The sequence below is a fragment of the Rattus rattus genome, chromosome 10 (genome assembly GCF_011064425.1).
Source record: "Rattus rattus isolate New Zealand chromosome 10, Rrattus_CSIRO_v1, whole genome shotgun sequence".
Lineage (NCBI taxonomy): Eukaryota > Metazoa > Chordata > Mammalia > Rodentia > Muridae > Rattus > Rattus rattus.
The window spans coordinates 7,354,032-7,496,945 of record NC_046163.1 but is presented as its reverse complement, the minus strand read 5'-3'; the positions used below and the strand labels follow the sequence as shown (position 1 = coordinate 7,496,945).

The following is a 142,914-nucleotide window of genomic DNA, read 5'->3' as shown; positions in this document are numbered from 1 at the left end:
TATTTATTTTTATTTTATGTCTGTGTTTTTATGCCCAGAGTGGTCAGAAGAGGGCATTGGGTCCCCTGGAACTGAAGTCACAGATGGCAGTGGACCTCCATACAGATGCTGGGAGCTGGAGGCGGGTGCTGTGCTAGGGCAGCTGTGCTCCTCCCTGCTCAGCCATCCTCAAGCCCTTTCTTAGTGATTCTTACACATTTGCATAAGCTGATCATCCCAGCCCCTGTAAAGTAGAGCTGCTATACAATAAAAACGGAAATTTGTGTGGATTTAAAGTCTTTGAAAATACAGTCTGGAAAGATGGCTAAACAGTTAAGAGTACTTGGTGGCTCACAAGTCCAACTTCATGGGATCTGATGCCCCTGGCCCCACAGGCACTTGTACTCATGTGTACTTAGCCACATGCAAACATCTACATACTGGAACCCACTATCAGACTTGCCTCAGAATCAGAGCTCCATCTGCCTTTGTCTCCCAAGTGCTGGGATTAAAGGCCTGGCCTGGCATCTTATTTCCTGGTGTTCTTCCTGTTACACTTCTGGGATTACTCTCACTGAGCGTCTCTCACTTTTTGGGGCCTTCCTAAAACCTATCTGACTGACTAGTACTAATTTACTTGTCCTTAAAAGTATTGTTCAAAAGACTTGTTTTAGGGGATTTTTCTACTATTTTACCCTTCATTTTTCCATTTTTTTTTTAATTCTGATTTTTTTTAAGATTTATTTATTGTATGTATATGAGTACACTCTTGCTGTCTTCAGACACACAAGGCAATGGCACCAGATCTCATTACAGATGGCTGTGAACCACTATGTGGTTGCTGGGAATTGAACTCAGGACCTCTGGAAGAGCAGTCAGTGCTCTTAACCTCTGAGCCATCTTCTCTAGCTCCTCATTTTTCATTTCCAAATTCAAAAGCATAATATAGATCTGCTTTGATCTGTAATCTCAGAGGGCAACCTAATGTACACAGAAACCTTTATTTAAAACTCTTTGAAAATGCTTTGTATCACAGAATCTTTATGAAATAATGATAAAGAAAGCCAGCTTTAAGCCTTTTCCTGTAAGTGTGCCCTAGTAACCCCTATATGTGCCCTAGTGACATCCCATGTGTGCTCTAGTAACCCTCGAGTGTGCCCTAGTAACTCCAAAATATGCCCCAGTAACCCCCATGTGTGTCCTTTGGCCCTACTCCTTTTAACTTCTTGAACTTTAATTATTGCTCCTACTTTTGTTTTGTTTTCTATTTGGTTTTTCTCAATCATCCTTAATATAATTTTAGTATAATATAATCCTTAATATAATTTTTAGGGGGTTGGGGATTTAGCTCAGTGGTAGAGCACTTGCCTAGGAAGCGCAAGGCCCTGGGTTCGGTCCCCAGCTCCGAAAAAAAAAACCCAAAAAAAAAAAAAATATATATATATATATATAATTTTTAGTAGTAAAGTCTGTCAATCTAATTTATATTGTTTGGTAGTTTTACCTTTGCTGTTATTAAGAAGTAAGTTTCAAACATTTAGCCTAAAAAATGAGTAAACAGTAGTAAGCCATAAATCCTCAGATATGCCAGATGAATATAGTCTTGAGATCTGTACAAAATGGTTAGCGTTGGGGCTGGAGAGAGGACTCAGATGCTCTTGTGGAGGACCTGGATTGAGTTCCCATCACCCATAACATGGTTCACAACCTTTTGAAACTCTAGTGCCAGGGAATCTGAAGCCCTCCTCTGATTCCCAGGTACCAAGCACACATACAATGGCAAAAATACACCCAAAAAAACTAAATCTTTAAAAAAAAAAAAAAAGAAAGAAAAAGAAAAAACTTTTTAAGGGAGACTTTGCAGTGCCCTGGGTTTGATCGCTGCCAAAAGAAAAATGTGTGGACACACCCTTTTATTCGGGTACTTTGGAGGCAAGAGGCAGGGTCTGGCAGATTTCTCCTAGTTCTAGACCAGCCAGAGCTGCATATTGACATCCAGAAGATGCCAGACATGGTGACATTATGTCTTTGATCCCAGGACTGGGGAAGCGAAGGCAAGTAGAGCTCTGAATAATAGGCTAGCCTAGTCTACACAGTTCTAGGCCAGCTTGGGCTATGAGACCTTGTCTCAAATATAAATGAATGAATTAATGAATGAGGAAATAAGTAAATGCGGAAATAAATGAATACGTACACAATAATAAAAAAGAGAAGTGGGGCTGGAGAGATGGCTCAGCGGTTAAGAGCACTGACTGCTCTTCTAGAGGTCCTGAGTTCAATTCCCAGCAACCACATGGTGGTTCACAACCATCTGTAATGGGATCCGATGCCCTCCTCTGGTGTCTCTGAAGACAGCTACAGTACTTGTATATGATAAATAAATAAACCTTTAAAAAAAAAAGAAAAAGAAAAAAGAAAAGTGAATGTTATGGTGAGTTTCTTGTTAAATGTTTTTGCCGTAAGTATTTTTTATGAGCAAACTAGTGTACTCTTAGCTGCAGTGGCAATCACAATGTGGGTTTTGTAACAAAAACAGTAAGTAGCAAAAGATTACAATTCATTAAGTGAATAAGGTAAGTCTTCTTTTTACTGCTAAATTGTCTTCTCAGAACATCTCATTTCTTCCTTAAAAGGTAGAACCTTTTTTGTTTTGTATGTAGGAGGGCATAATGTGGGCACACTAGTATGGAGATCAAGGGACCTCATGATTAGACATGAGCGTGTGAATGAGATCAGGTGATGGACTCTCTGTGGGCCAAGGAAACCAGAAAAATTCTCCAAGCAGTTGCTTAAGCTTTATTATTTCTATAGGTCATTCATACTCATATAATATGTTCTGGGCATAACTAACAGCAAAGTGTGTGTGTGTGAGTGTGTGTGTGAGTGTGTGTGTGTGTGTGTGAGAGAGAGAGAGAGAGAGAGAGAGAGAGAGAGAGAGAGAGAGCGAGAGAACAACATTCTTACCTTGTGAGCCATTTTTTTCAGCCCCTCAAGTCACTTTAACCCTCCCTTTAATTCCTTTCTCTTTCCATTTAATTGAGCTGTTGGCTTACTACCACCTAAGCAGCAAAGATAATTGTTATAATTAAGGAATCAGCCTGAATTTCATATAAATTTGTGTGTATGTTGCCAAGACGTAAACACAAAGCTTTAAAAATGCTGCCTGCTATTATCATTGGGCATTTTTAAAACATGTAAGTATAAAAAATTAACATACAGATCTTCATGTGTTCATACCTAACACTTAAAGCAACTGCTGCATTTTCATCTGTACCTCTGCTTCTGCCTCCTTGCCTCCTTAACTAGAGTTTACTGGTTTTTGTTTTTTATAGGCTTATTTATTTTATTATTTTATGGGTATACATGTTTGCCTGAATGTGTGTGCAAGTACCACTTGCATGCTTGTTACCGTTGGAGGTCAATAGAGGGCCCTGGATCCCCTGAACTGGAGTCTTCAAACTAGGGATCAAACGTGTGTCCTTTGCAAATGCAGTAAGTGCTTTGTACTGAGCCAGCTCTCCAGCTCACCCTCCTGGAGACACCAGGGTCAGTTTTTTGTTTTTTGGTTTTTTTTTTAATTCATGAGCATTTCAGCAAATTTATCCCTAAAGATTTTTGAAATGCATATACCCATTATGCCACTCATAGTTTTCATTATTATTATTTGTAATTCCTTAAGTAAGATGGTAAGTTCTGCATGTGTCCTAAGAAATCCTGTCTCTGGACTTGACTGATCGTGTCTATTGTGTTTTCTGACATGTATCTTTGTAGTTTCTACCTCATTGGTAGTTAGGTTCAAACTAGTGTTTTTAATGCAATTATGTGAGACAGTTCCAAGAAATGGTTGACATTATTAAGTAATACTTATTTAAAGTTCTCAATAGGAAGAGGACTAGATAGGATTGATTGGGCTAATAGAAATTAAGATCCATAACTTCACATCATTAGCTTGAAAAGCTGGCTAAAAGAGAAAACCTTGAAGGTTTATAATAAAGCCATATACTTTGACTATAAATGCCATTCACAGTATTTCAACAGCTTGGGGTTGGTGTTATCCTGGAACTCACTCTGTAGACCAGGCTGCCTTCGATCTGCCTGCTGCTACCTCCCAAGTTTTGGGGTTAATTGCATGTGCCACCACAGCCTGGCTTACTACTTTTTTTTTTAAGAAATAACATTTTCTTCTAAGTCTATTTTTTTGTGTGTGTGTGAGATTATAATTTAATTCTCCCTTCCCTTTCCTAAACAAATGTTAGAATAATTTGTAAAATTCTCAGCGATAGGATTAGGAGATATGTTTTCAGTGTCTCAGTCAAGTGCTATGAACATAAAGTTGTTTTTATTGATTGATTACAATTCAGAGAATAGTTAAATTAGGTTTGCTTCTGTCAACCAATCTGAAAAATAATACCCATCTAAATAAATTTGGAGAAATGTTTATTTCAAAGATTACTTGGTCATCTGCATCTCACTGTGCTGTTTTCTGTGTTTGGTGTTTTTCCCTATAGCTCTGCAGTCGGTTACTTACAACATCCTGGGTCAGAACAAGTACAGTTTCCTCGAACCACATCACCATGCAGCTCTCAACAGCTCCAAGGCCACCAGTGTGCAGGTAAGCCTAGACATAGACTGATGCAGGGCTCAGGGGTCATTCATTGAGGATAGCTAACTGGTTCTCAGCTGGCTGGGTGGTAACATGCACCCCAAGGTCTCACGTCCTGTGTTGAGTCAGGTTGTCATGCACAGCTCACTCCTTCCTTTTCTAATACTAGGTTCATTCTTCTGCCTTCATTCTCCCCTGTCTATGGGGTTAGTAATCTTGGGGAACCTTTCCTAAGCCCTCTTGATTATTCTCTAGATTTTTTTCGGTAATCAAATAGGCCTAAGACCTCAATACTGCCTTTTTGCTAACACCTAGTGTATCTTCCTTCTGCTGTAACAAAATCATGTAGCCGGTTGTTTACTGGACATCTCCACCCAAAAGTTCAAAGCCATGTCAGACTCAATATTTTTCTCTCCGTTTTACTTAGCTTACCACAGCCTCCTTATTGTGACCAGTGCAGAGGCCTCAGACTCATGACTCTTCTGTGACTCCTGTGGTACTCATGAAGTCCCTATGTCCTTACGGCCAGAAGTTTCTTTCTCCCCCAACTGTGCTGGTTTTTGTGTTCTTTTCATGTCTTGGCAGTAATCTCTTAAGTATTTTATGTTTTCCTCAGTTTCATCTATTTCCCCAACACAAAAATTATTAAAAATTACTGTCCTGAAACAGAAATTTCTTCATGTCATTCTCTGGTCAGTTAAGAGGACTAGCTCTGTTCTTCCAGAGGACCCTGGTTCTGTTCCTAGCACCCACAGAGTAGCTAACATCTGGCTTTCATTTCCCTCTTCTGTCATCCTCAGGTACTGCGTGTACACGGTCCATACACACAGACAATACCATACACACAGCATGCAAATTAATTTAAAAAAGAAAAAAATGGGTAACTCAATGTACTACCTTTTTTCCTTTCCCACTATCAAGTACATGTGTGCTCAAATATGCAGAACCTTATTTCATATTACAATTTTTTCTTTTTACCCCTATTTGTTCTGAGTCTCTGTAGCCAAATTAGCCTATAGCTCAGTCTGCCTGAGGCTGGCCACAAATTGAAGGCTCTTTCCTATCTCTGCCTCCTGAGTGCTGACTATTAAAGCTTTTCATAGCAGAAGTACTTGTTTTACTGTTCTTCCTTCTCCTAGGAATGCCTGTTCCCCAGAGCCTCCCTGTCAGATGTTTCTCCAGATGTTTAAACTTTTCATGCTGCTCTCTGCTTCTATAGGAGCTTATTCAAACCTTAGCTTTGCACTGTATTTCCCTGTGGTGTTGTGTTGACAAACAATAACTGATTGTCAGTAAGTGTCTAACTAGCAGTAACCAGCCAGGCCACTTTTCAGTTGAGGCTCAGGATACCTTTGAGACATCCTCTCAGTCAGGCTGGTTCTACGTAGGGATCTAGAAGACAAGGGCATGGATCCTATCTCACACAGCTTAATAGTCCAGAAGTAAGGCAAAGTACAAACTTACCATGAAAAATGGACCTAGGATATGACTCAGTGGATACAGGCACCAGCCACCTGAGCATGACAGTCCAGGCTTGACCCATTTAGTAACACATATTTTTTTTGTTTTGTTTTTTAGTGCAAAGTATGGTGGTGCACACTTTTAATATAGTACCTAGGAAGCAGAGGCAGGCAGAGCTCTGAATTCAAAGCCAAACAGGGTCTCAAAATAAGATCCTGTCTCAACCACCACCACCCCTATTATATACCCACCCAATAAATTAAGTTAGTAAGTAAGTGAGATCCTGGCTATCGCAGCATGCATGTGTAATCCCAGTGTTGCTAGGGTAGGTAGAATGCAGAGAGTGCATCACTGGGCAGTCCACCTGTACAGCACAGCCAGAGACCCTGCTGCCTCAACCAGGTGGAAAGCAAAACATGACTTGGAAAAGTTGTCCTATCTCCTCACGTGCACCATCATTCACATTCATGTACCCTTGGGTGTGCACGAATACACACACACAAGAGCTATAGCAGTAGTAAGAGAGAAATAAGATACCTTTGTTTTCTTATCTCTACTGCACAATTATCAAAGTGTTTATTATGGATACACATGTGAAGGTCAGAGAGCAACTTTCAAGAGTTATTTCTTCCCCCATGTAAGTCCTATAGATCAAAGTCAGGTTATCCAGCTTGATGCCAGGCACCCACAAGTACTAAAACTGGGCTCTCTGACCCTCTTGGGCCATATTTTCTCTAATCAACCTGTACATGAGTAACATTTCCTCCTATTTTTGGTATTTTTGTTCTTGGTTTGCTTTGGTTTGCTTTTTGTGAAAGGCTCTCTCAATGTAGTCCTAGCTGTCCTGGAACTCTCCATATAGACCATGCTGGCCTGAAACTCTGAAACTCTCAGAGATCTGTATTGAAGGGATTACAGGTATGCACCACTATGATCAACCTTCCTTCACAAACTTTGTCTTTATTTGGAAAAGTTGGGAGCATGCACACACACACACACACACACACACACACACACACACACACTGTTCTCTACAAGGTCATTTAAGATGTCTAAAGGATTCCTGCTTTTTATTTTGTTTTGGCATTTTGGGTTTTTTAAGGTTTTGTTGTTTCTTTGCTTGGTGTGTTGTTGTTTTTTCATTTTTTTTTTTTTTTTTTTTTTTTTTTTTTTTTTTTCGAGCTGGGGACCAACCCAGGGCCTTGTGCTTGCTAGGCAAGTGCTCTACCACTGAGCTAAATCCCCAACCCCGGTGTGTTTTTTTTTTTTTCTTGAAGCTTTGGACTTTTGTTTGAAGTAAGTTCATATTACATAGATACGTAGACCGGGCTAACTCCGGCATGATCTTTCAGCGTCTGTGTCCTAAGTGCTGAGATTCCAGGTTTGTAACCTTCTCCAGAGGTTTTGTTTTAATGCCTTTTTAAACACACACCACTTGTATGTAGCAGGTATCACTGGAACTTAAATCTGACTTGTATACATAGTTGTAGAAACTAATTCAGAAATACAGGACAAATGCTGTTTTCCTAGTGTTCCAAACACCAGCTAGTTGTTGAGATGACTGGTGTCAGTGCACTAATTCTCGGGATTTCCAGCTTTGCCACAGCAGCCACCTGGTGGAGGAATGGTGATGATGCAGCTCAACCTACCAAACAACGCACCGTCCCGGGCGCACTCACCCCCACAGTGGAAGCAAAACAAGTACCACTGTGACCATCAGAGAGGGCAGAAGTGTATGGAAGTGAGCCACATGGACAGTATTGTCCAGGTAAGACAGACTGTTACCTGTCTGGTTCTGAGTTGGGTCTCACCGTGTAGCCCTGGCTGGTCTGGAAATCATGTTGATCTGCTTGCCTCTGCCTCCCTAAGATTAAAAGCAACAACCACTACTTGTAGCTTGGTTTGTCATTTAGAAACAACATTTTTATCACATACCATGATTTAACATTGGATTTGAAATCCTAAGAATAATAGAGACATTTTGAACATTGTTTACTTCCAGATATTTATATCAAAATTCAAATCTTATTTTCCAACTTATAAAATGAGGTCTTTTGTAGCCTAGGCTGGCCTCAAACTCTTTATCCTTTAGCCTCCTAAGTACTGGGATTACACAAGTACAACTCTGCCTCATTTTCATTCATCAACTTATTTATATCCAAAATAAATTTGATCGAAAGCATATCAGAAGAGAGCTGGTCATGCTAGTTCATAACTTTAAATGTGCAGCATTCAGAAAGCTAAGGCAGAAGAATTTAAGTTTGACAAAGGAAAAAAATTGAGCACCAGATGTCTTTTTCTTTCTTTTTTTAAGATTTATTTGTTTGTTTTATGTAAGTACATTGTACACTGTCATTGTCTTAAGACACACCAGAAGAGGGCGTCAGATCCCATTACAGATGGTTGTGAGCCACCATGTGGTTGCTGGGAATTGAACTCAGGACCTCTGGAAGAGCAGTCAGTGCTCTTAACCACTGAGCCATCTCTCCAGCCCAAGCACCAGATGTCTTTGTTACTTTTCTTTTGTCATGAAGAAAGACCATGACCAAGGCAACTCATAAATTAGTTATTGGGACTCAAAGTTGCAGAGGATTAGAGGCCATAATCATTATGATAGGGAACATGGTGGTGGGCAGGCGTGGCACTGGAATGGTAGCTTGGAGCTTACAGAAAGCTAACTGGGAATGGCTTGGGCTTTTGAAACCTCAGAGCCTGCCTGCCTGCAGTGACTGGTCTCCTCTAGCAAGGCCACACCTTCAAATCCTTTCCAAATAGTTCCACCAACTAGCTATCAAGCATTACAGTGTGAGCTTATAGGAGCATTCTTATTTGAACCAGCACACCAGGCATGGTGTTAGTTGCCTGTAACCCCAGCATTTAGGATTTGGCAGCAGGAAGTCCAGGAGTACAAAGTCATCCTTCGCTACATAGTGAGCTTGGCCTTACTGTGTCTGCTTGTTATTGTTGAGACCCTATCAACAAAAAACAAGTGAAAATTATCAGCAGATGCTTAAAACAGTACGTAAAAGTGTTGATGGGTAATAGTGTTACTTTAAAGAGGGTAGACAGATTAGGTATATGACTTTGAACCTAGATGAGCTGTACTTATCAGTTGTCACAAGGAAAGATGGATCAACCAAACATTTACCTTTTAATGTGGTATGTAAGGAAGGATACATCTAACATGCGCTTTTATCAGAGACAGAGACAGAGACAGAGACAGAGAAATTAGACTTAGCCAAGTGCTGGTCCACACCTTTAATCCTAGCACCCTGCAGGCAGAGGCAGGCAGGTGTCTGAATTCAAGGTCAGCCCTGTCTACCTAGAGAGTTCTGGGCCAGCTCAGGGGTAGATAAAAAATGAGACCTTGTCTCAAAAACAAAAAAAAGGGGTTGGGGATTTGGCTCAGTGGTAGAGCGCTTGCCTAGGAAGCGCAAGGTCCTGGGTTCGATTCCCCAGCCCCGAAAAAAGAAAAAGAAAAAAAAAAAAAACAACATTTTTCTACACCTAAATTTAATCAATACTTTAGGCCTGGAGGCTTATTTATACATGTATAAAAAGAACAAATTATATGGTACTAATAGGATATTGAAGAGAAATTATCCTTTTGTAAAACATCTTTATCTTTTTTTTTTTTTTTTTTTTTGGAGCTGGGGACCGAACCCAGGGCCTTGTGCTTACTAGGCAAGCGCTCTACCACTGAGCCAAATCCCCAACCCCCATCTTTATCTTTTTTAACTGTTTATTTTATGCGTATTCATGTCCATGCACCTGCATGCCTGGTGTCCTTGGAAACCAGAAGATGGTGTCAGGTGGCCAAAAGCTAAGTTACAGATGGGCGTGAATCATTATGTGCATACAGGTGTTTAGACCCCATCCTCTAGACAGTCAGTGCTCTTAATTGTTGAACCATCTTTCCAGCCCGTTCTGGGTCTGATGTTTTATTTGATTATTTAACTTTTTTTGCTTCTTTGTGAATTTCATATCATGCACCCCAGGCCCACTCATCCCTTCCTGCCTGCCCTCTGCCCTTGTAACCTCCCCCACCAAAAAGGAGGGGAAAAAAATGTCATTATAGAAGCTGTACTATGTGGCAGTATGTCACACGGTATACCCTTTTGTCCACACTTCTTTACTTGCAGTTGTTCACTGCAGTGAGTCTGGTTCCAGCCTCTGCCTTCTGCCACACCATCAATACTGGGTCCTCACCAGGACTCCTCTCCAACATTCTGTTGTTGCCCCATGGTATGGAGTGCCTGCAGATTTGCATCTGTAGCACTGACCACTAATTTTGGTGTTACAGGTTTTCTTCTTTGTTTTCCTAAACATTTTCTCAATTTTCTCTCTCCAACTCTGGTACCATGTCCCTTTCCCTACCCTTCTGTATATCTCCTCACATTCTTTCATTGCGATTGTTAGATGTATCCAGACCCGGATCCTGTGTGAGAGCAGTAGTGTTACCTGCCGAGCCTGCTCTTGAGCAGTCCGTTACTCTTTTGCCACTGTTCTTGTTCTTTCCAAGCCCTTCAGACTTGTATTTAATTCTTGTTATGGACACTGAGGGCTATAAATTTCTCTCTTGGAGCTGCTTTTATTATGTCCTGTAATTTTCATATGTTGTGTTTTTATTTTCATTCAGTTCTTGAAATTTTTAATTGCCTTCTTGATTTCTTCTTTAACCCAGTTTGGGTTCACTAGTGGGTCTAGTCTCTGTGAGTTTGTGTATGCTCTGCAGTTTCTATTGCTTTTCATACCCAGCTGTATTATTCCTTGGTAGTCTATTAGAACACAGGATGTTATTTCAATTTTCCTAAATTTGTTGAGACTTTCTTTCAATATGTGGCCATTTCCTGGATAAAGTTCCAGTAGCTGCTGAAAAGAACGTATGATCTTTAGTGTTTGGATGGAAGTCTTTGTAAATGCATGTGATCTATGATATTTAACTAGAGAGTTTTGTTTAGCTTTTGTCTGGATGACCTGTCGATTGGGAGAGTCAGGTATTAAATCACTCAATATCACAGTGTTGAGAGCAGTCTGTGGTTTGGCTCTAATAGTATCTCCTTTATGAAATCAGGTTCCCCTGTGTTTGGTGCATAAATGTTTAGAATTGTGATCTTCTGGTGGGTTTTTCCTTTAATGACTATGAAAGCTCTAGCCTGCTAGATATGATTTGAAGTCTATTTTGTCAGATATTAAATAGCTCTGTCCTCTTGTTTATTTCCACCCTTCACCCTAAGATGGTATCTATTGTTTCTGGAGACAGCAAAAAGAAAAAAGCGGGTCCTGTTTTCTAATCCAGTCTGTTAGACTCTTTTTATTGGGGAATTGATATCATTGATACTGAGAGTTAGTGAGGTGGTGATGCACACCTTTAATCCCAGCATTCAGGAGGGCAGGAGACAGCAGATCCCTGTGAGTTGGAGGCCAGCCTAGTCTACAGAGAGAATTCCAAGACAGCCAGGGCTATACAGAAATTCCTGTTTTAAAAAAACCAAAATGGGGGGCTGGGGATTTAGCTCAGCGGTAGAGCGCTTACCTAGGAAGCGCAAGGCCCTGGGTTCGGGTCCCCAGCTCCGAAAAAAAAAAAGAACAAAAAAAAAAAAAAAAAAAAAAAAAAACCAAAATGGGGGTTGGGGATTTAGCTCAGTGGTAGAGCATCCCCAGCTCCGAAAAAAAAAAATGGATAAATGAATAAGTGAATAAAGACAAATAGATAGTGACAGTCACTGATGACAGTGTTTATTGACTCCTGTTATTTTGTGGTGGTATTTCTTTATTATTATTTATTCACTTACATCCCAAATGCTGCCACACCCTGGTCCCTCTTGCAGAGTTCCTTCCCCTATCCCCCTCACCTTTGCCTCTGAGAGGGTTCCTTCCCCCAAATTCTCCCCACCTTGGTGTATCAAGTCTCTGTAGGATTAGGTGCATCCTCTCCCACTGTCAGACAAGGCAGCCCTCTGTATGTGTGCTGAGGGCCTTAGACCAGCCCATGTATGCTTTTTGATTGGTGACTGAGTCTCTGGGAGTTCCCAGGGTTCCAGCTTAGTTGACACTGTTGGTCTCCCAATGGGTTTACCATCTCTTTGAGGACCTTCTTAGACTTCTTTTCATTAACAACTCTTGTGAAACTATTTATTACTTGCCATCTCAGGTATGTTAATCTTCTCTTCTGAGGACTGAAATATTTCTTTAGTATCCTCTATAGACCAGGGGCTCTTCTCATGGGCCTGCCTTTATATGTAACTTGGTCTTTCTCTCTTATAATATCCTTTATTTGTTTTGAAAGAGGTTCTTGGACTGGAGCTAAGAAGTTAAGAGCACTGACTGCTCTTCCAGAGGTCCTGAGTTCAATTTCCAGCAACCATATGGTGGCTCACAACCATCTGTAATGAGATCTGATGCCCTCTTCTGGAGTGTCTGAAGACAGCGACAGTGTACTCATATACATAAAACAAATAAATAAATTTTAAGAAGGAGGAGGAGGAGAAAAATATACTTTAAGTATATGTGATAAAATCTTAGCTGAATAAAACAGTTTGGGTGTGCTAACAAACTATAAATGGCCATTAAACATTGAAACTGTGTTTATTTCATTTGATGTCTTGCAGTTGTGTGTATGTGTGTGTGGTGTCTGTCTGTCTTTGTGGGGATTGGGTCCAGAGCCTCATGCATTTTGGGCGTGTACTTTGGCACTGAACTAAACCCTGATCTTATAGTACTTCCTGTTTTAAATTGGGAAGTTCAGTGATACATGACTTAAAATGTTTACAGGTAGATCTAGTTAACAAGTTCTCTTAAGAGTTTCTGGGTTGTAGTATAAATTGATCCAGCTCTTTCTGGAATGCCAGATGGTGACATTTTCCCGCTTTCCAAAACACACAAGGTACAAAACCTGAATCACAAATCCACTTTTGGAATTTTTCCAGTAAAGAATGATACAACAAGCTATTCACAGTGGTAATGCATGCCTGTAATTTCAGATCTTAGGATGCTGAGGGAGGATAACCTGGGTCTGAGGCCCTCACCTCGAGGAAAAAAAACAAAAGTCAAAATGATCTTTAGAATTGGGTCTTCAAGACATCAGAGTTCTGAAAAGAAGTCGTACGGGATAATAGTGCTGAACACCACAGCGCCTCTGACTCATGGCAGCGCTAACTGTAGTCTAGATTCCAGAAATAAGGATGTTACTGCCTCTCTTCTGCTACAAAGAAAGTGGTTGAGACGTGTGTTAAAACTGAAAGGACTCGGGCTGGAGAGATGGCTCAGCGGTTAAGAGCAGTGACTGCTCTTCCAAAGGTACTGAGTTCAATTCCCAGCAACCACATGGTGGCTCACAACCATCTGTAAAAAGGCATGTCTGAAGTCAGTGACGGTGTACTCACATACATGAAATAAGTAAATAAATTTAAAAAAAAAAAAAACTGAAAGGACTCTGTAGTTTGGATGATAGTATTACTATGGATGTCTCAAGTTTTGATGATTCTTCAGTTAAGAGCACTGGCTACTTCTCCAGAGGGACTGGACTGGATTCCTAGCACCTACATGGCAGCTCACAGCTGTCTGTAACTCTAGTTCCAAGGGGTTCAGTGTCCCCTTCTGACCTCCATTGGCACCTGACATGCACATAGTACTGTACATCCATGGGGGGCAAACACCCACATACATTAAATAGGGAAACAGAAAAAGTCATTGGTTTTAGGAAATAGACACTAATTAATTTCTCCTAAAGGAGTATCATGGGCTGCTCAGTCCAATTATTTTCAGAAAAAAATGATAGGATACATATGTTGTGTAGCACACCATCGTTTCAGTCAACAGTGTCCAACACTGGTCAGGGGTATAATGGTCAGCTGTGGATGTGGTTCACTAGGAGAGACCTGGGTTAGCGTGTCTGAGGTCCTAGATTCAATGTCTTATTCCCCCCAAAGAAACAGATTTATAATGAATGAAGCTGAAAATTTTCTATTACCTAGCACCATTGTAGTGATTTAAAGTACACTTAAATGCTGACATAATACCCCAATGCTATAATGGCATATTTATCAAGAGACTCTCATATCATGAAGTCATGTAACTATATATAGGAAGAGAGAAAGTAAATAAATGTCAGGAAAATGTAACCTGAGTGTGGCAGTACCTGCCTAGAAACAGCACAAAAAAAAGAGGCAAAGTTGGGAAAATCTGCAGTGAGTTTGAGGCCAGCCTGGTCTACATAGTGAATTTGAGGCTAGCCAGGGCTACACAGTAAGACTGCCAAAAAGACAAAACAACACCATTTAGGAAACTTGGGAATCCTTTGTATAACAGTCACTATTGTGACTATTTTCAAAGGATGAAATTATTTTTAATTAAATCTAAAACGTTTAGTTTTTAAAAAAAAAAAAAAGGGAGGGGGTAGTATGTGTATTATTCTTGAAAAAGCAGCAACATTTTTGCCAAGTTACAAAGCAGGTTTCAAAAAATTATAGTCTTCTCATTTTTGTAGTAGTAATGATGTGTGAGTACGTATTCATTATTCATAACGACTTTAACTCTTTAACAAGTATCAACTTATAATTCAGTGAATAATTTTATAATTCAGTGAATAGATTTTTTCCAAATGTAAGTTTTCCAACAGCCTGCCCCAAGTGTGACCTCATTTCCCTTCTACTGTGATTGCAGCACAGCCCGCAGCTCAGCAGCCCCATCCTTTCTCCTGTGCAGTCACCAGCACCAGCGCAGCTGTCCGCCCTAAAGACCACCCGTCCCTCCGGGCCGCCGCTTTCCATCGTGTCCCAGTTCGCTAGACCTTTTGTTCCTGGGCAGGGTAAGTGTTCGTGAAACTGGTCATAGCGTCAGAGAGCTGTAAACCGTGTCGATGGCACCCGTCCCTCTTCTCTGTGCACCTGCACTCAGTTACTTATTTCATATGTGTGTGCATCCATGTGAAAGTCAGGGGACAACTTCCTGGAATTGGTTTTCTCCTCCCACCATGTTAGCTCTGGGGATAAACGCATGTTGTCAGGCTTGGTGCTGATGCCTCATTAGCAATATAGCAATGGCTTTAACTCCTTTCTTCATTGTAACAGTACACGGTGACTTATATGTGTTATTTATTAAGAGATTGATTCAGTGAGCATTTATGCAAAGTTTATTGTGCCCTGCTCTATGAATAAAGAAGTGCATGCAGTCATAGCAGATTCAAACACACATGTGCTCGCAATTTTTTTTATAAATGAAAAATTATTAAATGGGGAAATATTCACAGTATGACTTTGTGAAACAAGTTAATATTAAGATTTCCATAAAGCCCTTGATTTAATATAGTCAATTGCCAGAGATATTTTATATTGTAGAAATGTTATATTAAAACAAGAATGAGGGATGGAGAGATGGCTCAGTGATTAAAAGCACTGACTGCTCTTCCAGAGGTCCTGAGTTTAATTCACAGCAAGTACATGGTGGCTCACAACCATTTGTAACAGGATTTAATTCCCTCTTCTGGTGTGTCTGAAGACAGTGTTTGATAAAGAAATGAATCTTTAAAAAGCAGAGAACAAAAATGAGTTGCTATTTTATGCCCACTAAAATAACTATGACCAATAATATTGTCAACACCAAAAGTTGAAGATCCAGAGAAGCAACTAAATAGAGCTTGGTGGTAAGAATATAAAAGAATAAAGGCACTTTGGAGAAAGTAGAAGAGGTTTCTTGTTAATCTCTTGCCACATAGCCTAGCCACTCCACTCCTAGCTGAAGGAGAATGAATTGTATTCACAGACCTAACCAAGAACATTTACAGAAACCTCAGCTCAAATGGGACTTGATTAAATAATATATCTATCGCCCGGAATGTATTTTATTTATAAATACCATGTGTCCTGTGGAGTACATAGTAATAAGTGAACAAAGCAAGCTATAGATATAAATCTAATTTATTGTTTTAAACAGAAATCCAGGCACATAAGAAAGTGTGCTATAAGATTCTAATTATGTGAAATTTGCCTACAGCAAGTTCATCCAATCTGTAAATCCAAATTAGAAGTCAGATAGTGCTAGAAATGAGATGTAGAGGATAATCTGAAGAATGCAAATACCCTTTGCCCTTTTTGTAGTCATTGTTACATAGACATACTACTGTCTAAATTCATCGAACACAACCCTTCAAATATCCATTTTTATTGTATAATAAGTCAATCTCACCGTTTAAAAGAGTGGTAGAGTATACACACAGCAAAAATGAGCACACTTGTATAATATAACAAAGACTTAACATATACACACCAAAACATCAGAAGCGATAGAATTACCGGGATGACTTATATTTCCCCCTTTATAAAATGGAAATACCTTATTCATTATTGTTGTTGTTGTTGTTGTTGTTACTATTATTATTATTATTATTATTATTATATGAGTATGGGTGTGAACTTAATGTATCTACTTTGAAATTTTCTATATGTATTTAATACTTATATTTACTTATATATTTAATACTATTTCATTTATATGGGTCTTTTGCCTACATGTATATCTGTGTACCACACGGGTCCTTGGTGACTATGAAGGCCGGAAGGTCAGATCCCTTAGAACTGGAGTTACAGATCAGTGTGAGCCACCATGTGGTGCTGGGAATTGAACCCAGACCCTCTGGAAAAGCAGCCAGTTCTGTTAACTGCTGAGTTATCTTTCTAGCTCCTGTTTCTTATTTGTTTTGTTGGGTTTTTGTTTTGTTTTTTTATCTCATGTGCCTCGCTGTTTTGCCTGCATAGGTATGCCTGTTTGAGAGTCTGATTCCCTGGATTGGATTGACAGACAGTTGTGAGCTGTGATGTAGATGCTGAGAATTGAATCTAGGTCCTCTGGAAGAAAAGCCAGGGCTCGTTACCTCTGAACCATCTCTTCTGCCCTGCCAGCCCCTAGTTTTGTTTTTTGTTATTTTTTTATTCATTTATTTATTAGTGTGTTTGTTTTGTATTTCAAGACAGGGTTTATCTGTGTAGCTCTGGCTGTCCTGAATCTCATTCTGTAGATCAGATTGACCTTGAATCAGAGATCTGCCTGCCTCTGCCTCCCAAGTGCTAGGATTAAAGGAATGGGCCCCTGCTACCCAGCTACATAAACAAATAATCCATGGAACATGGCTAAAAATTAAGTGGAAAGATGGCTAATGATTAAGAGCACAGACTGCTCTTGCAGAATATCTGAGTATGGTTCCAAACACCCAAATCAAACAGCTCACAAGTGCCTATCATTTTACTTACAAGGGAATCCAGTACCCCTGTCTCCTGGGACACCTGCTTTCCTGTGTACATGCCCACACACATACACACATGTACATAATTAAATTTATTTTTTAAAAACTCTTAAGTGAAGGGCTGGTAAAATGGCTTCATTTATAAGGACACTTGACTTGCTGCCAAGCCTGACAACCTGAGTTAGATTCCCAGGACAGACTCTCATGGTGGAAGGAAAGGGCTGACTCCTGAAGATTGTCCTCTGATCTTCACACTTGTTTTATGAAAAGTGCATGTCCATACATGCAGTAAATAGTAAATAAGTAGGTGGACTTTGTTTTTTACTAACTCTACTCAGAGGACCTCTTCTTGAGGACTTTTTGGTTCCCAGCACTCATATTGAGCAGCTCCTAACCTCCTGTAACTCCATCTTAGGGGTGTAACACCTCCTCCAGCCCCTCAGGCACCTGCACTCCTGTGCACAGAGGCACACACAGAACTAAAACATTAACTTGGTCGTTGGTAGTGCATGCCTTTAATCCCAACTCTCGGGAGGCAAAGGCAGTCAGATCTCTGTGAGCTTAGACTGCATAAGAATGCAGTATAGGTTACCCGCCCTCCCCATTCTGTTCCTGCCACTCAGCCCTTCTCACAGTCCTGCTGACAGTTCTTCACCTTTCAGACGTTTACACTGACCCTTTGAAGAATTTAAGGAACTTTTTCCATTTAAGAAAAAAATAAAAGTAAGCCAGGTGGTGGTAGTGCACACCTTTAATGCTAGCACTAGAAAGGCTGAGGCAGGCAGATCTCTGTGAGTTTGAGGCCAGCCAGGTCTTTGGCTTAGATGGCTCAGAAGTTAAAGGAACTTGACACCAATTCTTATGTCTCTAAATTCGATTGCCAGAACCCATGTGGTAGAAGGAAAAAAACAATGTCCCCAGGTTGTCCTCTGTTCCCACACACCCACAATTTATTTTATATGCACACATATACAGATACACAAATAACAGTTTTTAAAACATCTATTACCTTTGTTTCCTATGTTTATCTTCTTTCTGAACAGTTTAGCAAACTGGTAAGTACATTACAGCCGAGAAGAGGGAACCATGAAAAGTGTTTTTAATGACTTTCAGGAGATGCCAGGTATCCACTGCTTGGCCAGCCCCTGCAGTACAGCCCTCCTACTCTTCTGCATGGACACATTCCACATCAACAGGTATGACAGGCAGTTCTGCTCCACAGGCTTCGCTGCCGAACACCCTCACTCTTCCTGAAGATATCAGAGATGCTAAAGCCAGCAGCTAATGCTTGCTAGCACTGGCCCCGAGCACAGCGGAGCCAGGGACAAGGTGGCAGCCAGTGTCTGAGTAGTACTTTGTCACTGATACCAGAAAGTGAAGGTAGCCACAGGCCCCGCACCTTTGCTTATGCAAGAGGATCTGCAGGGATGCCCTAGTGAGTGCCAGTGTTACAGAGCAGCATCCAGCCTGACACTGGTTTAATTTCTGCCCAAGTCCAAAACCCAAAGCTTGTTCAGGTGCTATATCTTCAAATATTACAACTTAGTTTGCAACTCTTCCGGCTTTTCTAGGGTCAGTCTGGCAGCAGGCATGGAAACCGAGGACGTAGACAAGCTAAGAAAGCTGCATCCACAGACCTTGGAGCAGGAGAAGCAGGTATGCCCATAGATGTAGGTCTGAATACCCATACTACCACACCGCAAAACTGGGCTCCATTCTTCTAGTCTGTCTCCACCTGCAGGGTCTTAGGTGCGGTGTGGGCGTGTATATAGTAAGACCTTGGCAGGTAACTTTGGAGCAATAGAGAGGGTCACAGAGTAAAAATGTGCCTGAGAGCAACAGGCAGAAAAAGGCCTCACATCAGCAGTAAAGGGCAACAAGGAAGGACTTGTCTTTCTGTGGTATGTTTTGTCTTTGTATTTCAATTCCAATAAGCAGCCTTGGGTCCTAAGGGTGGGTGCTGTTATCTTTAGTTCACATTGGAAAGTCAGAAAAGTTTTGCCCAAGATGACCTACCTGATCTAGAGAAAGCCACTGCTTAGTCCACAGAGTAAAGACTGAGGCCAGTAGCTTAGCACTTAGTGCTGAATTGGAATGATTTTAAAGAGTAATGGAGATGTGAGTTTATATGTCAGAATGTTGTTTCCTGTCATCTGGGACAGCAATACTTGGTCCAACTTCTCTGGTGGTAGGCATTAACTCTCTCACCTCTTTTATGCTAGTTGTCGGCAAGGTCTTGGAAATCACAGAACTACCAGATGGAATAACTCGAATGGAAGCTGAGAAGCTTTTTGGGGAACTCTTTAAAATTGGCGCCAAGATCCGATGGCTCCGGGACCCCCAGTCTCAGCCCCAGCTACGTCGTCATCCTCTCTGCTGTGGTAGTGGGGATAACACTGTCAACCCCGAGCGCTCTAAACCCAGTGACCTGGCCTCTACGTACACTGTCCTAGCCACGTTCCCCTCCATTTCAGCTGCACAGAGTGCACTGAAGAAGCAGATCCATTCAGTGAACAAGTTTAAGCTGAGAATGAGCAAGAAGCACTACGACTTCCACATTTTGGAAAGGGCAAGTTCTCAGTAAACCAGCCGCTACCTTTGGACCCCACTCTAGAATTCCCTGCCCTCTCCCATCTGATTGGCTTGTTAAGTGGAGCGTATGTAATATAGAGACTCCTGGGATGTTTGGCCGAATTACAGCTTTTGGAAGAAAGTCCAGGAACCCAGTGAAGGGAGGGGGGAGATACCCATTTCACCCCAGTGACTATAGGAATCCACACAGGAATGATACAGAGTTAGCAGCGTTCTCTAAGGAAATGCTGTTCAGATGCCTCCTAACTTTTATAGTTATTTTGTTTTATATTTCTGAATTCTTGTATCAGATCCAAAGCTCTATTGTACAGCAAATTATTCTTCAAAGTGATTATAACCAGTTGCAGCCTGTATTTCTTTTTGCAGCCAGCACAGTGTGAACCAACTCAAACTTTGGGAGAAAAAGAATGCAGGAGTGGAATAACCAAGTCAAAACCATGTCAAAACTATCCTCTGGGGGGCTCTGAGGGTGCTAAGGAGACCCACAAATAAACAATGACTCCTCCACTGAATTGCTAAACACAGAAAACTTTCCACGAAATCCAGAACTCCCCAACAGGGTCCTTCCTTCTTCATTTAGGTAGTATGGCTGTTAAGTGTAAGGTAAATTATGTTCTCAATGCCTCTTAATCAAACCACTTAGGTTAAAAAGAAATAGGAATCATCCTAGGCAGGAAAATTATTCCACTTTTTTTTAAGTGTCCTTCCAATAACTAAATGCCGCTCATCAGCATTGTCCTCTTTGGAAATTTTGTCTCCTGAGGAAATGCACTTGATGAGTGCTGAAACTTCTTAAGTGGTTTAAATTTTGTTTTCATTGTTTGCAGCGGATTACTGGACATCAAAGATTCATTGCACTTATGAACAAGGAACTTTATTTTCAATTTCTGTGTAATTTTGCAAGGCTGTACAATGTGCTGATGCAAGCCTTTTTCAGTTCAAGAGAATAAATGTTTACAAATGTAGACCTACTTCGTCTTTTTATTTTTTAATTAGAAACATCCTAGGGACTGGTAAGGTGGTGCATTGGGTGAAAGCACGTGTTGCACATCAATCCCTAAAATCCACTAAAGGTAGGAGAGATCCCACCACCCAGACTTCTCCTGTGACCACAGTGTGCTTTCCCATGATGTCAAAGTAGTAAGTGAAAAAATAGTTAGCGTCATAGCTGACAATAAAATGGAATCTGACCTCTCCTTCAGGCCAAGGGACAGTTTTTTCCTGATCCTAATATGGAGGAACTTGTGGCCTGGGAGGACAGGAAGTAGACCTCAGATTAAAAGCCTATTAGTCTGGTGGGCTTGATGTAAGTCAAGGCAGCACATTCCACAAAGCAGCTGAGTTGAATTCTCCACATCAGCAACAGAAAAATGTCAACATCAGACCTCAGCAGAGGCTCAGCAGCAGGTCTTTGTGAAAATTGTCTGACCCCAGCACCTCAGCAGTCTTCATGGTCCAGTACCCCACTAATCAACCATGGCCCTGTATCTGGGATTCTTGAAGCTTTGAGATCTGACACTGGAAGAAAACCTAAGGCTTCTACTCATACATTCAACCATCGGTACCCCGTCGGTCTTCACCAGAGTAAAACACTGCAGCTGCTTGCTTGCTTGCTTGGTTTGCTTTGGGTTTGGGTTTTGGTTTTGTTTTTTTTTTTTTCAAGATAGTGTCACTCTATGTAGCCATGGCTGACCACGCTGGCCTCAAACTCAGAGGTCCCCCTTCCTTTGTCTCCTGAGTGCTTAGATTAAAGGCATGCACCACCACTGCCTGGCTGCAGCTGCACTTCAGTGCCCCACTGCTCCATCAGCTCAAGCAGCATCGTGCATGTTTCTGGCATATTTCTAAACCAATTCATTTTGGATTGATTTTTTTTCTTTCCTGGCATGGAAATAGGAAGGGCATAAGGGAACGACAGAAAAACCTGAGTCAGAAAACAGAAAAGTGATCAAGGTAGTTCTTCTTTAGGAAAGGAAAAAGGGAAAGTAGATAAAATTATTAGTCAAGTAAGTTTCAGTTCTCTTGTTGCTTAAGAAATTTAGTTGTTTAACATAAGCCTTAAACCACATGGTGGTCGTGAATGTCTATAATCACAGCACTTGGGAGGTTGATGCAGGACTTACAGTTCTAGGATCCATGTGGTGGAAGGAGAAAACTGACTCCTGTAAGTTGCCTTCTGACCCCCTCTACACACTCACTCTCTCTTTCTCTCACGCACGCACACACTCACACGCATACACACACACACACACACACACACTCACAAACACACACACAGGTCCTTCTAGTTAAGGAAGTAGCTTAGTTAGCACAATGCTTGTCTAACGCTTGGAGAGCCCTGGGTTTGATCCGCAGCACCACATGAACCGGGTGTGGTGGTACACACATACAGTCCCAGCATTGGAAGGTAAAAGCAGAAGAGTCTGAAGGTTATCTTTGGCAAGTTGGAAGACAGCCTGGGCTACGTGAGACCCTGAAATTGGTTGCTGGTCTGACTTGGGTCAAATCTATTATGATGGTAAAATTTTTAAAAAGGCGCGGGTGGAGGGCTTGCTCATATGCTTTTTGAAGAAAAGGGATAAAGGTGTTGTCACCAAGTAGAGCCTCCATAGACTTGAGAGCAGCCATCCTTAGGAACACTGAAGTCGGGTCACAAGGATGAGGCAAAAGGATGAGCACTGTTAGAAACTGCTCACCTCTGTATACATTTCACCGGAGAGTCAAATTAACTCAAGCCAGGTAAGGTGGCTCAGGCCTCAGCTCTCAGGAGTCAGGCATGGTGATCAAAAAAGTTCTTTACCAACCTGGTCTACAAATAAGACTGTCTCAAATAAAAATAATAAAAGGATAATTCTGAACCAGCAAGATGACTCATCAGTTAAAGGCACCTGCCACCCTCCCTGACTACTGGCTTCACACTCAGAAGACAGTGACTGTACTCACATGAAATAAAGAAATTTTTAAAAAAAGCTATTTGTATCTCTTAAGTTAGTATCATTCTAAACACATGATTTATGATGAAACATGCTATTCTGCTCTATCATCCCCACTAATCCCTTTGCATAGTACCCACACCATCATATTACCCACCTCAGAGCTGCTGTTTTTTTTTTTTTAATTAGTTATTGTATGTATGTGAGTATACTGTAGCTGTCCTCAGATACACCAGAAGAGGGCATCAGACCCCATTACAGATGGTTGTGAGCCACCATGCAGTTGCTGGGAATTGAACTCAGGACCTCTGGAAGAGCGGTCAGTGCTCTTAACCATTGAGCCATCACTCTGGCCCTGTATTGTTTTCACTATTGCTCTGTATTATTTTCTAGTATTGACTATAGCCCAAGAGTAATGATGCTGGGAGCTGCCAGCAATGTCGTTCAGTTGGTAGAGATGAAGCTTGCCCAGCATGCTTGAATGCCTGGCTTCCATGCACAGCGTTCCATAAGCCAGGCAAGATAGCACATACTCGGGGTTGGGGATTTAGCTCAGTGGTAAAGCACTTGCCTAGCAAGCGCAAGGCCCTGGGTTCGGTCCCCAGCTCTGGAAAAAAAAAAAAAAAAAAAAAAAAAAAAAAAGATAGCACATACTGTAATTCCAGCACTTGGAGATGAAGGCAAGAGGGTCAGAAATTCAAGGTTATCTTCAACTGCATGGTGCCAGGTGCCTTTAACTGATGAGCCATCCCTCTGGTCCAGGACTATCATTGCATTATAGTTACTTGGGAAGAGACTCCATGTAGAGCAGACTGATGTAGAACTTTCACTACTACCATGCCTATCTTCTGAGAACTGATTACAGACTTGCACCACCATGCCTGGCTTGAATTATTTTGAGGTTCAAGTGGAATGTGTAACAGAGATTGGGGTTCCTCCCTATATAACACCCCAGCCCAGAACTTCTTTAAATTTTTCATTATTTAAGGTGGGTATAAACTTGTACAGGTCAAAGGACAACTCTTCAGTCACTTGTGTTCTGGTGCTCAGGCAGGCATGCTGGCTCCTGGACCAGAATTCTAAGTGTTATCAGACAGCGTCACCCTAGAACCCTGGGGTATGGTCCTCTATCTTTACAGTCATTATCTCGTGAGTTGGAAATGTTGGGTGATCAGACTACAAATGGAGGGAAAGTCAAATGTAGATTCATGACATAAAAGATGCTTTTAGAAATGAAGGGACTGGAGAGATTAGTTTTTAAGAGCACTGATTGCTCTTCCAGAGGTCCTGAGTTCAATTCCCAGCAACCACATGGTGGCTCACAACCATCTGTAATGGGATCTGATGCCCTCTTCTGGTATGTCTAAAGAAGCTACAGTGTACTCACATAAAAAATAAATAAAAATTGTTTAATGCAAATAAATGAGCTGGAGCAGTCAGCGAACCATCTTAACCCCTTTTTAGTGTGGGAAAGAGCTGGAATCTAAAGTGTCCCTTCACTCTTTGTTTCATATGAACAATGGCACTAGGCTCCTGAGTGGTCTGTTTACCCTCAGTATGCCTACCAGCCACCCTCCACACTCACAAGTTTGATCACGCTTGGTAATTCCATCCTTAGAAATTCTCCCGAGAGGAGGGGGGCTAGAGAGGGCTTAGCCATTGTGAGTGTTTGCTTCTCTGTCAAAAGGACTGGAGCTCAGTTTCCAGCACCCACACCAGACAGCTCTGAAATACCTATAATTCCAGCTCCAAGGGTTGTGTGTGTTTTTTAAGATTAGTTTTATTTCCATGTGCCTGTGTGTGTGAGTACCCACAGAGGTCAGAAGATGCTGGACTGCCTGGCTGGAGATAGCGGGGGGGGGGTGTGAACTGCCTGCCATAGGTGGCTAGAAACCAAACTCTTCCCAGAACATTCATTCTTCTTCTACTGGCATTTTACAGTTAATTTAACTCAAAAAAAGGTGATTTTTTTGGGGGGTTGGGGATTTAGCTCAGTGGTAAGGCCCTGGGTTCGGTCCTCAGCTCCGGAAAAAAAAAAGTGATTTTTTTTTTAAGTGTGTGTGTAATATGTGCACATGCATGCAGGTGTCCACTGAGGCCACAGGAGATTGTAAGATCTTTTGCAGCTGAAATTATAGGATGTTGTGAGCCACCTACTGTAGGTACTCAGAATTGAACTCAAGTCCTCTGTAAGAGCAATGTGTGCCTTTAAACTTGGCATCTCTCTCCACAGAGCCCCTCAGTTCACACTTACATACTACCTTCCTTCAAGAAGCCAACTTCTGTGGTTCCTTTCAGCCCTACCTGAGGCCATTTCTGGTAAACTATAATTAATGACTTGGTGTAAATTAAAATATCCTGGAATTCTTCCATGCCATTTACTATAGTGGCAATTACACAAGTAATTGCCCAATTTATTGCTTAATGCTTTACTATTGGTCAGAGGAATGTAATCCTTGAGATAAGTTGTCTGTTTCTTTTGTTTACTAAGACCTCAACAAATGCTGATTAAATTTAGAAATGATCCAGCAAAACTTTAAGCTCTGAGATGGGCATGCATAATCTTCTTGAACATGATTTAGGCAGGCATTCAGAAACAATAGCTAACATCTGTAAAGCACCTAATTGCCACTTCAGTAACAAGGACTTGCTGAACACTTAAAGGGTTTCTGTGTGATTACACAGCCCGAACGGCAGGTTCCCTCATCTCATGTCTCCAGTTGACTAGTGAGGGAACTGACCCATCCGAGAGCTTAGGAAATGTGCCCAGAGTTGTTCCAGTAATAAATAGGGGGTGCTCATGCACTGGGGTGGCTGTTTCCCGCTGGATGGGTTTACCTCTTTGTCATTGCTCCACTTCCTGACACTAGTGCTGGTTTATATTATTCACTTGTATCTGCCTTCGAAGCAGAGGAGAGATGTCAAAGTACTTCACATGGAAAAAAAAGATTGGTTCTTAAGGAAGCTAGGAGAAATGAGCCGATTTAAACCAGATTAGATTATATTAAAGTCAGGTTCTTCAGAATCTGCTTTGGGTAGGTGAGTTCACTGGCCCCAAGGACCAAAGCCAAGGAAGTTGCCATGGGGAGAGGGGGGTGGTTAGGGAAGGGTTAGCAGAGGGAGATAGTAAGAGAGAAAAGGGGGATAGGGAAACAAGAGAGGGGAGGAGAGGGGAAGGGAGGGGAGGGGGAAAGGGAGGGGAGGACAGGACAGGACAGGACAGGACAGGACAGGACAGGACAGGAGAAAGAGAAGAGGAAGAGAAGAGACCAAAATGTCTGGACTGGAAAGTTCAAGGTTGGGGACAGAGTATGCCAGGTAGGGACTGAGGGGTGTTGGGAGAACCTTAGGTCAGGTCTGCTTTGGTATGTAAAATACCCACCTCAGTCCCTTGTCCACAGGTCAGAAACCAAACACTAAGAACTTGTGCAAATGTTTTTATCTTCCATTTTGATTTCGTATGCATCCGTAAAGCTTACATATTAATTTGTTTTCTTACTGACCTATACGCAAGTTGATTTACTCCATATAGACAACTTTCTTTACACCTCTCACACTCAAGAAAACAGAACTCTTTTCTTTACCTGATTTTCATACAAATTAAGTGCAGCCAGCCAAGATAGTACACACCTCCAATCCCAGCACTTGAGAGGCATAGGCAGTAGGATTGTCTTCAGAGAATTAAAAATAAATAAGTTGTTTCAGTAGCATAGTGGCTGGAGGTTTTACAGTGTGATTCAGTTAGTAAATGCCAGTTATATCCCCCAAACCAGCATTCTGCCACTACCTCCCTTCATGTACAGGGGCCATGTGGTACTCGAAAAAAAATCACTGTTGTGCCTCTAGCCAGTCTTTTTCTTTTGTTTGGGGTTTTGTTTGTTTTGTTTATTCAAGGTCTCTCTGTACAAATCCTGACTGTCCTCGAAATTCACCTTGTAGACCAAGCTGGCCTCCAGCTCAAACAGATAGGCAGGCCTCTGCTTTCTGATTGTTGGGATTAAACGCCTGAGTTACCACGCCCCCCTGAATCCCATCTTTTTCACAGGGTCAAAGTAAATAAAAACCAAAGGCTTCGGTCCAACCCCTCTAAAGCTTGTTTATTTCTTTGTGAAGCAGACTGCCTGCAGAAGTCAGAGGTGATAGCAACTCGATACCTAACATTTATTCTTACAACGTTGTTGTGCTCATTACTTCCACTCTCGTCGTGCCTCGAAACTAGTTTACCTTTCCACAGGAAACAAACAAGCTTCGGAAGACTACAATTCCCAGGAAGCTTCACTGCAGGCGACGTCAACGTGCCGTAGCGGTTAGTCATCCTTCCTGATACTTCCACTTCCTGGAGTCGGAACCTGAGGCTTCGCGGGGGCGCGCGCACACGGACTTACCTAGCAGACAAGGCACCGGGGCGCGCGACCCCTGACGAGGAGTGTTGTCACGTGACACAGGGGCGTGCTATTCTTGCCTTGCGCGCTCCTGTGCGCGTCCCCAGGGGGCGGCTGTCGGGCGTACGGGCCAGCTGGGTCGTCAGGCCAGGGGCTAGGCTAGCCGGTGGTTGCCGGGGCCACGAGGCCAGAGAACGAGGAGGACGGGGTCGGCTGTGAGACCGCGGCGACGACACACCGAGCGAGCGCCCGGGCCTGAGGGGAGCGATGCTGTGGTTCCAGGGCGCCATCCCGGCGGCCATCGCGTCTGCTAAGAGGAGCGGCGCGGTCTTCGTGGTGTTCGTGGCAGGTGACTGGGGAGAAGGCCTGAGAATGATAGTGCTTCTGGCTTTTTCTTGATTCTGTGAGCGTCGAGGGAGCTAGGCAGGAGGAGCTACGGTGGGCTGGGCTCCGACAGCCTAAGACCCTGTGGCCCGGGCGCTCGGTCTGTTTGGGTCCGCTGGGTGTGCTCCCGGCCCACTCGTCTCCTATCCCGACCAGTATGGTTTTATAGGGCTCCAGGCTTGCTCCGCTGCAGGGCCACCCAGACGCCAAGCCTCTTCAGGCCGCGGGCAGGCCCAGGGCCGCTTGGTGCCTCTGGGGTCTGTTTGGGACTCCGGCGTGACCTCTCTGCATCTGTGTGAGAAGCTCGTCCAGGCCCTGTCCCCAAGCACAGAATCCGGCGAGGAGACGCGCCCCGCAGGCCTTGGCAGTCCGGTTGTCACAGGCAGACCCCCCACAAGACCCCCACCCTGGTGTCCCCTTGGTCCTCTGGGATCCCCTCTCCTGGCAACTCGGACCTTTTAATTCTTGGTGTGCAGATGTGGTTGGGACAGGCCACTAGGTAGACAATCGGGTCTAGAAAGTTGTGAGCTGTCAAGAAAGCTGTGTCATCGGTAAGCCACGAAGAAACCACCTGATGTCTTAGAATGTTCCTGAAACATAAACTTGAGCTCACAGATGGGTACTCTCTTACAGAGCTCGGAGGGAATCTCTAAGATGCAAGAATTGCTTTATTACAAGTTGACTTTTTTTTTTTTTTTAACTTTTAACGTAGTTTTTAAAGTACACTCAGTCCTGATTCTTCCTCTCTTCTAACCTAGAATCTGGTTTTCCAGACATGTGCTAACTCACTTACTCTTTGTTGCTCTAGATCAGTTTGTTCCGTAGTCTCCTCTTATACTGCTGATGTCTTGTGTATCTGCAGTAAACCATCTCTTTTTGTAGTTTTGTATATTCTTGATACATGGACCAGTGTGTGTGACAACTGTTAATTTGAAGTGTGTTTCTCCAGTCACTCGTGTTTCGTAACAGTTTACTCATAATTGACCCACATATTCTAGGAGTTCTGTAACTTTGTCCATCTCTGAAGAAAAATGACTGAAATACGAATTTGAGCTTTAAATTTTAAATATCTGTTTTGTTGTGCTAAATTTTCAGCTTGGTGCTTGCCTTGATTAGGAGAGCGTAAATTATTTAAGTTATATTGGAGTTATACTTTAAATTAATAAATTTAAACTCTATAGAGGGAGTCTTATAATCCAGTAAGGACATTAGACACACGAAAATGCAAAGAACAGGACATTTTAGTGTGAGGTCAGTGGAGGTTTATGAGATTTTAGTATGGTTGTGAGCTACCGCATGGGTTTGGAGATTGAACTCAGGTCCTCTGAAAGAGCAGCTAGTGCTTTTAACCACTGAGCTATCTCTCTTGCCACAGTTTATAACATTTTAAACTGTTCCACACAAAATTTCAATAGTTCTGGGGGGAAAGTAGTTTTATTGTCCTGTTTTTGTACTTGAGCAACTTAAGTCCAAAGTTGTAAAGTAACTTGGATCAGGCTCACAAAAACTGTGGTTGGTTTCCCAGAATTTGGGATGTGTATGTTGCTTTTGTTTGGTTGGTTTTTGGTTTGGGGTTTTTTGTTGTTGTTTTGTTTTGTTTTGTTTTGTTTTGAGACATAATTTCTTATAGCCCAAGCTATGACTTGACACTCCCAAGTGTGATTACAGACTTGTGCAACCACAACAGGTGAACATTTACATTCTAACAGTGTTGGAGGGGGAGAGATTATAGGGTCTGACTGTATAACCTTGACTGGCTTGGAACTCAGAGATCAGTCTGCCTCTTCTTCTGCCTCTCAAGTACTGGGATCAAAGGTGTGTAGGCCTTTACTTTGTAGTGTATGCTGGTCCCAAATTCAGCCTCCCAAGTGCTTGAATTTTAGGTGTATGCTACCATATCTGGTGACATTTTTGTTTTTTAAGGAGAAAAAAAAAAAAAAAGCTGAGCAGGAGTGGCACTCACCTTTAATCCCAGTACTTGGGAGGCAGAGGCTGTGGATCTCTGAGTTTGAGGCCAGCCGAATCTATAGAGGGAGTTCCAAAAGAAACCTTGTCTCAAGAGAGACAGAGAGAGAAAGGGGAAGGTCTGTGGCAGTGGTGGTACTTGCCTTTAATCCCAGCACTTGCTGGGCAGAGACAGATCTCTATGAGTTCAAGACCAGTATGGTCTACCTGGTTCCAAGACAGCCAAGGCTGAACAGAGAAACCCTGTCTTAAAGAAGGGGAGGAGGAAGAAGGAGGAAGACAATAGTTGTAAGTTATATGGTAAAATAAGTCAATAGAGAAATAAGACTTATGATCATGGTATTTATGTTTTTAACAGAATATACAATCGATGGTACCTAAACATTCCTAAAAAAATACTAAAAGTTCCTAAAAAATTTCCCCTTTATGGGTAGGTCTAAACCTGGGGCTTTATTTATATAGGTAGTTGCTCTACCCCACTAGTAATGAACTATATCCCTAGTCTAAAATGCTAGATTTGATTAACAGATATTGGAAAACTGTAGAAGTAATTGAAGTCTTACACTTTTCAGAGCTTTACGCATAAACACATTCCTCAGATAACCTTACTAGGGTGAGTTGATATTATGTATTTTTATAATATCAACAACTATTGAACATTTGCAGAACTACCCTTAGGGGTGGAATCTGTCTGTTACACTCTTTCAAAATGCAGATAGCATTTCTAGAGTTTTAGTTAGGTCATCTTAACACAAAGTAGGATGGGTGTTACTCTAAGAATATATAGACACTGAGATCATAGAGCAGCAGCAATCAACAGGTAGCACCTCACAGGTAGGTAGCTCCAATCTTTTGACATGTGACATGGCATTGCTATCTACAGAGTTCACACCATAGAACCTTATAATCAAGTCATACCCCACCCCCACTCCCACCAAATCTCTCAATCAATCTCTCTCTCTCTCTCTCTCTCTCTCTCTCTCTCTCTCTCTCTCTCACACACACACACACACACACACACACACACACACACACACACACACAAAAATCCTCAAGATACAGGTCTAGGGGGTCTAATGCCTCTTCTGACGACCTATATGGCCTCCTATGCATATGAGATACATATACACATACGTAAAATAGCTTTTAAAATAGTTATTTCAGAAAAAATGTTTTTATTTCATGAACTGTTTCCTTTTCCTTTTTTTTAGAGGCTAGGTCTTGTTATTACCCAGGTTGTCCTCAAACTCCTGGGCTCAGTAGTCCTCCTGGCCTTGACCTCCCAAGTATCTTCAGGCATGGGCTACTGCATCTGGCTTTTTTAAATATAGTTTTTATGAATGAAGTAATTCATTTAATAAGTAAAAATTACATAATTGTAGAGTTGTATTAGAAACTAGAGATACTTCAGCCAAATTAACAAGAATCTTCAGTTGTATCTGTTTAAACTGAAAGATGTAAAGTCAGTTGTACCATAGGAAAAATCTGAAGAGGAACCTGAAGCGAAGATGTCTGTCTGGTCAGTGGTATTTGCTGAAAATTGTTTGTCTGATACTGTTGACTGCCTTCTTTTTTAATATAGACCACAGCGTTTAAGGTCTGAGTAATTGAGATTTCTTTAGGTGGTTGATATTTTGATTAAAAATAAGACACTAAAGATACTGACAGTGGCAACTGGTAATTGTATTAAGCTTCTCACTGAAATTTGTGTTCAGCTACTCTTGCCATCAGAAGGCTGAGTGACAAACAGTGCCAGTGGGAATGTGATGTCAGGGCCTTAACCTAGTCAGCATAGGTGAGGAAATGAGAGGCACCAACTTCACAGAAGCCATAATCTCTTTCTTAGGATTAACTCAAGGGTAAAGATGTTTGTTGCCCTCATTTGTTATTCTCCCCCAGGGTTTCTAGCTAAATGTCACCATTGTGCATTCTGTCAGATAAGCTGTGGTGTGGGTAGCCCTCCTTAGCTTTTCAGTTTCATTTGTCTCATGTTCACCATTGTCTATTATTTTTCTGGCCACACAGACCTTTCCCTACACATGTATTCTTTCTTCATGGTGAACTTTTCTGTATTTGGTGTGACTCAATTCTCTTTGTTTTCTACCTTTAAATGTCACCTCAGAGACCGATGTGGTGGTGCATGCCTTTAACCCCAGAACTTGGGAGATCAAGGCTAGCCTAGTCTACATAGTAAGTTGGGACATCCAAGGCTATGTAGAAAGACCCTGACTTTAAAAAAGGGAAAAGAAAAAGATCTATCTCAGAGGAGGCTTCTCTGACCATAATAAAAGGATTTTATTTATTTGTATGTATGCTCACATGCTGGAAATCAAACTTAGGCCTTCTCATAACTCTTCCTAAACCCAAACCCACTCATTCATAGCAATTACTTCTTTAAGAAATTGGAAGTTGTCTACTTTTTTTTGTTTGCTTGTTTTTTGTTTTCACCATTAGATTTTAATCTATGCTGAGAACAGATATTGATTTATATCTACTACATAAACCCAATGTCTACAACAAAAGAACTGACATAAAATAAAATAGAGGATGAAAGAATGACAGACTACATAAAGACTCCTCGCTCTTTACTTCCTGCTTGACGTGATTGTACAGAGTGTCCTTAAATAGCTGTTTCTGTGTTGATAGCTGAGTCTGTTTCTTGAAAATTCCTACCCCATTGTCTCTGCAATGGTCCTTTCCCTGGTTCTTTATTGTGTTTCCATGTCCATTTCTCCTCAGCTCTCATCTCATTCAGACATGCAGTCAAGTATTGGAGGCATGCCTGTATGCTCACTATGCTAGACATAGAGTCAGTCATTCCAGTAGACACAGGATACGTCTGTATACCTCACTGCTTTTCTCTTGTAGGAATTTGTGTCTGTTTTGACATAGCCGACTAGAGTTATAGAGTTCTTTGGGTTTGTTTGTGTTCGCTATGCTGGGGATCAAACCAAGGACTTTGTGAAAGCACTGTACCATGGGACCACATCCATGACTTCAAAAGATCAGTGTTCAAACTTGGTGAAGTGCATGCTAAGCTGGATGTGGCAGTGCATACCTTTAATCCCAGCACTTGGGGGCATGATGTCTGAGTTCAAGGCTAGCCTAGTCTACACAGGGAGTTCCAGGACTGCATAGAAACCCTGACTCAATAAAAAAGAAAAGAAAAGGGGTTGGGGATTTAGCTCAGCGGTAGAGCGCTTGCCTATCGAGCACAAGGCCCTGGGTTCGGTCCCGAGCTCCGGAAAAAAAAACAAAACAAAAAAAAACAAAACAAAAAACAAGAAGGTCTAAAAAAGAAAAGAAAGGAAGGAAGGAAGGAAGGAAGGAAGGAAGGAAGAAAGAAAGAAAGAAAGAAAGAAAGAAAGAAAGAAAGAAAGAAAGAAGAAAAAAAACATCTGCTGTTCTTACAGAGGTTCCCAACACACACATGACGGCTCAGAGCTGTCTATAACTCCATTCCCAGGAGGTCCAAAGCCATTTTCTGGCCTGGGACACTGCACATATGTGATGCTCTTAAACACATGCAAGGCAAAACACTCATACACAAAAAAATATAAAATTTGAAAGAAAAAATATTTGTGGGTTCTATTTTATTTGGAGTTCTAGCTTCACAAGGGAAAGAATTTAGAATTAACGACTCCTGGCCTTGTGTTCTTAAGTCCTTGAAATGTTTTCACAGGGGACGATGAGCAATCTACACAGATGGCTGCAAGTTGGGAAGATGAGAAAGTGAGGGAAGCATCATCAGACAACTTTGTTGCTATTAAAATTGATACTAAAAGGTATGCGTGCGCTCTCATGCTTCCTTACTTCTTATTGTGCAATGACTTTTTGTTATTACCTATGATGATATCTTAGAGACTATTAAGAATTTTAGTTTTATGGTTATAGATAACAAAGGTACTAAGGTATACTGGAAACAAATTATTCTTTAATTTTGTGAATACACTACCAGACCCAGTTTTGGGAATTTAAATTCTTTTGTTATGATTACTACTAGAACTTTATTATAAAGAACTTGTAATTCAAAATTAATGTTTTCAAGGGAACTTAATTTCTGATTGCTGTTTTCAAATTCATCATTACACCTTTCTAGAAACATTTTTTAAGTTTATCTTGTCTACCAAACATCCATGTAGCATGTAACAAAAATTAGATTTGGGGCTAACAAAGTGGATCAGCAAACAAAATGTCGGCCAAGACTGACAGTCTGAGTTTATCTCCATATCACACATTGTAAAAAGAGAAACAACTTGCAAGTTGTCTTCTGACCTGAATACCATGCCTACTCATATACACACAAATATTTAAACTACATAAAAAAATAAATGAAGCTGGGCAGTGGAATTGCATGCCTTTAATTTTGGCACTTGGGAGGCAGAAGCAGGCAGATCTACTTGAGTTCAAGGTCAGCCTAATCTACAAAGTGAGTTCCAGAGAAATTCTGTCTCAAAAAACAAACAAACAAAAAAAAACCCAAAGCATTAAAATGTTCAGGCTGGAGAGGTGACCCAGTTGTTAAGCACACTGGTACACTTGGTTCAATTCTCAACACCCATATGGAGGCTCAAAACAGCCTGTGACCTGTTCCTTCGATGCCCTCTTCTGGTTCTGTGGGCACTGGGCATGCATGTGGTGTGCATACACACAAAGTACCCATATACATTAAATACATCAATGTTCAGAAGTTTACTTGTAAGCTTTATAAAATATTCACTTACATTGTTTCATATTGACAAAATAGCATAAAACCTTTTTTATAGTTACTGAACTATCTAGCTTATGTTTTATCTGTGCATACCTGTGTGCGTGTGTGTGTGTATGCACACGCACACTGCACACCTGAATGAATCTATGTGTATGTACTGCATGCATGCTGTGTATAGAGGCCAGAAGGGGGTGTTCAGGTCCGGAATTACAAGTGGTTGTGAGCCACCCAATATGAGTATTGGCATCTAACTAGAATCTTCTGCAAGAGCAGCCAGCTCTATTAAGTGCTGAACCACTCTCCCAATTTGCTGTTTTGGTATTTTAGAGGTACCTGGGAATTACTGGATCACTCACTTTGGTATCTAAGCGATATTTCTGTAGAAAGTCTTTCTTCTCCCTGTTGGTGTATGTGCACCAAGCATGGGCACACACACAGGTGATTGAATTGAGGAACGGTGCGTGGTAGGCATTTGCTTCCCTGTTATCTCCATCCTGTTCCGTCCCTGACCGCCAAGCTCTTTACTGGAGTTAATAAAGTGGTTAAACATATTTTTCAGTTTTAAGAATTGTTATTATTGGGGTTGGGGATTTAGCTCAGTGGTAGAGCACTTGCCTAGCAAGCGCAAGGTCCTGGGTTTGGTCCCCAGCTCCAAAAAAAAAAAAAAGAATTGTTATTATTGTAGGGAGGAGGGACACATAGCATAGCACACATGTGGACAACTTGCTGGAGTTGATTCTCTCCTGCTACTACCTTTGTGTAGGGTCTGGAGATTGAACTCAGGTTGTCAGGCTTGCACAGCAGTTGCCTTACCCAGCGAACCTTGCCAGTGGCCCTCCTCCTTTTTTTTTTTTTTTTTTTTTTTTTTTTTTTTTTTTTTTTTTTGTAGAAATGATGGTATTTAACAGCTCTTTATATCTTTTCCCCATTAATAATTTTATATGGTTTTTCTTGATGGACAGTTAGGATGTTTTAACCTTGTTAGTACATGTTAATCATGTGTCCAGGTAATTTGTGGTCACTATATCTTGTTAGAGGCTAAGATTTTTTTTTTTTCTTTTTTCTTTTTTTTTTCGGAGCTGGGGACCGAACCCAGGGCCTTGCGCTCGCTAGGCAAGCGCTCTACCGCTGAGCTAAATCCCCAACCCCGAGGCTAAGATATTTTTAAGATTTATTTTATTATGTGAGTATTTGCATGTGTGTCTGTGCACCGTGTGTATGCAGTGCCCAAGAAAGCTATAAGAGGGTGTTATATCTCCTGGAACTGGAGTTTCAGATAGTTGTAAGCCACTGTGTGGATGCTAGAAGTCAAACTTGGACCTCTGGAAGAGCAATCTGTGCTCTTTTTTTTTTTTTTTTAAATATTTTATTTATTTAATGTATAGGAGTACACTGTAGTTGTCTTCAGATACACCAGAATCCGTTACAGATGGTTGTGAGCCACCATGTGGTTGCTGGGATTTGAACTCAGGACCTCTGGAAGAGCAGTCAGTGCTCTTAACCGCTGAGCCATCTCTCCAGCCCCGCAATCTGTGCTCTTAACCATTAAGCCATCTCTCCAGCCACCAAGATTTTTATTTAGGTATATTAGTTCTTAAAGAAGCAACATGAGATACCTCTGTTTTGTTTTGTTTTGTTTCTCAATGGGTTCTCGCTAAGTAGCTCTGGCTATTCTAGAACTTACTGTGTAAACCAAACTGACCTTGGACTCACAAAAATCTGCCTCCAGAGCACTGGAATGTTAGCAAATCCAGCCACCACTTTTTGGGTTGTAAGAACAAATCATTTTATAAACTGAAAATTGTAAAACAACAATTAAAAAGAACAAAAATGTCTTGTAATATAAAATTCTCATTTCTCTCCTGCTTATTGCTATGTCAACTAGTAACTTTTACAAAGTACTTATATTGGTATAGTAAATTTAATGACAGCAACATATTTGGAAAATAGTTGAATTTGTGTAATGATCTTTCTCTTGATATCTTTGTTTTTTACAGCGAAGCCTGTCTACAGTTTTCACAAATTTGTATCCTTTCATTGAAGAATTGGTTTCATAAATATTTGCTTTTCCTTTTTTTTTTTTTTTTTTTTGAAACCAGAACATTTATTTTATGACTGACTGAAATCCTCAAGATGAACTGGATGCTGCAGCAGCTGCCCTCTTGGGTTAGGTGTTGTTCCTTCACGGAATCCATGTCTGAATCTATGGTAGACAATCTGTAGGTGCCTCATCCGTCCAGTCTCGGGAGTGTTTCGCCTCTTGGCCTCGGCACTCCAGTTATACTTCCTCGAGAACTTGGCAGGGTAGCCACATTTGCCACAGGTCGACTTCTGAAGGGCAGGCCTTGGAGCCACGCAGCGGCACAGTGTGTGCGTCTTATTGCGACGCTTTCCAAAGGATGACGTTCCTTTCGTCATCTTGCTTCTACTGGCGAGGCCAAAGAAACCGGAAGAGCTCTTTTTTTTTTTTTTTTTTTTTTAATTAAAAAATTAGTGATTAAGCTGGGCAGTGACAGCACACACCTTTGATACTAGCAGTTGGGAGGCAGAGGCAGGGGAAATCTCTGAGCTGGAGGTCAGCCTGGTCTGTAGAGCAAGTTCTAGAACAACCAGGGCTACACAGAGAAACCCTGTCTCAAAGAAACAGGGAAAAAAATTAGGAGTTATTTTTACTTAGGAAAACTTACCTTTTGTTTGCAGAAGCAAAGTTGTAGATTGTCTTTTGAGATAATACATTGTAGCTAGTGGCCAAGTACATCTTTTTTAACTGTGCATATCTGAAGAACAGTATGGCATAGTTTGGTTGAAGTGTTAGAAGTAGATGGCAAGAGGCAAATGGATAAAGTAAAGCTATGATATAGGAGAATAAGATATATTGTTCATTCTGATACCCTGTACAGACCATAAATTATTTTACATACCACATGCACTAGATGCATTGAGGTGAGAAACTTGCTAACTAGTCTATTATGAAATCCACTAAGATGATATGTTTTGCTTTGTTAACTGTATTTTATAAAACTTCAAGCATGAATTATTAAACTTAATTGTCGAGTACAGATCCTGTAGTGTGTGTTCCGTCCAGTTTCTTTATAGGAGACAGTGGAATCCCTTTGGAAGTAATAGCAGGGAGTGTTTCTGCAGATGAACTTGTTACAAGAATTCACAAAGTCCAACAGGTAAGAAGGAGCCAGAGCTTACTTTATTTTAAGATTTTATTTTCAATCCTGAATAGCCCCTATTGAAAGATTCTTTTTTAATTCCTGCTTTAATTTCAATTCATTATAATGTATTTATTTTTGGATTTTTGAGGCAGGGTTTTTCCATGTAGCCTTGGCTTTCCTGGAACTCACTCTGTAGACCAGGCTGGCCTCAAATTCAGAGTTCTGCCTGCCTCTGCCTGTGTGCATCACCATGCCTGGCAATTTTCAGTTTAGAAAAATGATTGTACTTTGTGTGTATGTGCATATGACTGATGGTATATATGTGCTCCACATGCATTCAGGTGCTCAAGGTGGTCAGAGGGCACTGGGTCCCTTGGAACTAAGTTATGACTATCTGTTGTGAGTGACCCAAATCCTATACAAGAGTAACAAGCACTATTAACCTCTGACCCATCTCTCTGGCTCCAGAGAGCTTCAAGTCTTTTTTTTTTTTTTTAATAAATTAATAAATAATTTTCTGTATTTCATTGATCTCTATAGTAACCTGTCCTATTTAATTTGTTTTTTAGTAATTTGGGTCTTCTGTCTGTTTCATTTAGGTTAGTTAGTTAGGGGTTTGTCAATCTTACTTATTTTTTCATTAATTTTGCTTTTATTGTTTCTTGCTATCAACTGCTTCAAGATTTGGATTGTTCACGTTTTCTGGAACTTTAATTTATTTTTTAATTTAATTATTTATCTGAGTATAGAAAGTGCTGGGAGCCTGCCTGGCCTGGAAGAAGATGAAGTGGGACACAATATTGGACACAAAATAGATGATCTGTTTACTTTATAATTTTACATGATTGATAAGTAATGGAAAACTTACTTCTTACTTATTTTATAAACTTTATAATTCTCCGTTTTTGATAAGCAATGGAAAACTTAACTCCTACTACTTTATAAACTTACTGTATAATTCTCTGGCACTTAGCAGATACTGTCTAGCAGCAGGGGAGTAAGTAAGGATTTATTGCTAGTAGTTCTCTCTTCTCTGACCAGGCTGCCAGACGCTTCTCCATGGCTAGGCTGGATAACTCTTTGTGAACCAGAGAGGGAGGAAAGGAAAGAATGAAAATCCTTTACACGGACACTTACGCACAGACACATATAAATCCACACACACACATTCTGGCCGGGCCCATACATCTGTGTCATCTATTCCACAAGTGTTCATGCACACCTACACATAGACAAACAGACATATACATTTGGTGGGTGGATGGATGGGGGAAAGGTACCCAAGCCAACATATCATCTTTATTTCTTCTTATAAACAAAAGTTCTTAGAAAATTACCTCACAGGTAAAATGTTACAAAATAGGAGTTACAAAAGGATGTTGATATTAAGTTCAAAGCAGTGTTTCATTCTATACTCATTGTAAGTTCAAAGGAACAGTTTTTACATGTGGCCTTGCCTTATCATAGTATACACCTGAATGCTTTTCCTTGAGCACAAATCTGTCCCAAGCCTATTTCTCTTTTTAGTATAATTGTGAAAACTCATTGTATTCCTTATGCCGCCTTTACTTACTATATGAGGAGGGGACACATTCTCTTCTTGATTCTAACTTTATTACATCTCTCTAGCAAAACAACTAAAACCATCTCTTAAAACTTTCTTCCTAAGATTATTTTAATCAAATCAGAAATTCTATAAAATCATTAATTCATCTAAACATCATTAATTCATAAAAATTCATCTCTATGTTGATCTGCAGGAAATCTGCTCAATAGGGCAGTATAATGCTCAGATTATTATATTAATTTAATAATGACAGGAAAGGCCTATCAGCTGCAAGAAGCAATCTTGAGATGACGTCTCTTTGGGACCTTGCCTCATAGAGCTCACCCATCGCAGACCATGCAGAAATGGTGGGCCACCTTCTGGAAGGCCACCTGCTAGCCTTAGCCTTTCCTAATGGCTCCTGACAAGAAAGCAACCATTGGTGTGGATACAAGACCCACCATTGTGTTTTCTAGGCTTTTGAGTATTAATCACCCTTTAGAGTTGTGCTTATGTGTAAGTGTCAAGTACAGTTGTGGATCCCTAGTTCTCAGACTACAGCAGTAGAGAAGTGTGACTCTAGAATCTGATTCACCCACTGGTCTTAAGTTCAGAGCTGTGGAGCTCCAGGTTAATTCTCATTGGATAGACTCTGGTTTGGGCCACTGAGGGCGGAGACATCTCTTAACATATCTTCTAACCAAGCCAGGTTCCTACCACCTGCATTTTTCAGTCCACAGGGTCCTTCCCTCCTGCTCTCCACAGCTCTCTGTCTGGACCTTTACTCGGGCTGTGACAAGCCAAATTGATGCTTCCTAACCTGTGTGTGTACTCTGATCTCAGGCCCTTGGGGTAACTAAATTTAACAGTGGTTATTCTCTGAAGATAAACAGAACCGCCCTCCTAATACCATAGCTTGACAAAGTAGGATTACCCTAACCACTGACCCATCTATCAGGCACCTGCTAGAATTTGAGGCCCTTGAGGGAAGTGGGCTTGTTCCAGGGCAGCACTACTTGTCTTTCATCTGCCTTCCTTTCAGAAGTGTCTTAAGCCTCCTCCACTAGCCAGAAAAGTCACTCAGCTTTAAAACTTTTTTAAAGATTTACTTATTATGTATAGAGTTCTGCCTGCATGTACACTTGAACATCAGAAGAGGGCATCAGATCCCACTACAGATGTTTGTGGGCAGCCACCATGTGGTTGCTAGGAATTGAACTAAGGGCCTATGGAAGAGTAGCGAGTGCCCTTAACCTCTGAGCCATCTCTCCAACCACTTTAAAACTTTGTATTGGAAATATAGCTCACCCTCCTGTACTAAAAAAAAAAGAAAGAGAGAGAGAGAGAGAGAGAGAGAGAGAGAGAGAGAGAGAGAGAGAGAGAGACAGGGAGAGAGGGAGAGAGGGAGGGAGAGAGAGAAAGAAAGAAAGGAAGAAAGGAAGGAAGAAAGGAAGGAAGAGGGAAGGAGGGAGGGAGGGAGGGAAGGAGGGAGAGAGAGAGAAGAGAGAGAGAGAGAGAAAATTATGCTCTTCCCAACTTGTAGTTAAATCCCACAATATAATTTTTCTTTTTTGTTTTTGTTTTGAGGGTCTCTCTGTATAACCCTGGCTATCCTAGGACTTGCTATGTAGACCAGGCTGGCCTTGAACCTACAGAAATCCACTTGCCTCTGCTTGGGATTAAAGGCTTGTGCCACCATGTTCAACCCATAATACAGATTTTATTATGTCTAGAACTCTACATTTTCAATTTGTCCTTTAGAAGGTTTAATACTTCTACTCTTGTCAGGGGTGTGTGTGTGTGTGTGTGTGTGTGTGTGTGTGTGTGTGTGTGTGTGTGTGTGTGTGTGTGAGAGAGAGAGAGAGAGAGAGAGAGAGAGAGAGAGACCATAAAATGGCTATACAGTCTCACACTAATTAAGTTCTGATTTGTTTCCCAAGATGCACTCATCAAAAGGTGAAACATCAGTGACAAATGACAAACAGTCAGAAAGTTCCGTATCTACCCCATCTGCCTCATTTGAACCTGACATATGTGAAAGTGCCGAGTCCAGAAATACAGAGCTTTGTGAGACTCCAACTGCTTCTGACCCAAAGTCAGATACTGCAGCAGGTATAGTAAAAGTATTTCTTCAGTTCATACTTCAAGGCATGGATTAGTCTTACTGTAGCATCCCAGACAGATAACATCAAGCCTTTGCAAATGGGGTTACATCCTGACAAACCCAACCTCGGGCTAGGGTTTAGCTAGTAGACTGTCATTCCTTCAGGCACAGTGATGCATTTCTGTCATCCAGATCCTCAAGAGGAAAAGTTAATAGATGATTTATACCTTTTACATTAAAGTTGCATTAAATGCAGTTTCCTTTGTGTTTGGGGGTAGTGGTGTTTGTTTTCATTGTTTTGTTGTTGTTGAAATTCTCTGTACTCTTGACTATTCTGGAATTCACTGTAGAACAGGCTGGCCTTGATCTCAGAGATTGCCTCTAATGCAATATTCTTATTTCATTTTAATAATTAAGGAGGAGAATGCGCAGGTCATGACAGCCTCTCTCAGGAGCCTCCTGGATGTTTAAACCAGAGACCAGCAGAGGACCTCACCGTCAGAGTGGAAAGGTTTACTTTTCCTTTTGTAGACGGCATTTTGTTTAGTAAATTACAGTTTCTAGTCATTTTGTTAGCTTGAGTGACAGAGCTGCAGGTTTAACCTTCTGATGGCCTCAATAACTCAGCTATTCCATGAAAATTAAAACTAGGGTCTAGCTTTTCTGTATCTTTAAAGTTGTCAGTCAGCTATAGATCTGAGCGTTTCTGTCTGAGTCCCTTTGAGTGCATACATGTGTGAGTCCATCTGTCATTCTTGCTTTTGTTTCTTTGTGCTGGGAGAATAATTTCCAGATGAAGAAGAGCTTACTTACTGAGTTCACACCTATATGCACTGAGCTGGGGTTCTGCATAACCACTACCTACCAATGTCATTTTTTATTTGTTGGACTGACCAGTTAAACATCTCTGATCCATTGTAGTTTCCAGTTTAGGGTTTATAAAATGCAGTAATTATGAAACTCATCTGTTATGCTATAATAAAAAAGTATTAGTTAATGACTAATAATATTTGTAATCCCAACCTAAAACCATTTAATATTATATGGAAGTTAAAAATACTTCTTAGGGGCTAGAGAGATAGCTCAGTGGTTAAGAGCACTGACCGCTCTTCCAGAGGTCCTGAGTTCAATTCCCAGCAATCACATGGTGGCTCACAACCACCTGTAATGGGGTCTGATGCCCTCTTCTGGTGTGTCTGAGGACAGGGACACACATACATAAAATAAATAAGTAAATAAAAAAAAGAATTATTTATTTAAAAAAATACTTCTTAGAGGAGACTAGGGTCTAGGTGCTAGAATGCTTAGCAGACATGGGGTCCTGGGTTAAATCTTCTGCTCTGGAAAAACATTAATAATGACAGTAATAAATAAAATAAAATTCCTTCAAAGGAATTGGTATCTTTTTGGCCATTTGCAGTGGAATTGCAAGTGGTTGTGAGTGTCAAGAAGTGGTTATAGAGCTGGCTGGTGGTGGCCTACACCATTAATCCCAACACTTGAGAGGCAGAGGCAGGTGGAGCTCTGAGTCCAGCCAGGGATACACAAAGAAACCCTGTCTTAAAAAACAAAACAAAAACGACCCCTTCAAAAAGAAGTGGGCTATGGGAATAGAAGTTTGGTCCAATGCAGACATAATATAAGCTTTTAACTGCTGAGCCAGCTCTCCAGCTTAAATTTGCTTATTCTCAAGCACTACCAATCAGATAAATCATCAAAGAGTGAGAACTCTTGATATAAATATAAGGCAGTTAGGGCTAGAAACAGGCTTATGATGGGCTCCCGTTCATTCATGGATCTATGGAGGGACAGGAATGGACAGATAAACCTGCTGGGCTTCCAGAGGATTATGTTTGGTTTCTGTAGTTCCCTTTGTATAAGTTAAATAAAACTCTTTTGAGACAGTGTGTATCCCCTAGCTATTCTGTTTCCTAAATGCTAATTTTAAAGACGGGCACCAACATTTCTGTTCCCCACTCCCAATGGAATTCTTGAATGTGCTTTGAATAATAGAATCTATCTTGGTGTTTTGTTTGTTTTTTTAAGCAGATTAACAAAAAAGCTTGAAGAAAGGAGAGAAGAGAAGAGGAAGGAAGAGGCCCAGGTAGAGCTCACCCTTAGCAATGTTCCGCTCTCTGTTACTTGAGGCTGTATCTGACGTGATGTCCAACTGAGCAGACCTAGGGCGGTGTCCTTGAACTCAGTGTCGCATTGTGGTGAAGGAAGTTCTCAGTTCTGTGTGCTCAGATCACGGTGTTTACACGTTAGGGTGCTGGCTGTTGTTTGTGTGTATTTGAGACGGTGTCTTGCTGTGCAGTCCATGCTGGCCTGGAATTCGTCGGGATGCAATGGGGTACCATGCCCAGCTGTTTATTTCCTTATTTTATAAATTACTAGAGATAATTAAATAATCTTTTCCTCTCTGCAGCAAGTCTTTCATATAAATATCTAAAGGAAGTTGATGTAAAATTGCTGGCTTTGAGAAAAGTCCAATTTGTGTACATACTCCTGAATTTTTAATGTAACTTTGAATTCTAGTGTGTGTATCATCTTTTGCACAGTAATTGTGCCCCATCTCTTTGGGGTTTTATAGATTATCTTTTTTTTTTTTTTCAAGCCAAATAATTGATTACCATTTACAGACACACTTGCCCCTAGCAAGATGTGTACTTCTTCTTGGTTACAGATTACACTGTACTCTTAACAGAACCACTGACAAAAGTTTATAAGTTGATAGATATTTGACCAGTAATCATACTGTCCGTAAAATAATTGTTTTAGTCATTTTATTTGTATGGTGTTTTGCCTGCATGCAAATCTGTGCACTACTTGCATGCCCGGTGCCTGTAGAGGCCAGAAGAGGGCATTAGGCCTTCTGGGTCTGAAGTCACAAACAGTTGTGAGCTGTCATGTGGGCGCTGGGAACCTAACCTAAGTGTCCTGAGTTCCCAGGACCAGGAAGAATAGCCATGTGCCCAATAACTGAGTCATCTTTTCACCTCCTTTTTTCCTTTTTAAAAATTACTTTGTGTGAATGTGTGTGATCAGTGGACTACTTTTTAGAGTCATGTTTTCTCTTTCCATTGTGTAAGTCCCTAATGTGAACTTTGATGGCAGGCCTCTTTACTCACTGAGCCGTCTCACCAACGAGCATTTAATGAATTTCTGTTGTTTTTTAGTGATTTATTTATCTGTATTGGTACTTTGTCTGCATGAACATTTGCCCACCAGAAGAAGGTACTAGATCCCATAGGACTGTAATTGTATACAATAATAAGTTGCCATGTGGGTGCTGGGAATTGAACTCAGGTCCTCTGGAAGAACAGTCAGTCCTGTTAACCTCCAAGCCATTTCGCTAGCCCCCAAGTCCTGTTCTTTTAAGTGCATTCTATAGTCAGCCTTTATTACATCACAGTGTTATCTGGAACAGAAGATTAGATTGTGGTTTTGGTTTATAAAACTTTCTTTTGATTCATAAAACTTTGTTTTGATTCAGAGAGAGATTAAGAAGGAAATTGAAAGGAGAAAAACTGGAAAGGAAATGTTGGATTATAAAAGAAAACAAGAAGAAGAATTAACAAAAAGAATGTTAGAAGAAAGAAGCAGAGAAAAGGCAGAAGATAGAGCAGCTCGGGAGCGCATCAAGCAGCAGATTGCACTGGTGAGCTTTGCTGTGTCCCCATTCATTAATGCACTTTGCTGAGCTTGAGCTTCTCTTAGCTGAACCTGCTGAATGCTGGGATGGTAGAAAGCCCCTGAAGTGTGGGTTTAGTTTAAATGCTTGACTCCATGACATTTGTGATGCAGTTTCTTCACACAGAGTGGCTTTTCATTGTTACCATATGGTATGTATAATAGCTCATTTTAGTAACAAAATGAATAACAACCTGGACTTCCTTTTTAAACAATATTATATTGAATTTAAATAGTTATGAAAAATGAACAGATAATCATTTTAACTTTTTTTTTCTTTTTTTTCTCTCACATCCTAGTCCTCAATAAAGTGGTTTTTAAAGTACTGTCTTGCCAGGCAGTGGTGGCATTCAGGAGGCAGAGTCAGGTAGATGTCTGATGGCCAGCCTGGTCTGTAGACTAAGTTACAAGACAGCCAAGATAACACAGAGTAAATCAAAAAAAGAAAAAAGCTTTTCCTTACTACTTATTTATTTCACATGTGTTAGTATTTTGCTTGCATGAGTGTAGGTTGTGTGTGTCAGTGGCCCTCAGAGGCCAGAAGAGAACATTGGATCCTTTGGGACGAGAGAGTTAATGGATGGTTGTAAGTCACCATGTCAGTGCTACGAATTGAATTCCAAGCCTACCCAAGAGCGACGGGTGCTCTTAAGTCGCTGAGCCCTCTCTCTACCACTGCCCCTGTAAAAAACTTCTGTGTAGAATAATGAAACTTTGGGGGTCGGAGGACAACTTTGTGGAATCCGCACTCTGCTCAACCTTTGTGTGGATCTGGGCTCACACTAAAGTCACCAGGCACACACAGCAAGCGTTTTTACCCTTGAATCCATCTCACTAACCCAAGATAGGGTGTTTTTGTTTGGTGTTTGTGTGTGTTCATATATAGGTGTGTGTGTTCAGTTATGTATGTGTAGGTATCTTCAGGGACAAGAGGCATCAAATCTCTGGAACTGAAGTTACAGGTGGTTGTGAGCTTCCTGATGAGTGCGTTAGAAGCTGAGCTCAGGTCCTTTTTTTTTTTTTTTTTTTTTTTTTTTGTAAACAGAGTCTAACAGTATATATAGCCCTGGCTGCCCTGGAACTCAATGTGTAGACCATGCTGTCCTCAAAATCAGAGAGGCACTAGGGTTAAAGGCATGTGAGTTTTCCAAGCTGGGGGTCAAGGGCTGTCACACTCCTTTAATCCCACCACAGTGAGTGGATCTTTGTGAGTCGGATGCCAGGCGGTCGACACAGGATAACCACCTCTGCACAGAAAAACCCTATCTTCAAAAACAGAAAAAGAGAATTTTCTAGGAAAGTACAGCATTAACAGATTCATGATAGTGTATACTTTTAATCCCTGCACTTAGGCATGTAGATAGAACTCTGTGAGTTCAAAGCCAGCCTGGTCTACAAAGGGAATCATTGGAATCATTGGCTAGTCAGGGCCACACGATGAAAATGTCCCCCAATTTTTTTTTCCTGGAAACAAACTTAAAATTTTGTTATTTTGCAGTCTCTATAAAAGCATTATTTTTGAGATACTTTTAAAAGATGTAGACACAGCTCAAGGCTTTGGATGTTTTTATAGCCAGTTAGTTTTCTTTTTTAAATTATGTTTTATGTATATAAATGTTTGGCTTAGGTGTGTGTATATACATACACTATATGCATGCATTGCTCAAAGAGGCCAGAAGGGTGTTGGGTCCGACAGTCAGTGCTCTGAACCACTGAAGCCATCTCTCTAGGCAGGAATGTCTTTTTAAATTAAGCTATTATATACATGTTGCTGTAAAATTATTTAAAAAAAAAAATGCTGTCTTTTATCCCATACTAGATCCGGCACTTCAGTTCCCCAACATATCTAGTGGGTCTCTTCATCTCAGCAAAGCGTCTCACCCGCTCTGCTCCATCCCAATCACACTGCCAATGGCTACTCTCTGAGCCTGGCAACAGTCTCTCTACCAGTCTAGTTTTCAAGGCAGGTTACCACCATGCCAAACACACACATCCCAATCCCATGGTGGCCCAGTGTCTCCAGCCACCACAAATTCTCTTGAATTCAATTAAATTGCCACATGAAAGAACACACAACACAATAACCTCTGATCCAACTGATAAGATATAATTGCCCACCTAGACATACAAAGCTCTGTACACATCCATCCCTTAAGAACATTCATAACAACCTGTAAACATTCAGAGAGGAATCTGAACATCTGCTTCAGTGTTCTCTTAGTTGCTCCTCTCCTCCCTTCTCGCTCCAGTCTCCTCCTCCTCCTCTCTAAAACATTTCTCCCGCCCATCCTTCCTTCTCATCCAATGACAGACCTCGTTCTGTCTTGTACCTGCCTTCACCTCCATAATGACATCATCCTACATATACATATGAGAAGTATTCCTGCCTGTATATCAATGTTGTTTAACAAACACTCATTAAATATCAACTTTGTGCCAGACTTTGTTCCTCCACGATGAATGAAGCTAATCCATCTTCCTCGTGTAATAGTGACTTGGATTCTACACAGGTGCTTAAGTGAAGAAAACGACCAAAAATCTCATGTCGTGGTGTGTAATGTCTGCATGTGAGCTGAAAGGATTTCGTGTATTTGTAGTTATTATTCCTTTTGTGTAGACATGTATAGATTCTGACAGTGAAGGTAATGTGTCCAATTGTATTTTACTTCAAAGGATCGTGCAGAAAGAGCTGCTCGTTTTGCAAAGACAAAGGAAGCAGAGGCTGCCAAAGCTGCTGCCTTGCTGGCCAAACAGGCAGAAGCAGAAGTCAAGAGGGAGTCTTCCACACGGGACAGAAGGTGCTTCTTACTTCACAAACCTCACCTGAAATGGCTGTGCATCTGGGGCTTCGGTGGTTATTTCTGTTCTTTATTTTGCCCTAGCTGATCTGAAACTCACTAGACAGGCTGGCCTTGAGCTCACAGAGATCCACCTGCCTCTGCCTCCAAACTACTGGGTTTAAAGACTTGCACCAGCAAGCCCAGCTACTGGTTAATGTTTAAGAATGTTTTTAAAATACTTTAAACTGGACAACTGCTAACTTTCATGATCAAATATTTTGTCTGAGTGTAGCAGTGTATACCTTTTTTTTCCCTTTTTTTAAAAAGATTTATTCATTTATTTATATGAGTACACTGTAGCTGTCTTCAGACACACCAGAAGAGGGCATCAGATCTCTTTACAGATGGTTGTGAGCCACCATGTGGTTGGTGGGAATTGAACTCAGGACCTCTGGAAGAGCAGTCAGTGCTCTTAACCCCTGAACCACCTCTCCAGCCCAGCAGTGTATACCTTAATACCAACACTTGGGAGGCAGGCAGATCTCTGAGTTTGAGGCTAACCTGACCTATATAGTGAGTTCCAGGGATATATGATGAGACCCTGTCTCAGAAAATTACTTTTTTAAAAATTTAGATTTTTCAGAAGGGCTAAAGAAATGGCTCAGAAGTTGGGAGCACTTGATGCTCTTGTAGAGGACATGAGTTCAGTTCCTCTCACCCACATCAAGTAGCTTAAAACCACCCATAAATTTTTGCTCCAGAGGATCTTAAACCCACTTCCGGCTTCCAAAGGCACCTATACCTATAAGCATGCATTCACACATACACATACACACATATACATAAAGGAAAATAGAATAAATCTTTTTAAAAATTAATTAAAAAATTTTTTTGTTTTCTGTCTAATATTTGATCATCTGTAAAATGGTGAATTTTAATACTTATATATATATATTTTTTTTTCTTTTTTTGGAAGAGTAGCCAGTGCTTTTTTTTTTCTTCCATTTTTATTAAATTGGGTATTTCTTATTTACATTTCAAATGTTATTCCCTTTCCTAGTTTCCTGACCATCGGCTCCCTAATCCCTCCCTTAAAATTTCTTAGAAAATGCAACAATATTTGCAACAAAAATTTAATCTAAATGGAAAAATGCTCTGTTCATTCTTCAGAAGTCATATTAAAATGGTCATTCTAGGAGCTGGAGAAATGGCTTGTCAATTATGAATGTTCACTCTGCAATCATAAGGACTGGAATTTAGATCCCAGCACCATGTAGCAAGCCAGGAGCCCACCAAGTGTCTGTAACCCCGCTCCAAGCATGAGACTGAATTGCTAATGCTCGCCGCCTGGCTTGTAGCCTAGCTCAGACAATAGAGACCCCAGGTTAAAGGAATGGGTGGAGAGTGACAGAGAAGGAAATCCCTTGCCGTCTTGTGGCCTCTGCATAGGTGCATGCACAAACATGCTTGCATACCCCCACTGCAGATAAAAAAATGTTTTTGTTCCTGTTTTTGTTTTTCAATCTTCAAGGGAGCTTCCATGGAGTCCAGAAAGATGATGTTGGTTAGCTGTCTTGATGCTACAGTTAAGGGAGCTCACAGCCCTGCAGCTGGGAGCCAGTCTCTGTCCTCCGCAAGAGCAGTGTGCTCTCAACTGCTGAGCCATCTCTCCATTCTTGATTTTTACAGAATTTCTAATCCTGAACTTCATAAGGAATTAGAGAGAATACTAGAAAGTATATATTTGATAAGAAGTTTGTACCTGGGCTATCCTAATCATTGTCTAGCTCACAATGAAAAGATAACACAGCTCTTATGGAGAAGGATTGGAATCATTGAAGAAAACGGCCAGTAAACAAGCCAGGTGCTAGGAGCACGACATAAGTCCAACCCTTGGGAACCTTAGTCAAGAAAACAACAAGTCTGTTATATATCACGCTCTAGGCCAGCCTGTGCTGCACGGAAAAACTCTCACAAGACCAAACAATCCAGTATTTCACACTCTGTAGCATAATTCAGTTTTAAAAACAGTAACACTTTGGGTATGATGGCACATGTCTTCAATCCTAGCATTCTGAGGTAGAGGCAAACTGATCTCTGAATTCAAGGCCAGGACAGTGAGTTCTGGACAGGGTCTGTACAGTGAGACTGTCTTCAGTAAAATACAAAAGACAGTAACATGTTGGTGAGGAGCTGGAGAATTTGGAGCCTTTCAACATGATCAGTAGGCTAGAAAATGATAGCCATGTAGAAAAACACTTGGCAAGTCCTCGGAATATTAAACATGGAGTTACCAGAGGAGAGGTAGCCCAGCACTCACTCTTAAATATATCTCCAAGAGGGTTGTCTTAGGGCGATTACTGCTGTGACAAAACACCATGATCAAAGCAACGTAGGAGAAAGGGTTTATCTGGCTTACACTTCTAACTCACATTTCATCCTTAAGGGAAGTTAGAACATGAACTCAAACAGGGCAGAAACATGGAAGCAGGAACTATGCAGAGGCCATGGAAGAGTGCTGCTGCTTACTGGCTTGCTCTTCTGGCTTGCTCAGCATGCTTTCTTAGAATCCAGGACTCCCAGCCCAGAAGTGGCACCACCCACAGTGGGCTGGGCTCTTCTTCAATGGTTAGTAATTCAGATCTTATGGAAGCATTTTCCCACTTGAGGCTCCCTCTCTGATGACTCTCACTTGTGTCAGGTTGACGTGAAACTGGCTAGTACAAGGATTGAAAATACATGTCCACACAAAAATTTGTACATGAGCTAGATGGTAATGACTCATGCCTTTAGTCCCAGCTCTCAGGAGGCAGAGGCAAAAGGATCTCTGAGTTTGAGGCCAACCTGGTCTACAGATTAAGCCAAGGCTATCTGTAGCAGTACTGTCTGGAAAACCAAAAGAAAATAAATAAAACAGTGGGGCTGAAGGGATGGCTCAGTGGTTCAGAGCACTGACTGTTCTTCCAGAGGTCCTGAGTTCAAATCCCAGCAACCACATGGTGGCTCACAACCATCTGTAATGGGATCCAATGCCCTCTTCTGGTGTGTCTGAAGACTGCTGCAGTGTACTCATATATAATAAATAAGTCTTTAAAAGTTAAATACAAATAAAAGAGTAGATTAAATGATAAAAAAAATCAAGAACTTTTAGTTGCATTTGGTTTTGGTGTTTTTGAGACAGAGTTTCTCTTTGTGGCCCTAACTATCCAAGAACTCACTCTGTAGACCAGGCTAGCCTCAAAGATCTGTCTGCCTCTGTCTCCCGAGTGCTTGGATTAAAGGCATGCACTACCACTTCCCAGATTGAATCAAGAACTTTGATTCTTGAGTTTGGGTGAATTTTGAAAACATAATGCTGTATGGAAGATCGTATGTAATATGATTCTTTTAGATGAAAGGTCCCAACTAGGCAAATCTGTTCATAGTTGCTACGGCCTGAGAGAGAAATGGCAGTGATTACTAATGGGCTCAGGGTGATTTGGGGAAGTAATGAAATATTCTGCTATTAGTGTGATAGCTGTTTACTATTTTGTTTTTGTGTTGTTTTTTTTTTTTTTTAAGCAACTTTTTTTTTTTTAACATTGTGGGCCTGGGATGGAGGCTGTGTGTGTCATGGAGTCTATGATAATTCCTGAAAACAGTAGCCTTCAGGAGTTAGGTCTCTCCTTCCTCCAAGATGAGCTTAGGTCATCTCACCAAGCCCTTGTTTTGTTTTGAGACAAAGTTTCATTGGCTTTGTAGCCCAGGCTTGCCTCTACCTTGTTATCTTCCTGTTTTAGCCTCTCAAGTGATACTGTACAGGTTGATGGGCTTGCATATTGAGTCATCTTTCCTGCCTAAGAAAATAAACTTTTACTCAAACTGAACTTTAGAGAGGAAGGAAGAAAACCAATTCTAGGGGTGGGAGAGCATGCTAGGGTGCATCTGTAGAGGTCAGTTCTCTTCCTCCACCATGGGGATCAGGCTCGTGATCAAGTTTGGGAACAAGTCCTAACCCACAGAGCTGTGTCACCAGCCCTTTGATAGTTGATGACACTGTAGGTAAAAAAACTGACTTCAGCTTGACTCGTCTCTTTTCATAGCACCATTGCAAGAATTCAGTTCCGGCTGCCTGATGGTTCTTCCTTTACAAACCAGTTTCCTTCTGATGCTCCTTTAGAAGAAGCAAGGCAGTTTGCTGCACAGGTAAGTTTATAAAAATAGATGTGTAGGTTAGTAAAACCTTGCAGGAGACGTTTCAAAGCAGAATTTGAAAAATGTAGATAAGTTTTGACTTAGCTCCAGAAGAATTACAGGAGACAGCCCTGAGACAGACAGATTCTGGCTTGTGTTATACATGATCACAGTGTACGGCAGGCTCAGGAAAGTTCTACTGTCATGTTTAGCAAGAGGAATGAAAAATAAGTGATCTCCTAGATGTCAGATCTAAGAATTGTCTGTCCTAGAAAGGAAAGGTTTTCCTTTGTTTTCTGAAAGTTGATTATTTTTCTATTGGTCAAGGCAAAAGATCAGAAATTTACTTCAAAAGTGTGTGTGGGCTTACTCAAAATCTGAGTGTTGTGAAATTTGATAACATAGGAAGTAAGATAGGAGTACTTTCCAGTACTTTGTTTTTCTCTCTTAGACTTGACTCAAATGGATCCTGGGTATAAATCCTCCTTTGAGATCTAAGCTCTTTGTATGTACCAGAATTTTTCTCATGACTTCAAGGTTAAAATTAGAAAGTTGGAATAATAGGTTTAGACCTTTTCACCAAACTACTCCTTAAAATAGTCTTTCCATCATGTGGAGTCGTAAGGGAGCATGCATGCCTCAAGAGTTACAGGACTCGCCCCAGATGGTTGCTTCATTGCTTCGTTGTCTTGAGGACCCCGCAAGGCTTGTTTTACTACAGCTGCTGCAGGTACATGGAGGCCTGTGTGGGAAACGAGGACTGCCACAGGCCCCACATATGTGCCACAGTGTGCACCCCCAACCTCCCACACAGCCCTGTCCTGTCAAGTAAAAGCAGCAGCAAAGTGGCAGCTGTGCTTTTGTGCAGCTGGGGTCTTTGCTAGCATTTGAAAAACTTAATCTAGTGACGCACCAACACATACTTGGATCGTTACAGTATTTCTTATTAAAAATCTGGAATGGCTCAGCCCACCCATTGAGATCATGTCTCCAAATATGTTTTCAGAAGTGATAATGACCATTAATTTCCTTAACGCATAGGCAAGCCCCATTGCAGCATTCTATGGATACCATTTTTTCCTGTTTTGTTTTTATTTATGATCCTTTTATTCTTATTTATAACTATTTATGGCTGGTGTTTGTGTGCGGGTGAATGTGTGCACGTGTGTTGAGAACAGCGTTCAGGGGTTGATTCTCCTGTCACAGTGGGCTCTGGAGTCAAACTCAAGTCCTCAGGCTGACGTCACAGATGGTTTCAGTTACTGAGTCGTCTTACTGGTCCACTGTCCAGTAGTTTGTTTTTCCTTTTACCTTTTATATCAAATACATGTTCTTTTGTTTTTAAATTAATGTACAAAGTAGTGATTTTTAATTATGACACAGTGTGTTACAGAACATTTTCATGTTCACATCAACTAACCCTTCCCTCTCCCCATTGCTTTCCCGAGTCCTGATGTATCTTCTGCTTTCCTGTCACAGATGCTTTGTGTGCACGCATTAATGCGTACACATTGTATATCGAAATCTAGGGTGCACATACAGGAAGGCTGTGGTAGTCGTCTGACTTGCTTTGCTCTATATGCTCTCCAGCTCCATCTACTTTTCCTATAACTGACATAATTTCTTTTTTTTATTCTGTTGAATAAAGCTTTATTAGTGTTTATATGACATTTTCTCTGTCTACTCCTCATGATGACTGCTCAGCTGATTTTGTTTTGACCCTGAGAATGGAGCAGGATCATCTGCTACCTTAGGTGCTTATGTCTCCATCACATCTGGGGTTTGTTGTTGTCACAGTTTTGTTAGTTTTTAAAGCCAGGCATTGTGCCTATCTCTTTGATCCCAGCGCTTGGGAGGCAGAGGCAAGTGAATCTGTTACTTCAAGGCCAGCCTGGTCTCTGCCCTGTCTCTCAAAAAAAAAGAGAGGGGGGGTTGGGGAATTTAAACTGTAGGTAACAGATCTTTCAGTGCTCTTTAGTAAACATAAATACGCAGTCCAGTCAGCACGGAGGAGCTCTCCTAGGACAGGTGCCTTTCAGGTTTTACAGTATGGAGGTCAGCTCTCTCCCTAGCTGGCTCGCACGAGAGACATTCGCTTCTCAGTAGCCCTCCACTTACTTGCAGCAGTTGTAATAAAGGAAGGCAGTGGTCTTTTTTAGATGCTAAAAATTTTTAAGCCATTTGGATTTGGTATTTCTCAGCTACTTTTTGAAACATGGTTTTTCTAAGTGATTTTAAATCTATGTCTAATTGAATTTCATAAATTAAGGTAATTTTAATTATAACAATCATTCTAGAATCTAAAACAATGTGTATTGGTAGTTCTTTATTTCCTAAAGGCAACTTTGTAAGGTTTAAAATTCATTGCTCTGTTTCAGACTGTTGGCAACACATATGGTAATTTTTCACTAGCAACCATGTTTCCCAGAAGAGAGTTCACCAGAGACGACTATAAGAGGAAGCTGCTGGATCTGGAGCTGGCCCCCAGCGCCTCCGTGGTGCTGCTGCCAGTAAGCGTACAGTTCTGGGTTCTACTCTGGGTTCCTGTCTGTTCTATTCTTGGTCATTTCTTAGAATTTGAAGAAGAAAAACGGCTGTGTAATTAAAATAACAAAGTAGCCAAAATTAGATCAATGTATAGTCCATTTATTTATCCTGTGCTTTATAAACTTGTGTGCTAATGTTTTGTGGGCTCTGAAATCCCAGCTGTCCCGTCCAGGGCATTTGATGTCCTCTTCTGACCTGCCTTGGCACCAAGCACGTACCTAGTACACGTACATAACATCCAGGAAAAACATTAAAACACATAAAAGAAAACCAGATTTTTTTTTTTTAAGCCAAGTACTGTGAGGTGTTAGACAGATGGCTCATCAGTTAAGAGCACTGGCTGCGTTTGCAGAGGACCCAGCTTTAGTTCCTAGTCCCAGCAGGGTGGCTCACAGCTGTCTGTGACTCCACTTCCAGGTGAAACGTGATGTACATATAGACAGTCATGGACACACAGACACACACGGACACACAGACACACAGACATGGACACACATATAGACAATCATGGCCACACACACGGACACACATACAGACAGTCATGGACACACACATACACATAGACACACATACATAAAATTACTCGTTCAAAAGTAAACACAGCTCACCAGAGCAGGATGGTGTCTTCCTTTACGCTTGGCCCTCAGGAGGCCAAGGCAGGCAGATATTTGTGAGGCAGTACGGTCTACAGAGTGAGTTTCAGGATGGCCAGAGCTACATACATAGTAAGACCCTGCCTCAATAAAAATAAATAAATAGTGAAGACAGCTCTAGGAGTCCCCATAAGTTCATGGGCATTTAGAAAGAAGTAAAAGATGATCATTTTTACTTCCTTGGATTTATTTCCAAATAAAAAGACGTTCTAAGACCCAAATGTGATTCGATTGTATTGATATAACCTTTACTTCTTTGTTAATTTTTAATCTTTTTTTTTTTTTTTTTTTTTTTTCTTTTCTAGGCAGGACGGCCAGCCACATCCATTGTCCCCTCTTCTAGTGGAGACATTTGGACATTACTGGGAACGGTGCTTTATCCATTCCTGGCCATATGGAGACTAATTAGCAATTTTTTATTTAGTAATCCTCCTCCTGCACAGACTTCAGCAAGAGCCACGTCCACAGAGCCTTCAAACTCGGCGTCATCCAGCAAGTCAGAGAAAAGGTGTGTGTTCTCGTCTTCTCTGCTAGTGAAATACACAGGTCACGTCCAGTGGTGCCCTTAACCCTTGGTGCTAGTAAAGCAACCTTGCCTCTTTCCCCCATCCACTGAACACTCTTTATCCCATGATTACCAATACAGTTTCCTCCCCGAAGCGTGTAGTGTCTTTCTTGCTAGCCATGGTTTTTGTTGTTTTTGAGATGGGGTCCTAATGTTACCCTGGCTGGCCTCAGACTTGGAGAGATCCATCTGCCTTTGCTTCCCAAGGACTGGATTAAAGGTTTGTGCCACCACACTGGTGTGGGAGTGGGGTCGGGGTGGAGGTGGATGGATGTGACATCATGAGTTTAGCCTGGTCGTGGATACGGAAGATCATGGGTTTGAGTCCTTGCTAGGATATAGTGAAGCCCTGAGCCAAAAGGAGAGTGCAGAACACAAAAGGAGTAAGAGTGTCTTCCGACTTTTACTTCCTTAACCAAGTGCCTCACTCTCAGTACAGAGCAAAGGTTTGCTTGTGCGGACAGCACTGATAGCTTTAGCCCATACTCTGATGGCATATTCAAAACAAGTTAACAGGAAGTATTATACAGAAAGAGGTTATACCACCATCTAACAAATAATATCTATTCCTGTTACATATATTCTGTTAGCTTGCGTCTTGCAGGGCTACTCGGGCTCACCTCTAACTGTTTGTGACCTCAAACTTCTGACCTTCCTCCCTCTTCCTCCCAAGGGCTAGGATTATAGGTGCTGACCACTATACTCACTCCTCTTGGGCCTTGCTAAAGAATAGGGAGAAATATTTTGGAAGCTGTCACTCTGCTGTCTGGAGACACCTAGTCCTATGATTCACTGATTCTTTGGGGCTGTTTTAGTTAAGGTTTCATTACTGTGAAGAAACACCATGACCATGGTAACTATTATAAGGGACAGCCTTTATTTGGGGCTGGCTTACAGTTTCAGAGATTCAGTCCATTACCATCATGGCAGGAAGATTGGCAGCATCCAGGCAGGCATGGTGCTGGAAAAGCCAAAAGTTCTACATCTTGGTCAGAAGGCAACCAGGAGACGCAGACTTCCTCGGGCAGCCAGGAGGCTCTCTCCATGCTAGGTGGAGCTTGAGCGTAGGACCTCAGAGCCCACACCCAAGGTGATGAATTTCCTTCAACAAAAACACACTTCTAAATAGTACACATTCAAACCCCTACAGTGATATATATGAATACTGTGATTGGCTGGTGTGGTCTTTATCTTGACTGTTAGGCACCAAGGTCAGTACCTTAGTCTTGCCGAATAGTAGTAGAAATATTAAGTCTGTAATTACAATCCTATGGAGTAAGATGCCATGTGAATCGTTAAACTTTTCTCAAGGAAGGAGGGGGAAGAGGGAAAGAATTTAAAAAAAACAAACAAACTTTTCTCAAGGAAGGAAAGGGCTTCCCATTTTCTGTTGTTTGTAAGATTTTCTAAGCCTAGACTCTTTCCTTCCTGCTTTCAAATAAGGAGGTCCTAGTTATTCTTGGTTATAAGTCACTGGTAAAGGTTTTGAAAGAATTGCAGGTGACTGGCCGTTTCTATCAGTTAAGGTACAACTGGAACTGTGTAGCTCCTAGGATGCTCTGTAAACTATGTCTAGTTTTGTGTCGGCTTGTGTGAGGTGTTTTTTTTTTTTTAAGGAATAGTTAGCAAATGATCATGTTCTTCCAGGGTTTAATAAATCATCTGGAAAATGGGCAATTTGGCTAGTTTGACTTACATAGCTAAGGAGAGTAAGTTATTAAAGACTAATAAACTTCAGGAGGATTGCCACAGAGGTACAAATAGACTGTGGTTGCCGATCCTGAATTGGAGGGATGTGAGGAGACACCTTTGTGTGCTTTCTATTCTATGTCATCTTCTTCTCTTTCCCACTTCAGGGAACCCGTCCGGAAAAGAGTGCTGGAAAAACGAGGAGAAGACTTTAAAAAGGAGGGGAAAATATACCGACTGCGGACTCAAGATGACGGCGAAGATGAGAACAACACTTGGAATGGGAACTCCACGCAGCAGATGTAGTCCGGAGTATACGCTCCCCGCTGCTTCCTTTAGGATCCACTCAGCACTTTTCTGCTGGGGAAGTGGGTCTGCTCTATGTTTCCAGACCATTATAGTCTATTTCTGCTAAGAGATTGTGAGTTAAGTTGTTTAACCTGAAAAAGTCAGAACATGAAGTAGCTGGATGCTAGGTCCTTGTCTAATCAATAGGGTAACCAGCTGCTCAGCCTAAAAGAAGCCAAGGCTGCCCCCGCCACCGCCACTTCCTACTCAGACTTCACAGCCCTCTACCCAGCGTTTCACTTAGGACACTTTCTGCTGCAAGATCCTCAAGCCACACAGTAACTGGTATGTCACTGAGTAGTCTGAGCCCCGAGCACTTAAGCGAGCTAATCAGGTGATAACTGATGTTTAGCGTTTCTCTTTGCACTCATCAGCCTCAAAAAAATCTTGTTGTTTCTAATCTTACTTAAATATTAAATAAAAGTTTTCAAAAAACCAGAATGATCTTATTTTTGCTGTAAAGCATCTTTTTGTTGTACAGGGCTGTACCGAGGTCACTTTTGTTTGACTTTTTCCTCCCAGTGCTGCCCTGATTCTGTCAGCAAAACAACTGACTGACTGCCTTTCTTTTAAAAAATAAAATGTAGAGACTGTGTCCTAGGTTACTGATGCATATGTTTTATAATCTTTCCTCATCGATGCCAGACAGACGATAATGGCCAGTCTGCAGCTTGGAGTGCTCACTCGTGTACTGAGATCTCACACTCAGCAGTCACACGGGGCCGGACCACAGCAGAGACTCCTCCCATTATGCCTACGTTTGGAAAGCACTCTCAGACTCAGAACTTCCTCTCAAAGTCCTGAGGTCTGAAACGTGGGGTCTGTTTTGCCGTTCTTCTGTTCTTAGAGTGGAAAGTCACGCTGTGTCAGAGAACTTGGATTTGTGTGGAGAGGAGGACCTCTCGTCCCCTGTGGAGTCAGAAGCTTGTAAGCCAGTAGTGCGGGTGAGAGCAGTGGCCGCTCAAGTGCTGGGCGGCAGAGCCTTCCTGAGAGGGCGCCCAGGAACTGTAGATGTTTCATACTTTGACACAATAGCCTTCTCTAAGTAGGGTCCTCACTGCACAAGTTTAGCTATGCCTAGACCCGCTATTAGTTAACTCAAAACTGGAAACAACTAACTGGTGCATGCTAATCCAGCGCTTGCTGAGTTTACTAAATGGCCGCTGTGGTGGTGGTAAGAAGGCAGGAGGCACAGCGTGTAGGCTCAGGACGAGTTCAGCTCTGTAAATAAATTGTGTGCATAAAGAGGAAACAGTAATGATTGTATCTCCTTGTAGTTAGTTCTCTTATACTCTTAAATTCTTGCAGTCTTCTGCATTGATCACATTAGTTACACTGTTTAAAGAGAATTTTTGCCAGGCACGGTGACTCACTTAAAATCCCGGCACTTGGGAATCAGATGCAGGTGGATCTCTGAGTGTAAGGGCCAGCCTGGTCTACTTAACAAGTTCAGGCCAGCCAGGGGTACAAGGTAAAAAAACAACAACAACAAAAATGAGAGTTTTAAAAAACTTTCTAGTAACATTGCATTTAAAATCCAGTCATCTGGGGTTGGGGAATTTAGCTCAGTGGTAGAGCGCTTGCCTAGCAAGCGCAAGGCCCTGGGTTCGTCCCCAGCTCCGAACAAAAAGAAAAACAACAAAAATCCAGTCATCTTCTAAAAGTGCAGCAAGCTGGGGTGGCTTCTCATTCCTGGATCCAAGTACGTGGGAGGTGGAGGCAGTGAGATCAGAAGTTCACATTTATCCTCAGGTACAGGTTCAAGTCCCGCCCAGGCTGAATGAGATCTGTCTCTTCAATAACAAGGCAATGTGTGATTTTTAAAAACTACTTGTCAAGTGGGTATGAATCCTGGAAAAACATTAAGTACCTCAAGTCAATTTGTCTTGAAGAAAATAAAAATAGAAGTATTAAAATGTCCTTAATTCATGTGTGAATAAGAGGGTTCCTCTTCAACATTATCTCTTTTAAAAAGTATGCATGGTTGGAAAAGCTCCAAAATATAAGAAAATGATGTCTATGTCCTGGCATCTCACCCCACTACCATTACCCAGAGGTAACTATTAATAATTTCTAATGTAATTTTCAGAAAAATTTTATGCATATAAGCAAATATGTAATCTTTATTTTTAAATAAATGGGATCATATTGTATGTACTACCCTGCATTTTGCTCTTTTTTTAGTCTCAGAGATCTTGATCTGCCCACACACAGCTAGCTGTCTCATTCTTACTGTCTGTATCAGTTTGCTGGACATAAGGACCCAACTGATTACTTACCATTGGTTATATTCTGTGGTTATTCAAAATTACTTGGTTAGGGGCTAGAAAGATGGTTCAGTGGTTAAGAGCACTGACTGCTCTTCCAGAGGTGCTGAGTTCAATTCCCAGCAACCACATGGTGGCTCACAACCATCTGTAATTAGATCTGGTGCCCTTCTGGTGTGTCTGAAGACAGTGACAGTGTACTCACATAAAATAAATAATTCTTTTTTTTTTTTTTTTTTTTTCTTTTTTTTTTTTTTTTTTTTGGAGCTGGGACTGAACCCAGGGCCTTGCGCTTGCTAGGCAAGCGCTCTACCACTGAGCTAAATCCCCAACCCCAAAATAAATAATTCTTAAATAAAAAAAGTAGGTTTAAAAAACCTAAGCCTACAGCCATGATGGTACGTGCCTGCCTGTAATCCTAGCACTTAGGAGGTAGAGGTAGGCGGCTTTCTAGTTTGAGGCCAGCAACATAGAGCATGGTGGCAAAACACTTCTTGTCAGAGATTCGAAGGTTCAATTCCTAGCCCCCGCCCCCAGTTTTTGGCTAATTTTAAAGATTATTATGTGCCCAGAGAGATGGCTCAGCAATTAAGAGCAATGGCTACCCTTCTAGAGCCCCTGAGTTTTTGTTCCCAGTCCCCGTGGCCGCTCATAACTGTTGGGAACTCCCTCTTCTGGCTCCCCTGGAAACCAGGCACTCATGTGACACATAGACATACATACTGGCAAAATACCCATACATATAAAATAATAAAAATTTAAAAGCAAGTAAGAGTGATTCTGCCTGGGTTCGGTCCCCAGCTCCGAAAAAAAGAAGAAAAGAAGAAGAAAAAAAGAGTGATTCTGTCTGGTTTGTTATTTTATAAGCATCTCTACCGCAGGAATTTCTGTTCAGGGAGCTGAGGACACGGCTCAGCAGTTAAGAGCACTGACTGCTCGCCCAGAGGGCTTGGGCTGGAGACTGTCTCTGCTTGTAACTGTCTGTAACTACGGTTCTGGGGATCCAGTGCCCTATTCTGGCTTCTGTGGGCACTGCATGCATGTGATACACGCATAGAGGCAAAACACCCATACATACATACAATCTTTAAAAAATTCCTTATTTAAAGGCTGTCCGACTAGCTCGGCAGTCAGAAACTTTTGGTGAACGCACATTCTTCTTCTGTTGATAGGAAAAGACGGCCAAAATGTTTAGAATCTTTTGAAAAAGGGCATGATTATTTATCCAGGGCTGACACTGTAACTCCATGTACATCAAGGTAACCTTGAACTTAGGGTTATCCTACTGTCTCTGCTTGAGAATACAGGGGTTATAGACATGTATTACCACAGGTCAAACGTGGGTGCTTCTAACTCTGAGGTGCTGAGGGCGTTCCTTGGGCAGAAAGAGTTATGACCAGATGCTATCAATCGCAGCTAGAGAGGCGGCCCAGCAGTCAGAACACTTGCTGGTCTTTCAGAGGTCCCAGGTTCAGTTCCTATCACCAACAATGGCCTACACGATCCCTAACTTCAGTTCCAAGGGATATAGCGCCCTCCACCGGCCTCTGCAAGCATCGGGTAGCAAGTAGTATGTTTACGTACATTCAAGCAAAATATTCATACACATGTAGTAAAAACTTTAAAAAATGTAAACTATATTAAAATTTAACACAGGTCTAGAGTTCCAGGACATATGAGGCTACCCAGAAAAACCCCGTTGCAATCACTCCCACGGGACATGGTTTGTTACCCTAAAGAACATTTGAGGTTTGGATTATGAAAGATGCTGATTAGCTTTTAAAAGTTGTGTGAGGGGCTGGAGAGATGGCTCAGCGGTTAAGAGCACTGACTGCTTTTCCAGAGGTCCTGAGTTCATTTTGTTTTTCTTTTTTTTTTTAAGATTTATTGTTTTTATTTATATGAATACACTGCAGTTGTCTTCAGACACACCAGAAGAGGGCCTCGGATTCCATTACAGATGGTTGTGAACCACCATGTGGGTGCTGGGGATTGAACTCAGCACCTCTTAACCACTGAGCCATCTCTCCAGCCCAGAGGCCCTGAGTTATTTAATTGGTTATTAGCTGACACAGGGTTTCTTTATGAAGACCTGGCTGTCCTGGAGGTTGCTATTTAGACCAGGCTGGTTTCAAACTCACAGAGATCCTCCTGCCTCTGCCTCCCAAGTATCAGGATTGAAGGTGTGTGTGTATCACCACATCTAGCTTGCTTTTTTGTTTTTAAAAAAATATCCTGGCTGGACTGTGGTGGTACAGGTCTTTAATCCCAACACTCAGAGGCAGAGGGATCTCAGAGTTCCAGGACAGCCAGATATGTTATACCGAGAGCTCCTGTCTCAAAAAGACAATTAGTTCGCTAGGTAATAATTTCCTAGCTGTCTGGCATGGGACAAATGGGGCTCCCAGTGCTCTCCACTGTGGTTGCTTCTTTGAGTCTTCAGAACAGTTACTAAGGGCTGAATCTTCACCTTCTCCCATTGGTGTCGTGGTTTCCTTTGTAAATGGCTAAACAAAGGAGCAGCTATGATTTCCACTTTTGTTTTCCAAATGTTCTGGCCAAAGACGGGCAAAGTCATTGGCCCCAAGAAACTTACAGTAGAGAGAAATAAAATCCCAGGGTAGTGTAGCCAAGCTGGAAAGTGGAAGGGGGAAGTGATCCCGAGGGGAGTGGGCCCTGAGCTTAGACTGGGTGGTGTTTTCAGAAAGGTTTCACAGGCTGAAGAGAGCGCTGACAGAGGGGAGGGAGGGATGCAGGGTGGTCAGGGATTCTTCCCCCCCACACACACACACCTACATGAGCACCACCACAGACAGAAGGGAAAGGAGCTCCCAGGCCAGGCTCAAATCACTTGGCCTTCATGCCCTGCCGGGCCCAGTGTCAGTCATCTGACTTCAGGAGAGCCAGGAGTGCCATAAAAGTTGACAAGGGAGATAGAAAAAGGCCCCAAGGAATATAAGCCAGCAGCCGTGGTCTGGATTTGGAAATGCTTGGTGTAGCTTCATGCATTCCCATTGACTGCTTCTCAAGAGCGGCCACAACAGGACTCGATCCATGGGGTCTGTTTTCAGTTTTAGTCTACGTAGGTTTACGGAAAGAACTGCAAGAGGGGGCAGGGGCAGGTTCTTACCAAAGGAAGCCCATGCTCCCGAGTGTTGGGAGCGATGCCCTTGAAGCCCTCCATTGTTGATGTTATTATTATGGTTAGAATTAAGTATGACTGGGTTCATGGAAAATCCCCAGCCAGCTGCAGAAGACTAATACAAACCTGGTGGTCAGGATGAATAATGATATGATAAAGTTCTGACCTTGCTGAGAAATACATCTGACGTCAGGATGCCCAAAGTGATGACCTGTGACCTTTCTGAGAAACCAACATCCTGCTGAGTAATAGATATGACAAACCTGTGGCCTTTCTGACAACCTGTCAACATCAGCCTACTCCCTGACCACACGAATACTGTGTCCTTGGCCTGCGTAAATGTTTCACACTTCCCCCCTCCCTCTGTTACCCATGTTATGGTATAAAATCAGCCTTGGGGAAAAATAAAATTGTCGCCTTGATCAGACTCTTGTCTTGGCGTCCTTCTTCGTGTCCCTTGTCCCCCATTCTCTTCCAGGTACCACCCAGCACCATCGCTTACAAATGGCGCCCAGCGTGCGGCTGTTTGGAGGTCTCCTGGAGGAGAACGTTGTGTCCCATGAATAGACAGGCCTGTCTTCCTTGTTTGTCGGAGCCTTTGCTCCCCCTCGGAGCCTTTGCTCCCCGCTTCTGGCAACCATGGACTGCCCGACCTTGCTTCAGAGGCTTGGTGTGTGTTTCTCCCCAGAGGATGCAGATCTCAGTGGTGAGTGATGGGACAAGCATTCTACAGTCACCTTTTGTGACAGGACTCAGGGAGTCACTCAGGACGCAAAGAATAGGGTTAAAAAAATTTTTTTTAAAAATTCTTAGATTTTGGAGGAATATTTGTCCATAGTTCCCCCAGGAGGGAACAATTGATACAAGAAACAGTGCCGAGTTAGTGATTGTTTAATGGATCAGCTAACCCTGTTGCTCCAGTCTGCCCTCTGTAATGGATAAAAGTTGTGTGCTTTTTGGGTTCAAGTTTGCCTTTCTCTGCATGGATGAGCAACCCTACATACGTGGATTAAAAACCTTATACCCTCATGCTATTGCAGCGGTCACTTTGTCAATCTGTGCTCTGTGGGTGGCGCTCCTGAGTTAAGGCCACTATGGGGTCTTGAAACATTTTGGTGCACCTGCCAGGAACTGCACTCCCCTCAGACCACAATTGGCGAGGATATCGGACGTAAGCTTGAGCAAATCTGTGTTTTGTGTTCTGTGTTACTTTCTGTTTTGTCTCTGTGTCATGTTGTCTTGTCTTTGTTTCATGTTGTCTTGTGTTGTCTGCATCTGCTGTCTGAAGGGTTTGAGTCCCCCCTGGAGAGGGGTTAGAGTCCCCTTGGTGGTTGCTGTGGGTCCTGTGAGGGGCTTACGGCAGTGACAGGCAGACATGCTAGTTGTCACAGGTCACAGGCCCTAGAGGATATTCTAGGAGGAGAAAGGAATCTAGAGGACACTCTAGAATCCCGTTGGGAGGTGGGATCAGATAGTCCTCCTCATCCCGGAAGCAGCTAAGGTTAAGCTGCAGTTTGGGCCAGGTACTGAAGGTATCAGGCATCTGTGGAAATCACTTATGGGACACCTTGTCTTGGTCTTGTTTGTCTAGTGTCTTTTTGGCTTTTGTTTCGTTTTTGGACTTGGACTGACGACTGTGTTTAAAACCATGGAACAGTTTGTTTTGTTTGTCAAAGAGTTTTATTTGGTCCTCTTGGTGCTCAACTTGGAAATAATTTGCTTTCGAGAAATTGTTTTCTGCCAGGGAGCCTGCCTTCTCTGCTGGCCCTATTCCAGGAGAGGAGTCGGTCTCCAGCATTAAGCCACCTTCCCCGTTAGTCATCACTGACATGGAGAATGCCTCTGATCCTATCCCCGCAACAGTCAGTTCCTGCCCCTGTGGTCAAAATGCCCCAGGTTGGGGGGCAGGGAAGCCCCTAAAGTAGTTTCAGAAAGTCTGCAGCAGACTCTGAGGAACTTTGTTTTGCCAGACAGAACCGGCCTTACCCTAGGATGATGAGAGGAGAAAGTCTTGGCACGGGCTCTTCAGCTTACTCCACTGGAGGCTGTGGCCAAGGTCAGGGTCAATGTTTTCTTCTCCATGGCCCTCTGACCCAGTGAGACGGCTTGGTAAAGGACTGCTACTGAAGTCCTGGGAGGGGTTGGGGATTTAGCTCAGTGGTAGAGCGCTTGCCTAGGAAGCGCAAGGCCCTGATTCGGTCCCCAGCTCCAAAAAAAAAGAACCAAAAAAAAAAAAAAAAAAAAAGGTCAGTACTCCAGTGTTAGCAATCTCTTTATTGGATGTAAGAGGCAGGAAGCCCTGTTTAACCGTGGACTCTTACCTCAGGAATGGCAGCGGAAAGAGTCCTTATAGCCAGTTATCTCTGACTATAGCTAACTCTCTGATACCCGAGGCTTCAGTCGGATCACACCCTCCTTCAATACTCAGATGCTATTTTCTCCTGATCTCTTGACTCAAGGTCGCCAGGAGTGTCTGACAGCCTGGAAGAAACTTCCCCCCTAAAGCAGACGAGCCATACAATTCTTTTGTCAGCCACTTGGCATCTAGCACCCAGATCCTAACCATCTCTCCACCCTTTTGTTATTAGTTCTTACTGGAAGCCTAGTGTCCTTCAGAGGCTGGGTCTCTTGAGAGCAGAGCCACCGAGCTGACACTGAAGGGAGGTACTCTTAAGGAGAATCTAAGTCCAGAGAGACAGCCGGTAACAGACTCTGGCTGCCCCTCTGCTCGCCTTTCTGTTTCACAGGCACAAAGCTTGCACTTATTTTTGCACTGGCTTTTTCATCCCAAGAAAGCTTCCTCATTTAGCTGTGTGACTGAATGCTACTTGTCACCTGATCTGGTTGTTCCACCAGCTCTCAACGAGCCAACCCCTAGCTTTCTTGCCCAGCCCCTTTCCCCTGTTCTTAAGAATTTTATCACCTGGGGTTGGGGATTTAGCTCAGTGGTAGAGCGCTTGCCTAGCAAGCGCAAGGCCCTGGGTTCAGTCCCCAGCTCTGAAAAAAAAGAAAAGAGAAGAAGAAGAAGAAGAAAAAAAGAATTTTATCACCTAATACACTGCACTCTTTGACTTATAATACCTCCCGTCCTGCTAATATGCATGTCCCAGATTCCCACTGTGGAGGCTCTAATTCTAAAACAAGGGGATGGTGCATCCCCCTAAATATTAAATTTACCTCCACGGTTTGAAACCAGGATTGGACATGTGGACATACTTGGGGTCTTAGAATGTTTCAATCAGGTGCCAATACAGGGATTATATTTACCATAAAATTGTTAAAAGAACCTGGACATTCCTACTCCCCGGCTTTTGGGTACTCATCCCAAGAAGGAGCCCATGAGGCGCTGAACACACGAGTCTACCATGAAACACTGAAACGAGTACCCAGAACCTCTAGCAGTTCAGCGTCTACGTTTCTACAGGGTTCTTGCAGGCTTCTCAGAGACTGCAGAAAAACTCCCAGTACTGAAGATGAATTCATTACAATTGGAAACTTGAAAAGCCTCAAGATGGAAATTGTACAGGCCACCAATTGGCTTTTTCATCCCAAGAAAGTGGGATGTTAATAATATCAGAATATCGGCCACACCCGTGGGGAAAGAGCACACCAAACGAACACCAACACGGTTCCACGTGGGGAGATTTTAATGGGGGAAGGAGACAAAGGAAAGGGGTGACAGAAAGAAGAGAAAAACAGACCTAGGGGGCAGGGAATCTGCCTTTTATTCCCAGGTGGAGGTGCGAATTGATCCAAAAGGTCTTCTGGGAATGTTTGGCCATTGCCATGGCAACAGTAGCCAAAAGGTGTCACTGCTAGGGGCAATTCCTGATACCAACAGAAATTACCTCGAACAGTGCATAAAGCCACGAGGAACGAGGAAGACGCTTGCTGCAGGCAGGGAGGGGTCTGGTGCTAGCATGGCTACTTAAAGAAATCAGGCCGCTCTGTACAACTTTCAGAAGGAGGAAACTGGACTCAGCTGGTGCTGGCTTGGCTGCGCGTTCCCTTGCTTGGAGCGCCTGCAGTATTTATAGGTCAGAAATGCCAGGCTGCAGGCTCCAAGCAGCAGCAGAGCGAAGAGCACGTACAGCGCCGTCTGTGCTTCTGCGATGCCCAGCATCAGCCCCAGGAAGGGCACTTCCGACTGCACGGGACTGGCCGTGGGTGCAGCGTCTAGGAAAAGGCAACGGAGGCTCAGGCTCTGGCACTGTCAGCCACCAGTGGGCTCGGAAAAATCCTGCTGACTGCTGCGGTCCAGAGGCTGCACAGTGCACCCCAAACATGCGCAGGACAAGCAAGCTCACGGCTGTGGTGTGGGCCTGGGTCCCCTTCACTGCTCTGCTGTTTTATAATTGTTTTGGTTTTTAATTTGGTTTTATAATGTGTATGTGCATACCATGATGCTCCTGTAGGGTCAGAAGACCACTTTCAGGAATTCTATTTTGGGTTCCTGGTATTGAACTCATGCCACAGTGCTTTTACCTACTGAGCCATTTTTTTCTCCTGGGCCGCCTCTAAGTAGGTAGGTAGCCATGGACGACTTTGAACTTCAAATTCTACTGCCTCTCCCTCCTAAGTGCTAAGATTACAGGGGTGTCAAAGAGCACACATGGACTGACCCATGGCTCCAGTCACATAGGTAGCAGAGGGTGGCCTTGTTGGGCATCAGTGGGAGGAGAAGCCCTGGTCCTGCCAAGGCTGGACCCCCCAGTGTAGGGAATGTGGGGGGGGCAGGAAGGGGGGACGGATGGGGAGGGGAACACCCTTATAGAAGAAGGGGAGGGGACTTATGTCCAGAAAACTGGGAAAGGGAATAACATTTGAAATGTAAATAAAAAAAATCCAACTAAAAAAAGATTAAGGGGTGTGCTGTCGTACCCCGTTTGTATGGTGCTAGGTATCACCTCGTGCACACTGGATGAGCTCCCCAGCAACTGAGACAGCCACAGCCACAGCCACAGCCACGGCCACAGCCCTGTTTTAAGCATCATTTCGGGCATCTGAAGCACAGCCTGACTTGGACAATGGTCTCTGGTTTTCATAGTCATTTATATTTTTAGTCACCCAGTGAGTATTGGCCTCAATGCTTTCACAGTCCTCTAACTTGACCTAGTAACTGCCTGGAAGCATCTGTCCTCAAGGAGGATGCCCTGGTGGTTCAGGGGTCAGGGCTGGAAGAATCCAGATCCGCTCGGTCCTACAGCAGGACCCTACTCTCTGCAGGCAACATCAGCTCTGAGTCCCGTAGCAGCCCAAGCCCTGGAGCGCCTGCTAATGAGTGAAGGGGTCAAAAGTGTGGGCGAACGTCTGAACTAGGAGGTGGGTGGGAAAAGTTCCCTCTTGCCCTTGCCCCAATAGCTGGTCCCTCCCAGAACCACCTCACCTTCTGGTTGCTGGAGACAAGGATGAGGTCCTTGTGCAGGGTCGGGAAAGCCATTGCAGCGGACGACGGTGGCATAGAACTTGGCTGATGCCTTGGGGATCCTTGGCAAAGACGGGTCAGAGCGATTCACAAAGTGCACACCGAACCTCTCTGCGAAGCCTGTGGCCCATTCAAAGTTGTCCATGACGCTCCATACCGTGTAGCCTCGAAGGTCCACCTTGTCCTGTACAGCTGCTCAAACACAGGCCTGGTGTAAGTGTTCTTCACAGCAGGACACCTCATGGCTGTCCCCACTGCCCGAACAGTAGAGTGTGAGTTCAGCTCTGAGAGCCCACCCTGTGTCTTAGCAGGTCCTCTACAGTGGACTGCAGGGCCACTGGTATCTTTCTAGAAAGGCTCAGTTCTGAGTGGAACAACCCTACTGCATTCTTCTGTAGCTAAGGCGACTGAGTCAGGGCCCTGAAAAACTCTTCCCCACAGAGAGGCAGGAGCTTCCAGAAGCAAAAGATCTGAGCTGTAATAGGGCCCCTGGCCATTCCCTTGGCTGCAGTAGAACCGAGGGACTACATACGTATCACACACACAGTGTGCAGCCATGTGTTCGTGTGAGTGCTGTGTGGGTGCATGTGGGGCCCAGAGACGATCCGCCATGGTTTTGGAATTGAATTCACGTCTCATGGGTGTGCGATGAGCACTTTACCAGCTGAGCGCTCTCCCGAGCCTGCGGCCTTGGAAACAAAAAGCCCAGGCTGCCCTCGGCCTGCTGCAGAGATGCCAAGAAGCAAGAGAACCTAAAGGTTCCAGAGGACTCAATCGGACACCCAGGGGTAGCCAGTTCAGGCAACGGGTGTTCCTTTCTAGGAAGGAAAAAGACCTGAGATTCTAGCCTCAAACAAATGCTTCAAGAGCAGAGGCCCTTGGGCTGCCGGACTGTCCTCTTCCGGACGTTGTGGTGCTCCAGCAGCCAGGGGCTCATTTGGGCCAGGCAGGGTGGAAGCCAGGACTCTTACCCTTGAGGGCTTCGTTAATGTAGCTGCGCAGGTAGTAGATCCTGTCGGTGTCGTTGAGTTCCGGTTCTCCTCGTCTGGAGACACCATTCTCGGTGACATAAATTGGAGGATTATTGTACTCCTCCTTCAGCCAGTTCAAGATCCTCCGGAAGCCAAAAGGGGTCACCTTCAGCCAGAAGGAGCCAGAGACTGGCCAAGAGCTGTCTGCAATGGAAGCAACGCCCCTGCAAGTGTACAAGGTAAACGTCAGCTCCTGTTTGTGAGCTCCAGGTCTCGCTTATGGAACCTACCCTTCCCACAGAACACACTTCACAGTCACGGACCAGCTCTGCACGTCCTGTCTTCTGCCTTCAGAGAATGGGTCTTGTAAGCATGAGCTATAACAGGAAGGGGCGTAGCAGTACCTGTCTGTACTTCTGGTGCTGGGGAGGCAGACAGAGGAAGCCCCGCACATACCCAGCTCTCACACACAAAAGGTACAATAACTTTTGCTGTTATAAATAGATCGCAATTCTAATAACAACAACAACAGTCTCGATTTTTTTTTAATGTTTGAGACAGGGTTTCTCTGTGTAGCCCTGGCTGTCCTGGAACTCACTGTAGACCAGGCTGGCCTCAAACTCACAGAGATCCCCCTGCCTCTGCCTCTGGGATTAAAGTGCTGGGATTAAAGATGTGTGCCACTACTGTTGGGCTCGTGCAAGAATTTCTTATTCTTGTTTCCCAGGTGACCGTGTGCACATAAATAATGGTTTGGCTTCTGTGCTGACGAAAGAAGCCAAGGACATGTGTTAGGGACATGTGTTAGGGACATGTGTTAGGGACATGCGTTAGGGACATGTGTTAGGGACATGTGTTAGGGACATGTGATAGGGACATGTGTTAGGGAAAGCGGCCCAGAAATGGCAGCGTTGTGTGGCCATCGCTGGATGCAACCATCAAGCACACCCTGGGGTAGAGACCATGACATATGTTCTGAGGCCAAACAGACCTGAGCACAGACGGGCACGGAACACTTTCTGCCTCACGGGCCCTGTTGACCACCTTACCTGTCTGCATCAAAGGAGGAGATGGCAGCCGGGTAGTTGAGGTTGTAAGCTAGGACAGTGGTGTAGTGGTTGAACCCGAAAAAGTCAAAGGTGCCCTTGATCCTACTCTTCTCACTCTCCGTAAACTCAGGGAGCCTAGGGGAAGAAACGTCAGGAAGAATCCCACTTCGAGGAGAGAATCTGGACAGGCAGGGAGCACTCAGAACTCCGGGTGCTTAGCTATGAGTAGAGAGTTCCCTGAGAGAGAAGCCTTCTGTGTGCCGCTTCCCTTCCCCCCAAAGAGCCTCTCTGCCCACGGCCTCACTGTGTAAGTCCCCGCCCCCGGCCCCCTCTTTCACACCATTTGGATTTTCACCGGTTATGGTAGATGTGGAAAGCACCAGCACATCTCGATCACCTTGGATGATTCCTTCGTGCTCTTAAGTAGTCTTCTGTCGTTTGAGTCCTCCCAGCTCACCCTTGGGGAGTCCCTGCACTTTCACTTGCTGTATTCAGTCACCTGATGTCTGTCCTCACTAACGGGAGAGCTCTGAGAACTCCGTGTTGGATGTGTGGACTTCTCTGTGCTCATTCTGTCGCTGGGCTCATGTTCCCCACCCTTGCGTCTCCCTCTGGAGTCCATAATACTCATCTGGTGCCCTCAAGGCCAAGGCCTGCCTGGCTCCCAGATCTCCCTCACAAGGCCCTGGGCCTACCCGCAGCAGGGTCAGTCTCAGCTCTGTGCTGCATGCACTCTGCACCCCAACCCTGAGACACAGGGACTCTGTTGCTATGAAGGCCCAGCTCCACCCAGGGCCGGCCTCCCATGTTCCTTTGGAGTTTTCCTTCTACTGAGGAAACTGAGGAGTAGGGCTCCATGTCATCTCACTACGCCAGCTGCTCTGTCGCCACTGGAGGGGCCAGACTCCGCCTACGGACCCTACTGGGTTCTGACCTAGAGGTGCAGCAGCTCAGCAAAGCCGTGTGCAGGAACCAAAATGCCCCCTCGCAGCCTGCACATCAGACACTGGCCTAGCCTCACCCGAGGACCTGTCCTGTCCGGGCCAGATGTGTGCTACACGGTAAGAACCACAGTTGTAAATATTCCAGGGCGGGAGAGATTAAGATTGGGGGAAAGCCTCACAGGCCGTTAGACACACATACTTGCTGAGTCCTTTTCTTCTTCCCCTGGCCACAGGAGCTAGGGAGAGCTGGTGACTCTGTCCCCACAAAGCCGGGGGCCATCTTTTTGTGCGTTTCCATATGCTATACCTAATGGCAACCGGATGGTTCTTACACCTGGACGGTTGGCGGCGGGCAGCCCTGTTCTGAGCATCACCGTGGGGCTAAGCACGCTTGCCCTGGCCTTTACTCTTATCTTTAGCAGTTGTGGGATCCAGGACTGGGAGCTGATCCTGACAGGAGTGAGTAGAGCCCGGAAGAAGTGGTGTTGTTATGAACCACTGCCATCTGCTGGCTGAATGGCAAACAGCATGTGCCCGGAGAGTCGGGTAAACAGGGGATTTGTCCTTGGAGTGAGGGAACAGGGTTGCTTAGAAGTGGGTGCTCTTGGGACAGAGTCTGTACTGCTCTGGAGAACAAGAACAGAGATCGTTTGTCCCTGAGCTGATTTTCTTTTTAATTAAATTTTTTTCATACAAAATGTTTTGATTATGTTTTCCTCTTCCCCAGCTCTACCCCATCCCCTATCTCCCTACTCAGCCAACTTTGTGTTTTCTCTCAAAAATAAACGAAAACTACCCATAGATCAGAGACTCAACTCTCATCAAAAATGCATCTTCCTGCAGTAGATGGGAACTAACACATGAACCCAACCGGACAGAGAGCAGAGACCGGGAGACCTAGGAGCACTAAATCCTAAATGCCTCATCGAGCCCCTCCTCCCCTCCAGGATCTGTGCACGGAACAGGAGGTAGGAAGACAGTCAGTCAGAGGTGACGGACGGCTCCACGGAGGCAGTGTCGTCAGATACGAAGGACTGAGTCTCACATGGTGTCTGCCCACGCTGTCTTAGCAAAGACAGAGCTGTGGGCGTGGCCCCAGCCTGGCACTGCCCCACACCACACGCACTGCTGTGGGCCCAGCACTTACCGGGACTTGTTGAAGCCTGCCGCCAGGCTTCTGTCGCGGATCCGTGTCTTCATCACCTCCGGGTAATCTCCGTTTTTGAAGATGGGGTTAGCAAACCAGCCCCCCATAAACTGTGAGGGGAAGGGGGTGGTAAATGTTTGTTGAAGCTGATATGGAGAGCGGTCTCTCACCTTTCACAGGCACTGGCTATCCTAGGAGGCTGTACCAGGACGGCCATCCTCTCCCTCCTGCCAGCAGCCCTTCATTGAGCATGGGTGCTCCATGTCAATATTGATTTACTGTAGAATTGATTTCCAGGGGGAGTGTGCATCCCTTGTCTTGAGAACTAGAAAATCAGGGACACTAAAGAGTTTCTCAGAAATCAAGGGATTCCGGCACCCGGAGTGATGGGTTCAGCGGGGCTCTATTGCCTACTGTACAGGTCTCATTGAAGCACTCGCATTATAGCCAAGGATGACCTTAAAGCTCACAGCCCTCCTGCTTCAGTCTCCAAGGTGCTACATTACAGACATACACCAGCACCGCCCGTCTAACGCAGTGCTGAGGACAGAGCCAGGCTTCATGCATGCTGAGCGAGTACAAGTTACAGCCTGGCCCTGTGCTAACAGGGTTTTAACATCATTAGGAGTGGCAATAGTAGTGTGTGTGTGTGCTTCTGTGTGTGTGTGTGTGTGTGTGTCTGTGTGTGTGTATGCTTCAGAGTGTGTGTGTGCATGCCTGTGTGTGTGCATGCCGCAGTGTGTGTGTATGTATGCTTCAGTGTGCGTGTGTGTGTGTGTGTGCTTCAGTGTGCGTGTGTGTGTGTGCTTCCAGTGTGTGTGTGTGTGTGTGTGTGTGTATGTGTGTGTGCTTCCAGTGTGTGTGTGTGTGTGTGTGTGCTTCAGTGTGTGTGTGTGTGTGTGTGTATGCTTCAGTGTATGTGTGTGTATGCTTCAGTGTGTGTGTGTGTGTGTGTATGCTTCAGAGTGTGTGTGTGTGCTTCAGTGTGTGCCTGTGTGTGCATGTGTGTGTGCATGCCTCAGTGTATATGCATGTGTGTGCATGCCTCAGTGTGTGCATGTGTGTGTGCATGCCTCAGTGTATATGCATGTGTGTGCATGCCTCAGTGTGTGTGTGTGTATGTATGCTTCAGTGTGCATGTGTGTGTGCATGCCTCAGTGTATATGCATGTGTGTGCATGCCTCAGTGTGTGCATGTGTGTGTGCATGCCTCAGTGTATATGCATGTGTGTGCATGCCTCAGTGTGTTTGTGTGTGCGTGTGTGTGCATGGCAGAATGAGGGTGCATACCACGGTGCACATATGGAAACCAGAAGATAGCCCTGTGGGGTGTCTTCCCTTCCACTCTACGTGAGTTCTGAGGACAGAATTCAAGGCACCAGGCTAACATTGGCAAGTAACTGCCCACCAAGCCATCCCGCCAACCCACAAACGAGTTTTTAAGCCTTAAAATCAGCTCCTGGGAGGAGAAGAGAACTCGCTGCTCTCCAGAGGACCTGCTTGGCTCTTAGCAGCCTGACCGGGTGGCTCACAACCACTTCCTGGATATCTGATGCCCTTTTCTGGACTCCACAGGCTTTTGCACTCGCACGCACATGCCCACACACAGACACACATGCATACACATGAAAATAAAATACATCTTTTAAAAAATCTCGCGGTCTCTTATAACTCATGCCGTTTGCCCAGCACACCTCTGGGTGAACAGGAAAGATTTCACACAGATGAAGAGCGTGAGGATCAGGAAAGTTAAGCATTTCCCCTCGAGCCTGAAACCTCAAGTAAGAGCAAAACTGAGTCTAGATTCAAAACCGTCGGTTCTGATCTCCATCTACTTCTGTAAACACGGGGGAGAGAAGACAGACCTGTACGTATCTCCTGGCTGCCTCCACGTCCGCCTGGTTGGTGGGATCCCTGGGCTCAGCCCAGTCACTGCTGATCGTGATGGAGATGGTGCCTCCTTGGCGGGCGCGGTATACGTCATTGTAGAGATGCCAGGCCTCAGCGTGGGCCTTTATTAGGTTGTGTCCAGCAATGTATGGAGCTGTGCCAGGCCTGAAGGAGATTCCTGAAAACACACAAGGTTGTCAGCAGGAAACGTCATCCTCTCAGCATACAGAGGGAAGACGGATTTGACACTAGGAACTGGGACTCCAATTCCCACCACTGAATGCAGAGAGTAGTCAGCCTTGCAGCGTCTTCTCAGGGAACAGGCAGCAGAGAGTTCTTAGAGAACGGAATGCGATTGCCTGGGGGGGAGGGGCAGCACTCTAGCTGACAGAAGGTGCTAGATCTCTGGTGGCTTATGTCCCCTTCTGCAGAGGGATGTCTACCGTGATGTACGCTCAGAAGTTGAGGTCCTTGAGCTCTAGAGGACCACCATGAAGTCAGGACTGGAGAACACACCCGGTGGCCACAATGACACACTCCAGGAGAACAGTGCTCAGATCAAAGTGCCAACTGAGAGCTGGGAAGATATGTCTATCAATGATCCAAGAAGTCTCTCCCCTTCCTTTTTTTTTTTTTTTTTTTTTTTTTTTTCGAGCTGGGAACCCAACCCAGGGCCTTGCGCTTCCTGAGGCAAGCTCTCCACTGAGCTAAATCCCCAACCCCCGCCTCCCCTTCCATCACAAGTTTAAATATCAGAATATGGGTTGGGGATTTAGCTCAGTGGTAGAGCGCTTGCCTAGCAAGCGCAAGGCCCTGGGTTTGGTCCCCAGCTACGAAAAAATAAAACAAAATAAAATAAAATAAAATAAAATCAGAATATGTGTGAGTGCAGGTGGGAGCTGGGGCAGCGTCGGGTGTCATTCATAGGAAGACGGGCTACTTCTCTGAGACAGGGTCACTTGTGGCCCTCACTAAGCGAGACTGAGTGGCCAGTGGGCCCCAGGGAGCCACCTGACTTTGCCTTCTCTGGGTTGGGATTACAAATGTGTCTGGGCTGTTTGTTTGTTTGTTTGTTTGTTTGTTGCATGGGATCTGGGGAGAGAATCTGATCCCCATATTTTCATGGCAAACACTTTACCAACTGACCCATCTTCCCTGGCCCATGGAGGCAAGGTTTCTAACTCACAGCCTGGCCATGATTCTCATGACATCTGGAGTTCAGGTTTTCAAGGTGCTGAGAAAATTATGACCCAAAGAGCTGACAAGTTGGACCTGGGACCTTTACCTGGAGCAGACACCCCACTGCCATAGCCATGGGCTGCAATGACGAAGGGCTCATTCAGAGTGATCCAGAACTTCACTTTGTCCCCCAGCCTCTGGAAGAGCACATCTGCGTACTCCTTAAACCGCTGCACAATTGTCTCATTCTCCCAGCCCCCCACGTCTTGCAGTGCCTGGGGCAGGTCCCAGTGATAAATGGTCACCTATGAGAAATCATATCAGAATATGAGAATCAGATCAGGGTTCCATCAAACATTTCCTCAGGAAGCTGGCAATGTGCAAGGGTCACTGACTCGGACAGGCTCGAGTAGCTCTGAACTACCTCTGAGACTGGGAAGAGAACGTTTCATTCTTTAATTCTGTCCTTGTGAGTTTATGGGCAAATTCAAAGCCAAAGTTGAAAAACTGTTTTGGTGCTGGGGAATGGCTCACTGCAGGCAGGGGAGCCTGAACTACCTCCCAGGGACATGGGAAAGACCAGGAATCCCATGTGAAAGGACAAAGCCAAAGTCCTATAAAACTGTTGTTGGTTCTCACACACACACACACACACACACACACACACACACACACAAACCACGGGACATGGGGTTGGGAATATGACTCAGGAATCCACATACTTGCTTAGCATGCATGAAGCCCTGGGCTCCATCCCAGCACCACATAGCTGGCATGGCACTGCACGCCTAAATGCAAGTATGAGGTAGAGGCAGACAGATCAGAAGTTCAAGGACGTCTTCACCTCCTTAAGGAGTTGGAGGCCAGCTGGGACATATGAGATCTTGTCTCAAACATAAGTAAATAAGTGAGACCCGGTCTGACAAATAAATGGATATGAGAGGCACCACCCTAAAAATAAATATATTCAATAAATAAAATAAGAACCCAGCATTCTGTCGGTATAAGTGGGCTCCGCTTGGCCCATTGCCTGCAGGGACCACAGCCTCACCTGTGGTGTGATGCCAGCAGCCAGCAGGGCATCAATGAATCGAACATAGTAACTGAGGCCCGCTTCATTGATGAACTTGGTGGTTCCGTCTGGGAGGATTCTAGACCAGGCGATGGAGAAGCGATAGTGGGACACGCCCAGGTTCTGAAGGGCCACCACATCCTCGGCAATCTTGTGGTAACTGTCACATGCCACGTCTCCGTTGTCATCATTCCCGATCCTCAGTGGTGTGTGGGAAAATGTGTCCCAGATACTGAGCCCTTTGCCATCTGCTCTCCACGCGCCTTCAACCTCAGATGACAAGAGACAGTCTAAGTCATCGGAACAACACAGGCTCCCTGTGTCGCCTGCGGGAGTCTCCTCTGCATGCCCCACCTCCAGGCACTAAAGCTGCTCCACACAGCACACTGCAGTCTGCTGCTGTGCTGCCTTCCTGAGTGGCCATGCACTGCAGGAGTGTGGGCATGTTCTCTGTCCCTCCGCCCCGCCCGGCTCTGGCTCTGGCTCTGGCTCTGGCTCTCTCTCTGTCTCTCTGTCTCTCTGTCTCTCTGTCTCTCTGTCTCTCTGTCTCTCTCTCTCTCTGTGTGGGTGTGTGTGTGTAAAAGAGAAAGACAGAGACAGGGAGAGTCTCATATAGCCTAGGCTGGCTTTAAACTGTGTACCAAAGGAACCAAGTATCCTACTAACGGAATCTGCTCTCCATACACCATCTCCAACTCCAAGACTGTATATTTCATTTTATTTTCCCAATTAATCCTGGCAGTGGGGTTTGGCATATGGTGGGTACTCACTAAAGATCTTCTGTGAACAATTTCATATCCCCATCACCTCTGAAGAGAGCCAATCAGAAAGCAAGGATACTTACTACTGTGGAGAATCTGTGGTCATATGCCTTCCTCCTCCCCTCTAACTCCCTTCTGATAAGCTACTGGAGAATTCCTATCTATGGTGTTCACTGGGTACGTAGGTGCCGCTTCTGTAATTTACTTTAAAACATTTCAACAACTATGGTGTGACTGTTCACAGCTAAGGCGGTGCTGTCACTCAATAATGCACATCCAGTCCTGGCTGGGAGGGGCAGAGTGCAGCCAACAGGAACCCTGTCGTGAGGACGTAAGAAGCCTGTATACATTATATGCAGCGATCTTCACTGGAGAGAGGAGATACACACATGGAAAAATGGAAGGGCTAGCATTAACCCTATGGAGTCAGATTTTTTTCCTGGGAGGTGGCTAAGTCAGAAGAGGCTCTGACTGGAAAGCAGGGGGGCCTGGGCTCGATGCCCAGCACTGCATACACTGCGAGTGTTGCTGCATGCTAGTGAGCACAGTGGAAGGTGGAGGCAGGAGGATGAGAAGTTCAAGGTCATCCTTGGTTACAGAATGACTCTGAAGCTAGCCTGGTCTACATAAGACCCTATCCCATATGAATAATAAATAAGTGTGAAGTGGGAGGGCGTAGGGCAGAGAGATACAGGCCCGTATGTGGACACACACATGCTTCTCAGTTCTGATAACTAAGAGCACTACCAGCTGTGACACTCTGGGGCCCTGAGGACACCAATATCCAGATGTTTGCTGTTGTGAAAAACAGCTGGGGCCAGAAAGGAGGATGGCTAGGGTACGGCTTAACCAGTAGAGGATCGCCTGGCTCGCATGAACCCCCGGACTATCCCATCCCAGCGTCTCAGAAACCAGGCACAATGGCGCACGCCTGTGACCCCAGCATTTGAGGAGACGGAGGCAGAAGGGTAAAGAATCCAAGAATTCGGGGTGCTCAGCAAACTGTATGAGACCCTGTCTCAAAAACAAACCAACAAAACAGGAAAAGGAGGAGGGATGATGATGACGACGACGACGACGACGATGACGATGGTTGTGGTGGTGGTGATGAAGAAGAAGGGAAGGGAGGGAGAGAGGGAGAAAATTCCACAAAATTTAAACAGAACAAATTAAAACAAAAATGCTAATCAGACCCAAGTTGAGAAATCCTGCTACAGGGGACTGACGCTGTTTGCCTGAGACATAACAAGCGAACCCTCCGGAATCTTAGCTTTGCCCCGGTGAGTCTTTAGAGTAAGGCGTTGGCCAGAGCACTGAGCAGGACGAGACCTGGGGTGTCCCGAATTGAGTGATAGAACAAATGAGCGAGTAGCTACTGTTTACCTAATGAACGTCAGTCGGTGGCAGCACTGTGTGCTGTGGGGTGGCCCAGAGGCTAGCTGACCTGGGCGGTAGTGACACCTAGACAAAGCCCGCATGAGCCCGTCCTTCCATGAATTGCTTTGTTGTTTATTTTACTACAGAGTAACCGATTCAGAGGTAGATGGGAGGGGACCCACTGTGAGCTCCTCATCAAGTGACTATTGCTTCCCCCCCATGGTACTGGAGGTCAAGCCCAGAGCCTCACGAATAATGGTGAGCGTGTCCGCCCTGACTACACCCCTTGCCATTACCTTTCCTTTTTCTGAGGAAAGTAATAGAATAGCATCACATTCTCTGTATTAGCCTCCTTTTGCATGATCGCAGTAGGAGTCTGGTGTCACAGCAGGGCAGGCAGTTTGGAGTCAATTTAGGCAAGCTGCCCACTCGATGAGCGGGGTGCGGAGACCTCTAGATGGAGACTGTCGATTGGCGGACCCTTCCCAGAACATTTTGTCACGGCTCAACCTGCTCTGTTTGGCCTTCAGATCGACAGACGCCTAGAAAATAGATACCTGGCCAATCTGGAAAGATGTGTCTAGACTGAATTAACAAAAGTAGGGGAATTGTTCTGAGTGTGAGTGGTACCCTCCAGTGGCATCCATCTCTCTCAGTTCCTGACTGCAGAGGCGACCTGACCAAGGTCCACCCCACTTCCCATCACAGCATCCTCAAACTGTGGACCAAAAATTAACCCTTTCCTGCCTGAAGCTGCCTTTGCCGGACATTTTATCACAGCGACAAGACAAGGGACAAGCCAGTCCCTACCCAAACCCATCTGACTGGATTTGGGGGTGTGAAGCACCTGGATCCCTTACAAACACACGCTGGCCCACACAGGTCTGCCGGAGGCTCCGGCTTGTGTGTTTGCCTCCCCAGTGCTGGACGGACGGAAGCCTGGAGCCCACCCAGCAGCGATGCGGGAAACTGATCTCCGTGGCCCCAAAGTCCTCACCTGGTACGAAGCAGAAGCCGCACTCCAGATGAAGCCCTTGGGAAACTCTCCATACAGGAACTCATCTTCCCTGGCCAGGGGCATGCCATTGTTGGCAATGACCTCTGCATAGTATCTGGCTGAGGCTCTTGCTGTGCGAGGTCTGCTCACATGATTAAAGTCAACGTGATACAATCCAAATCTCATGGTGTAGCCACGCAGCCACTCGAAGTCGTCCATCAGCGTCCAGGCAGAGTACCCTCGAAGGTCCACACCATCCAGCTTGTAGGCTGGGGATAGCCCACAGAAAGCAAGGAAACTTTTGTAAGAGGAGGCAGGAGCCTCAAGCAGCCTAGTCATGTGCTGCTGCTAGACTCCAGGCTTGTTCCTAAACCACAGATGTGTGCCCGGTCACTTGCTTCCCAAGAGAGCAGTGGGTTACTTTGTCACGTTTACTTTTGCTAGCTTCAGTGATCTTACAGCAATTGTTAAGGTAAAGGGGTGTGCTTCACATGCAAAGGCCTGAGCTCCCCTTAGATATTAGGCACACAAGTGAATGTATTGATGTCCTCTTTTTTTCCTTTTTTTTTTTTTTTTTGGAGCTGGGGACCGAACCCAGGGCCTTGCGTTTGCTAGGCAAGCGCTCTACCACTGAGCTAATCCCCAACCCCGATGTCCTCTTTTTTAAAGATTTATTTATTTATTATATATGAGCACACTGTAGCTGAAGGCATCAGATCTCATTACAGATGTTGTGAGCCACCATGTGGTTGGTGGGAATTGAACTCAGGACCTCTGGAAGAGCAGTCAGTGCTCTTAACCTCTGAGCCATCTCTCCAGCCCAATGGTGTCCTTTAACTTTCTTTTCTCTTCTTTCTTTTTTGGTTTTCATTTGTGGGTTGGAAACTAGGGCTTTGGATTCTAAGCAAGCAACTTCCCAACTGAACCACACCCGGAGCTCTGTAAGTGGGAATTTTACATTTCTATTTGTGTATGTGTGTGTGTATGTTTGTGTATGTGTGGGTGTGTGTGGGTGTGTGTGTGTCTGTGTGTGTGTTTGTAAATGTTTGTGTATGTGTGTGTATGGTGTGTGTATGCTGTGTGTGTGTGTGCATGTTTGTGTCTGTGTGTATGTTTGTGTGTGTGTGTGTGTGTGTGTGTGTGTGTGCGTGTGTGTGTATGTGTGTGTGTGCATGTTGTGTGTCTGTGTGTATGTTTGTGTATGTGTGTGTGTGTGCATGTTTGTGTGTCTGTGTGTATGTTTGTATATGTGTATGTATGGTGTGTGTGTGTATGGTGTGTATGTGTGTGTGTGAGTGTGTGTGTGTATGTTTGTGTATGGTGTGTGTGTGTGAGTGTGTGTGTATGTTTGTGTATGTGTGAGTGTGTGTGTGTATGTGTATGTGCATGTTTGTGTGTGTGTGTGTGTGTGTGTGTGTGTGTGTGTGTGTGTAGGCCAGAAGACAACCACAGGTGTCATTCCTTGAGTGTCACCCATTTTTTTTCAGAGCCTCTCATTTGACCTGGAGTTCACCAAGTGGACTAGGCTGGCCGTCCAGTGAACCCCAATAGTGCACCCCTTCTGCTTCCTAGGCCCAGAGATTTTGAATGGATACTCTGTCTGGCCTTTTCCTATAAATTGAACTCTGATCTGTGCTTGCAAGACAAACACTTTTCTTCCCTGCCCCATGCTCCAAAGAGAGCCCTTCAAAGCACCTGCCAAAGCATTGAGAGCCGTCATTTACGGAGGACTGGGAGTTGGGGAGGTTTAGGGAGACGAACCGAACCTCCACGTACCTTTCAGTGCCTCGTTGATATAGGTTTTGTGGTAGAAGATCCTTTCTGTGTCATCCAGTGTGGGGTTTTCCAGCCCCTGTCCATTTTCAGTGATATAAATAGGAATGTTGCCATACTCCTCCTTGATCCAGTTCAGCAGCCTCCTCGTCCCCCAGGGAACGTCTGGGTGCATCACACCCATCGACGAGTTCATTTCGATGAGCTTCAACTCCATGTCATCATCATAGCTGGGTGGGTTCAGCCTGGGAGTGCTGTGCTGCACAAACACAGACGTGTAGGTGTTGATGCAGAAGACATCAGCGGTGCCTCTGATGTAACTCTTCTCTTCCTCTGTGAAGCTAGGCAGGCGGGAGCTGGCCAGGTGCTGCAGCTCACTCCTGTTCCCCACAGTCCATTTCATGACGTCCGGATAGTCCCCGTTTTTAAAAATCGGGTGGGCAAACCAGCCCATGGTAAACTGCAGCATCCGGTCAGCGGCTTCCACGTCCCTTTGGAGCCCTGGGTCCTTGGGTTCTGCCCAGTGAGTGTTGAGGCTGAGAGAGATGACACCTTTCTGCTCCGAGCGGTACTTCTCATCGTAAGTATGGTAGACCCTAGCGTGTGCCTTAATGACAGCATGGCTAACCTTATAAGGTAGCCAGCCCGGCTCCTGAACACTTGGGGGAAATATCCCTGAGCTGTAGCCTAACACCACGTGACACCAGGGCTCGTTAAAGGTCATCCAGAACTTGACTCTGTCACCAAAGGTCTTAAAGCAGAAGTCTGCATAGCTGTCAAACAACTCAATCAAAGAGGGGTTCTCCCAACCCCCAATATCCTGGAGGGCCTGGGGCAGGTCCCAGTGAAACAGTGTCACCATGGGGAAGATGTTGTTGTCCACCAAGCTGTCAATCAGCCTGTTGTAATAATCAACGCCTTGTTTGTTGATGGTACTGTTTCTTCCTGTTGGGAAAATTCGAGACCAGGAGATGGAAAATCGATAGGACTTGACCTTCAGGGTTCGAAGGATGTTTAAGTCGGCGTCCAGTTGGTGATAGCTGTCACACGCTACGTCTCCGGTGGCATTGTCTTTCACACCATTCCCTGGGGTGTGGGTGAAGTTATCCCAGATGCTGGGGCCTTTGCCATCAGCATTCCAACCTCCTTCGATCTGATAGGCTGAAGAGGACACGCCCCACAGGAAGTCATCCCGGAATGTGCCGTGATAGAACAAGTCTCTTTCAAACCTGGGCTGCTTGGAGAACTTCTCCCACACTATTTTAGCCTTGGAGGGCACCTCTGATGGAAGGCTGTCGGTGGCCCTGGCTCTGGAGGTGACGTCTGCGCTCACGGGCAGTGGGTTTCTTTTGACTTTCTTGGCTGAAAAACCATTCTTTTCAATGATACTGGTGAAGAAGTAGGCAGATTTCCTGGGAGTTCGTGGCCTGCTGCTGTCATTGAAGTTGACATGGTATAGCCCAAACCTCTGACTGTAGCCCAGGGGACCTTCATAGCCGTCAATGAGGGAACGAGCAATGTACGAACGGACATCCACCAAATCCTCCTTGACAGCTGTAAAGAGAAAATGAAAGTCAGTGTGTGTGTGTGTGTGTGTGTGTGTGTGCGCGCACGCTTACCCGGCACAAACTACCTATTGTTCTTCATCCCCCCTTAGCCTGGGTTTTCTCTTTTTAACTTAAAAAATGTTTATGCATATGGGTGTTTTGTCTGCATATATGTCTGGGTACCACGTGTGTGCAGTGCCTGCAGGGGTCAGAAGAGGGCATCAGGTTCCCTGGAACTAGAGTTCCAGATGGCCGTGTGCTGCCATCAGGGTCCTGGGAATTAAACTCAGGTTCAGACAGTGCTCCTAACCATTGAGCCATTTCTTCGATTGCCAAACCCCTCCCCGCATTGCCTTAAAAAAAAAAAAAATCATGTGCCCCAGGCTGTGTTCAAACTCTATGTAGCCAAGAGTAATCTTGAACTCTTGGTCCTATTTCATCCACTGCCCGGTCAGCATGACCTTGGTGAGGACAGAGTGACACAGTTCCTGCCCCCTGGGACAGGGACAGTGGATGTGGGCCTCCACCCGTGCTAGCATTAAGACTCCATGATAATCAGATAGCACAAGTCCTGGAGGCACAGGTGTGGCTAATGTCTCAGCAAAATGGTAAACACTGGGACCCTCATGACGGCCCCTAAGGCTGTGGGAAAGAGCTCTAAAAACATGAGTTTGAAAGTATATAAGCTTGGGCTAGAGAGATGGCTCAGTGGTTAAGAGCACTGTCTGTTCTTCCAGAGGTCCCAAGTTCAAATCCCAGCAACCACATGGTGGCTCACACCCATCTGTAATGGGATCCAATTCCCTCTTCTGGTGTGTCTGAAGACAGCTACAGTGTACTTATTTTATATATGTAAATAAACCTTTTTTAAAGAAATATATAATTTCTCAACTATGCAAAATAAAGATGAAATATGAGTTATATGGGGGGCTTCACGAATCTAAAGGAGCAGAGGTAGCTACGCTATGAGCCAGCTTGTCAGAAAGATACAAAGGCAGGCAGGTTCCTGAGTTCAAGGTTGGTCTGGGACAGAGCAAGATTAGGTCCAGGTACGGTAGAAATGTTAATTTCAGGACAGGGTCCTACCCAGCTAGTTTATCCTCTATGCTGAACAGAGGCAGGCAGATCTCTGAATTTTTTTTGCAGTGCTAAAAGGATATATGTGCTTGCTGTTCCTAAGAATTAAGGGGTTGGGGTCACAGTATGCAGATTCATGGGATAATCAAAAGGAAACATGAAGTAAGTGGCTGGATTGCTGTGTAAAGTAAAGATTAAGATCTTCAGATGAGCTCTAGAATTGTAAGAGAGAACTGCTTGGAGAACGGTCTCACTGTCTTGAGTTAGAACAGAGAGAGAGAGAGAGAGAGAGAGAGAGAGAGAGAGAGAGAGAGAGAGAGATTTCAGAAAAAAAGCAGATCGGAAAGTTGGGCCCATGGTTTGACTGCAAGTCGTTTGTTTACGGCACTCCCAGACACCCCTTCCCCAGAAGCTCTCTCCAAGCCGAGGCTGGTCCTTGGCACTCTACCCTGAGTACGTGTTACAGGCGTACACTGCCTAGTGTATGGAACCTTGTACCAGTGCTAGGAGAGCGCTCTACCAACACAGCTACATCCCCTACCTATGTTTTGAGAAGGCTCTCCCTAAGCATTCCAGGATGACCTTGAACTCGAGATCCTCCGGCCCTGGCTCTAAGCGCTAGGGATAAAGGCGTGCGCCAACGCAAGCATCAACAAGTGTCCTTAAGGAGAAAGTTCACGTGGAGATGGAGGCACTGACTGGTGTGAGTGAGGCTAATCTCCCCACTCTCCGGATAATCTGTGGCTGGAAAGGATGTGGAAGACCGTGCTGGGAAGACTCCTGCCTTCTCGGATTGACCGCTCTCTGTTAACTTTCCATTCCTGCCCTGCTCATTGGCCTCTCTGAGTGACAGGGATCATGAGCTGATTCTAGTTTCATGACCTATCTGTGTGCTGGAAACCACTTGGATAAGAAAGGTGTGGGGTGCACAGCTCTACCGCAGGGCAGGGCAGGGAAGTGCCATGCAGACGGGACAGCCAGCTAAGGGAGATGGAGCTCAAAGAAATGGTGCCCTGTGGGCAGTCCCTGGCTTAGGGCTCTGTCCTATGTGTCAGTCCATTCTGGGTCCCACTACGGACTGAGAGTCCCCTTTAGAAAGAATGGCATTCATTCAGTACTACCTCTACTGTCTTTTACGATTCCTGGTTCATCGCGGGCTCTCGGTAAGTATTAGTTATAAACTAAGTGCATTAGGATATTATTGGACTGGGGCTGGAGAGATGGCTCAGAGGGTAGAGGCTCTTTCGGAGCAAACCTGATGATCTGAACACAATCTCTGGTCTCAATAAACAGAACTCTGGAGCCAGTCCCCTCGGGATCCACATCCCTCTTACCCTTGAGCACCTCGTTGATGTACAAGTTGAAGTAGTTTACTCTCACTGAGTCGTCAAAGAGGTCCGCTTCTTCCCCTACTGGCATGCCATTCCCAGCCAAGAAGATTGGAAGTTTGCCTTTCGTGTACTGCATAGACGCGAACCGAAGCAGCCTCCTTATGCCCCAGGGCACCACTCGGATCCAGGGAGATGCAGTGTGGGGCCACTCGGGGTCCACGTGCTGGGAGAAGCCTCCGATGCTATCGTAGCTGGCGGTGCAGGTCTGCCGCCCAGCCTTGCTGATGAGGCGGGAGGTGTAATGAGACAGCCCCAGGAAGTCCGCAGAGCCCTTCAGGAGCCGCTTCTCCGCTTCAGTGAACTCTGGGAGTTGGGCCAGAGGACGGCCACACTGCTGGTTTATGTGCTGGATCTGGGCCCGAAGGGTAGTGGGGTAGTCCCCATCTACAAAGATGGGCTGTGCGAACCAGCCCAGCATGAAGTGGAGGAAGCGCTCAGCAGCTGCAAGGTCCTGAGGACTCTTCCTATCCAGGGGCTCCGCCCAGTCTGAATTGAGCACGATGCCCACGCGCCCCTGCTGCTGTGGGCGATGGTGAAGGTCGTAGTGATGCCAAGTTCTGGCATGTGCCTTGAGGATCAGGTGAGCCACCTTGAGAGGGAGATAGGAGGGGACATGATGTCAACGGTGGCATTAGCAAGTCAGTGTCCACAAGTTACTGCTGAAATTACACGGGCAGCCTTGGGTCTGGGGTGTGGCTGGGTTGGTAGATGGCCTCACAGTCACAAAGCCCTGGGCTCCCTTTCCTGCAGTGAACCTGGTGTGCTGGTGCAAGCCTGAAACTCCAGAACTCTGGAGGTGGAGGCAGGAGGACCAGACTTATCTATGGCAAGTTCAAGGCCAGCCTGGTCTTGAGGTTTGAGGCCCTCTTTCAAACAAAGGAAAGAGCTACCGCAGCTGAACAGCAGTGTGGACTTAGGTCTGATGACAGTGCGTTGAGTGACCCAGGATCACTAAACTAAGGCCAATTATGAAAATGCCACAGAAGCAAGACCATACGAAAACCCAGTACCGGACAGGATCAGTCCTAGTGACAAGAATGTTATCTGTGACATTTACTGTGGACTAAATTGTGTCCCCTATATGTACATGTGAAGCCCTAAGTCCCGATGTCGTAGTGTTTGGGAAGGCCCTTGGGAGGTGGCTGGGTAGGACAGGATGACACTGGTATAAACGGAGCCACCAGTGGGTATGCTCCATTTTTGTCCCCGCCCCCAATCCCCATGCTCTCTCCTCCCTGGAAGACCTAAGCTGTCTACAGACAAAACACAAACTACACTGGAAATGAGAGCAGGCTAGTTCTTGATCACAGACCGTTTACGCTGTTTAAGCCTCCGTATCTTGTCACAGCAGCCGTGACACAGGTCGTAAACCCTGAAGCCATAGGAAGTGACTGCTGAGGGCTGTGGTTCAGGGTATAGAGCGCTTGTCTACCTGCTCTTGAGGTTCAAGACCACGAAGAAATGGGGACCACGTGAAGCTGTAGGGGACAGTCCACCCACAGGGCCACAAAGAGAAAGAAGAGGGAAGAAAAAATTTTCGACAACATTGCCAGCTTGACAGAATTCAGAACCACCGAGGAGACACACCTGAGCCTGTCTGTGAGGCAGTTTCTGAGGGAGTTTCAAGTGGGGTTAACCGAGGTGGGAAAACCTACTCAAAGGGTGGGTGGCACCGGTCCATGGGCTGGGCTCCTGGACTGAATAAAAAGGAGAATGGGAGCGGAGCTGAGCGCCAGCGTCCGTCTCTCTCTGCTTTCTGATGGCAGCGGATGCTATGTTCCTGGCTATATCATACCATGTCACATGCCCGGCTAAATCATGCCAACGTCACATGCCCGGCTGCATCATGCCAATGTCGCATGCCCGGCTGCCGACGCTGTGCTTCCCCTGCCTTGGGAGGGGCTGTGCCTTGGCTTGTGAGGCAGAAGAAAGCCTTAAGTGCTTTCCACAGGTATTTTGTCAAAGCAATAAGAAAAGTAACCATGACATAAGTGAAGGAGAAAAGCAAAGCCTTTCTCAGCCCAGTGAAATATCTCAGAAAATCTCAAGTGTAAGAAAAGCTTATGGCAAAGCAAATCCATCATAGTCCACAGGTCTGGAAAAGGCCCTAAATGATGCTCTATTTTGACTTCTGTAGTTCCACTCATTTGGGCAAGTTCACTATATGGCCTGTGTGTGTGAGTGAGTTTGTGTGAGTTTGTGTGAGTGAGTGAGTGTGTGTGTGTGCGCGCGCATGCGTGGGTGCGTGCATGCATGTGTGTGTGTGCATTTCTGTACAGTGTCTCCTAAATGTTTCTTCTATCTGACTTTATTATTGTTACTGTTTTGTATGTGTACTTGGTAAGAATATTATGAAGATTTACCTTAGTTGGGAAGAAAGACGATATGGGTTTTATGGTGCCACCCGGGCTGGCCTTAAACTCAACAGCACTCGTGCCAAAACCTCCCAGATGCTGGGGCTGTAAGCTTGGGCCATGCCCAGCTCGTTTTGTAAGAAAATATCTTACTTGTATGTGTGCTTATTTCTTGAAATCCAGCATTTGTTCATGGATGCAAAAGAGAAGAAAAGAAGAAAAGCTTACACAAACCAGGCTGGGTGGCTTGGTCTGCAAGCCTAGCTCTTTAGAGGCTGAGACAGGATTTCTGTGAGTTTCAGGTTAGCTTGACCTACAAATGGTGACCTATCTCAGAAACCCAGAGCAAATAAACAAATGAATATGGTTAAAGGCTGTGGCTATGGTTAAGTTACACAGGTAAGTGCTTGCCCACAACGCACAAAGCCTATCCCCCTCCTGGTCCACCGGGGCTGTCTGAAACTTGGCGTGGCAGCACGCACTGCCATCCCAGCACCAAGGAGGTGGAGACTGAACCCAGCACCACCTGCATGCTCGGCCAGAGCTCTACAACTGAGGTCCTCCAAGCCTGGAGCTTGCCTTTGGAGTCAAGAAGTCTTGACAGAGGGGCTGAGGGTGTGGCTCAGTTGGTAGTGTGCTTGCCTATGATAAAAGAAGCCCCGGGCCTAATCCTCACCGCTGCTGCTTAAAGATCAGGCATGGTGGTAGATCTCAGGAATGCAAGCAAGAGATCAGGAGTTCAAGGTCATCCCCAGCCCCATAGTAAGTTAGGTATCAGCCTCAAGTGCATTAGACAACACTAACCAAACGTACTCTCCGCCCTCTCTCTGAACTCTTCCAAGGACAGGACGGAGAACGTGTTTCCTAATTGACAGGAGTTGCAGGATGGGAGGAAGTACCTTAAAGGAAGCCATTCCTGGGTCCGAGATGGCTGGTGCGTGCTGTCCAGTACCATAGCCTGCATAGCTTATCACCCATGGCTCGTGGAAGGTCACCCACAGTTTCACACGGTCCCCGAAAGTGGAGAAGCAGAAGGCTGCGTAGTCCAAGAAGGCGTCCACCACACTCTCGTTCAGCCAGCCGCCTCGCTCCTGCAGGGCCTGAGGCAGGTCCCAGTGGAACAGTGTAGCCATGGGCTCGATGTGTGAGTCCAGCAGGCGGTCTATCAGTTTGTTGTAGTAGGCGACACCTTGGGGGTTAGGGGTGCTCTTCTGCCCAGTGGGGAAGAGGCGGGACCAGGAGATGGAGAATTTGTACACCTGAGCCCTGAGGCCTCGGAGGAGGGCGACATCAGAAGCTGGTTTGTGGTAACTGTCACTGGCCACCTTTGCTGTGGCTTGTCCCTCGGCAGCATTCAGGTTACCGTAGTGATCCCAGATGCTCGGCCCTCTGCCGCCTTCCGCCCAGCCTCCCTCCACATTAAAGGCTCCTGTGGATACGCCCCAGAGGAACCCTTCTGGAAACACGTCTTGCAGGAAAGCATCCCTTTCCTCCTTAGACTGGTTAGCAAAGGCTGCCCAAACTCTCTGGTAGGCTGACCCAGGGGATGAGGGTACAGCTGTCTCCTGCTGCTGCTCAGTCTGAAGGGCCAGGCTGTCGGTTAAAGAACATGATGGGCTGTGGGATTGAAGAGACATAATTAATGACTGAGTTACAAATGTCGAACAGGGTCAAGCATGCTGGCTCATGCCTTCAGTCTCAGCACTCAGAAGGCAGACACAGGCAGATCTCTGTGAGTGTGAGGCCAGACTGGTCTGCAGAGTGAATTCCAGTTAAATAGTGAACCTCATCTAAAGAAAGGAGGAGGAGGAGGAGGAGGGGGAGGAGGAAGGGGAGGAGGAAGGGGAGGAGGAAGAAGAGGAGGAGGAGGAGGAGGGAGAGGGGAGGTGGAGGACAGAAAGAAGAAAAATGGGGGAGGGGGAGTTGCACAGCTTTAAGCTACACACCAAAGATAGCCCCCATCCCACGTCCTAGCACTTCAGATAAATCCACCCTTCCTATGTGGCATGCCGAGCTGTGTGTCTCCTGCCAAGCATTCTGGTTGTTGAACTGGGTCTCTCTTCCTCATCTGTGACACCCAAAATTCTCCAGGAAGAAAACCCATCCTCTACCTCCCCATACTTCAGCAGGTTCTCTGTCTACTTCCTGTCTGAGGCGGAGACCCTAGTCATATGTCAATGTTGGCTCTTCACTCAGGAAAGGTACCAGAAGGTCAGGGGTCGAATGGCAGAAGCTCAGCTGGAGTCATCTGTGTAGAAGCCCGTCTGATTTTAGCTTCTTGGATGCTCATCCCTGAAGTCACAGCCCTGCACAGCTCATCTGACTTCTCGGATGGTCTGGAACCTGTTCTGACCTGACCTGTCTGCTCATTACACCACGTATACTCACAGGACAAGCCTGACAAACAGACCTAGAAAAAGCACACGTGAGCTGCTGACTGGAATCAAGCTAAGAGAAGGGAAGTGGAGGGACAGCTGAGGAGCGTGTAAATCAGGGCGGCACCGATCTCGATCTCGATGTCGGGGATCGGAGAGCACTCCCGCCTGAGGCTCTGGCCCCCAGTGACTGTCCCCTCAGGGTGTGTACAGTTCACATGGTAGGCCCCCATAAGCCAAGGAATTTAGGAGTCCCAGCACTGCCTTTCACGTTGTTTAGAATTGAATATGGTATAACTGTGAAGATAAACCCAGTCTGCTCTAAATTCTTAAAACTATGCATGTGTGCACATGGAAATGTACACGTGTATGCACGTGTATTACATGGATGTGAGGTCAGAGGACAATGTGGGGCCTCATTTGCAACAGGGTTCTCACTGAACTCGGAGCTCACTGCTCCGGCTACACTGGCTACACCCAGATCCATCCATCTCTGACTTCAGCACGGGCTGACAGCTGTGTGTTACCGTTCTTGGCCTTTTATGCTTGTTCTGTGGGTGGAGCGCAGACCCCCGTGTTCACAGAGAAAGCACTTTATAGACGAACGATCTTTCCAGCCCAAAGTGTGTTTACAATTTTTTTTTTTTCGGAGCTGAGGACCGGACACAGGGCCTTGCACTTGCTAGGCAAGTGCACTACCACTGAGCTAAATCCCCAACCCTTACGATTAAGATTCTAGGGCCTGGGGAGATGGCTCAGCGGTTAAGAGCACTGGCCGCTCTTCCAGAGGACCTGGGTTCCACTCCCAGCACCCCACATGGCAGCTCACAACTGTCTAACTCCAGTTCCAGGGGATTCCATGCCCTCTTCGGGACTTTTCCGGCAATGCACATAAAGGGGGTAGACTGAGCAGCCAAACACCCAGACACAGAAAAGGAAGTCAGGTTCTCCCGTGTGTGCCCAGCATCGCTCTGCTGGTGTGGAATTCACTGCGGAAGGTGCTTCACACTCCACACTGAAAACCTGGGCCGGAGCTTAGTTTGTGAAGCGGCCATGGACTACTTAGATCTATACCTAACTGGCTTCTCTTCTTCCTTCTCCTTAAAAATTTATTGTATTTATTTACTTTTCGAGTTTTATTATTATTATTGGTTGTGGTGTGTGGACCGCTTCATGGAGTCCCTTCTCTTTTCTGTTTACATGGGACCTGAGACCACAGTCAGGTCACGAGGCTTGCCTGCTGTGAGGGTTAGTTTCTGTCAACTTGACTGCAAGCTAGGGTCACCTGGGAAGAGGAAACCTTCACGGAGGAGATGCTTCTGTCAGACTGGCTTCTACACAAGTGGGGCGGAGCACCGTCTTCTTAATGGTGGGTGTGAGAGGACCCATATCTCGGTGGGTCGTACGCCCTCTGGGCAGGAGGATAATAAAGCAGGCAGGGGGGTGAGGGGCAGGGGGCTCAGACTGTGTAACTGTAGTTACAAGGGATACATGCAGACAAAGGATTAAATTAAAAGTATATAAATAAATCTTTAACAAGAGATAGCTCGAGAGAAGGAAAGAAAGGGAGGGAGGGAGGGAGGGAGGGAGGGAGAGGGCTGAACAAGTCACAGAAAGGGAAGTAGTGAGCAGCATTCCTCCGTGGCCTCTGCTTCAGTTCCTGCCTTGAGTTCCCACCCTGACTTCCCTTCATGATGGAGTGTGAGCTCTAAGATGAAGTACACACCTTCTTCCCCAAGCTGCTTTGCTCAGTGTTTATCACAGCAACAGAAAGCGAAGTGTGACCCAAGGCCTTTGCCTCTGAGTCGTCAGCTAGTCCTACATTTTACTGATTTATTTAGAGGCCGTGTGTGTGTGTGCGCGCGGGTGTGCGGGTGTGCTCTCACGTGGGCACACATGTACACACTGCATATGTGTGGCAGTCAGGACACTTTATCTGTTATCTCCTTCTAACATGTGAGCCACAGGAGTGACACTCGGGTCACCAGGCTTGGCTGAAGCGTCTTTACCCACTGAATCATCTAGCTGACCCCATAGCCTGCTTCCTCTGTCACGTGCCGCGTCCACTTTTCCCAGTATCTTCAACTAAAAGGCACAGGTTCAGATACCAGCTCTGCTAGCTGTGTACACCTAGGAGAACGGGACAGTGAGGAAGCAGACTGTGGGGGCCCAGATACTTCACAGGGAGGGGCTGCTTCCCCTGCAGCCTTCCCTCTGAGCCTCCTCCTCTCATCTGCTAATGGCTATATCTGTTTGCTGTTCCAAGGGGCCAGCACAGGGCTGGAGAGGCTCAGGAGTTAAAATCGACTCCTGCTCTTGCAGAGGGCCTGGATTTAGTTCCCAGCACCCACATGGGAACTCCAGTTGCAAGGGTCTGATACCTGTTTTAACCTCTGTATGCTCATTTGGGCATGGCGCGTGCACACACACACACACACACACACACACACACACACACACACACAAAGACAATGGTCCCCGGTGACTGCCCTTGTAAAGAACAGCAGAGCCCACAGTGCCAGTTTCTTACAGTTAACTGTGCAAGTGACATACATACCTCTCCTCAGAACTGGACGTACAGCTCAGGAATGCATTAACATCAAAGCCAACAGTTTGGACTTGGTCTTTATTTATGGCTATAAGAAAAGAAGTTTAGTTGACTGCCTGTGAGATCAAGCACAAACATGCAGTTTGCTTTATTCTAAAACCAGCCGGACCCCAGCAATGATTCTCACCGTTTTGTTGAGACAGGGTTTGTTTGTAGCCTTTGCTGTCTGGAGCTCACGCTGTGGAGCAGGCTAGACTCAAACTCAGAGATCTGCCTGCGCTACCTCCTGAGTGCTGGCATTGAAGGTTGCACCACCGTGCTCAGATAGGAAGACATTTTAAAAAGAGGGCTGGGGAGTGACTTGGGAAAGTGCCTTGTTGGTAAGCATGAGATGCCCAGCTCAGTCCCCAGGACCACATAAAAAGCTGGGCACGGGGTTGGACTCTCATTAAGGAGTCATCTGCTCTTCTAGAAGACCTGAGTTCAGGTCACAGCACCCACTTCAGGTGGCTCACAACTGCTGGTAACTCCATTTCCAGAACATCCAACACCCTCTTCTGTGTTCCTCATGCAACTGCACCCATATGTGTACACACACACACACACACACACACACACACACACACACACACACACCAAAAAGACTATCCTTGAGTCTAAGGCCTGCCTGGGCTACATAGTAAGTTCTAGAACAGTGGGTAGAACAGCGGGTCCCACACCTAGAAGTTTTTAGCGTCTTAGGTGCCACTGGGCACCTGTAAGGGGAACACAGGCTGTTTCCATGCTCACAGCTCCCACCTGAAGCCTGAAGATTTCCTGTCTGTATTGGGCATCTCTACAGAGATCTTGACATCTCTACAGAGCCTCTGAGTGTCTTGGGGCAGACGGTAGGAGCTCACTGTCAGGGAAGGCAAGGGACCTTAGCCTTATTGGTAGGCTCCCAGTCCAGCCATTTTCCTCCCTCATGGGAACCCCAGATTCCAGTATTGCCACCCAGCAAGCCAATGTACAGAACATCGCTCAGCACTTGTCACATGCTGGTCCAGTCACCTTCCAGGAGGCTGAAGAGCAGTGAGGAGGGGCTCGTCCCGGTTGCTGGGCAGTCCTCAAGTTTTAGGGTGTAGATGAAAACTTTCACTTTTGGCTCAAGGTTCTAGAAGAGACAAAGACCAACAAGTGTGCCTTTAGCAATGGGAACCGGTGAGATGCCCTAGGACAGTGACTTGGGCTCTGAGGGAAAAAGACACCAGTCAAAGACCATCGCTCACCAACCCTGCCCAGAGGAAGTGACCCACAGCAGTCCCTTTCACAGGGCACCTCATGAGCCAGCAGCCACATTAGGGTCAAGAGCAAGGTGCTCGTGTCAAGAACCTGTGCTACCCAAGAAGTTTCACCAGGAAGCCACCGCCACTATGTTCATAAGCATCCCTGGCTTTGGGGTTTGGGGCATTCTGGTTTGTGGGGTTGAGTGGTCTGTCTGGCACACATGAAGCCCTGGGCTCCATCCTGGTAGCACATAAACTGGGTGTGGTGGTGCAGGCCTATAATCCCAGCATGGGACATGGAGGCAGGATTAGCAGTTCAAAGTTAGCTACAGGAGGCCAGCCTGGGCTATATAACCACCCCCCACTCACACACACACTATATTTTCGAAAGGGAATGAGAAAAGAATAGGCAAACAAACTGACCACAGCTGAACAAGGTAGCCCCGGTTGCATAGGTGTTTCTATTCTTCTCTTTGTACTTTGGACTTGTTTCAAACTCTCCATAATAAAAGTCACAGAAGAGGTCACATTGCTGACTCCACGGTTAAGAGCGCCGACTTCACAATCACAGGGACTGGAGTTCAGACCCCAGCACCTGTGTAAGGTCTCCCACAAACATGTGGCTCCAGCTCCAAGGGATGTGATGCCCTCTTCTGGCCTCTGTGCTACAGGCGGACACCCTTCCCTCACAGCACGAGGCGCATGCACTTACAGAAAGGTGACACAGTCACACGGAAACACACACACTTGCTGTTCTGAAGAGTCAAGGCACTGACACTGTTAGGACCTCAGCACGTGTGGCTGCCTTCGCTCTAGTCTTTTGGTGTCATTATCTTTTGAGATTGTTATTTCATTATAACACTTCTTCCTTTCCTTTTCTTCCAGCCTCTTTCTTTTGGTTCTTTTTTTTTTTTTTTTTTTTTTTTTTTTTTTTTTTTGGAGCTGGGGACTTATCAGCTGTCATTGCCGGCAGCGCTCTACCACCTGACTAAATCCCAACCCCTCAGCCTCTTTCTTATCAGCATGTATGCATTATATACATATATAAATATAACCTGTTGAGTCCTTAGACCGTATGCACGTTTGCAGCGCTGACTATTTACACAGGTCCGTCAGTGTGCTCTCAGGTGACCATTTGCACGGGACTGTCAGTTGGTGAGTTCTCTGGGGACGACCCCTCTCCCACCCCAGCTCTGCTCAGCCGCCTGCAGATCTTGGTGCGGAGTTGAGGCTTCGTGGGCTCTTCTCCGGTTTTGAACATCCGTTGCTGTTGTCCTTGTTGATCTCACGTTTCAGCAGTCACGTTGGTGAGATGTTACGGTTGTAGCATGCGGTGTTTCTAGGAGACACGGACTCCCGAAGTCTTTCTTTCCCTCCCTCTTCCCCCCCTTCAGTGTCTTTGGTGTGAGGGAGAATTATCTTGAGGCTGATATGTTTAATGCCACTTAAGAGTGTTTTGTTGGTGGTCCTGGTCTGATGGCTTCCGCATATACCTTTCCTCATGACTGCTTGTGCTGATGGCCTCTCTTCCCCATGCCTCTCTCTCAAACAGGGTCGCATGTAGCCCAGGCTGGCCTTGAACTCAATGTTTAGTTGAGAATAATTCTGCTAACTCCTAATCCTCCTGCCTCTACCTCTATTAACACACTTGGTTTCTGCCATGCTGAGGACGGGACTCGGGACTTTGCACATTCCAGGCAAGCAGACTATCAACTGAGGAGCCACAGAGTCCACAGCGAGCCTATGTCAAGCTCACGGCGAGCCCATCTCAGGCTCAGCAGGCCTGATTGAGCAAGCTGAAGGTTCAGCCCATGCCTTAGTCAAAGCATCCCATTTCTAAAAAGCTGTCCAGAGTCTCTGCCACTCACCATCAAGATGGAAAGGGGCTCACATTACCTGCAGTTCACTCAGCTTCTGTGGAAGAGTCGCCACGCTTTGGCATTCGTAAGACAAATCAAGAGAGAGGAAATCCACCGAGCCCTAGAAGTAAGGAAATCACGCCATTAGGAACAAGGTCCTGTTCAGGAATGAGTTGTGACTCTCCCCGTGACTGAGCTTGATCTTGGGATTCCCTGGGAGAACTCTGGGATGTGTGTGCACGTGAACACCTAGTGCCCCAGCGGGAACGTGTGGTTAGATAGTAAGTGTGTAAATGGGTGTGCTGGGTGTGGGGTGCACCGAGGGAGGGAATCAGCATCTGGAGCTCCCTGTGCCCCAGGCAGCACACTCCCCTTTGACCTTTGTGATATCTGGGGACCCTCTCGGGGCTGGGGTTTGGTTTTAACTTCAGGTCATAGTTTGAAGTCCTCACCAGTCAACCCTGGCTTGACTAGTTTACTAGCAAAGAGCACAAGCTACAGAGTCCCGATCAGCCATGCTCTAACCCATACTCTGGTTAGGGACTCTGGCCCTGCTGAGTGTGTAGCTCAGTAGGAAGGGTGCACCACGTAAACAGAGCATGGCGGTGCACGTCTGTAATTCAGCATTCTCGTCCTCGGTTACCTAGTGAGTTCAAGGCCAGCTTGTGCAACATGAAATCTTGTCTTGAAGGGGAGGAGGGAAAGGAGAAGGAAGAGGAGGAAGAGGAGGAAGAGGAGAATAGAGGGTTGGCTCGGAGGATAAAGGCACATGCCATCAAATCTGTGGCCTGATCTACCCCCAGATCCCACATGACAGAACTGAGACCCCTCAAAGTTATCCTCTGACATCCGCATAAGTACCATGGCATGTGCATACCTGTACAGTGACACACAGACACAGACACACACACAGACACAGACACACACACACACACACACACACACACACACACACACACACACACACACACACAACGTAATACATTTTTGTAAAAGGAAAGAAGGAAAAGGAGGGCCAGGCAGTAGTGGCGCACACCTTAATCCCAGCACCTGGGATACAGAGCCAAGTTGATCTCTGAGTTCAAAGCCGGCCTGGCATACAGAATGAGTTCTAGGACAGCCAGGACTATGCAGAAAATCCTGTCTCAAAAAAGGAAAAGTGACAGTAGAGGGAGGAGCTGGAGAAAGGGCTCCGTCAGTAAGTTCTCTCTGTGAGTTCTGAGCCTCAGTACAGGCCTGAAATCCAAGGGTGAGTCTTGTTGTTTTGTTTCACTACTGCTTGTCTCTGTGCAGTACTTGGCTGGCCTGGGATTCTTTAAGTAGACCAGGCTGACCTTGAACTCATAGAGATCTGCCTGCCTCTGCCTACCAAGTGCTGAGGCTAAAAGCATGTTTTCCGTGCTCTGCCCAAGAGTATGACTTTAACTGAATTCTGGGAGATCAGGGAAGGTGGATGGGGGGTTCAGTGGCCGGCCAGCCTGGCTGAGTCAGTGAGTGCCACGTTCAGAGATAGAAACCTTGCCTCAGGGGAGGGGAGGGGTGGACCGTGACAAGGGAAGACGCCAATGTTGACCTCTGGCCTCCACAAGCACCCGGAGGCACAGGATGGTGCATTTGCACATGTAACACACACTTGCACACATGTACACAGAGTACAAACATAATCAAAATGGAAAAGAAAGGGCTCTCTGCCTGGCATGTGCTTGAAAATTTAAAATTCAGATTCTAAAAAGAAGATCACAACAATGTGAGTCACACACATACACACGCACACACGCACGTGCACACACCCCTGCCTCCACATGCCTGGCTGGCCACTCAATTATTCTCCTTGCTGGGATCTCATGAGCTCATCGCTGCCCGGGACCTGAACCCAACCCATCACTGTCTCCCCAGTGCTCTCCTCATCAAATGACCCCTAGTGTTCACCAGGTTCCCCAGGCTGGCTCCAGGAGAGTGTGTCACTAAGCCTCCCACACACATTCTGCATGCTTGTTTCTGTTGTCAGGTGTGTACAAGACACAGGCATGGAGCCACTCACCAGGTACAGGGGGTAGAGACACTCGCAGCCACAGGTAGATTAAGACTTGGATACACAGCTTAAGAAGGAGGGTGAGTATATTGAACACGTGAAGAAAAAGCAGAGAATTATAAGGGCTGTAAGAAAAGCCAGCACTAGGGAGGCTCAGGGCTCACGAATGAGATTCACCTGGGAACTTGGGACACTTTCAAAGTCCCTAGGCCAGTTCTACCTAAGCAGGCTGTTCCGGTCTCTCACCGCCCCCTTCTCCCCTCTCCTCCTCTCTCCTCCTGTCCCCTCTCTTCCCTTTCTCCCTTCACTGCCTTCCCTTTTTGTGGGAGGGACAGGGTTTCATGTAGCTCAGGCTAGCCTTAAACTCACTGTGTAGTTTAGATGATCTAGAACTCCTAGTCTTCTTGCCTCTACATCCCGAGAACTGGGCTTATGGGTTTCTGCCACCGTGCCCAGTTGGCTGTACTAGAGATAGAAGCCAGGGACTGATGTGTGCCAGGCAAGCACTCCACCGACTCGTTAACCTCCATACTTAGCCCTATTGAGTATAACTTTTTAAAATCATCTAAGCAGGAGAACTTTGACCTGCTTTGGCGGCAAGGCAATGTGGGACAGCATTCTGCAGTGTGTATGCTGACAACTGCCTTGTCCTGGGCCATATGTGTGAGGGACCAGATTTCACGGTTGCCAACTCAGGAACTTGAAATCCATGCATGATAAGGGTTGGGATAAACAAATTTCCTGCTGACTAAAGGCCATCTAAATTAATTTGTAAACAGTGATAGTTGCTATCAGGAGACCAAAGGGCTGATCATAAAAATGCTTCCCCAACAACAGCCTTTGAACTGCTATCTCACCCATGCAGGCAGCATGGAGGTTTGAGATGAACCCTGCACAGAGCATGGGTTCTCTCTACTCCCACCCTACTCAGTGCAAAGCCAGGGCCTCCAATGGGCCTGCACGGCGGATACCTATCTCTCTGACTCTGGATTCACTTCCTGATTTGCCCTGTGTGTTTCTTATGCTGGCTTCCCATCCTTACATGATGCCTGCCTTGTACTGCTATCCCTCCTGCTCAGCCTCTGTCAATTTGTCCAATAAAATTCTTTTGTTGTTAACATCCACACAAGAGTGTCCTCCTACCAGAGCTCCTCTCTCAACCTGAGGTACTTTCCCCTGGGAGCTGTGTGCTTACACAGGTGGAGACCTTGGCTAGGGGGATATGGTTCAGTTGGCAGACTGTTTGCCTAGCATGCATCAAGACCTGGGTTCCATCCCTAGCGTGTTACAAACTGGGTATGGTGGTTCATGCCTATACTCCCAGCACTTGAGAGGTAAAGGCAGGAGGATCAGGAGTTGAAGAGCATCTTCAGCTATGCAGTGACTTTCAGGCTACCCCAAGATACATATGACCCTTTCCCAAAAACAAAATGAATAAACAAGTAAATGACTGAATATTAATACTCGAGGAACTTCCTTAGAGGCAGTCTTAGCACTCAGAGGCTGAGACAAGAAGACTGACCAAATTTGAGACCATCTTGGGCTACTTAGTGAGACCCTGTCTCAAAACAAAACAAAATATAGTAAAGTCAGGCATATAAACCCCAGACCTCAGAAAGCAGACGCTAGATGATCAAGAGTTTAGCCTGGGCTACACAGGGAGACCGCGTTTCAAGACCAAACTAAACCAAAGATAAGCTGTAGTTTAAAAGGCACACAGACCGTAAATCAGATGGGTACTCTAAGAAGTGTACTTTAAAGCTAGTATACTTAGTGAGCTTTCCTCTGTGTGTGGGCATGCGTAGGTCACAGTACACATGTAAGGTAAGATGACAAGGTGCAGGGGCCCAGCTCTCTCCTTCTACCATGAGGGTCCCAAAGAACCTTTGTTCTCATTATGTGCACCTGGTTGGCCTTCAGTGCCGGATGTAGACCAGGCTGGCCTCAAACTCTCTGAGCTCCACCATGCCTGCCTGGACTCTGGCTTCTTAACAGAGCCAAGCTAAGGCCCGACAGATGGAGGGCTAGGGATGAAGCATAGATTTCCTTTTTAAGGGAGCTGATATCTCGGGAGTAGACGCTGCTTGGAAGAATTTGTGGAGACGGCAAACCAGAGCTGGGTTTGTAGCAGGGTCGTCGGGGGTGCGTGCCCAGCACCGCACAGACCAGGCATGTGCCACACGCCTGTAATCAGGATGTAGCATTCAGGAGGTGGGGCGGGGGGTCAGAAGTCCAAGATCCTCTTCTGCTGAGTTCTCAGACACACGGGACCCTATCTCAAAAATTCAAAGTTAAAAAAAAATGCAAAGGAACAAATTAAAAAAAATCCTCACTTTTAACAATTAAAAAAGCATGCTCTATCCAGGTGTGCTGGTGCACACCTTAATCCTAGCACCTTGGGAAACAGAGGCAAGTGGGTCTCTGTGAGTTCGAGGCCACCTGGCCCACATAACTGAGAGAACAAGAATATGACCACCTTACCTTGGAGGCAGCCCCATTCCGGCCTAAGTAGCCGCACTCCTGGGGTTACATCGCAGCCTAGGCACTCACCACCCCTGGCCGTGACGAACAGTTTCAGTTTCTCTAAGTCATCGACATCCAGCCGACAAGAGTACCATGCGTGTGATGTCCTAGATCAACAGTTAATAAATCTGGCCAAACCCAAGCTCAGCCCTTTGACTAACCCACCTCCCTATCCCTAGTAAACACCTCCTGGTGACAGAAGGCCACTGTCTTGTCTCCTGGATGACAGCCCATTTCAGGCTTCCTCAGAAATAAACCTGCCCGCTGCCACTGAGCGGCCTCCTGCTGTGTTCATACTGAGCCTTAATCTCGATGAATACAATCAAGATCTCCTGAGCCATTACAGATGCTGGCCTACCTGGACGAGAGCAGCCAATGCTGGATCTGGCAGAAGCTCTGGAATATCTTCAGCCTTCAGGACCACAGACAGCTTTCCCCCTGCAACCAGACAGAGAGTGAGCGAAGGCTGAGGGAGGCCGAGGCTCTTTGAACAGATCTCTTCTCTGGCTTGCCTCTAGGGGACTGATAGACTTCCAAAAACAAAGTGGTCCAAACCCACCACGTCTCTTCAAGGGACTATTTCATCCTTTATTTGTCTTTTTTTGGGGGGGGGGGCACAGTCTCACCTCGTGACTCTAACTGTCCTGGAATTGAACTTACAGAGGTCTTCGTGCCCCTGCCTCCTGTGTGCTTGGAGTAAACTCTCGAATCACCGTGCCTGACTAAAGACTGTTTTGTTATGAATATGAATGTTTGCCATACAGAGCACTCATAAGACTCAGAATAAAAAGAATTATCTGAAGGTGGCAAGAGAACCCCTTTCTAATTATATTTATAAATTTATTTTATTTTATATATTTTATGTATATGAGTACACTGTTGCTATCTTCAGACACACCAGAAGAGGGCATCGGATCCCATTACAGATGGTTGTGAGCCACCATGTGGTTGCTGGGAATTGAACTCAGGTCCTCTGGAAGAGCAGCCAGTGCTCTTAACTGCTGAGCCAGCCTCTAAATTCTATTTAAAGGCACAGGGCTCTGGGCTTTGCAGTGGCCACCAGTACTGTATAACGCAGGTGTGATGGCATGTGCCTGTGACCCCAGGACTTGAGAAGTGAAGGATCAGAAGTTCAAGGTCACCCTCACTATATCCCCAATTATATTCCTGGCCAATCAGGAATACCTCAAACCAAACCAAACCAAACCAAACCTGAAGGCCGGGGCTCCCAGGAAACTGCTGTTTCTTTGCCCTCAGTGCAGCTGCTGTGACTTGAGGGAGAAACAGGAAAATCTGATGTATGTGACTTTTTCATTTCATCTCAAGGAGCATGGCCATGGTTCTCAAGCTTTGTGTACCCCAGAATATTGCTGTAGGTGTGTGTGTGTGTGTGTGTGTGTGTGTGTGTGTGTGTGTGTGTGTGTGTGTGTGTCTGGGGGATGATGGTGCACATCTTTAATCCTAGCACTCAAAAGGTAGAAGCAGGCAAATCTCTGAGTTCAAAGCCAGCTGGGTCTACACAGTGAGTTCCAGGACAGCCAGGGCTACCTAGAGAAACCCAGTCTTAAAAAAACAAAGAAGAAAGCAGAAAGCCAACGTTAAGACCCATCTTCAGATTTAGAGTCAAGAGATGGATGGGCACAAGAACACATACGTGTTTATTTATGTGTACATTCCGTGTCCATGTGAGTCTATGCGACTCACATACAGATGTCCAGAGGCCAGTGTTGGATCCCCTGGAGCTGGAATCACTTGATATAGGTGCTGGGGATTAAACTGCTCAGACAAGGGTGACCTTGAACTTCTGATCCTCCTCACCTTCACCTCCCAAGCTGAGACTGTAGGTAGGCCCCACCAGGCCTGGTTTATCCAGTCCTGGGGATTGAAGTAGGGTCTTCGGAATGTCAGGCAAGCACTCTACTGATTCAGCTCTGTCCTGAGCCAGGAACACAAACCTTAACACAAGCTTTCTATCTGCGTCATTCTGATCCTGTGGTCCTTAGGTGGCTTTGAGAGACAGTCATGCACTAGGCTGGGCTTCTCAGATGCGTGCCTTACTGTCTAACTGGCATATGTACGTACATCCTGTAATTCTGTGTTCCTTGAGAACGCTAGAGCTGGGCTCAGTTGGTGAAGTGATTCCCTCTCAAACATGAGGACTTGTACTGGCTGGTTTTGTATCACTTAACACATGCTAGAGTCATTACTGAGGAGGGAGCCTTGGTTGAGGAAATGCCCCCATGAGATCCAGCTGTAATGCATTTTCTCAATTAGTGATCAATGGAGGAGGGCCCAGCCCATTGTGGGGGTGCCATCCCTGGGTAGGGCAGGCTGAACAAGCCATGGAAAGGAAGCAAGCCAGTAGGCAGCACCCCTTCATGGCCTCTGCATCAGCTCCTGCCTCTAGGATCCTCCGTTCGAGTTCCCGTCCTAACGTCTTTGAATGTGGAGTGTAAGCCAAACAAACCCTTTTCTCCGTAACTTGAGTTTAGGTCACATCTCATTGTCACAGCAGTGGAAACCTGACTAAGACAGGACCAGCATCTGTGGAAGTAAGCCAGGGGCAGTAGTATATGTGTGTGATCCCAATATGGGAAGGCAGAGATTGGTGGACCCTGAGTCTTTCTGGTCTGCCAGCATAGTCTACTTAGTGAGTTCCAGGCCAGTGAGAGACCATATTTTTTTTTTTTTTTTAAATATTTTATTTATTTATTATATATTATGAGTACACTGTCACTATCTTCAGACACACCAGAAGAGGGCATCAGATCTCATTTCAGATGGTTGTGAGCCACCATGTGGTTGCTGGGATTTGAACTCAGGACCTCGGGAAGAGCAGTCGGTGCTCTTAACCACTGAGCCATCTCTCCAGCCCGAGAGACCATATTTTAAGACACAAGGTGTTTGGCTAGTGAGTCGGTTCTGTGTGTCAAAGGGCTTGCTGTGAACTGATAACCTAAATTCAACCTCGGAATTCATAGTAGAAGGAGAGACTCCTAATGTTATCCTTTGACTTATACACATACACACTAACAATAAACAAAATAAGATTTTTTTTTTTGAGATAGGGTTTCTCTCTCTTTTTTAAAAGATTTATTTATGGGGTTAGGGATTTAGCTCAGTGGTAGAGCGCTTGCCTAGCAAGTGCAAGGCCCTGGGTTCGGTCCCCAGTTCCAAAAAAAAAAAAAAAAAAAAAAAAAAAAAGATTTATTTATTTATTTATTTAATGTATGTAAGTACACCGTGAAGACACCTCTTCAAACACACCAGAAGAGGTCATTAGATCCCATTACAGGTGGTTGTGAGCCACCATGTGGTTGCTGGGAATTGAACTCAGGACCTCTGGAAGAGCAGTCAGTGCTCTTAACCTCTGACCTTGAGGAATGATACCTGAGGTTGTCCTCTGCCCTTTACAAATGTGCTCACAAGCACACACACTCGGTAGCATTTGATTCCTTCAAGCATTAAGACTAAAATTGGAGCCACACAGAGAAGTTGCTCGGCTCTGTGGTCTGGAAACCAAAAGAAATGGAGTAAAACTAGTGTTCGGGTGAAACTGTAGGACACTCACTTCCCTACAGCATTCAGACACTCCTGAGCACAGCCCTGGAGTTTGCTCCGGCATTAGGGATTGGCCCCAGGGCCTCTCACAAGCTGGACGAGTACCATACCACTGAGCTGCACCCCTGGCCTATGCACAGAGGAACTTTGAAAAGCTTGGAGTATCGACTGTCTCTGGGAGGCAGTCTTCGTTCTGATAAGATAAAGCTGTCCCTGGTTATTGAGTGACTGGCCCAGTGGGCCCCACTACAACCTTTAGATTTCCATAATTAAATCAAGCTTGCATCAGCACACATGGATGGGATGGTGTGTTCCCAGCCCATGCAACCTTTCAACACGCACGACTTGATCATGGGCAGCCAGCATCATCAACTCTATCTGTGGGTTGTTTGCGGAGTGTGCGAGTGCGTGTTCGAGTGCGTGTGCGAGTGCGTGTGCGTTTCCTGGTGTTAGCTGGGGTGCTTCCCGGTGCACCACACGACACTCTGCACAGCAAAGCCCAAGCCTTCACTTTCCTTCAGGTCCTTGCCTCAGAGCCATCCTTGTGGGTATGAAGCAGACACTCATCACGGGCTTGATTTGCACTTCCCCAGTGGTTACTGGGGCTTCGTATGTTTTGCTGCTTTGCCCTCTACATTGGGGACGTGACTACGAATGTCCTTAGCCCGTTTCTGGACGGTAGGATTTAAGATAAGGTCTTACCATTCACCCCCGACTGGCCTCAAACACACAAACCTGGCCCCACATCCAGCTCCTGCTTCCTGTTGCTGTGAGTTTGTTTGTCCTCCTTCCTCCCCGCACCCCTTTCTTTTTTTTTTTTTTTTTGGTTCTTTTTTTCGGAGCTGGGGACCGAACCCAGGGCCTTGCGCTTCCTAGGTAAGCGCTCTACCACTGAGCTAAATCCCCAGCCCCGCACCCCTTTCTGACAGGGTATAGTAACACACACCTTTAGTCCCAGCATTTGAAAGGCAGGATGTCCGTGAGTTCAAGGCCAGGTTGGTCTACATAGTGAGTTCAAAAGATAGATAGAGGATTGGGGATTTAGCTCAGTGGTAGAGCGCTTGCCTAGCAAGCGCAAGGCCCTGGGTTCGGTCCCCAGCTCCGAAAAAAAAAAAAAAAAAAAAAAGAAAAAAAACCCAAAAAAACCCCACCAACACAAAAAAAAAAAAAAAAAAAAAAAAAGATAGCTAGAGTTACACCGTGAGTCACTGTTTTGGAAGAAAAAAAAAAAGTTCTTCTTTCCTCCTTACCTTTTTCCTTGTTTCTTGTAACCCAGGTTGGCCTTGAACCTGCTATGTAACTGAGAGTGACCTTAAGTTCTCATTCCTCTTTCTTGCTTCCATTTCCTGGGGTATGCCATGCTGGGAATGTAGCCCAGGGCTCTGTGCAGGCTACATAAGAGCTCTACTGACCTAACTACAGTCTCATGCTCAATGCTTATTGCACTTGTTGGTTTAATTAATAATTTAATTAATAAATTAATAATTAATGACCTAATTTATGAGTCCAGATCTCATGCGCCCCCAAGGTGACCTTGAACTTCTGGTCAGTCTGCTTCCACCTTTTCAGTGCTTGCGTTAAGACTTATGTCACTGTGCCTTATACGATGTCACCTATGCAATGCAGGGGATGAAACCAGGGCCTCCTGCATTCTTGGCAAGCACTCTACCAGCTAGCTATAGTCACAACCACACTGTTCATTTAAAAATTTGAGTGTCTGTCTGTCTGTCATCCATCCATCCATCCATCCATCCATCCATCCATCCATCCATCTTCATCATCATCATCATGATGTATGTGATATGTATGAGTACAGGAGTGCACATGCAAGGGCATATGTGTAGGGGTCAGAGGACAACTCTGGAGAACTGTTCCTCCTTCCCCTGTGAGTTCCAGAGACAGAACTCAGGCTGTTGCGTATGCCAGCAACACACACTTACCTGCTGAGCAATTCTGCTCATTTAAAAAGGTTTATTTTCATTCACATGTGTGTGTGCTTCATTGTTTGCCTTGCCATATGTGTACAAGGGCCCTTGGAGACCAGAAGAGGGTGTTGGATCCCCCTGGAACTGAAATTATAAGCAGTTGTGAGCTGATAGGGTGCTAGGATCCAAGCTTGGTCCTTTGGAAAAGTAGCAAGTGCTCTAAACTGCCAAGAAGTCTCTCTAGTTCCCATTGTGTAATTCAGATGGAATTATTCCCCTCAATCTCAGGGATGTGTGGAAGAGGAGGTGGAAGGAGTGTAAGAGCCAAGGGTGAGGGATGACTGTGAAGAAACAGTGTCTTCCAGGCACAACAGGACTGTTGGATTCACAAAGGGCTTCGAAGGCTCAGGCCTGATGAGGTGGGGTTCCCAGCACTGAGGGCTCAGTAGGCAGGAGGTCCCACGCCTAACCAAGAACCTATCTGCAATTGGTTCCTGCTTACAAAGGGAAACTTTTTCTCCAATGGTGTCTGTCTCACTGGGTATACTAACCACATTTCAGAATAGGCCCCTTGCTGACAGCAGGCTAACACAGAAGGAACTCAATGATACTTTGTAAACTTTTTGTCTCATAGTACTCTGAACTTTTTTTTTTGCCTTATTGGTCTTTTGTTTTTTGTTTCTGTGGCCTTTGTTGTACGTGTATATTCCTTGTTTTAAGGAGAAAGGGCAGGGAATTGGGTCAGTATGTAGGTGAGAAGGTGCTGGGTAACAGGTAAACTGTGATCAGAATATATTGTATGACAGTTTTTTTTTTCAATAAAAAATTGAATTATAGTTTGTCTTGCTATTGAGTTCTGTCTGACTATTGAGTTCCTTTTTGAAGAAAGATTTCAGGCCAGCATGGTAGTACACACCTTTAACCCAGCACTCAGAAAGCAGAGGCAAGAAGATTTCTGCTACTTCAAGGCCAGGCTGGCTCACATAGCAAGTTCTAGGCCCACCAAGGCTCTGGAAAGAGACACAGTCTTTTTTTTTTTTTTTAGATTTATTTATTCATTTATTATATATAAGTACACTGTAGCTGTCTTCAGATACACCAGAAGAGTGCATCGGATCTCTTTACAGATGGTTGTGAGCCACCATGTGGTTGCTGGGAATTGAACTCAGGACCTCTGGAAGAGCAGTCGGGGCTCTTAACCGCTGAGCCATCTCTCCAGCCCACAGTCTTTTTTTTAAAAAAGGCTTCTATATTTTAGTTTTCAAATTTTCGTTTGTTGGTTTGGGTTTTTTGTTTGTTTTGTTTTTAGATACAGGGTTAGGCCTGACTGTACGAGAACTCACTTTGTAGACCAGGCTGGCCACGAACTGCCCTCTGCCTCCTGAATGTTGAAATTAAAGGTGTGTACCACCACACTTGGCTAGTTTTTAAAAATTTTTTTTAAAAAGATGCATTTATTTTATTCATGTAAATACACTGTTGCTCTCTTCAGACATACCAGAAGAGGGCACTGGATTCCATTACAGATGGTTGGGAGCAACCATGTGGTTGCTGGGAATTTAACTCAGGACCTCTGGAAGAGCAGACAGTACTCTTAACCGCTGAGCCATCTCTCCAGCACTAGTTTTTAAATTTTTTAACACAAACCTTTTTGAAGAAGACAGGGTCTCACTACTCACTACGTGAAGTTCTGGCTTCTTTGGAACTCACCAGGCTGGCCTTGAACTCTGAGATCCACCTGTCTCTGCCTCCAAGCGCTGGGATTAAAGGCTTGGGCATGAGGACTAGCTAAAAGTTAACTTCTTTATATTCACACTATATATAACAGAAGCATTTAAAATTGGCAGAACAGAACAGAATGGCAACATTGTAGCAATTGGTATATATAGTGCTATGCTTTGAGGTCTTAAAGAAAGCACATATTTTAACACATTGATTTTTTTATCTATCTATCTATGTATCTATGTATCTATCTATCTATCTATCTACCTACCTACCTACAGGGCAGGGATGGGGATCTCACTATGTAATCCTGGCTGCTCTTGAATTCAGAGATTTGCACACCAGGCTTACAATCATCCTGCTCATTTTTTCAAGTATGAGATTTATAGGCATGAACCACCACATCTGGCTAATTTCAATTTGAAGGCCCTAGCAAAAAGAATTTGTGAGTGAGTGGGCAAGATATACATGGGGATAGTCACTGCAGCATAATTAATTAGTTAGGGGTGAAGAATGTGGGAAGACTCATGACTTTGTAACCTTCCCTCCAAAGGACAGAGAAAGACAGTTACACAGACTTGACCCCAAGGGAGGGTTTTAGAAGGGAGCAGTCAAGAGCACCGGCGGTCCTTCCGGATGACCCAGGTCTAATTCCTACATTCACGTGGCAGCTCACAACTCTTTGTAACTCCAGTTCCAGGGGATCCAAGGGGATTGTCCTGCACATGGTGCTCAGACATACATGCAGACAAAACACCCATATACATAAAACAAAATAAACATATATATACACACACATATACATGTACACACACATACATATATACACACATACATACACACATATATATACACACATACATACATATACATATATATACATACGCACACATAATTTACAGTAGCACGGGATAAGGCTTAGTGGTTTGAGGGCTTGCCTGGCATACACAAGCCCTGGATTTTAGCTCAGCACTGAATAAAACTGGATGTGCTGGCATAATCCTGTCATCTCAGAATTCAGGAGGTGAAGTCAGGAAGATAAGGCGTTCAAAGTTATCTCTCGGCCACACAGTGAGCCAGCCTAGGCTACAAGAGACATTATCTCAAAGAAAGAGAAAAGATGTTTCAGACAAATGCAGGGCACATTTGTGTCCCCTTTGGGAATGGTCCCATTACTGAATCTCAGCAGTGCTTAGATCTGGCAGCAGTGGGATGGGGGGGTCTCCTGGAAGTGCACAGGTGGGAGAGAACGTCACCATGTCAGTGTGTACTCACCCTGAGATGAGAACTTTCTGTGGTAAATGTCAAAGGCTCTCCTGTGGGCATTGCTGAGGGTTTGAAGAGCAGAAGCTTTCAGACCTTTGTGGGGAAGATCCGTGATCACTTTCCCCAAGTCACTGAAGGTGAACCAGATCTCAACAAGGTCCCCAAAGGACTGAAAAGCCAATGTGGCATAGTCAGCAAAGAGGTCAGCAAAGTCCCCGTCTCTCTGGATGGCGCTGCTGGTGGGTGGCGTCTGGTGGCACAGGACCACCATGGGCTCAAGCTGGGCATCCTTCAGGGACTGGAGGAGTTGTCGGTAGCACCGCACTGCTTCCTGGTCTGGATTCTTGGAGCTTCCAGTTGGGAGAAGTTGTGCCCATGACAGAAGAACTTTGTAATGGGTAACCTGGCTGGCACGAAGACTGCTGAAATACTGAGACAAGAAAGAGGGCAGTGGCTGCTGGCAGATGTAGATGTCGGTGTTACCGGATACCACATCAGAGCCCTGCTTTCCCGGCGGATAGTTCAGATTAAGCACTAAGTCATTTGTTAGAGGACCAGCGGCTGAAATAAAATTTCTGTCAGATTCCCAGTCAGAGCCCTGGCATGAAAGACCCAGGAGGACAGTACTCACGAAGAGTGCTGTCCAAGGCAGCTCCATGTTGAAGGAACTGTTAGAAGCATGTGGAAGGAATCCTAACTTTATGAGCACAGCCAAGGCTGTAAAACACAGTGATTATCCACACAATATTTAACTGGGTTATCTAGGATAGATAAATCAGAACTTGGTTCAGCCAGTATAATCTTCAGGGGGAAAAAGTGTTTTGTGTTTGTGTAAACGTGTTTGTGCACTTGTGTGCACACACAGGTCAGAGGTAGATCTTAGGAGTCCTCCCTAATTGCTAGCTCCAGGGAACTGCCTGTCTCAGCCTCTTCAGTACAGAATTACAGATGTGCGTTGTCATCGCAACGGAAGAAAAGAGAAAACACAGGAACTAGATAGAATGGCAGTACCTGCCTTCTTTAACTCAGCACTCAAGAAGCCGAAGTAAGTGGGTCTCTTGAGTGTGAGGCCAGGCCAGCTTACATAGTGATTTTCAGGCCAGCCAGAGCTAGTGAGACCTGTCTAAAAAAAGCAAAATTTAAACAGGGGTAGGAGTGGAAAGCAGGCTGAGTGATTTAAGAGTACTGACTGGTTGCTTTGCAAAGGTCACAGGTTTGATTTCCAGTACCCAAATGATGACTCTCAGGGGGATCTGAGGCCCTCTCTGACCATAGGCACCAGGTATGCACGGTACATGTATATATGTGTAGACTAAACACACACATACATCAATCTTGTAAAGGGGGGGGAGCAGCCCTTCTCTGCATACATGTATGTACACATGGCATGAAAGTGCATGCGTGTGTGTGTGTTTGTGTAGAGTAGGGGCAGCTTTGGTCAGACACTATTCACCTTGTATTTTTACTTAAAAATGAAATTGTGTGTGCATGAATTCCACACCACCTTGTGAGATCAGCTGGGTCTTTTTCGACCGTGTCAGTCCTTGGGAGCAAACTGAGGGCCTCAGCTTGTGTAAGTGCTTCAGCTGCAGAGTGGTCTTACACGAGGCCCTCTTAATTTTAAGCTGGGTCTTTCACTGGCTTGGAACTGATTTGGTAGGAGAGGCTGGGCTCCATCTCTTCCCCAGTGTGGGAATTCCAAGCATGGGCCACCACATTCAGTTCCTCATGTTTGAGGGTCAAGTACTTTAATGACTGAGGTGTCTCGACAGTATAATAACTATATCAGGTTTTCATGTCACATTAAAATACAATCAAGAGTTTTCAAGTGTCTTTGAAGACACACTGAGGTCGGTGTGGTGGGGATTTCTTTAGTCCTACTGCTGGGGGGCAGAGGCACAGGTCTGAGGACAGCCAGGCTACATAGTGAGAGCTTGTCTCTACAACATTCGTAACAGAGCTACACAGCAAGACTGTCTTTACACATATCAAAACTTGTATCTTTCAGTTATTATTGTACACATAGATGACAGCATGTGTGAGTCAGAGGTAAAGTGGCTTCTTGCCTCTCACCAGGGATTCTGGGATTGAGCTACATTTGCATGGCAAGCACATTTACCTGTTGGGCCATCTCAGCACATATACACACGTTTTAAAAATGTAGATGAATGTTTTGCTTATATGCATGTGTCATGTGTATCACATGCATGCCTGGTGCCTGCAGTTACAGATGGCTGTAAGCCACCATGAGGGTGCTGAGTGTTATTCCTTAGGTGTTGTACATTTAACAAAGAAAAACAACAAAAAACCCAGGTACTCTGACAGGCCTGGAACTTACCAAGTAGTTTATCAGGCCCTAGGGACCTGCCTACTTCCCCAGCAACAAATTATAAGCATGCACCACCATCTTGCTATTTTGCTTGGACCCTGCACTGACTACTGTCGCAACTTGCTGTGAGCTGGAGTTATCAGACAGGAAGTCTCAGCTGAGAAAATGCCTCCATTTGATGGGGCTGTAGGCGAGCCTAAGTGGTATTTCCTTAATTAGGGATTCACAAGGGAGGTCCCAGCCCATGGTGAGTGTTGCCCAGGGTTCAAAGAGGCCAAGCAAGCCACAGGGGTGAACCTAATAAAAGCACCCACCCCTGGCCTCTGCCTCTGGGATCCTGCTGTTTTAGCATTCCTGTCCTGACTTTCTTATTATGAACAGTGCTAAAGTGTAAACCAGATAAACTCTTTCCTCCTATTTGCTCTTTGGTCACGGTGTTACATCACAGCAGCAGTAACCAAGACAGGCCCATGACCGCTTTATGATGGGCTTTCTCCTTCGCCCTTTCTGAGACAGACTCACTCTGTAGCCCACATGGAGGCAATAATCAAGAGTAGAAATGAATCCAACAGATCCAACAGACAACCACAGAACAATTGCTTTATTTTCACGAGTAAAAGCAGTGGCTGGAAACAGGAAAAAGCAATTCCCTCAGTCACATGTATGACAAATGCAGCAGGCTTTTCCTGCACATGAAATAAAAAGTCTTTCAGAAAACATGATTGGGATCCAACTTCAACAGGACAAGCACAAAGTGCCCACGCATGTGCCAGCATGAAATCCACGGCCATGAACTCGGCTGTCTCTTCTCAACTGTCCCCAAGCATCGCTCCAGAAACGGTCTCAGTGCTGCCCAGGTCCCGGCTAAGGTAGGCCACCACAGGTCCCTGGCCGTAAGTCACCTTCTATATCTCAATCTTCAAGCAAGTAGTTCGGGTTGACTACCAGGTAAGGATCTTCCTCATAGCTCTCGCTTCCTTCACTGGAGCCTTTCAGTCCAGCCTGGGTGAGCTCAATCAGAACGTGATCCTGGAGAACACAGTTTGTCCTCAGTCCAGAACCAGACTCTTCCACATGTCTGCTACTTACACATTGTCTTGTTTCCTCTCCGAAAGCTTCTAGACTAGAACCACACCTTAAAACCATTATCAGTGTGCCGCTCAACTCCCTTCTTACCAGGATGCTTTAGGCATAGCTGCCTTGAAAAACTAAGAAACCCAGCAGGTACTGTGATTTTAATAAGGCACCCTACATATTATCAATGCTTGTTAATATAACTTTTAATCACCGCCTATCATCCTTTTCAGGAATCCCTCTTCCCACCTTTTGAGGCATCTATGCTGCTATACCAGCCTGAAACTTGCAGCTTTCCTGCCCGCATTTGACCACAAGGATTTAAGTGTGTGTTACCACACTCAGCTAGACCCTATTTCTACTCCTTTTTAAATTATTCTGAAGAGTTACAGGTAGGTTTAGCCAGCTGATGTGGGTGCTCAGGGAGAGTAGTGCATGCTCATAACCATTGAACTCTCCCTCTATCTCTTACTTCTTTTTTATGAAGGGTCATACTAGGCCTCTCACATGTCAGGTAGATTCTATTTCTAACTAAACTAAAACTAGGAACAGGTCAAAGCCTGTGATGGTGTATATATCCCGAAACATCAGCACTCAGGTGGCTAAGGCACAAAGACCTGAATTCTAGGCCAGTGTGGGCTTCACAGTGAGACACAATCTCTAAGTTAACAAACACAAAATATCTAAACATAATTCATCTGGAGATTTTCTCAGTAAAAATAATGTAGAACACACCATCTGTCTTTTCTCTTTCAGACTGCATTGGATTGGGGGTGGGAGTGAGGTACGAGGTGGTGCTAGTGGGCTGGCTGAGAATTTACCATATAGCCACGTATGAATGAAGCCAACAGGGTGAAAAGAAAGAGTCAGAGAGCACCCAAACAGGGGCAGACACCATAAAAACCCACCCAAAAGTAAGGTCCAAAAGCTGCCTGCTCAGCTTTTATCTAAATTCTGCTTATTTTAGGAAAAGTCCCTCCCTTGCCGCTAACTCTCCTCAACTGCAATTATGACCACATGTCAAAGCACACAAACTCATCCAAAACCTGCAGACACAGGCACTGTTCCTCTGCTGTGGATACTCACGTAGTGTGTGAGACGATGAACAACCTTCTCTATGATCCTCTTCTTATTTATGAGCTCCTCTTCAGAGTCGATTTCCGACTCGATTTCCTTCAGGTACCAGTTGACCAGCTCGCTCCTCTTTAGGGCTGACTCATCCTCCTCTGCAACAAAGCACATTTAAAAGGACTGACCCCTAGCAAACTGCACTGCCGATTTTAGAAACTTGCAAAACAAGGTGAAGAATAAAGACCAGTGGTCTTAGAACATGTGCTTAGTATGTACTGATTCCTGGATCCAATCTTCATGCACAGATATAAAATCTCATGGATTTGTAAGCACCCTCATCAGAGCATTTCGTTTTGACTTCAAGTACTAGGTGACCCTGGCCGTGAAAGTCTGCAGCACAGACTGGCATTTTGCACGGTGACTTAAGCCTAGAAGCCACCAGAGTTGGCCTTGGAACTTTCTGTTCCTTAGAACACATGCCGGGCAGCTCACAACCTACAGTAACTCCAGCCCTGGCGGGGCCCAGTCCCCCTTTTGGTCTTCATGGGCACCCATACACAAATGCCTATAAACACACAAAAGAATTAACTACAACACTAACAGATGATGGTTCATCCTCCCACCCATGAGTAACTGGCAAACCGTGACTGATATGAAATCATGGCAAAGCAGTTAAGGGTAAAAAGTGGGCAAGTGTCCCACCAACCAGGTACATCAGGGAAGGTTCTACTACACTGTGGTGTTCTATAGATAAAACATAAATACCCTGGCGACATCTGTTGGGAAGAAAGCAACTATAGTAATTTCCACCTGCAAAGCTGTTCTTCATGTGAGCGATCTAAAGATTCTGCTTCAAAATCATAAGCTAAATACAGGAACACCTGCACTTATGTTCTGTATCATAGAATGATCTGTAAGCTTCTGACAACAAACTTGTAGGGAAGCTATGCCAACCCTACCCAAGTCTCCTTCCTAAAGTGAGCCAACCTAAGCGATCACCTCTCCTGATTTCCGATAGAACACAACACCGGAAGTGGCGGGAACAGCGTGTGAGACTGACAGCAAATAAACAGCGTGGGGTACATCTCACCTTCTTCCATTTTCCTGAGGTGAAGCACGATGAGGTTAGAGATTCGGCAGTATTCAGCAAAGCCCAGCCTGAGGGAGGGCTTGGGAACGGTCTCCTGACTGGCATCTTCCCCAGAGCCATTGAACCCATTCACAGGGGCAGGGCTGTCAGCATGACCTAAGGAAGGAAGTAACACCACCTAAATCCTCTCCTTGTGCCTTCAACATCTAGAACCCACGTGCATACTCTCTGTGCCTGATACAAACTACAGAAAACAATCGTTTTGTAACTAAATCTGAAACAAATTAAAATCCTACCAGTGACGACAACTGGTTTGAGGAGAGTGTCAGGACGGGGACAGAGCTGGTATTGATAGCATTTGCAGCAGGGCATGGTAGCACACACCTATAATTTGTGCATGTAAAAGGCTGGAGCAGATTTAAGACAACTTTAGGCCACCCACCTAGTGAGACATTTCAATATGATGGCGAGGTTTAAAAATCTTTAAATTGCTACTATGTACATGGATACACGCTAGCATGTCATAGTATATGCAGAGATCAGAGGACTCTGCCCTCCTGCCTTCACATGCGAAGAGCACCAGGTTCCCAGGTGAGGGCAGTTACCCACTCAACCATCTGCTGACCCAAGAAGACATTTTAAATTCAAGAGCTAAACAGAATACTGTAAGTAAGAGTAGAGGACGAGGACCTGCCCATTTTGATGTGCGTTCTTTTGGTCTTCCCAGAGCATATACTCTGTACAGCTACTTAACTGTGCTCCAGCTTACAGTTAATGTAAATCCCGTTTGATACATCCATTCACATCCATGCACGACACCCACAGGAGATGAGCAACCCCCTCACCATTGATGCCTCCTGGTCCCTCATCCGTCTCCATCTGGATCTCTTCCTCTTGATCTAGATTGACGTCAGGCGTTTCTACACGGATGATCGATTTATTCAGTAATCGAAAAGCTTCCTTCACATGTTTAGGCTGGACCTAAGTCAGTAATCAGACAACTTAGTTATGTAAGGTATTAGCGAGAGCGAAGCTAACTCTCACTTTCCTCCGGCGTCTATGAATTGATACAGCTGTATGCACTCTATGTATCTGTGTGTGGGTCTGTGCTCATGAGTGCAGTGACCAGTGCTGGATTCCCTGGAGCCGGAGTGACTGGCAGTTGTAAGCAGCCCAATGTGGGTTTGCAGAGAATATCATATGTATTGCATGGATGCATCACCTGCCAATTAAAAAGCCTAGGGCTTAGGCAGGAAACGGGAAGTGGGATATCTAGGAGAAAGAATTCTGGGATAGAGCCATCTGTAAGATTTGCCTGGGAAGATCTAAGGAGACAGACTCATGATACCTGAGCATAGGTGGCAAAATGTGGATTAAAATAAATGGGTTATCTTTAGTTACGAAGTAGTTGGAGTAGCCTAGTTACATGGCCAGGGCATCTGCAAACATACTTTGAGTCTAAGTCTCATTTCTGGAGCATGGAGCTGGGAGGCAGAAGTGGACCTAACAAGAGCAGCACACTTTCCTCCCTGTATCTCGGCTTGGTTTGATGTGCATTTGTCTGCAATTATGTCCGCACCACACGCACTCAGAGCCTGCAGGGCCAGAAGGTACTGGATCCCTTAGGACTGGCGTCATGGACCAGGCCCTCACCACCGCCTGGCTTCTTCCTCTCTCCCTTCACTTACAGTACTGAAAACTGAATCCAGGGCTCAACATACAAGTATCTACAACATCCCCAAATCTTGTTTTATTGACTTATTTTTTTGAGACAAAGACCCACTCAGTTCAAATTGGCCTCAAACTTGAAATGTAGTTGAGGATGACCTTGAACTAATGATTCTCCTATCTCTACCTCCTAAGCCTTGGGATTATAGGCATGTGATACAATTCAAGGTTCAAGGCCAATTCGGGCTTTAAATGCTATCTCAAAACCTAAGTGCACCTATAATTCCATCTATGGTTGTCTGTGGCAGAGGGCTGGGGATTTAAGCCAGGTTACCATAATAAATCCTGTTTCAGAAAAACAACAAACAAATGAACCTACCTCCCTTTTGAATTCTAACTGAACTTTGTATCTAAAGTACACAAAAGCTTCTTGCTGTGAAACGGAAGTGTGGTTTCTAATATTGCCCCTTTCCCATGATCTGACATTTGCTGTAATTCTAGGGCACCAAGAGCAACTAAGACCCCACGGAGCTGAAGATGTAGGACAGTGTCATGAGTGTTTTGCCCTGCCATATGCAAAACCAAAACAATACCCAAACCCACCCCACACGGATTTTACAACCTAAGGTAGAAGGCTCCTTCCGAGGCAGGAGTCACAGTCACATTTGTATTCCCAGCCAGAGGCCCAGGGCAACGTAGAGATTAAATATTACTCACCTGTATGTGTACTCCATAACTTACTGACTATAATAAACATTTTTATCTGTTACTATCAGTCTAGATACCATGCCTCATAACTGCCATGATAGCAACTGGGAGAATAGTATCAACTGGTAGTGGGATATTCCATAACAAAGATAAGAACATGCCTACAAGCCAACCCATGCATTCCTGTTCCCGTGTTATCACAGGGGCTGGTACCTCATCACAGCAGTGCATGCGGGCCATCGATTCTGAGAGTCGGATCATGCTCTCAAGCTGTCTCACAGTGATTCTCCACGACGACTTGGTGATCCCAGAGCCATCCCTCTGGCGGAGGCGTTTGTACTGCTCCACAATGAAGTCCTCTGACTCTTTGGAAATCTGTTTCAAAACCAGTCAAATCAGGGAGATATTTATACTTATTTGACTGACTAAATTAAACTCCAGTTAAAGAGGTCCTGGATAGGAGCACTCCAGGAAACATAGAGGACAATGGATTACTTCAGAAACCGACACTCAGAAGCCTGTAAATTCATGTACTAATTTTATGGACATGAGGACAATGGACCAGTGTAAGCAAATGACCATTTCACAATGTTAACATGTGAAGCAATAGAATAAAATGAGACGTACCCCAAGATCTCAAAGCTCATCAGCACTCAGTCTATCCTGGAGGCTTAGCTAATGAACTTATGCTGGCTGTAGAGGAAAAGACAGCATATACTGACCTAAAAGACCCTCAGGTTTTCAGAGCAAGAACCCCAGTACATAGCAGTACTGGCAAATACACACTGTTCACACGAAAGTCGCTAACAATCCTTATTTACACATTTATTGTTAGATGCGGTTTCACTATACAGACCACCATTCCTGACTAAAATATTTTTGAGGCTAGACTAGACTACACAGTGGAGACCCTGCCTGCCTCAAAAGATCAAATCAAATCTAAAGCTAAAACCAAGTTCAGTTAATTTCCACATAACCCATTTATTTAAATAAATATTAACAACCCTACACACAATGACTTATCCAGGTTTGGCAGGGCAGATTACCTTGGGCTTAAACTGTCGGGCGAAGAGAAGATACCTTCTTATATCATCAAGGGAATAAACCCGGTCTATGGATTCTTCGATCCTTGAATGCAAGTCTACTATGCGCCTGGCAATAGCATAATCTGTCACCTAATTCAAAACAAGAGAACTTTCAGTCATAGTAGTACTGACTCCAAAGAAGTGCATGTAGTAAGAAGGAATGCTACAAATGCTCTCTTATCTGGGCATGTAGTGAGGGCTGCAATCCCAGGGAGGTAGGAACCTCAATGGAGTTAAGCCTTAGTTAATTACATAAGAGGTTCGAGGCCAGTATATGCTACAGGAAACCCTATCTTGAAAGAAGACAAAATTAACCTCCATGTTCCTGAGAGAAGTTATTAATAGGTATCAACTTTCTGAGCGGAGTTTTTATTTAGTTATTTCTTTTAGATTTATTTATTCTATATGTATGTTTTGCTCACATGCATGTCTGTGTATCACATACATGTCTGATGGCCAGAGGGTATTGTAATAGGGCCTTGGATCTCTCGGTGTGGTAGTTGTAGATGCTTGTGAGCTACTGTGTGGTGTTGGGAATTGAATGTGCGTCCTTTGCAAGAACAAAGTGCTCTTAACTTCCAGCCATCTCTCCAGTCTCATAATCAAAGGTTTTACAATAGATTTTTAATTAAAAAATAAATACATTTAATGCTGGGTATGGTGGCATAGGTCTTTAATCCCAGCACAGGGGAGGCAGAAATTCTGCCAGTTTGAGGCCAGCCTGGCCCACACAGCAAGTTTCAGACCAGCCAGAGTTATGGTGAGAGTCTGTCTCAAAAAAGCAACAACATTTACTTGCCTATGTGTGTGTCTTTGCACCTTGCACATGCTTGGTGGCCAGAGGCCAAAAAAGGGTTCAGAGCCCCTAGAGTTATAGTCGTTAGACACCACACAGGGTGGGCTTAGGATCAAACCTGGACCTCTGCAAAAGCAGCAAGTGCACCCAACCACTAAAATATCTCTATAGTACCCCGATGCCTACCTTACCCTGAGAATATACCTGGATGGAATTGACTACCTTCAGTAAGGTAGCCCAGTTGCTATGAGAACAGAAGAACTGGGGAGATTGGGGCGGGGGGAGGGAATTGGCCAAAACAAACAAAGCAGGGGCAAGTAACCAGTTAGAGTAATGTCACTGATACATGTGCATAGACATGGTCTAACGAGGGCTCAGCACAGTAGCACATGCTTTTAACCCCAGCGGTTGGGAGGCAGATCTTTGTCATTTTGAGGCTAGCGAGGTCTGCATAGTGAATTCCAGGATAGTCAGGGCCACATAGTGACTGTCTCAAAAACAAACAAACAAACAAACAAACTTTCAAAAGAACAGCCGCAGCAGAACATTTATAAGAGCCTCTGACATGAAACTGTTTTCCCAGGTATGTTTTGTAGCAAGCCTCCTGAAGTAGATGACAGCTTTATCTTACACAGAAGTAAACTAAGTCCCAGAAAAGTTAAAGTATCTGACCAGGGTCTTAGTAAGTCTGGAACAGGATTGAAGAGTCTAGCTTCAGTGTGTCCTCTTAGCTACCAAGTTATTATCTATGAGTTAATTACATTTGTGTACCTGTGAAGGGAAAAGGGGAGAAACTAAGCCCAAGTCCCCCAAACATTCACAAGAGCAAGGCAGTTTTATTTAGATAATGTCTCAAGTCAGGTTGTAAGCAAGGGTTTTGTATTAACTATTGAAATAGAGGAGCTTCCTGTTTATCGATCAGGAGATGGGCATGGTGGGTTACACAGAGCTCAAGTCAGCGTGTGTTACACAAGACCCTGTGGGGTAGTGGGCTGTTTGTGTGTTCACACACATCTGAGATGATAAGGTCGAATACTTAAATCTAAGAACAAATAACTCAGGCTAGAAGTATTACAGCCAAGAGGCACAAAAGGTCATGAAACTGAACACAAATGCAAACACAAGCAGCTGAAGTGGCTACCTCATTGCACTCGTCCACCAAAATGAAGAAGAGATCAAAGCGGGACATGATGGGCGCTGACAGGCTGATGTTCTGTTTCAGGGATTTTGACCTGTCGTAGTGTCCGCTGACAGGGTTTGCTGCAGCTAGAATGGATGTCCTGGCATTCAGAGTTGCCTGATCATGAGAGAAAACCATGGGATTAAAAAAACAAACCCCAAATGGCCAATATAGATACAGTATGAAGTTCTATCTCATGCAGCTAACTAGACGGGAGCAAAAGCTTCTCACTCACTGAACCATCAGGACTCAAGCCTGGTAAGGGCACAGTGAGCCCTTCCACACGGTGCCCCTTAGAGATGTGACAGTTGAAGGAGCTTGTGACAACCAGACTGAAAGCCACCCAATGTATGGTTCATGCAGCCGAGTGCCACAAGGCTAATAAATCATAGTGACCTAGCAGGTGCTACTACAGGAGACTGGCAATAAAATTATGAAGCTAAAGGGGGAAGACGCTGTATGTATTTGCTTACTTGTGCACATATACTCAGCATATACCTAGTATCCGCTGTACTATGAGCTGTACGAGATTTCTTTTTTTTTTTTTTTGGTTCTTTTTTTCGGAGCTGGGGACCGAACCCAGGGCCTTGCGCTTCTTAGGTAAGCGCTCTACCACTGAGCTAAATCCCCAGCCCCTCGAGATTTCTTAAATCTATACATCACTGTACTATGTGTATGCAGTCTGCTCTATGTAAGTGCCCTGTGTCTGCAGGATCCAGAAGAGGAAGCTGAAATCTCTGGATTGTAAGCTGCCCATGTGAGTTCTGCAAGAACGTGCTCTTCTGAACTGCTAAGTCGTCTGTCCCCCAAACCTACTGCTTTAATATGTTAAGGTCCTCTTTTAATGGTGGTTATCATATGACAATCGGATGTCATTTAAATTCTGCTTATCTGTGGGTAATCTGTGGTACTGGCAACAATGGCTGTCTTTGTTACGACAGGAGGCTGTTTGTAAAGAATGCGCATTTATGAAGCTTTGTGAGTCACAGCTGGCTCTGCAGGTCCCATGTCTGATACGCAAGCCTGGTGACCTGAGTGTGAGCCCCAGAAATCATAAACACATTAGCGAAGTTGTCCTGCCACACAGATGCCATGGCAGCCCCCCAATAAATGAATATTTATAAAGCTTCACATTTCTGAAAAATGAAACGCTAAAAATCGCACCAGTCCCATTACTTTCCATCACAGCCACATTACACACTGGAACAGTGCACTCCACCAGGTGGACGTGTCTACCACAGTAATCCGCAAGGCGAAGGGGACCCTCACTCACCTTCACTCCGGCTTTAGTGATAGATATGGTCTGCTGCTCCATAGCTTCGTGAATAGCAACTTGGTCTCGCATGTCCATCTTATCAAACTCATCAATGCAACAGACACCCTGCAACCAAACAGATCCAGCATTAAGGGATTTCCTTGCAGAGCCGAGGATATAGCTCGGTGGCAGAGTACTTCCTTGCTTAGCACGAGTAAGGAAATCAGAGAAACTGCTTTGCAGATGTCAGGTGGTAAACTTACAAAGTTTCCACCAGAGACCTTTCCATGCCCCCGGCAAATGGAGCTGGGATATAAACACTCTCAGTTCCTGTTTTGGCAAGACTTCTCAGCAGAGCAGAGATAAAGGACTCTCCTGCCTGACTCAAACTTAGACCTCAGCACTGGGCTGGGTGTAAGGGTGCACACCCGTGATCAAAGATGTGGACGGCAGAGGCGGATCTCTGGGAGTCCCGGGCCAGCCACAGGTGACTGACTGGTCTAGTCTAGCCACTGATTTTAGTCTGTAACAGTAAAGAGTGGATGGAGGAGTACCACAACGAATATAGGCTTGCATCCTCACAAGGAATTCATCTTTGCCAAATATATATGTATGTATTCATGGATAGACCTGCTTAGAGATGTTGCAAAGCAACAAACTGGGATGGTCTAGTCACAGTAACCAACACATTCTAGGGATGCTCAGAAAGTATCAACTAACGACGAGTCTCAACTCAATGTAGATTAACAAAACTGAGTTAACACACTAAGTAACTTAATTCAACTACAGCTTGTTAGTTAGTGAAAGGTCAAAGGGCGCTGATCTCCCCATGTCCAATGGCACACAATGTCCTTACGTTATCAGCCAGCATCAACGCTCCAGCCTCGATGACAAACTCGTGAGATTCTTCATCCCTCACCACAGCTGCTGTTAAGCCGGCAGCACTGGAGGCCTTGCCACTGGTATAGACAGCTCTGGGACTGAACTCATCCACATGCCTATTCAGGAACACCACACAAAGGCTCATTAGCACATCAATACACACACCAGTTCCAGAAATACCAGCTAACAGGAGTTCCAAAACTGACTCAAATTCATTCCTGTCAGATGAATTAAAAAAAAAAAAGCATTCATTTTTACTTTGTGTGTGTGTGTGACAGAGTGGTAAATGAAGGCCAAAGGACAACTTTGTGACTCCTTTCTGCCACTCTACACAAGCTCCAGGGACTAAACTTTAGTCACCAGTCACTCGCAAAGCTATTTTTCCAGCTCCCAAAAATAAACAGTAAAAAAATTTAAGGAAGTCAGGTGGTAGTGGTGCAGCCTTGACTCTTAGCACCTGGGAGGCAAAGGCAGGCGGACTTTTATGAGTTTGAGACCAGCCTGGTCTACAGAGTGACAACCGACGCTACACAGACCCTGTCTCGAAAAACCAAGAAAAAAACTTAAAAAAAAAAGGAATAGATTGGATGTGGTACAAGCTTCTAATCTCAGTATTTAGGAGACTAAGACAAGGAGATCTTACAGTGAGGCCATTCTAGGCTGTAGAGTAAAACCCTGTCTCAAAACAAAATAGAAAAGCAGTCTCTGACAACTCAGTTTAGTGGTTTTTATGTAACCATTACTATTATAGTGGGAAAATAGAGAGAACTAAACCACCCACCTATGCATTATGTATAAAACACAATGCAGCACTTGCATAGAACAGAATATGCAGACCAATCACCACAGCATGATAGAGTCGATGCACTGGAGCACGCCAGACACAAAGGCCCAAAGAGCAGGGCTACACTCAGTTAAACAGCGTAAAATGGTGCTTGCTAGGAGCTGAGAGGGAGTGGAGAAGGTGGCTTTACAAGTATGTGGTTCAGTTCAGGAGAACAAAAAGATGTTCTGGAGACAGAGGGTGGTAGCAACTAGGAAAATGGCTAAAACAAAACATGTTCCTACATAAAAGTACAATGTTGTCTACCTGCAGGTCACTCGTATGTTCTGCGGAAAATGGGAAAGTATGTAAAGCAATTACCTAAAACTGTTCTAAGGTGGGCACAGCGACACATGCTACACAGAGACCCTGTCTCAAAAGTAAGAGGAGCAGCCGACACCAACCGCATCCTGGGTGGCAGAGAGAACGTGGCACACTTTTCCCACTGCACTGCCTCAGGCAGACACTTACTTGAGAAACTGGCTCTTAGCTGTACTTGGATCCCCAACAATGCAAACATTTATATCCCCACGAAGAGAGGTTCCTTCCCCTGTTGTCTTGGGAACGCCACCGAACAGCATCAGCAAGACGCCACGTTTTACTTCATCATTGCCTGAAGTGAAAAGCTCCAGATGAAAACTGATTTTTCAGAGGGATGGTGAAGTCAGCAGGGAAAGGTCCTAAGACCATAAGGAAAGAACCAACTCTACGAAGCTGTCCTGACCTTCAAATGTGCCTCCCCCTGGGCATGATACATCCACACGGTAACTTAAAAGGCTCAGGGACAACATAACCAAGAGAAAGAAGCCACACAAGTGTCTTCTCCCATACCACAGCTATCAGTCCGTGCTTACCATCCTAGGAGCCTTTCCTTGTCCACTTCCTGTGTGAGGCCGTTCCCACAGAGCCCTAGCCCTCAAAGACTTCTCCCACAAACACAGGCTTCCCCACTACACACTGCCACAGTTCTAAGTTCTTTTTTCCTTTTTGTTGGAGTGGCATGAGTGTGCTACTCTTCCAGTTCATTGCTGGTTCTTGCTAGTGGCTGCTCCAGTTCCTTCAGGAACCTGGGGTGACATCTTTTGTTGACCAGCACTAAATAAATGCATACTAACTAAACCGATTAGATAACATGCTGAATGCAATTTATAACTGCTCCTAAATCCAATATAAAGACCACAGTCTTTTTTCTTTTTTTAGAATTATTTATTTCCTTTATTTATATGAGTACACTGTCACTGTCTTCAGACACACCAGAAGCGGGTATTGGATCTCATTACAGATGGTTGTGAGCCACCATGTGGTTGCTGGGAATTGAGCTCAGGACCTCTGGAAGAGCAGTCAGTGCTCTTAACCACTGAGCCATCTCTCCAGCCCAAGACCATAGTCTTAAACAGAGTACTGTATTGTTAAAAATTTCCCCCCTGTGGAATTGGTGACTAAACTCTACTGCCAAAAAAAAAATGCTAGACAAATGTATACAAACCATTTATTAAAACAAACACCCCCCCCCAATAAACAAAGAAAAGTAATGGCTCGAGACAGTTCATTTGGTAAAGTGCTTGCCAGGCAATGCTCAGGACCTGTGTTCAATCCCTAGAATCCATCTGACAATCCAGGTACAGTGGCTGACACTTGTAATCCTGGAGAAGCAGACAGGCAGCTTACTAACTAGGCTTTGCAGACCACTGCAAAGCTGACTCCAAGAGCTGCAGGTTAATGGAGGACTGCCTCGAAAACAAAGCCAAAACAAATCCCAAGGTGAACAGCTCCTGAGCATGTCATTTGAGGTTGACTTTGCTCATCATCCCAATCATGTATATACATACACATATAGAAACAGAAAATTAAAAATCCACTCTATAACAAAACCGACATGACCTGAGACAAAATGTGCTGAGGGTATGTTTTAAATAGTTTATTCATAGAAGCTTTGATATTCGTTATTTTGAAAGAACCTAACTGGGTATGGCCTTCAGGAGACAGGTGAATCCCTTAAATTCAGAGACAGCCTAAAATCAACAAAAACTGAGATGGAACCCATTGGCTGTGGTAGATTATACCTTTAATTCCAGTCCCATAAGTATGAGACTAACTTGGCCTATAGAGTTCCGGTGCAGTTGAGACTACATAGTAAGATCTTGTCTCAAACAAAGGAGATGGAACCTAATTTTCTACCTTTGCAGTTGGCATGAACTTAGCTTCTCTTGTAGATATGGTCCAGGCTATCCTTAAACTCACATGCACCCCTGGGTCAGCCTCCTCCTCCATGGCAGAGAATTCAGGTATTGCTATGCCTAGTGTGACTTTAACAATAGCTATGTGAACTTAAGGCCTGTAGCTCCAAGACCCGGAGAGCACCGTCTCCTCCTGCTTTGCTGTCATTTCTACAGTAAATGGGCTGCTTGTGATGAAGACCTGCCCACTGGATGCCTCCCTGTGAGGAATCCAAGCCACCAACTATCCAAGCACTAAGTTGAGTCAAAGTGAGCCCTGAGGAGCTCTAACCCCTAGTCTACCTTTGGGTGTTTACAGCTTCTGCTGAGGCATCGACTTTATTAAGTGCATTGGTATTTTATCTGCATGTGTGCCTATGTTCCACATGCAGGTCTGGTACCCTCAGAATCCCCAGAAGGCACTGGGTCCCCTAGAACTGGGATCACAGATGGTTGTGATCTACCATGTGAGTACTGTGAATCAAACCCGGGTTCTCTGAAAAATTAGGAATAATCTCATCTTCTGAGCCACTTCTTCAACCCCAAACTAATCTCCTCATGAAAATCCCTGAACCAGTACCACCCATGAAATGTTCACTACTGACGTCGAGTCTCCGTCACAGACAGAGCTCTTACCGTGGATCGTGGGGAAGAGGCTAGTGCAGAGATTGTGGTACAGGTTTTTGTCCTGACTCATTTCAAACACCTTTTCCCATTCCTTCACCGTCATTTGGTTCTTAATGCTCTCAGCTGTCTGCTCCTCATCTCTGAGTTCTTTCCCTCCAAACTGAGAGGTGGAAGAAAAACAAGATAAAAAACATTATACAGAGCCGGGATAGCGTAAAGGGAAAGAAATTCCACTACAAAGTCCCTAAACTAGGCTTCAGTTAATAAAGATACGTAAAAGCTTATCTTCTGGCCAGAGGAAACAAAATGCTGCCATTGGTTTCTATCTCTAAACTGTAGTGAGAAGTCCGTCACTGACATGCAGATGGAAATGAAGCAGAGGAAACAAAATGCTACCATTGGTTTCTATCACTGAACTGTAGTGAGAAGCCCGTCACTGACATGCAGATGGAAATGAAGGACTTTACCCTGCTCTGCCAACTTAGTAATCTCACACTGAGGTTGAGAATGGAGCCCAGTTCCTACCTAGCAGGCACAGATCTCATGCTTAATTCCTAGCACAGTAAACAGACAAGTAAGTAAAAATAAGACCTACTCGTGGGTTGGTTGGTGCAACATAGCAGGCAAGGAAGACGAGCCTGTATGACAGGTCTCTGACACCCAGGGCTCGGAGCCCTCGGATGCCTTCTGTCTCATACCCGTCAGCACCACTGACTCGGGAGTTGGTCTCCGCACGTGCTCCTGTAAGAGCGAAAGACAGGTGTCTCACAGTTCAAATACTAATGGTGCTCATAAGAACCAATGTGCTTGAATAAGCCAAAGCTGAAACGCCATCCTTCATAGAAAAAGTCTATTTTTCACTCTCTTCATATTTAACTGTGCTCATCCCGATTGGTACTGACCTGGTGTGCTAAGCTTGGAGACATCCGGCACAACAATCAGCGTCCCTGTGAAGTCACACCTGTCACCAGCCTGGGCTGACTCCACGGCTTCGGCCCTCAGGACAACCTCCAAACTCCGGGGGATGCTTCCCCGGGGAAGCTCTGCTTGAGTCTCTTGAATACGAACCTACAACCAAGACCAACAGCAAAGGAAAGATGCTTTCACACGCTACACACCTGAAATCAAATGCTACAAACACCCACCTAACCCAGCCTTGTTCTTTGTGTGTGTGCAGGTGGTCACACCTGTCTCAGGTGTCACTCCTCAGGTACCACCCACCTTCTCTCTTACGACCGGGCCTCTTACTGGCCTAGAACTCACCAATTTGGCCAGGCTGGTTGACCACCTAACTTTTAGGGATCTGGCTGCCTCTTCCTCCCCTGCACAGAGTTCCAAGTACACGCCACCACACTTAGCTCTTTCTGTAGTACTAGGGATCAAATATAGGTCTTCATGTTTGTTGACAAACTGCCCTATAGACTTGTGACACATACCAATATTCACCTAAGTTTGTACTGGGGGTTTGAAAGGTGTCTCAAGCTATTAGGAGCACTGGCTGCTTTTCCAGAGGACTTGGGTTTAATCCCAGTACCCACATGGATGGTTCACAACCACCAACAACTGCAGCCCCAGAGGCTCCAATGTCCTCTTCTGGCCTCCGTAGGCACTGCATGCATATGGTTCTTAGATATACATATAAGCATAACACCCATATACCTAAAAATACATAAAAATTTTGTGCCCTAAAACTTTTACTCAAATACTTCAACTGGCTAAGCAGTGTATCTCTTAGTTCTGGAGAGATAGCTGGGTAATTAAGAGCTTGGTCTGCTTTGCAAATGTTGCACCACATGTGGGCAACACACATAATAAACTTTTGTGCCCTTTTAGTCAAATGGCTCAAGAGATGAATCTACTGGGACTGAAGAGGTGGTTCAGTGGTTAAGGACCAGAATTTGGTTGCTAGCACCCACGTGGAGGCTCACAACCACCTATGTCCTGGTTAGTTTTTATCATCTTAACATAAACTATAACTGCCTGGGAAGAGGGACCTCAGTCATGCTGGCTTGTGGGGGTATTTTCTTGATTAATGATTGGTGTGGGCAGGTCCAGACCACAGTGGTCCTGGGTTGTAGAACAGGTTGAGCAAGCCTTGGATTACAGTAAGCAGCATTCCTCCATGGCAGTGGTTCTCAACCTTCCTAGAGCCCCAACCCTTTAATATAGTGTTCATCATGTAGTAACCCCTAACCATAGGGGTCGAGACCCACAGGCTGAGAACTACTGCTCTATGGCGTCTACTTTGGTCCCTGCCTCCCAAGTCCTATCTTGACTCCCTTCCTTCAACGACAGACCGTAACTTTAAGATGAAGTAAACCCCAACACCGCACCCCACAACCCCCCGTTGCTTTTGGTCAAGTTTATCACAGAATAGAACTTAACTAGGACGATCTGTACCAGAGGACCCGATACCTTCTTCTGGTCTCTGTGGGCACTACATTCCTTAAAAACTGACATAATATGTCATTACGAGGGCCAAAAATGAGTTATTAGCATTATTAGCTTTAAATCTAATCTGTCTAATAAATACATTTACATATAAGAATCTAATCTAAGCAGAAGTGAGTACCTTCTGAAAATCAACGAATCTCGATTTATTGGTGTCTAGAAGGAACCTCTTCCTGTTGGCGCACACTGGGTTGCGGCAGATGCTCGGCTGTGTGTATTTGAACTGCTGCTCTACGTCCTTGATCACCGTTTGGCAGTCGAGGCACAGGAAAGTCCCACTCACAAGCTCAGGGTGCACTGGGTGAGTGCGCACCACCTGCCCACTGATGCGAGTGAGCAGCCCGATCCTGGAGGAAGTGAGCTCACGAATCCTATTTGAAGACAAGAGTCACATTAGCGGACATCCTTTCCGTCCTTTTCCCCACTTCAGTTCCGGGGACTGAACCTAAAACCTCACACCACTTCCGCCCATTAAGAAAATCTTCTTCTGGGGCTGGAGAGAGATGGCTCAGCGGTTAAGAGCACCGACCTGCTCTTCCAGAGGTCCTGAGTTCAATTCCCAGCACCCACATGGTGGCTCACAACCATCTGTAATGAGATCCGATGCCCTCTTCTGGTGTGTCTGAAGACAGCTACAGTGGACTCATATATAATAAATAAATAAATCTTTAAAAAAAAAAAAAAGAAAAGGGGTTGGGGATTTAGCTCAGTGGTAGAGCTCTTGCCTAGCAAGCGCAAGGCCCTAGGTTCAGTCCCCAGCTCCAAAAAAAAAAAGAAAATCTTCTTCTAAGTTTTTGTCTCATGTGAGCATGTCTCTGTGGGTGTGCACGTGTGAGCCTCCCGACACTATGCTGGGAACTAAACTCAGGTCCACTGCAAGGAACACTTCACTCTTAGCAGCTGAGTTACCGCTGTAGTCCATAATTTCTTTTTAACTGTGTAACACAAATTCACAACTAAAAATAAAAGTGAGCTGGGCAGTGGTGGCGCACACCTTTAGTTTCAGCACTTGGGGCAGAGGCAGGCGGACATGACTTTGAGCCCAGTCTGTCTACAGAGCAAGTTCTAGGACAACCAGGGCTGAACATAAAAAGTTGCAAAAAGCTACAATAAGTAAATAAAAACAAATATGAAATGACTGAAGAAATAAATTGGGTGGGTGCCATGACATGCATCTAAAACCAGTGTGCTGTTGAAGGGGCAGATCTTGGGTGCTCACTGGCCAGACAGCCTAGCCGGAGGACCGTCTCAGACTCGGAAAAACACTGTTTCAGGATTGGAGAACTTAATGGCTAAGAGTATTTGTAGCTCTTCCAGAGGATCTGAATTCCTATGTCACAACAGGAAGGAAAGTCACCCCAGGAAACCCAGCACCCTTTTCTGGTCTCCTGGTGTCTCTCTCTCTCTCTCTCTCTCTCTCTCTCTCTCTCTCTCTCTCTCACACACACACACACACACACACACACACACACACACCCCACAAATAAATATTTCAAATGATTTTCTTCAAGTTAAGAAGATGTTTCAAGGGGTTGGGGATTTGGCTCAGTGGTACAATGCTTGCCTAGCAAGTGCAAGGCCCTGGGTTCGGTCCCCAGCTCCGAAAAAAAGAATAGAAAAAAAAAAAAAAAGATGTTTCAAAGTTATGCATTTAAGTTGGGGGGAATGGGGGCATGGTGATGCATGCCTTCTTTTTAAAAATTACTTATTTTTATTATGTGCATTGGTGTTTTGCCTGTGTGTACGTCTGTTTGTGTGAGGGTATTGGATGCCCTGGAACTGGAATTATAGAGTTGTGAGTTGCCATGGGTGCTGGGAATTGAACCTGGTCCTCTGGAAGAGAAGCCAGTGCTCTTAACCACTGAACATCTCTCCCAATCCTAGTGGTGCATGACTCAATCTCAACACTTAGGGTGGCAGAAGCGCCTAATTTCTATAGAAAGTGATTTCTGTGAGTTCAAGGCCAGCCAGGTCTACATACTGTGAGTCCATATTCATTAAAGTCCTAAAATTCATTAAGTTTTTACTTTTGAAATTTATTTATTCATTTTTTTTTGAGACAGCATATCACTACATATTTCTGGCTGACCTGAAATCATTATTTAGACCAGCTGGCCTCAGTTCTCACATTTTTTCCCTTGGCAAATCTTGTCCTGATTTCCCTAAAAGGTGCCTTAAGAATAACAACACCAAGTACCTGCTTCAACCCATATTGCCTCTCCTAGCTCCAAGGAAAAACAATTTCTCCAAACTAAACTTCCTGAGTTTGAATACTTCAAAAACGTCAGTGTGACCTCGGCATCTGGGGACTGGGAATCTGAAGCCAGCACAAGCTACCCAGAAGGCCTTATTTTCAAAAGACACAGCAACCAAGAGGAACTGTCACAGTATCAGTGCTCTATGATAGGTGAGGACTCAGAGACCTAGCCAATGGAGGCTGATTTGTGCACCACACTGGCTTGAGCGGCACACCTCAGGTGTTCTAAATGCCCAGAGTAAGTGGTATCTGATACAGTGGGTCCTTTCACCCCCTAAAGGTTCCTTCCTTACTTGTGTCTAGTGGGTAGGTCTTGGAACGCAACATAAAAATCCTTAGCAAAAGGGATCTCCTTTCGGTCTTTGACAAAGGTCTTCAAGGCTCGACACAGGTAAGGGTAGACTCTGAAAAGCAAGCAGAATCAGTGACAGATTAGTCTTACTAAATCTGTCTTCTTTTTCATGTTTGTCAACTTTGAGAGCACAGCATTTCATCTGGTCAGTCACTTAATTGCATGATGGTTTTATCAACCACCTCTACCCCAGCACACATAGAAACTCCAAACACAAAGTGTTATACTTACTATCTGTTGCTTGAGTCATTTAGTACTCAAACCACAGGCAACTTTCCTGTCCAAGGTAATTTAAACCTTGTCAGCACTGTGTTCAGTATTGTTAGTTTTCTCTGGATAGTTTACAAACTAGGAAAGCGAACCCCATTTGGTCAGTGCTAGTTTATGTTTCCTCTGCTTGCTTTATAATAAACTCTGCTGCCTGTATATGGGTATGTGGGTATGTGCACCCATAAACCTGTGAAACCAGAGATCAACATTAGGTATCTCCCTGCATCACTTTTTCCCACACATGGTCTCTCCTTGAACCTGGGCCCCACTACTCAGTAGCTAGACTGTTCCCCAGCTCTGGGGTTATCTGTATAACTACCACAGCTAGTTTATGTAGGGCTGGGAACTGAACTCTGACCCTAATACTTCTTCAGCAAGCACGTTCACCCGTGTGGCTATCTCACCCAGCTCCCCTTCAACTGTTCTTGATCAGCTATGAATGAAAAATTTCAGAGGCCTCCAGCTTCCAATTCACCATGAAAACAGGACCATGTTTCTAACTTGTGTGTCTTTACTTCTCTTTTATCACTGTTAACAAAAATTCATATTTATATAAATATCTATTTAGAAGAAATATAGACCAATATTAGTGAACAATTTTTTTGTCATACATAGCTAAAAACAAAATAAGCTGAAGTTATTTCTACCTCTAAAACACTCAAGCTATGAATGCTGGATATAGTGGTGCACACTATATCCCAGTACTTGGGAGGCAGAGACAGAGAGAGCTCTGAGTCTGAGGTCAGCTTAGTCTACAAAAAACAAGATCAAGGCCAAGCATGGTATATACTGAGACCCTGATTCAAAGCAAAAGACAAAATGCCACACCCAAGCTATTAAAATATTTCCAAGGAATTTTATATTGAAAATTATATATTAGATCAAAAAGAGCAGGGTGCATTATCTGTAATAGTCTCCCCCAAACTATATACACATAGGAAGACATCGAAATGCAGTAAAGATCCTTATAGAACTCTAGACTTGAAAGGCTTTTCAGTCTTTTTTTTAATTATTTTTCAGAATAAGCTTGCTTCCAGACCTGCAAAGACTGGCTACCGAGGAGTGGCAGAGTTAAAAGCATACAGATAATTTGATTTTTTCTCTATTCTTTTTTTAGAATAGACACACATGGGCTGGCAAGATGGAGAAGTAGGTAAGGGTGCTGTCCCCAAAGCTGAGAATTTGTGTTCAATCACAGGACTTATAAGGAGGAGCGGCTGAACCAACTCATGTAAACTTTTACAAACTCCACATGCGTACCTGCCTGCCCTTTTAAATAAAAATTTAAAATAGATATATATTACTTCCATAACCAGAAAAATAATTAAAACTTTTAAGAGAACAAATACAACATTATTGCTATAAAGACCCCTAAGTTGGCATGAGTGGTGTGTGCTTATAATTCTTGCTGTTCAGGAAGCTGAGGTTAGGCACTAAACATGAGCTCAAGGCCAACCTGGGCAGCACCTCACTCAATGAGACCCCATCTGAAAAATCATTATCGTTGGTGCAAACTTAGGACCCAACTAGGTAACTTATTCTAAGTACCATTCCAGTGGGGAGATGGGATAGGCGAAGATCAAATAAAATGAGAAAGCAAAAGAACTCTATGTTTGACACACAGTGAGCAGTTTCCGTCTTGGGGAAACTACATATAAGCAACTGTTTTTGATATCCCAGACGAGGAAACCCAGCTCTACAAAGGCTTAGGTTAAAGTCAGACCTGCATCGATAGAACCACTTGCTGTACCCAAGGTCCTCTCCTTGGAGGGAAGTAATTATGAAAGCTGTCCTTCTTCCTTAGAGGGAACATCCAGGCAAGGAGCTGGGTTCGCAGGCTTCATGTCTATTTAAAGGAAAAATGAATACACTCTTACCTGTAGAACTCTTCCTGGATGGTAGTAGAAAGTTGTTGGTTAAATTGTTCCAGGTCTGCAAAACTCACAACCAGTGTGTTTCTCTCAGGACGAATCAGCTCCTCTGCGAACTGCAAGTATTTAATTTCTCCATCACTACCCTGGAACCTGCAGATGCATACAAGTCACATTAAACTAGGCAGTAAAAACTAATCCGGACACTAATCTCATAAAATTGCTTAGATGATACCTCTAAAATGAACTGTACAATGCTTACACATTTATATATCTATTCTATTTATATTTGTGTATATACCACGTCCCACATGTGAAAGTACAACTTATAGGGACCAGAGAGATGGCTTAGCTGTTTATGAGAGCTGTTGATTTTCCAGAGGACCCGAGCTCCATTCCCAACACTCATATCAGGAAGCTCCCGAGCACTGTAATTCTAGCACCAGGGGATCTGACACTCTCTTCAGGCCTCCGAATTAAAACCGACCGACCAACCAACCAACCAACCAACCAACCAACCAACCAATCAACCGACCGACCAACCAACCAACCAACCAACCAACCAACCAACCAACCAACCAACCAAACCAATCCAAAACAAAACGTATGGAAGTCGGTTCTCTTCTGCTACCATGAGCCCTAGGGATTGAACTCAAAATCGTCAGGTTTGCAGTACCCACTGAGCCATCAGCCCCAGCCCTCACCCCAATTAAAAATGTTTGGATTTTCTGTGTATGAGTAAAGTTCATATATGCACGTGCACTGCACATGTACCTGGTGCTTGAGGAGGCAAGAAGGTAATGGGCATCCCTGGAACTACAGTTACCAAGTGGGTGCTGGGAATAGAACCTGGGTCCTCCACATGAGGAGCCAGCGCTTTTAACCATGGGGCCATCTCCCCAGCTCTGATTTAACAGCTTCTTTCCTTTTTTCCCCCCCTTCTTCCATGTCAGGGTTTTTTTTTTTTGTTGTTGTTGTGTAGCCTTGGCTACCCTGAAACTTTCTCTATTCCAAACTCACCTGCCACTGCCTCCGGGTACTGAGATTAAAGGTGTCCCAGTACCACACACCCAGATGATTTAACATTTTCTAATGAACAGGTTTTTTAAAATTATTGTTATGTGTAATTAAGACCAGAGAGCTAAAATCCCTGAGTTAATTCCCACCAGTCATAATTTAAGAAGCAGAATAAAGAGGCTGGAAACGTGATTCAGTGCTAGTGCTTGCCTAGCGCACACGAAGTCTTAGTTCTAATCTCTAACACACACACACACACACACACACACTTAAAGCAAGCAAAACAAATAACACCCACATAGAAATGACTATTGTTAAAGAGCTCAAGAAAATGAAGGGTTTTTTTGGGGGAGGAGGGGGCAGGGGCAAAATTAATTTTCCTCTTCCAATTACAGCAAGAAGCACTCAAGCATAAGTATTACATCTGATACCTAAAAGCACAGAAAAGGTAGTGTCGTTTCTGTCCTGGGGTTGGCATTCTCAGGAGACAAAACTCAAAACAATAAATGTTTTTATTGACAAGTGCCAGAAATAGAAGCTAATTATGCCTACAGGAGAAGCTATAATAAAGATTCATAGATGTAAAAGGTGGCGTTGGAAGTCATTAAAAGGTAAATTTACTGAAAAGTGGTGGCTGGGCTTGGTGATGTGAGCCTGTCAATCCTTGTCGCTGAGGCTAAAGGTGAAAAGTTGGAAGTTCGAGGACTGACTAGGGAGCTTAGAGGGACCTTCGCTCAAAATTAAAAAAGGCAAAGAAGGCCCAGGGAGCTGGGCGCAGTGATGCACTTCTTTAATCCCAGCACACGGCTATGGCAACACAGTAAGGTCTGTCAAATTAGAAATAAAAGGGAGTACAGCTCAGGGGTGGAATGCTTGTCTAGCATATGTAAGGCTCTGGGTTCCTTCCCTAACACATTAAGAAAACAAGTGAGCAACGAAAAAGATGGTTGAAGCAGCCACGGTGACTGAGGTCGGTTTTGGAGAATGAAACTGTAATAGAAAATTTAGACAGGGCTGGGTGGTGATGGTGCACACCTTTAGCCCCAGTACTTGGGAGGCAGAAGCAGGCAGATCTGAGTTTGAGGGGTTACATAGAGAAGCCCTGTCTCAAAAAACAAACATAAAAAAAATTTAGTATTCTGTAAGCAAAAGCGAAGCTGCTCTGTGACAGGAAGTTGATTATTTTAAAAACTAAGTCCTGTTTATGCTAAGACTAGCGCTTAGCTACCAAGAAAAGGCACTTTTACTGTCTGCTGAAATGTACTCTTCCAAAAGACCTTCGTGAAGATGGCCCGAGGGCTGAGAACCATAGCTGACAGGGGAAAGCATCTGGAAATAGCAGGCCTACTGAGATCCCAGGAAAAGTAGCTGCTGCTTGTTGCCTTCCCAATGCTGTGACCTTTAATTAGTTCCTCATGTCATGGTGACCCCAGCCATAAAAAATCATTTTATTGCTACTTCATAACTGTAATTTTGCTGTCATGGATTATAATGTGTACCTGATATGTGCTGCTCCAAGGGGTCCTGACCAACATGTTAATAAGCACTGGTTTACAGTTTTATCAAAAGAAGTCTTGGGTTTTGAAGGACAAGCAGTTGTACTGACTGCCAAGAACATTACAAATATAGGAATATAGAATTTAAATCACAGGCGGTTTTTTTGTTTGTTTTGTTTTTCGACACTGGCGGGGTTTTCTCTGTGTAGCCCTGGTTGTCCTGGAACTCACTCTGTAGACCAGGCTGGCCTCAAATTCAGAGGATCCGCCTACCTCGGCCTCCCAAGTGCTGGGATTAAAGGTTCGTGCCACCACTGCCCTGCCTACAGTTAAGTATAGCAGAATTTCATAAGATAGCTGTGTATCCAAAAGGATGATGAATAGATCAGCAATATATATACATGTCATGTCATTTTATTCTGCTGTAAAGAAAAGTCTGGACTACAATAAGCTGCACGTCTAGCAAAATTAGTCACGCCCACTCCCAAAAGGTCAAAACCGGAAGTTTTTGTTATACACTGACATCATCTTTTAAAAAAAAGAAAAGAATTTTGTAAGTGAAGTCCGGGTGTTCACACTCCGTATTGGAGGCAGCAGAGTAAGGAGCAAGCACACTGGTGTGTAGTTGCTGCTAGGTGGTGGAAGCTATGAGCCAGGACCCTAGAGGATGGCAGGGAAGGCGAGAGATGGTGGTGGCAGATGTCCAGAACAACTCTTTCATTATATAGGGCAGTCATCAAGGCACAGGTTCCTGTTAGAACTTTCTTCAACATAAGGTGGTCCAGTGCAAGCTCCGCAAAAGCTCCCGGTTCCTGGCTGTGTGCTCAATCCTACCCAAGAGGTAACGGGCTCCCCCCAAACCCTGACCTCACTGGGCTGTGATGTGAGCCCTGAAATAAAATAGGAAGGGCTGGGTTTCATTCCCAGCATCGCATCAACCAGGCACTGCGGTGCACATCTGTCATCCCAGCAACCAGCTAAGCGGAGGCAGGAGGATCACAAGTTCAAAACCATCTTGCGCTACACAGCGAGTTCGAAACCCCGTCTCAGAAACGCAAAGAGAAAGAAGCGCAGTATGACGCAAGGGAGGTGGAGAAAGGAATCCAGGGGGCTTTGGAATCTGGCCTGGCCCGGCCCCAACCCTTCCCGAGCACACAGGGCCTAGACCTCCGCCCGGCCCGCGAGTCCCCGGAGGCCACTCACTCTTCCAGGAAGTCTAGGAACAGCTTCTGGCATTTTTCGGCCACCTCATCGCGCACCTCCGGGTGCTGGCTTCCCGCACCGGGCTCCGCAGCCGCTGCGAGGTCCATGGCAGCGCTAAAAGTACGCACTGCTGAAGAAAGACCACCGCCGAGAAGCCGCAGCAGCGGAAGGCCTAGCCGCAAGCTCCACGCGTAGCTCCTTCCGCGCCACCGCTTCGCGCGCTCCTCTGGCTAGCCCCGCCTCCTCACCCCAGCCAATAATGGAGCGGGAGCTGAGCTACTTCGCGCCAAGCCTGTCCAATCAATGGCGGTTCCGTCCAGAGCCCCGCCCACCACACGCTAATTTCGCGCCAAAAGCAGACGCCAAGAAGCTTTTGCCCATGCGCAATGTAGTCGCCCCACCCTCTGGTTATTTTGGCTTAAAGAGCTAAAAGGTGGTGGGTTTTTCACTTCTCCTTCCATCTTCTCCTTCCTCCCCTCCCTCTCTCCCTCCCTCCCTCCTTTCCCCTCCTTTCTTCCCTTCTCCTTTTCCTTTTTCTCTTTTCCCCCAGAGTTTATGTAGATTAAGTGGGAAAATAAGAGTGGAAGGAACCCCAAAGAAGGAATACAGTTAAAACTTTTGTCCTATTTTTATGTTTTTTAAGATTGTTTCCCTGGTATTGGGAGATAAGAATAAGACTCCGTAAAAGGGAAAAGTCACTCAGAGTTAAACCTACCGTGAATTGTCTATTTTGGGCAAGTAGGCTGTAAACCAGCCACAGGAGAGAGCCCCTTAAGAGTCAGGTGGAGAACTGGAGAGGTGGCTTAGAGAGTAACTCATGCTGCAGGAGACCCGAGTTGGCTTCTCAGCACCTACACGAGACCTCTCACTCCAGCTTCACGGAACTCGATACCTTCTGCTGACCTCTGTGAACACCAGCATACACGTGTGCATACACATCCACTTAAAAACAAGTTAGAGATAGCTAAATTCTGACAGTAAAATCTATAAAACTTTTTTTTAAACTGAGAGAGGGTCTCACATAGCCCAGGACGGCCTTGAATTCTGGGTTCTTGTGGTGCTGGGACTGAACCTAGAGCTTCCTGAGTGTGGAACAAGGGGCTACCTTGCTAGTAAATGAGCCACATTGCCAGTCCTTCCTTGGGTTGGATACCTTGGTGCTGATAACTTGTTTCACCACCAGTACTTTTATCCTGGGCCTCCAGGACCAAGCCTGGATCAAAATAAGTAAGTCACTTTTTTAAGGCTTACAGGATGTTAGAAATTTAATGCCAGGCAGAGTAGATGAAGTTAATATTTTGACATCGACTGGGCAAGAGGAAAGCTGGTGGAAAAAAAAAGAAATTAATATTTTAATACTATTAAGGTATATACTATAGGGATCTGCAATTGAAGGCATTATTCTACTAAAAGATGTTGAAGACTTGAAGCCTCAAATCCTTGCGTCCTTTGCCAACTCCATGTAGCCTTCACTGTGTGAATATATGGGGTTTTCTAGAGGAACTAAACAGATAAATACACACACACACACACACACACACACACACACACAGAAGATTTATTAAGTTTAATATACAGGCTGTTGTCTGGCTAGTTCCACAGTGGCTGTCTTCCAGCAAAAAGGCCAAGAATCTGATAGTTGTTCAGTCCACAAGGCTGGAAGTCTCAGCAGGTTTTCATTAATTGTTGGAGTCCTGGAGAAACGGGTTCTAATACCATTAACTGCTGCTTCAGCAGCAGGATAGATGAACTTGCCAGTGAGAGTGAGGTCAAGCAGGCAAAACCACAAAAGGCTTCCTTCTGTGTCGTCTTAGCCACACTGTCACCAGAAGGTGTGGCCCAGGTTTAGGGTGGGTTTTTTTACTTTTTATTTTTTGAGACAGTGTTTCTATGTATAGTAACCATGGCTGTCCTGGAATCTGATTTGTAGACCAATCTTGAACTCAAGAGATCCACCTGTCACTGCCTCCCAAGGGCTGGGATCAAAGGCATGCACCACTACTTGAAGTAGTCAAGTGATTAGTCATCACAGTGTGTGTGCGTGTGTTACTTTTTTCCTCTTGATAAAGTTCCAGTCCAGCTAGTGCTACAAAGTGAGACACTGCCAAAAGAAAAAGGAAAAAGGAAAGAAAGAAAAAAGGAAAGAAATGTTTTACTAAGAGTCAGAAAACCCAACTGAATGGCCTTATTTGTAGATACTAGTTCTGAATCCCTGGATGAGTGTGTATAGTTAGAAGTAACAGCAGAAACTAGGAGAGTCAAAAGAATCATGGAGGTTGTAGGAAGCGCTCTAGAAAGGAGGATAGCAAATCACAAATGGCAAGGGAAGACAATTGGAGACAGCCCCTGTGGAATAGGACCTTTACCTTGAGAGAGAGGGAGGGAATGCAAAGCAGAGGAAGAGGGAGGGAGGACACACACACACACACACACACACACACACACACACATGTACACATGTATAAGATAAATTTTATGAAGTTATTTCTAATTTTTCTTTGCAAGTGGATGTCCGGGGTTGGGGATTTAGCTCAGTGGTAGAGCGCTTGCCTAGCAAGCGCAAGGCCCTGGGTTCGGTCCTCAGCTCCGAGAAAAAAAAAAGGCAAGTGGATGTCCATTGGAGACAGCTTCCTGGTTAGGGATGGGGGCTCGTGTCAGTTTCCCCTGCCACCCCTGAGACTCTGTTGGCTTGAACCTGGTAGGTCCCACACATGCTGTCACTCTCTGCATTCCTGTGTGCATCAATCCTGTTGTATCTGGGAGCCGATGTGTCCTTCGTGTCATCCATCCCCTCCGCCTCCCACAATCCTTTGGCCTCTTCTGCCACATAGCCTCCTGAACCCTGAAGGGTGGGGCTTGATGAAGACAACCCATTTAGTACTGAATGTTCCATAATCTCACTCTGCACTCTGTCCAGTTGTGGGCCTGTTAGTTCCCACCCACAGCAAGAAGCAGCTTCTCTGATGCTGGCTGAGTAAGGCACTGATTATGGTGATAGACAAATGTCCTTAGAGTCATTTAATTGTTATGGTCCTTGAACAGAATAACATCTGGTTTCCTCTAAGCCCAGGGCCTATGTAGTCTAAAGGCTACCTAAGCAGGCATAGGTCCCATCTTGTGGAGAGGGCCTTAAATGCAGTGTTCAGTTACTTCCCAGAATGTGCTGCTATTTCATTGGCACGGAATGCAGGCAGGTAGCCACTGTAGATCACAGGGCTTGTAGCTTGTGGTTGGTGGTAGCCTTCCTCCTCTGGTAGTGAGCAGAGTATCTTCTAGCACCGTGAAGTGTTAATCAGTGTGGGTAAAGGCTCTACATAGGCACAAGCTCTACTGCGTTTGGCTTTCCATGGTGTCCATCTCCTGCGTTTAGAAAGAAAGGCTTAGCTTTAACTATGTGTATCTATGTGTGGCCATATTGGGGGCATGTGCACCTGAATGCAGGCACCCAGGGGGCTGCCAGACATGGGTGCTGGAAATCAAATTCTGGTCCTGTGTAAGAGCAGTACACTCCTGAACACTGAGCCATCTTTCTGGCCCCTTTCTGTATTTCGTTTATTATTGTAAAGGCCATTCATGTGGTGTATTTTTTTTAAGTTTACTTTAAATATTAAGTTTATTTTTTATGACTAATGAGACAATAAGGCCATGAGACAGTCTCTTGTAGCTCAGGCTGACCTGAAACTCCCTTTGTAGCTGAAGACAGTCTTGAACTTCTGATCTTCCAGCTTTTATCCCTAAATGTTAGGTTATAGGCATACACCACCACACGTGGTTTATACAGTGCTGGAGCTGAAAACCAGGGTTTCAGATGGACACTACCAATCATGTTGTAGTTCTAAACCTTTAACTGCTGGTTTCGGCAGGAGGGGCCTAACGTGGCAGAGCACAACAATACCGTCACACTTCTGGAGGCTCTTCTTGTGTCTCCTAGTTGAAGAGCTAACTCTTTGGGGATGTAGACATCTAGCTCCCCATCTAGGAAGGATGAACAAAAGCCTCAACGGACTCACTCACTGCAAGAGATGGCAAGCAGAGCTATCCCTTACACTTCTGTACCCTGGACCCCTGCAGTCTACTCAATGGTGGTTATTTAAAATTGCTTGCTAAGGCATTTAGTGTCTCCTTCATGTACAATTACCTGCAAGCTGGTATTCTATCAAGCTTTCAAAGGTTGTTGTACTGCAATGTTAAGAGCACAAGTCAAAGCCAAAATAGTAATAAAAAAATAAAAAGCCAGAGAAAGTGCTTTTGTTTTCTCCGTGAAATGGCACTGTGCTATGGAGTGAGGTGAACCAGCAGACATGGGGATCTTGGGCAGAATGCTCTGGTAGTTTCTTGGCCCCAAGAGAAGATGAGAAATAAGGATGAAAACTCTTGAGTACTGACTCACAGTGGGCAAGGTGTCTTCAAGAATCCCTAGTCTGGGGGCTGGAGAGTTGGCTCAACAGTTAAGAGCACGGACTGTTCTTCCAGAGGTCCTGAGTTCAATTCCCAGGTCCTGAGTTCAATTCCCAGCAACCACATGGTGGCTCACAGCCATCTATAATGAGATCTGATACCCTCTTCTGGTGTGTCTGAAGACAGCTACAGTGTACCTATATATAATATATATATATATAATGAATAAATAAATCTTAAAAAAAAAAAGAATCCCTAGTCTGAGCTGGGTACATGGCTCGGCTAGTCTGACTTTGAACTTGAGAACCCTTTTTTGTTGTTGTTGTTGTTTGTTTTTTTAAAACCTCTATTCATTTTTATGTACATGAGTACTGTTGCTTTCTTCAGATATACTAGAAGAGGGCATTGGATCCCATTACAGATGGTTGTGAGCCACCATGCGGTTGCTGGGAATTGAACTCATGACCTCTGGGAGAGCAGTCAGTGCTCTTAACCGCTGAGCCATCTCTCTCAGCCCAAGAACCTTTTTTAAAAAAAAAAAAAAAAAAAAAAAAAAGCAGGATATGGTGGTATGTGCCTGTAATCCAGAACCAGGGAAGCAAAATAGGCAGATTTCTGGTTTTCAGTGATTAGTCATTTTTGCAAGCTCCAGTGTCAGTGAGAGACCCGGTCTCAAAATAAGCAATATGCAAAGTTGTCTTTAGCCTCTAAACACCAATACACGTGTGCATACACACCTATATACACTTAAGCAGCCACATGAACACATGCACACACACCTGTGCATTTATATGCACATATAGATTCCCTCTTCTCCCTCTATGAGGTCTCTCAGCAGAGAAGAAATGAAAAGCATGGCTGGCTAGGAGGGCCTGAAGCTTTGGATTCATCTGTGGTTAAGCTTCAGAAAGCACATACAGGAGTTTAGCTAAGTCAGCTCCTGATCGTACATTCCAAGGGTCATGTCTTTGCTTTGTGGTGAGGTGGAACCCAGTCTAAATGGCAGCATAGGGCTCCTCGTTGGTACATTAAGTTTTATCAGCCATAGGATATTGTACCTAGAACAAGCCTTACAGGCAGGACAGACAATGTAACTGACTGTGTTGTCTAGGCTAAGGTGTACTGCTACCCCTCTCCTGGTGGTTAGTGCCTGGAATGGCTAAGTTTCTACAGAAGGGATGTTTTGTCTCTAGGGATGGTAGATGCTACAGTAGAGCACAGCATCAACTCCTGCTGTTGGCAGACAAGCCCCTGAAGTTAGAGAACTAGCACAGACATGGTGAGTGCTTCTCGTGTTGACCCACAGTGTGGGACAGGAGAAGCTCCCCTGGAGCAAGAATGGGACCGAGGTATGTCAGACCCTTGGAAATCTTCCTGAGACTCGTTTCCCATCTGCCCCAGCTCTGCAAGTCCTGCCCGTATAACCCTGTGCCCTCACTTTCATCCCCAACCCAGGTTGTCAGTCCAGTAGCCAGGTTAAACTTTCTGGCAGCTCCTGGAATTCCTTATACAAATGGGGCATCCCCAGCATCATCAAGGCCTTGGCCTATGATGTGCAATCACCCGGAAAGCACCTACCCACCCCGCAAAAGTTTAAGTAGCTGTTGTCCCCTTTCCCCTGGCCTCCCAATTAAACGACCTGTCTCACTGAAGCTATCTCCCAAGAGTCTGTTCTCTTGGACTCCCAGCAGCCGGAGGTCTCTTCCACTCCTGGCCGTCCTGCCTTGATCTGCACTATTGAAGTTCATCACCCCGAATAGCACCACAGCCCCCCCACCCCCAGCTATTCTGAGTTAGCTGTGCCCAGTGTGTACTGACCTTGACAGACCAAGAGACAGAATCTCAT

General features: G+C 44.9%; 4 protein-coding genes and 1 pseudogene across 11 annotated transcripts in view; 2 read left to right on the top strand and 3 right to left on the bottom strand.

The window, feature by feature from the left end:
* Positions 1-20,839, top strand: part of R3hdm1 (R3H domain containing 1) — a 141,380-nt gene extending 120,541 nt beyond the window's left edge. For all 7 annotated transcript variants that reach the window (XM_032914913.1, XM_032914914.1, XM_032914912.1 and 4 more), the window contains 6 exons: positions 4,488-4,591; positions 7,639-7,811; positions 14,708-14,852; positions 18,396-18,478; positions 18,854-18,938; positions 19,505-20,839. In XM_032914913.1, coding sequence (XP_032770804.1) covers positions 4,488-4,591; positions 7,639-7,811; positions 14,708-14,852; positions 18,396-18,478; positions 18,854-18,938; positions 19,505-19,866 — 952 coding nt within the window. In that variant the 3' untranslated portion in view covers positions 19,867-20,839. The remainder of the gene's footprint in view (positions 1-4,487; positions 4,592-7,638; positions 7,812-14,707; positions 14,853-18,395; positions 18,479-18,853; positions 18,939-19,504) is intronic.
* Positions 20,840-27,122: 6,283 nt separating this feature from the next.
* On the top strand, positions 27,123-58,106 carry Ubxn4 (UBX domain protein 4). Of its 2 annotated transcripts, none has more exons than XM_032914756.1 (13): positions 27,123-27,538; positions 33,221-33,323; positions 36,247-36,275; positions 37,310-37,428; positions 40,900-41,071; positions 41,481-41,574; positions 43,110-43,167; positions 44,560-44,724; positions 47,430-47,554; positions 51,619-51,721; positions 54,088-54,219; positions 55,215-55,417; positions 57,331-58,106. In XM_032914756.1, the coding sequence occupies exons 1-13, from the start codon at positions 27,457-27,459 to the stop codon at positions 57,467-57,469; spliced, it is 1,524 nt and encodes a 507-aa protein (XP_032770647.1). In that variant the 5' UTR covers positions 27,123-27,456; the 3' UTR covers positions 57,470-58,106. The 2 variants fall into 2 exon arrangements, with proteins under 2 accessions (XP_032770647.1, XP_032770648.1); XM_032914757.1 differs by having other exon boundaries at positions 43,113-43,167; positions 57,331-57,947.
* Positions 36,378-36,667, bottom strand: LOC116911023 (annotated as a pseudogene).
* An 8,443-nt stretch (positions 58,107-66,549) lies between the features above and the next one.
* Lct (lactase) lies at positions 66,550-109,608 on the bottom strand. The gene is made up of 17 exons (XM_032915165.1): positions 108,959-109,608; positions 100,834-100,913; positions 95,958-96,041; positions 93,847-93,949; positions 92,806-92,884; positions 88,773-89,490; positions 85,463-86,108; positions 81,508-83,058; positions 79,732-80,000; positions 76,576-76,866; positions 75,631-75,829; positions 74,321-74,523; positions 72,457-72,566; positions 70,366-70,500; positions 69,317-69,540; positions 68,307-68,537; positions 66,550-67,096 (listed from the first exon to the last, which is right to left on the bottom strand). The coding sequence occupies exons 1-17, from the start codon at positions 109,605-109,607 to the stop codon at positions 66,879-66,881; spliced, it is 5,790 nt and encodes a 1,929-aa protein (XP_032771056.1). The 5' UTR covers position 109,608; the 3' UTR covers positions 66,550-66,878.
* Positions 109,609-111,851: 2,243 nt separating this feature from the next.
* Positions 111,852-136,931, bottom strand: Mcm6 (minichromosome maintenance complex component 6). Its single transcript, XM_032915368.1, has 17 exons — positions 136,671-136,931; positions 132,961-133,107; positions 130,755-130,865; positions 128,326-128,575; positions 126,656-126,821; positions 126,349-126,494; positions 125,763-125,913; positions 123,382-123,523; positions 122,062-122,203; positions 121,224-121,331; positions 119,912-120,067; positions 117,936-118,064; positions 117,103-117,264; positions 115,359-115,494; positions 114,514-114,669; positions 113,439-113,578; positions 111,852-112,307 (listed from the first exon to the last, which is right to left on the bottom strand). The coding sequence occupies exons 1-17, from the start codon at positions 136,775-136,777 to the stop codon at positions 112,191-112,193; spliced, it is 2,466 nt and encodes an 821-aa protein (XP_032771259.1). The 5' UTR covers positions 136,778-136,931; the 3' UTR covers positions 111,852-112,190.
* Between the last annotated feature and the right edge of the window lie 5,983 nt (positions 136,932-142,914).

Bases quoted from the DNA above. Each gene is read 5' to 3' on its own strand.
- Mcm6 (XM_032915368.1), bottom strand. From the start codon at position 136,777: ATGGACCTCGCAGCGGCTGCGGAGCCCGGTGCGGGAAGCCAGCACCCG. The intron at 126,822-128,325 runs GTACTCACTTCT...TCTTGGTTGTAG, and splicing joins GATTCGTTGATTTTCAGAAG to GTTCGTATTCAAGAGACTCA. The intron at 125,914-126,348 runs GTAGGTCTTATT...TCCACCTCTCAG, and splicing joins TTGCACCAACCAACCCACGA to TTTGGAGGGAAAGAACTCAG.
- Lct (XM_032915165.1), bottom strand. From the start codon at position 109,607: ATGGAGCTGCCTTGGACAGCACTCTTCGTGAGTACTGTCCTCCTGGGT. The intron at 96,042-100,833 runs GTAGGCCAGCAT...CCTTACTTCTAG, and splicing joins CATTGGCTGCTCTCGTCCAG to GGCTCGGTGGATTTCCTCTC. The intron at 89,491-92,805 runs GTATGTATGTCA...TCAATCCCACAG, and splicing joins ACGTCCAGTTCTGAGGAGAG to CCCATCATGTTCTTTAACCG.
- Ubxn4 (XM_032914756.1), top strand. From the start codon at position 27,457: ATGCTGTGGTTCCAGGGCGCCATCCCGGCGGCCATCGCGTCTGCTAAG. The intron at 33,324-36,246 runs GTATGCGTGCGC...TGTTTTTTACAG, and splicing joins ATTAAAATTGATACTAAAAG to CGAAGCCTGTCTACAGTTTT. The intron at 41,575-43,109 runs GTTTACTTTTCC...TGTTTTTTTAAG, and splicing joins CTCACCGTCAGAGTGGAAAG to CAGATTAACAAAAAAGCTTG.